This window comes from Salvelinus fontinalis, chromosome 39 (genome assembly GCF_029448725.1).
Source record: "Salvelinus fontinalis isolate EN_2023a chromosome 39, ASM2944872v1, whole genome shotgun sequence".
In the NCBI taxonomy this organism is placed as follows: domain Eukaryota; kingdom Metazoa; phylum Chordata; class Actinopteri; order Salmoniformes; family Salmonidae; genus Salvelinus; species Salvelinus fontinalis.
The window spans coordinates 9038107-9181381 of record NC_074703.1 but is presented as its reverse complement, the minus strand read 5'-3'; the positions used below and the strand labels follow the sequence as shown (position 1 = coordinate 9181381).

The window sequence follows — 143275 nt, the reverse complement described above, 5'->3', positions numbered from 1 at the left end:
GAGAGAAAGAAAGAAAGAGGAGAGAGGAGAGAGAGCAAGAGGGAGAGATATATAGATAGAGATGGGAGAGAGAGCAAGAGGGAGAGATAGATAGAGAGAGAGGAGAGGGGAATGTGTGTGATTTCAAAGTGTTGTTCCTTTGTTTTATTTATTTATTTATTTTATTTAACCTTTATTTAACCAGGTAGGCAAATTGAGAACACGTTCTCATTTACAATTGCGACCTGGCCAAGATAAAGCAAAGCAGTTCGACACATACAACAACACATAGTTACACATGGAGTAAAAACAAACATATAGTCAGTAATACAGTGAAAAAAAATAAGTCTATACGTTTGTACGGCTCACAGATATGGTACAGAGGGAGCTAGCCTGTACCTCTTTTACACACGTTGCCATGGAAACCAGCCCAGCAGCCACCCAGCAGCTGTATGAATCCCAAGAAATTCCGACACACATTCTCCCCCATACTACCCCACCCCCATTCACACATAATACACACACACACATGCACACGCACGCAAGCACACATACATACATACCCTCACACACACACACACATTCCCCACCACATACACACATATAGTACACACATAAACATCTCCCCCATTCACAATTAGGGTTTCACAAATCTCGTAAATATCCCAAAATCAGGTAACAATCCCAAAATCAGGTAACAATCCCAAAATCAGGTAAATATCCCAAAATCAGGTAAATATCTCAAAATCAGGTAACAATCCCAAAATCAGGTAACTATCCCAAAATCAAGTAAATATGCCAAAATCAGGTAAATATCCCCAAATCAGGTAACTATCCCAAAATCAAGTAAATATCCCAAAATCAGGTAAATATCCCAAAATCAGGTAAATATCCCAAAATCAAGTAAATATCCCAAAATCAGGTAAATATCCCAAAATCTAGCAAATATCCCAAAATCTAGTAAATATCCCAAAATCAGGTAAATATCCCAAAATCAAGTAAATATCCCAAAATCTAGTAAATATCCCAAAATCAGGTAAATATCCCAAAATCAGGTAAATATCCCAAAATCTAGTAAATATCCCAAAATCAGGTAAATATCCCAAAATCAGGTAACTATCCAAAAATCAGGTAAATATCCCCAAATTCGCTGGTTTTCCAGAAAACTTGGTTGGAAAAATTCCAGAATATGGAGGGAATAAGCAGGAAATCCAGAATCCTCCAAGTAGGTTTATGGAAAACCTGGGAATATTGGGAAACAAAGCATGCATGAAATGACCTGATATAATAGTAAGCCCTCTATAGCAGAACCCCTGTAAAGCCTCTAGTAACCAGGGGCACTCCTCTAGTAAACAGGGGAGTTCCTCTAGTAACCAGGGGAGTTCCTCTAGTAACCAGGGGAGTTCCTCTAGTAACCAGGGGAGTTCCTCTAGTAACCAGGGGAGTTCCTCTAGTAACCAGGGGAGTTCTTCTAGTATCCAGGGGAGTTCCTCTAGTAACCAGGTGCACTCCTCTGGTAAACAGGGGCACTCCTCTAGTAACCAGGGGAGTTCCTCTAGTAAACAGGGGAGTTCCTCTAGTAACCAGGGGAGTTCCTCTAGTAACCAGGGGAGTTCCTCTAGTAACCAGGGGAGTTCCTCTAGTAACCAGGGGAGTTCCTCTAGTAACCAGAGGAGTTCCTCTAGTAACCAGGGGAGTTCCTCTAGTAACCAGAGGAGTTCCTCTAGTAACCAGGGGAGTTCCTCTAGTAACCAGGGGAGTTCCTCTAGTAACCAGGGGAGTTCTTCTAGTATCCAGGGGAGTTCCTCTAGTAACCAGGTGCACTCCTCTGGTAAACAGGGGCATTCCTCTAGTAACCAGGGGAGTTCCTCTAGTAACCAGGGGAGTTCCTCTAGTAACCAGGGGAGTTCCTCTAGTAACCAGGGGAGTTCCTCTAGTAACCAGGGGAGTTCTTCTAGTATCCAGGGGAGTTCCTCTAGTAACCAGGTGCACTCCTCTGGTAAACAGGGGGCATTCCTCTAGTAACCAGGGGAGTTCCTCTAGTAACCAGGGGAGTTCCTCTAGTAACCAGGGGAGTTCCTCTAGTAACCAGGGGAGTTCATCTAGTAACCAGGGGAGTTCTTCTAGTATCCAGGGGAGTTCCTCTAGTAACCAGGTGCACTCCTCTAGTAAACAGGGGCATTCCTCTAGTAACCAGGGGAGTTCTTCTAGTATCCAGGGGAGTTCCTCTAGTAACCAGGTGCACTCCTCTGGTAAACAGGGGCATTCCTCTAGTAACCAGGGGAGTCCCTCTAGTAACCAGGGGAGTTCCTCTAGTAACCAGTGGAGTTCTTCTAGTATCCAGGGGAGTTCCTCTAGTAACCAGGTGCACTCCTCTGGTAAACAGGGGCATTCCTCTAGTAACCAGGGGAGTTCCTCTAGTAACCAGGGGAGTTCCTCTAGTAACCAGGGGATTTCCTCTAGTAACCAGGGGAGTTCCTCTAGTAACCAAGGGCTCTCCTCTAGTAACCAGGGACACTCCTCTAAAACAATTTTAAAACACTAAAGTGCTATTTGGAGAAGAACAAAAACAAGCATAAATGACCCCAGCCATTATTGCCTTGGCTGCTGTAGCTTCATTTACCTCAGTCCACCTACAGACACACAGCCTATTAGCTATACAATTAGCCGCTACACATTTAATCAACAACGGGATTAAAATCTATAATTCAATACGTACAGCGGAATCTGTTAGCAGAAATTAGCAGTTTTAAAAGCTAATTTCCTGTAATTCTACACATTTTGTCATGACTTACACCATGTTAGTATGATATCTGAGTGAGAGTGACTAACAAAATCAATGGGGGACCCCTGGAGGTCAATGCCCCTTGGCACATGCGCTGTGTTCCCGGTCAGTAATTTGGTCATGATTACTACGTTTAGTTAGCTGGTTAGACTAACTACACTAATGAATCCAATCTAAAGAGTTTTAACCAACATGGGGCTAATTGAGAGACTGTCAGTGAGTGGCATTTAACAAGAGAGAAACTGTTGATGCACAACCAAGTTTTGAAAGTGCACCTTGTGTATTCTACTATTCTAACTCTCAACAGTAAGATGAGCCCTCGACTGAGTTCCCCCAAAAATACAAAAAATAAAACTGAAAGCTGCGACCCACAGACCTACAAAGAGATGCACAGCGAGAACAGAGAGACATAGACAAGCAAGGAAATGATTCAGCAACTACAGAGAAAACAAACCGCGACCTTCGACTTCAGGGAAACATCTATCATCTAACTGTGTTGCCTATGAGCAAAGACATACCAATGAAGTACTTTCACTACTGTCATTTTCCACATGGAATGAGAAGTTACACACTTACTTTCAGTAAAAGTCAAAAGTTTGGACACACCTACTCATTCAAGGGTTTTTCTTTATTTGTACTATTTTCTACATTGTAGAATAATAGTGAAGACATCAAACTATGAAATAACCCATATGAAATCACAAAGTAACCAAAAAAGTGTAATCAATATATATTTTGCCACCCTTTGCCTTGATGACAGCTTTGTACACTCTTGACATTCTCTCAACCAGCTTCATGAGGAATGCTTTATCCAACAGTCTTGAAGTAGTTCCCACATATGCTGAGCACTTGTTGGCTGCTTTTCCTTCACTCTGCGGTCCAACTCTTCCCAAACCATCTCAATTGGGTTGAGGTTGGGTGTTTGTGGAGGCGAGGTCATCTGATGCTGCACTCCATCACTCTCCTTGGTGAAATAGCCCTTACACAGCCTGGAGGTGTGTTTTGGGTCATTGTACTGTTGAAAAACAAATGATAGTCCCACTAAGCACAAACCAGATGGGATGGCATATCGCTGCAGAATGCTGTGGTAGCCATGCTGGTTAAGTGTGCCTTGAATTCTAAATAAATCACAGACAGTGTCACCATAACACCTCCTCCTCCATCCTTCACGGTGGGAACCACACATGTGGAGATCATCCGTTCACCTACTCTGTGTCTCACGTAGACATGGCCGTTGGAACCAAAAATCTCAAATTTGGACTCATCAGACCCAAGGACAGATTTCCACCGTCTAATGTCCATTGCTTGTGTTTCTTGGCCCAAGCAAGTCTCTTCTTATTATTGGTGTCCTTTAGTAGTGTTTTTTGCAGCAATTCAACCAAGGCCTGATTCACGCAGTCTCCTCTGAATAGTTGATGTTGAGATGTGTCTGTTACCTCTGTGAAGCATTTATTTGGGCTGCAATCTGAGGTGCAGGTAACTCTACTGAACTGGTTTTTGCCACTGCACTTGAAGAAACAAAGTTCTTGGAATTTTCCGCATTGACTGACCTTCATGTCTTAAAGTAATGATGGGCTGTCGTTTCTCTTTGCTTATTTGAGCTGTTCTTGCCATAAAATAGATTTGGTCTTTTGCCAAATAGGGCTATCTTCTGTAAACCCCCCTACCTTGTCATAACACAACTGATTGGCTCAAACGCATTAAAGAAGGAAAGAAATTCCACAAATTAACTTTTAACAAGGCACACCTGTTAATTGAAACGCTTTCCAGGTGACTACCTCCTGAAGCTAGTTTATAGAATGCCAAGAGTGTGCAAAGCTGTCATCGAGGCAAAGGGTGGTTACTTTGAAGAATCTCAAATATAAAATATATTTTGATTTGTTTAACACTGGTTGCTACATGATTCCATATGTTATTTCATAGTTTCGATGTCAGCACTATTATTCTACAATGTACAAAATAGTACAAATAAAGAAGAACCCTGGAATGAGTAGGTGTGTCCAAACTTTTGACTGGTACTGTATGTACTGTACGTACGCACCGGCACACACAGAAATGGAGCATGATAATTAGAACATGTCTTGTGTTAACCATCTGGGCTGATCACTCCAATAGGATACAATACTGAGCAGCATGAGAGGGAAATGGGTTCAAAATGGAGCGTGGGAGAGGGGGATGAGATAGAGCAGAGGAAGAGAGGAGAAAAGAAGAGTAGACGCTCTGTAATGTCCTGTCAGCTCTCAGTCTTGCAGGCTTTGCATTTCACTGACGCAGCGTGAAGCCTTAGTGATCACCACGAACACTATGACCTTAGAGAGACGGACAAAAACCTTCAACAGACCCCCTCCATCTCACATTAGGCCTGCTACTGACAGATAGTCCTCTTAGGGAGGTTTTAACAGACCACACAACAACATCCCTTTATCAGAACAACAGGGAATAAATCCCACTCATAGGTCTGAAATGGCACTCTTTTTCCCAATGTAGTGCACTACTTTATAATGCACTACCCATGGCTCCGGTAAAAAGTGGGGAATAGGGTGCCATTTGGGGAATAGGGTGCCATTTGGGTGTCACCCATAGTCTTGAATTGGATCTCTGTGACGGGTAGTTAAAGAGAGTCCCCAATAGCTGAAGTTGACCTCCTAGTGGAGCTGTAGTTTAGTTGTGTTCATTACTTGTAGCTTTAGCTAGCTGTCCTATATGTCGTGCAGCTATAAGATCTGCTCACTCTGTCTGGTTGTGCCTGTATGAAGAGTTTGCCCTCCACTCTCCTTCTCCACTGGGTTCCATTGTATTGAGTTTGAAGCCTCCTTGGCCTTCTCCGTGTATGATTTGGTTCGAACTCAACTTCAGTCTTATTGTTAGAGCTGAGGAAAGATGTGCTTGATATTTCTCATAATGGAGTGATGTATTTTTTGCCTCAAGAGGCTCACGACTCGTCTCTTTTTTTCTCTGCTAGCTTTGCTTGGCTGGTTGGCAGTCAGCGGCGCATTAATAAATGATAAAGGAAATCAAAGGCTTACCGACAGTATGATTGGATACAACATCTTGAAGAAACAGTACATGTAGACAGTGCATTTCATTTGAGAATATAATTCTTTAAAAAATAATTTCCTACCATTTTAGTGCATTTAATGCATTCTATTTGGTATGAAAGCCTAAAAACAAGCAGTGAAATTCAAATCCACGGATGGCTTTTTCTATTTTTTACCCCCACCCCCCCACACCTCCCTCCCCCTCTAACACACTCCTGTTGTGTGTCACTGCTAATTATTTTTCAAAGGAGCAATTTATTTCAATGTTTATCATTTCATCCATTCCCCCAAAGATAACATCAGTGAATTCATTATCTTTGAGAGAGAGATGAGGGGGTCCAGAAAAAGATTCATATTCTATCTCTCCATCTCTCTCTTTCTCTGTCTGTTTTTCCCATTTCAGATTTATCCTTCACTTTGTAAAGGCATATGGAAATGGGAGAGGAGCAGATGGTGATTTGGTCCCACGGGCAGTACAGATGACTTATGAATAATATAGAATAGAGAGGAAATTGTTTGGCTGGTTACACAGAGTTGTGATGCTATAGATACACAGTCATTCCACACAGATAAACCTTAATCAATAGTGAATCCTTTCCGAATGAGGACGCACCCACAGCGCCACTTCATATCTGTCTGCTTAAACTACTCGTTTATCAAATGGCTTCGTGACAGACAATTAACGGAAGACAAGGTTCATTTGAATGATGATGTTTTTTATCAACTACTGTAATGTACAAAGTATATTCCCTCTGGAAACATACTTTACTTCAGCTCCTTTATTGAAGTGTGTATTTTACTAAATACTTAAGTTTATTCAATCAAAACAAATCAAATTGTATTTGGCACATGCGCAGAATACAACTGGTGTAGACTTTACTGTGAAATGCTTGCATACAAGCCCTTCCCAATGACGCAGAGTTTAGATGTTGGAACGTTGCTTCCAGCACTTGCTTCTATTCAGCCACAAGAGCATTAGAGAGGTCGGGCACTGATGTTGGACGATTACGCCTGGCTCGCAGTCAGCGTTCCAATTCATCCCAAAGGTGTTAAATGGGGTTGACGTCAGGGCACTGTACAGGCCAGTCAAGTTCTTCCACACTGATCTCGACAAACCATTTTTGTACGGACCTCGCTTTGTTCATGGGGGCATTGTCATGCTGAAACAGGAAAGGGCCTTCCCCAAACTGTTGCCACAAAGTTGGAAGCACAGAATCGTCTAGAATGTTATTGTATGCTGTAGTGTTATGATTTCCCTTCACTGGAACAAAGGGGCCTAGCCTGAACCATGAAAACAGCCACAGATCATTATTCCTCCCCCACCAAACTTTAAAGTTGGCACTATGCATTGGGGCAGGTAGCGTTCTCTTGGCATCCGCCAATCCCAGGTTCATCCGTCGGATTGCCAGACGGTAAAGCGCGATTCATCCCTCCAGAGAACGCGTTTCCACTGCTCCAGAGTTCAATGGCGGCGAGCTTTACACCACTCCAATGCTTGGCATTGCGCATGGTGAGCTTAGGCTTGTGTGCGGCTGCTCGGCCATGGAAACCCATTTCATGAAGCTCTCGACTAACAGTTATTGTGCTGACGTTGCTTCAAGAGGCAGTTTGGAACTCTGTAGTGAGTGTTGCAACCAAGGACAGACGATTTATATGAGCTACGCGCTTCAGCACTCGGTGGTCCTGTTCTGTGTGCTTGTGTGGCCTACCATTTTGTGGCTGAGCCTCGATCCTAGACGTTTCCACTTCACAATAACAGCACTTACAGTTGACTGGGGCATCTCTAGCAGGGCAGAAATTCTACAAACTGACTTGTTGGAAAGATGGCATCTATGACGGTGCCACGTTGACCATCACTGAGCTCTTCAGTAATGCCATTCTACTTCCAATGTTTGTCTATGGAGATTGTATGACTGTTCTCGATCTTATACACCTGTCAACAACTGGTGTGACTGAAATATCTGAATCCACTAATTTAAAGGGGTATCCAGATACTTTGGTTTATATAGTGCATGTACATGAAGGCAGGGTAAAGTGACTAGGCATCAGGATAGATGATAAGAGACAAATAAAGAACAGAGTAGCAGCAGCAAATGATGTGTAAAACTGTGTGTGTGCGCGAGTGTGTAATGTGTATGTATGTACAGTTGAAGTCGGAAGTTTACATACACCTTAGCCAAATACATTTAAACTCAGTTTTTCATAATTCCTGACATTTAATCCTAGTAAGAATTCCCTGTCTTAGGTCAGTTAGGATCAACACTTTATTTTAAGAATGTGAAATGTCAGAATAAGAGAAGAGAGAATGATTTCTTTCAGCTTTTATTTCTTTCATCACATTCCCAGTGGGTCAGAAGTTTACATACACTCAATTAGTATTCGGTAGAATTGCCTTTAAATTGTTTAACTTTGGTCAAATGTTTCAGGGAGCCTTCCACAAGCTTCTCACAATAAGTTGGGTGAATGTTGGCCCATTCCTCCTGACAGAGCTGGTGTAACTGAGTCAGGTTTGTAGGCCTCCTTGCTCGGACACGCTTTTTCAGATCTGCCCACACATTTTCTATAGGATTGAGGTCAGGGCTTTGTGATGGCCATTCTAATACCTTGACTTTGTTGTCCTTAAGCCATTTTCCCACAACTTTGGAAGTATGCTTGGGGTCATTGTCCATTTGGAAGACCCATTTGCGACCAAGTTTTAACTTCCTGACTGATGTCTTGAGATGTTGCTTCAACATATCCACATAATTTTCATTCCTCATGATGTCATTTATTTGTGAAGTGCACCAGTCCCTCCTGCAGAAAAGCGCCCCCACAACATGATGCTGCCACCCCCGTGCTTCATGGTTGGGATGGTGTTCTTCATGATGCAAGCCTCTCCCTTTTTCCTCCAAACATAACGATGGTCATTATGGCCAAACAGTTCTATTTTTGTTTCATCAGACCAGAGGACATTTCTCCAAAAAGTATGATCTTTGTCTCCATGTACAGTTGCAAATCGTAGTCTGGCTTTTTTATGGCGGTTTTGGAGCAGTGGCTTCTTCCTTGCTGAGCGGCCTTTCAGGTTATGTCGATATAGGACTCGTTTTACTGTGGATATAGATACTTTTGTACCTGTTTCCTCCAGCATCTTCATAAGGTCCTTTGCTGTTGTTCTGTGATTGATTTGCACTTTTCGCACCAAAGTACGTTCATCTCTAGGAGACAGAACGCCTCTCCTTCCTGAGCGGTATGACGGCTGCGTGGTCCCATGGTGTTTATACTTGTGTACTATTGTTTGTACAGATGAATGTGGTACCTTCAGGCGTTTGGAAATTGATCCCAAGGATGAGGCAGACTTGTGGAGGTCAACAAAAAAAAATCTGAGATCTTGGCTGATTTCTTTTGATTTTTCCATGATGTCAAGCAAAGAGGCACTGCGTTTGAAGGTAGGCCTTGACATACATCAACTGGTACACCTCCAATTGACTCAAATTATGTCAATTAGCCTATCAGAGGCATCTAATGCAATGACATAACTTTTCTGAATTTTCCAACCTGTTTAAAGGCAGTCAACTTAGTGCATGTAAACTTCTGACCCACTGGAATTGTGATACTGTGAATTATAAGTGAAATAATCTGTCTGTAAACAATTGTTGTAAAAATTACTTGTGTCATGCACAAAGTAGATGTTCTAACCGGCTTGTCAAAACTATAGTTTGTTAACAAGACATTTGTGGAGTGGTTGAAAAACGAGTTTTAATGACTCCAACCTAAGTGTATGTAAACTTTCGACTTCAACTGTATGTATGTGTGTTTGTGTTGTGTCGGTCTGCACACGCGCGTGTGTGGGCGTTTGTCGTTCATGTGAATGTGTTTGGGTTTTGTGTGCGAGTGTCAACGTGGTGTGTGTGAGTGAGTGTGTATATTAACCAAGACAATTACTGAAAACGGTATAGCCTAATCATTTTCTAACTTGATTGTTGTCTCTCTGTCTTTATCTTTCTCTCTGAACGACCAGACCAGTGCTGTCGTGACCCAGGCCTGCTGCAACGGGAGTGCTGTAGTGCGAGAGCACAGAGAGGTGGTTAACCACAAACACACATGGTTAACTCTTCTACCTCTACGTGCTGTTTCCTGGGTCTGTACAGTCTATCACAGCTGTCCTGACACACAGTACTACTGCTCTATATGAATGGAGTTATGTAGGTCTTAACAGGATCCACTAACCTGGGACCATATCCAATCACAACCCTCCATCTTAAGTGACAGGCCTCTCAACACTTGCCCCCAAAAATGAAGGGACTACAAGACACGGTAAGGATCGAACTCTTTTAAAAGATATGACAAAATATTGTAGTCGTCTGCGGTTGCCAGCTCTTACTCATAATATTGGGCTATTGTGTTAACAAAAGATTTACTATTACATTCACTGTTTGAATACATTAAAATCATCGACTGACTTCAGAAGATTGTCTGAAATTGCCACTTGTACATGAGATAAAAAATATTTAAAAAATGGCTTTAAAAAAAACAAACAGTTAAATGGTTGTTTACTCCTCTCTCAAAATGTATCCAGTTTGTTTTCAGACACAGCTGGGAAACGGGAAGAAAATCATGCAAAACAGACGTTAGAAATTGTGTTGCCAGGCAACCATTTTAGGTAGCAGTTGATTAAAACACTTTTCAGACTGGCTCAATCGAAAGTGTCAGAGTTGGTGTATGTGCTATTAAATTAATTCAACTGTGCAGTAACAGAAAATTGGTGAAGCACGACTCGCCTTGCTGCTGTGAAATACTCTCATCTGAATATGTACTGTCTGTATTAAATTAAATGTATATTACATTAAGAACATGTTACAGTCTTGGAAATACAACAGGCTATTAGTCACTGTCTGCATGAAGAAACACAATGAAATCCAAATCAGTAATGGAATGGTTATGACTACCAACGTAGTTCATTCAGGCCTACCCTCCTGTGACTTCATACATGGTTTAAAAAAACACTTTGATGAATTCTTCATCTCTATAAAAACTAGAAAACAAAACGTCATTACAAAATCAGTAGAAATGTATTTTCTTATCAACACTTATCAAAAATATCTGCACCGCATTTTGCATAGATGGATACAATGTATTTGACACGACTGTTTACATGATTGTGAAAACAACTTCTTAAAAAGTGAAAAGGGTAAAAAGCTATTTCAGGACTTTGGCCACATTGTAGATACTAGCAACAGACTATCTGTTGATAAGCAACTGACTATCTGTTGATAAGCAACTGACTATCTGTTGATAAGCAACTGACCATCTGTTGATAAGCAACTGACTATCTGCTGATAAGCAACTGACTATCTGTTGATAAGCAACTGACTATCTGTTGATAAGCAACTGACTATCTGTTGATAAGCAACTGACCATCTGTTGATAAGCAACTGACCATCTGTTGATAAGCAACTGACCATCTGTTGATAAGCAACTGACTATCTGTTGATAAGCAACTGACCATCTGTTGATAAGCAACTGACTATCTGTTGATAAGCAACTGACTATCTGTTGATAAGCAACTGACTATCTGTTGATAAGCAACTGACTATCTGTTGATAAGCAACTGACCATCTGTTGATAAGCAACTGACCATCTGTTGATAAGCAACTGACCATCTGTTGATAAGCAACTGACTATCTGTTGTTAAGCAACTGACTATCTGTTGATAAGCAACTGACTATCTGTTGATAAGCAACTGACTATCTGTTGATAAGCAACTGACCATCTGTTGATAAGCAACTGACCATCTGTTGATAAGCAACTGCTTGCTAAGGTTACGGTTAGGGTAAGGTTTAGAATAAGGGTTAGGTTAGGGCTGGTAGACAGTTAGTTGAAATGTTACTGATAGCCTGTAGAGCATCTGCAGATGGACCATTCAAATAAAGTGTTACCAGGATTTTTTACAAACTTAATGAGAAAATGCAGCGGACCTACTATGTCCCTATGCACACAAGAAAAAACGGATAATTTATTAACAGGACTAAATTACTATTGACTGGAATAACTCATGAACAACCTTAAATACATATTTGAACCCAAAGACTTGGACATTTCAATAGCCTATCAACTCTCTCTAAATATATTTTTCTTACATCCAAATAAGATATGATATCCATTCAATAAGGAATACAATAAATATTGCAAATATATTGTAGGTTACTAACCGATTTTCGTTAATGAAATATATTAAGCTAATTTACTTAAATATAACAAAGAGGGAAAACATTGAACAAATATTTAATAACATTTGTTCATAACTTAAACACTGCCAGGGCCATTAGTCTGAAACAGCATGTAAAAAAATAAGATTTTCCAAGAAAATAATCCTCAATTTCGATCAGTTTCTTCACAGATCTGTATTCCATATGGATTGACTCATATGTATCGTACTCAACCATTCACAGTTGACTTATCCTTCCACACAGTACTATGGGAATCTGAGCCTTCCAATCCATCTCTGCCTGTTGTCGCAGATGATGTCCTGAGCTCCGTATGTGGGTAGCTCCTCCTCTACTTCCTCTGACGTCACTTCCTTCTCTATGTGACATCAGTAATCCACGGAAAAGTGGCCAGGTAATCCTTGTCAAGAATTGAGGAATTCCTAAGCGACAGCATTACCAGTTTTCCCACTTTCCTCCCAGCTTTCCAGACCAGGTAATCCCAGACTTGGCATTAAGCGAAATCATCTCTCCTCCTCTTCCTCAGATGAAGGTGTACTGGGCGGAGTGTCTCCAGACAGCCTGTGCTCTACAGGGTAAAAGGTGCCAGGTGAGATGCCCAGGATCAGTTGGCGTACTGGGCATAGAAGGCCACCTTGACCCTCTCTATCTGGTGACACAGCTTGATGGCTGGACCCAGCTTCAGCTCCATACACTCCTGGACTGTAGGCAGGGTCAGCAACAACAATGCCTGGCCATCTATGTCCTGCAGAGACAATAAGGACAGAGAGACAGAGAATAAGGACAGAGAGACAGAGAATAAGGACAGAGAGACAGAGAATAAGGACAGAGAGACAGAGAATAAGGACAGAGAGACAGAGAATAAGGACAGAGAGACAGAGAATAAGGACAGAGAGACAGAGAATAAGGACAGAGAGACAGAGAATAAGGACAGAGAGACAGAGAATAAGGACAGAGAATAAGGACAGAGAGACAGAGAATAAGGACAGAGAGACAGAGACAGAGAGACAGAGAGACAGAGAATAAGGACAGAGAGACAGAGAATAAGGACAGAGAGACAGAGACAGAGAGACAGAGATAGAGAATAAGGACAGAGACAGAGAATAAGGACAGAGAGACAGAGAGTCAGAGACAGAGAATAAGGACAGAGAGACAGAGAGTCAGAGACAGAGAATAAGGACAGAGAGACAGAGGAAAGGATGACGATGTCAATGATAATGTGAAGAGAGAGTCTGTACATCAAACGAGAAAGTGTGTTGAATTGGGGATGTGTGTGTCTGCATGTATTTCAGAGTGTGTGCACAGTGTGTGTGTGTACCTGCTCCTGGAAGATGTTGGCGAGAGCAGCACAGTCGGTGGAGGTGATGAACGTGACCACGTCTTCTACGGACCACTCCAGAGGGTTCCTCTCCAGCACCAGCTGACACTCCGCCTCACTACACTCCACCTGCAGGACCACAGGACACATGGCCACAAAGATTAATCTACATACAGGACCTTTATCGACTGGATATGACATCAGAATGCCATTCACTGACCATATCTGGGCCACCCGGCCACCAGGGAGGCAAAGAACCCATCAAATACTAAATCACATCTTCATTATTGTGGGTCTGTGTATGTGTGTGTCTCTGCGTGTAGCATTTGCTCTCACCTGCATCTCCTGTCTCTTGGGTGGGTGGTACTTGCTCTCCTGGTTATATGACAGGGACCGAGTGCTCCGCCTCCTGCTTTCAGGACCCTCACGGCTGCCCGAAGCTATGCCGGTATGGGTGGCCCTGCGTAGCGTCACGGTGCGCCGCGGCCGGCTGTTAGCCACCTCCACAGAGGACGTGTCTATGTGGTCCTCGCGCGGCTCAGAGCTGGTGCCTTCTTCACTGCCCGACTGCAACATAAGATCATCTTCATCCTCGTCTTCATCACTGTCCTGTTGGGAGTTATAGGGTCAATCTTAGAGCAGTGACAATCAAGTCCATTATGTAATAGAAAGAAATACACACAAGAAGAGAGAGAAGGAGACGAGAGAGAGAAGAGACACACGAAGAGAGAGAGAAAGAGAGACACACAGAGACAGAGAGAAAGAGAGACACAGAGAAAGAAAGATACAGAGAAAGAGAGAGAGACACAGAGAGACACACAAAGAGAGACAAAGAGAGAAAGAGAGACACAGAGAGAAAGAGAGACACAGAGAGAAAGAGAGACACAGACAAAGAGAGAGAGACACAGAGACACACACAGAGAGAGACAAAGAGAGAAAGAGAGAGACAGAGAAAGAGACACAGAGAGAAAGAGAGAGACAAAGAGAGAAAGAGAGACACAGACAAAGAGAGAGAGACACAGAGACACAGAGAGAGAGACACAGAGAGAGACAAAGAGAGAAAGAGAGACACACAGAGCGAGAGACAGAGAAAAAGAGAGACACAGAGAGAAAGAGGGAGAGACACACAGACAGAAAGAGAGACACAGAGAGAAAGAGAGAGACACAGAGAGAGAGAGAGACACAAAGAGAAAGAGAGAGACACGGAGAGAAAGAAAGAGACACGGAGAGAAAGAGAGAGACATGGAGAAAGAGAGAGAGACACGGAGAGAAAGAGAGACGCGGATAGATAGAAAGAGAGACACGGAGAGAAAGAGACATGAAGAGAGAGAAAGAGAGACCCACAGAGAGAGCGAGAAAGAAAGAAAAGGAAAAAGAGAGGGGGAGGGGAACACAGCCTTCACTCTTATACACAAGAGAAAGAGAGACATGGAGAGAGCGACAGACAGACCGAAATAGAGGGAGTGCTCTGTCAGACCTGTGGTGACCCTGCAGGAGTGTAGTCCACTGCAGACGAGCGCCGTTTCTTCTGGACAAAGATGGCCTTCCTCTTCTTCCTGCGTCGTGTGGGTTTGGCCTCCAGACTCTCCTCTCCTCCAAACGGCTTAGACAGTTTCTTCTTCTTACCGTAGTAATACGCTGGGGACACAACACTCAACACAGTTCATATGGGCTCAATTCTGACGCAGGTTAGCTATTCATTTAAAGGGGGTTTAATCAAACAAATGGCTGTGTGTATTTTCGTGTGTGTGTGTGTGTGTGTTTTTTGTGACAGACACACAAACTCACACTTGTAGAAAATTACTGTATTTGTTCGCGCACGCACACACCAACCTACAAACATATATGAAGTTGATCTTAGTTCCCATCAACAGAAACCCACACATGAACACACAAGTAGAGTAACCACACCTACACACACACTCACTATATTTGGTCTTGGTCTGCATAGAGCAGTTCTCAGGACACTGGTCTGTGACTTGGACGGGGCTGAAGAGGTTGGGACAGCACTGCAGCTTCACACACACTTTACGACAGAAGTCTGGGATCTGCTCTGCCAGACGCACGATCCGGATGGACGATCGATACGTCTTCCCTTTGTATCTAAGGAGCGGAGAGAAACAGTGTCAGCTCAGGCCAACGGGATTGTTCATACATGACCTTACACTCAGGATGGTCACCAGGATCCTAATGGTCGCTCCAATCCTGGTCGAGCTCCTCCAGGTGGGACTCACTTGGCTTTGAGGGTCTCCTCGTGGCAGTCCCAGTGCTGCTCTTCTACATCCTGTAGTTCCCTCAGGACACGCCCAGGCTTGTAGGCCGCATTGATTAGCATACTCAGCACCTGCACGGGGACACACAGGAGAACACACTTTCTTCAAGACATTGTCATTTTTTTCTCCCTAGTTGTGAAGTGAGCGTGACACAAAAACCAGAGAACTACTAAAACCAGTAGGACACAAACACACTCAAATGAACACACTTTCACACACTCACACTAGGGGGTATCTAGGGAAATTAAAGGCTGTTTTTGCTGAGTTACTGTGTGTGTGTGTGTGTGTGTGTGTGTGTGTGTGTGTGTGTGTGTGTGTGTGTGTGTGTGTGTGTGTGTGTGTGTGTGTGTGTGTGTGTGTGTGTGTGTGTGTGTGTGTGTGTAAACAGAAATGACTGACAGTTCAAATTAAACTGAAGCTGATGCTGAGAGACCGCAGGTGGTTAACATTTCCTTCTCTCTCTCCTTCCCTCCTCCCCCCCTCCCCTCTCCGGTCCTTTAATTAGGCATATGCCTCTCCACCTCCTCTGGAGTCTGTTGTTAGTTTTTGGGATCCCATAGGACTCTGGTGAACAGTCGTGGGAATAGATTTGGATGCAACCAGTATGTTGATGTTTCTCTACTTACCTCTTTGAGGACCAGAGTGCATTTCCCCGGCCCTACAGCCTGGGGCAGCTCAGCGATGCGCCCCTTGTTCAGGTAAGGGCCAGAGAAACAGCGTTGGTTCACATAGATCCTGGAGCAACAGTATCTCCCATTGGCTGAGCCTGGGGAGGAGAGAGAGAAGCATCATGGGACATCAGACAATCATCCAATGACAGACAGGTATAAGAATGTCAGGCAGCCTATCAAGTTTAATCTCTTGATAGACTATATAGAAGTCCAATTAGTTTAGACAGGCAGACCAATTGTGATATTTTTTCTTACTAATTTGTCTTTTGACCGATCAGATCAGCTCTGAAAAATACCAGACAAATGAGTGGAAAAAACATCAGAATTGGGCTGCCTGTGTAAAAGCAGCCCAACACTTACATTATGTATGACTTGCTCTAAAACTCCACAGGCTTGTATTAGAGGTGTGCTGTACACAATGTAGTGTGACGCCACACCTCAGTTTACACTTTGTTACTCATACACCTGGAATTGCACAGCTCCGGTTGAATAGTAATAAGACAAATTATAAATATGCATGAGCAAGTGATTTTTTTTACAGAACTTAGAAGGGCATGAGTCTCTTATGGACACAATACTGATGCACCCCCCCCCCCCCGCCCACACACACACACTAAATAAACAGAACATTGGCTGTGTAAAATGTTGAGAGGAGTGCTAACAGAAGTGTAATATTGATTGATATGTAGAAGCTTGTTCGAAAGCAACACTTTTCTGAGACAAGCTGTGAGGTACCAACCGTGATTGTGAAGAGCAACTGTTAGACAGACGAATGTTGTTTGCTCATCAATATGAATCTGCTTTGAAACAGGTGTGGCTAACGCACGCACGCATGCACGCGCACACACGCGCACACACACACACTCTCTCTCTCTCCAGGGCTTTTCCATGCTAATCATGATCATCATTAACTCTCATTTTCATTAATAGCTATAAATAAACAATCTCATATTTAAATTATGAATCTTGTTTACCTGTGTCCATGGCAACTGGCTCGCAGAGGTCGAGAGGGATTGTCTCCACGGGTTGCGGCGGAGCCAACCTACAGACGGAATATCAATCAACCCATGAGCCAATCAATCAATCGAGTGAACAGCAAAGTCGTCCAATCAAAGACACAGCTATTTAAGACCCTGTCAGATTTAGCTGAGTGTGATACATGTCCTTCCCCTAACACAACTGAACAACAACGGAAAAGAATGAGGGCTATTGATGAATGAGTCCCTTGGGTGAGAGATATAGCAAAAGAGGTTAGACGAGAGAGGTTGACAAAGTGTTACTGAAAGCCTCATATGTGGTCTCTGAACGACCACTACCCTGATCCTTCAGAGCTGCGTTTCCCAGCCGCGACTGAAACATGTCATTTGTCAATATAATAAATCTGTCCGCTGAAAAAAACCCCGGCAATTTCCAAGTGAACAGCTAGCTACTGTTCCGGGGGGGAAGGCTATGGTTTGAGAGAGAGGGGCCTCGAGGCTTTTTAAGGCTATCTACTTGAGTGTGTTCTCCATCTAGGAGGTTGTATTGTAAAGTATAGGCCATACATTTCTGTGGCTGCTGACATGGCTTGGCAATGCATTGATTTGTTTTTAGAGTGGAATAGCAATCTGTGTGATGGAACTGTTAAAGTGCTGGATGGGGCTTTTAAAAAAGGGAATGGAACAGTGAGGGTGGTTCTGGAGCATCAGCGAACTTACTGCTTCTCTGGCTGGACAACGGCTATCTTCTTCTGCTGCTGGCCTGCAATCAACACAAAATAATAGGGTTTGCACTGTGTGTGTGTGTGTGTGTGTGTGTGTGAGAGTGAGAGTGAGAGAGAGAGAGAGATATGCGGGGATACTTACAGACAGGCTTCAGTGGAGGAGTCAAGAGGTAAGCGTTGGTCTCACACCATCCTACAGGAAAGATGTCCATGGACTCCACATCCACAATACATTCAGGGACGGACTTAGGCAGGCCTGGAGAGGGACAAAAGAGCATGGGGTAAGACAGCTGTCCACACACACACACACACACACACACACACACACACACACACACACACACACACACACACACACACACACACACACACACACACGCACACGTCTCACCTTCCAGTCTGAGCCACAGCAGGCGACCCCTGACCTGTGTGATCTGAGCCACACACACCTCGGTGGGCCTGACAGGGTTAACGGCCTCCAGCCACATGTCTTTAGCGAAGCCTCGGCTCTGCCACGCCTACACACACACACACACACACACAAAATGGGATAAACAGTAGACATAACAATGGATCATTCTGCACAAAAGACTTAAGCCACACACATTCTCCTTGGTCTTGTTTGATTGAGAGGGAATGTCTGTTGTTAATGAATAATCGCTCATTTAAAGGTGCAATATGCAGAAATCGCTCCACCATTTCCTGGTTGCTAAAATTCTAATAGTTCACCTAATTTCATTTTGTGACAAAACAAGCAGTGATAGTGTAGAGAATCATTGTACCATGTTAACTGCTTTGAAATATATTTTCCATCACCAAAAATATTGTCTTTTTAGCTGTTTGAAGCTGGTGTAAAAAAACAAACATTTTGTACACCAGTGCACATAGAACAGACCCACTAGGAAGGAAGAGAAAGTATCTTACGTCCGGGAAGCATGCGTCGGGGGCGGCCTCAGTCCCACTCTGTTTCAGGTAGTCCGCCCAATCAAAGTCCTGGCTCTGGTAGCCCATGGGCCGCTCTAGACCAATCCCGTTCTTCAGACACCACTGGACAGGGAGGATGCCCGGCGACTCAGAATGGCACACCAGGGACAGGGGTGTGGCCTCTGGAGTGAGGTCATCCACTGTGACCTGGAAGTAGTGCTCATTGTAGACCTACAGAGAGACAGAATGATGGGAGCGATATTACCATGGCTGCATTAACACATAGAGACACTTTTAAGGGTATGACTAGGTGTGATACTGTTTGGTGGGGTTTGATAGAGTTGGCTAACGTTTGAAATGGCCAGGTAGGCCCACCTGTGTGACAGATACAGGGCAGATGTGGAACGGTTCCGACGGCGACACCATCTCCAGCTTCATCCCCGCCCGGAAGGAGTGTTTGGTCAGGTCTGCATGGTCCTGAAACAACCGGGTCACCGTGGAAAACACACACGTCTTTTAATGGTCACTGCAAACAGGCTTTGTTAACAAACACTAAGCAGTGGGGCTAGGCTATATAATTAAAATGTTATTACTTTGATATTTATGACTAGTTTGCTCAACCGCCCAAATATGCTCTGAGTTAGATCAAATAATGCCTATGTGAGTCTAACTAATTGTCTGTGACAGGTGTGTTTGACCTATAGAGACAAATAGAGCTAGGTAGTGTGGCCCTTTGAAACCCACTGCCACCGAGGCCATCAGACGGGTCCAGTCATATCACTGTCGCCTGTACGACAGGTACACACCCAGACTTAGGGGCGTGGGAAAGACAGCAGCTTATCACCACACACACACACACACACACACACCATCAACCCACACACAATACACACACCCACACACAGACAGGAGCAGAGGTGTCGGAGCTATGTAACGTAATCATTTTACGTTGACATTTGAGTCATTTAGCAGACACTCTTTTCCAGAGTGACTTACCGTTGGTGCATCCACCTGCAGATAGCTAGGTAGGACAACCATATCGCAATTGTAGTAAGTACATTTCCCCTCGACAAAGTAGTTATTCACAAAGTCAGTGCTTTTGTTTACCGTGGGATTCTATATATGATACTCTTTAAAGTATCATACCATTTTTTTGTTGTTGATTTTTTTAGAGAAGATTAGCGAAGTCTTGACATTAGTGGGAAGCTTGTTCGACCATTGGGGAGCCAGGACAGAGAAGAGTTTCAACTGGGTTGAGTGGAATCTGACTGACATGATATCGTCTGTTAAATGACTGATTGAAACTCAGGGGTTTGACTACATTGATTAAGTGAGTATTTGATTTGTGTAACTGTTAAACCATCCGCCCCACATGGCCTGATAGCACACGCAGCAAGAATGGTCACGGGAACTGACGAACCTGCACAAGAGTACACATTAAGTTGGTTGCGTGTCGAAGCACTTCCTGTGTCTCAGGGCTACTTCCTGTGTGGCTGACCCTCACCTTAAACACCTCCAGGGGCAGTGGGTTCTGCTGGGCCTGGCTCCGCGCCGCCTCCAGGGCCTCCTGCCACTCGAGGGCGCTCTTCAGGCCGCGCAACTCTAAGACGAGAGAGAGAGAGAGAGAGACGACAGTCAGAATAGGACTGAAACTCAGCATCAAATGAAAGACCTTACGAATCTCTCTCAACTGTTTATTTAAAGGGAAATATTCAGCAATGTCTCACAAAACTAGCTTTAACTTCCTTCAAACTGCATGCAGACATAAAAGGGGTGTCCATGGGTTCATCTGACTGGGTTAGTAGAGAGGGCTTCCTCCCCAACATCTCACACTATCCCTTTAAGAAAACCTCTCCCAGTGTTTCCCAACTGTTTTTGAGTTTTTATATCAGATGTCATTTAAATGAATACATCTTACAACCACATGGCCCTCCCCTTCCCACTCTCTACAAACTGGCTTACCTGGAACTACAGCTGAGACTGGAGACAATCAGTCTTCTATCGATCATTTGGAGAGGAGATTTGTAAACTTTTGTGGAGTTGTACATTTTCCATGTTATGTTATAACAGTGGACCAGTGTATGTATGTCTGAAGGAACATGTTTCTATGTGTCATTGCAAGTGTGAGTGTGTTGCTATGACTGTGACATTGTGTGTGTTATGTTCTATGGAAAGGCGTTTTTGACAAAGTCATCAGTTCTGTAGAAGTTGAAACTGAAAGATCTAAATCTTGAACTGAAGCCAGCGTGCTGAGTCATTCAGAAAGAGAAACAGAGAGAGAGACACAGAGAGAAACACAGACAGAGAGAGACACAGAGAGAGAGACACAGAGACAAACACAGACAGAGAGAGACAGATTGAGACAGACAGGGACATACAGAGAGACAGAAACAGAGAGACAGAAACAGAGAGACAGAAACAGAGAGACAGAAACAGAGAGACAGAAACAGAGAGACAGAAACAGAGAGACAGAAACAGAGGGACAGACAGACAGACAGACAGACAGACAGACAGACAGACAGACAGACAGACAGGCAGACAGACAGACACAGAGAAACAGACACAGAGAGAGGGAGAGACAGACAGAGAGACAAAGAGAGAGACACAGACACAGAGATAAAGAGAGAAAGAGACAGACAGACAGAGAGAAAGAGACAGCGAGACAGAGAGAGAGAGACAGAGACACAGCGAGACAGAGAGAGAGACACAGAGAGACACAGAGAGACAGAGAGAAACTCAGACACAGACACAGACACAGAGAGAAACACAGACACTGACAGACAGACAGACAGACAGACAGAGACACAGAGACACAGAGAGAGACACAGAGAGAGACACAGGGAGAGACACAGGGAGACAGAGAGAGACACAAGGAGACAGAGAGAGATACAGGGAGACAGAGAGAGACACAGGGAGACAGAGAGAGACACAGGGAGACAGAGACACAGGGAGACAGAGAGAGACACGGGAGACAAAGAGAGAGACAGGGAGAGAGAGAGAGACAAGGAGACAGAGAGACAGAGAGAGACACAGAGAGAGACAGGGAGACAGAGACAGAGAGACAGAAAGAGAGAGACAGAAACAGAGAGACAGAGACACAGACAGACGGCAGACAGATAGAGACAGAAACAGAGAGACAGACAGAGAGAGGGAGAGACAGACAGTCAGAGAGACAGAGATAGAGAGAGAGACAGAGAGCGAGAGAAAGAGAGACAGACACAGAGAGACAGACACAGAGAGTCAGACACAGAGAGAGGGAGAGACAGACAGACAGACACACAGACAGACAGACAGACAGACAGACAGACAGACAGACAGACAGACAGAGACAGACAGACAGAGAGACAGAGACAGAGACAGTGAAAGACAGAGACAGACAGAGACAGTGAAAGATAGAGACAGACAGAGAGACAGAGAGACGGCCAGACAGCTAGACAGACAGACAGAGAGACAGAGACAGAGAGAAACAGAGATAGACAAAGAAAAACAGAGAGATAGAGAGACAGACAGAGACTTGATAAGGTGGTTTATGATATTGAACAGAGAGAAGGGAAACTCCCAGCTGCTCTGAATGGTGTAAAACAGTCATAAAAACGTTGACACACAATAGATGATTATGTGTCGGTGTAACATTGATCCTCACGACATCAAGGTTACCATTTGATCCTAATCTATGGCTCTCATGTGATATGATTCATAAGTAACCCGTAATAATCCGTAAATCCAATAGAGTTGGAGAGTCCTGGAAAGTTGCAGGTTTTTGTTTCACCCCACCACTAAAACTACCACTACCACAGCTGAATGTGACCCAGAGCCCCTCCCTCCATGCAGCTATGACCCCTTACCTGCTGGGGGCTCCAGTAACAGGCGGTTCTCCTGAGCCCAGCCCAGTGGGCGGAGCCTCACGTCGAGGTAGAACAGCCAGGTGTCGTGGGCGTCATCTTGGAGACCTACATGGCGCAGGCGGAGCCTCCCACCAATGTTCTGGGCGACGCGGGCAGCCCAGTAGAGGTAGGGGTCAGTGAGGTCCCGTACCTCCATCACCGAACCCTCCACAATCAGATCCACTGTGTTCTTCCCCCTCAAAGGCTGAAGAAAAGGATGGGAAAGAGGGAGAGGAAGAGGACAGGAGAGAGATGGAGAGGGAGGGAAAAATGGAATTGATGGAAAGTATGTACAGTGCCTTCAGAAAGTATTCACACCCCTTGACTTCTTCTACATTTTGTTGTGTTGTAGCCTGAATGTAACATGGTTGATGTCCCCCAGGGCTCAGTTCTAGGCCCTCCCTCTTCTCTCTATACACCAAGTCACTGGGTTCTGAAATATCCTCACATGGTCTGCTATGCGGATGACACTCAGCTACTTTTCTCCTTCCCCTCTTCTGACACTCAGATGGCAACACACAACTCTGCGTGCCTGGCAGATATCTTAGCTTGGATGTCGGCCCACCACCTCAAGCTCAACAAGACGGAGCTGCTCTTCCTACCGGGGAAGGCCTGCCGGCTGAAAGACCTCTCCATCACGGTTCACAACTCCAGTGTCGCCCTCCCAGAGTGCAAAGAACCTTGCCGTGACCCTGGACAAAACCCTGTCGTTCTCTGCAAACATCAAAGCAATGACTCGCTCCTGCAGGTTCATGCTCTACAACATTCGTAGAGTATGACCCTACCACACGCAGGGAGCTGCGCAGGTCCTAATCCAGGCACTTGTGATCTTCCGTCTGGATAACTGCAACTTCCCAAGCTCTCCCATGTCATCCCGTTCCTTCACACACTCCACAGGCTTCAGGTCGAAGCTAGCGTCGACTACAAGACCATGGTGGTTTCCTACGGAGCAGCAAGAGGAACTACCCATCCCTACTTTCAGGCTATGCTCAAATCCTACACCCCAACCCGAGCACTCCGTTCTACCACCTCTGGTCTCTTGGCAGTCCCACACCTATGGAAGGGCAGCTCTCACTCAGCCCAGTACAAGCTCTTCCAGACCCAGCATCCCCCTAAAGTTAGGACAGCAGAGTCCCTGCCCATCTCCAAAAGCACCTGAAAGCCTACCTCTTCAAAGAGCATGTTAATCGACTTCATCAATAAGTGCATTGACGACGTCGTCCCCACAGTGACTGTACGTACATATCCCAACCAGAAACCATGGATTACAGGCAACATCCGCATCGAGCTAAAGGCTAGAGCTGCCGCTTTCAAGGAGCTAGAGACTAATCTGCTTACAAGAAATCCCGCTATGCCCTCAGATGAACCGTCAAACAAGCAAAGCGTCAATAAAGGATTAAGATTGAATCCTACTACACCGGCTCTGACGCTCGTTGGATGTGGCAGGGCTTGAAAACTATTACGGACTACAAAGGGAAACCCAGACGCGAGCTGCCCAGTGACGCTAGCCTGCCAGATGAGCTAAATGCCTTTTGTGCTCACTTGGAGGCAAGCAACACTGAAGCATGCACGAGAGCACCAGCTGTTCTGGATGACTGTTTGATAACGCTCTCAGTAGCCGATGTGAACAAAACCTTAAAACAGGTCAACATTCACAAAGCCGCTGGGCCAGACGGATTACCAGGACGTGTACTCAAAGCATGCGCGGACCAACTGTCAAGTGTCTTCACTGACATTTTCAACCTCTCCCTGACCGATTCTGTAATTCAAGCAGACCACCATAGTCCCTGTGCCCAAGGAAGCTAAGGTAACCTACCGCCCCGTGGCACTCACATCGGTAGCCATGAAGTGCTTTGAAATCATCAACAGCATCCTCACGGACACCCTAGACCCACTCCAATTCGCAGATCCACAGATGACGCAATCTCAATCGCACTCCACTATCTCACCTGGACAAAGGGAACACCAATGTGAGAATGCTGTTCATTGACACCAGCTCAGCGTTCAACACCATAGTGCCCACGAAGCTCATCACTAAGCTAAGGACTCTGGGACTAAACACCTCCCTCTGCAACTGGATCCTGGATTTCCTGATGGGCCGCCCCCAGGTTGTAAGGGTAGGTAACGACACATCCGTCCCGCTGATCCTCAACACGGGGGCCTCTTAGGGGTGCGTGCTCAGTCCCCTCCTGTACTCCCTGTTCACTCATGACTGCATGGCCAGGCACGACTCCAACACCATCATTAAGTTTGCTGATGACACAACAATGGACGGCCTGATCACCGACAACAACGAGACGGCCTATAGGCAGGAGGTCAGAGAGCTGGCAAGGTGGTGCCAGGACAACAACCTCTCCCTCAATGTGAGCAAGACAAAGGAGCTGATCGTGGACTACAGGAAAAGGAGGGCCGAACAGGCCCCCATTAACATCAACGGGGCTGTAGTGGAGAAGGCGGCATTGAATGTTCCTGAGTTGCCTAGTTACAGTTTTGTCTTAAATCTGCTTGAAAATCTATGGCAAGACTTGAAAGTGGCTGTCTAGCAACGATCAACAACCAACTTGACAGGGCTTGAAGAAATTTGAAAAGAATAATGTGCAAAATTTGTCAAATCCAGGTGTGCAAAGCTCTTAGAGACTTACCCAGAAAGACTCACAGCTGTAATCGCTGCCAAAGGGGATTCTAACATGTATTGACTCGTGTGAATACTTATGTGAGAGAAAAAGAGAATATTTCTGTATTTCATTTTCAATACATTTGCTAACATTTCTGAAATCCTATTTTCCCTTAGTCATTGTGGGGGTATTGTGTGTAGATGGTTGAGAACAAATATAAATGTAATCCATTTTTGAATTCAGGCTGTAAGACAACACAATACGGAATAAGTCAAGAGGTATTAATTCTTTGACGGCACTGCATGTGTGATTTCCTCTTTGAGAGGGAACTGGTATTATCTGGGGTGAGACTTCAGCTTAAAATACAGAGCTCAACAGATTAGCTAAAGCTCTAAATGTGTTGATGGTTAATACACGGGTGTCACCTACGCATACACAGTCTCGTTCTCCGTCACACTCCCACCGAGACAGTACTCACCCCTTCCAGTAGGTTTGCTGGTGCGGTCCGTGAGCCCGTCAAGTCCTGGATGAGAAAATCTGTCCAGTCACTGTACTTCTCCTTGATGGCTACAAGACAGAACAGAGGGAGAGATAGACGGTCAAATATACTGTGCAAGCGAAACCATACATGACAATGCATTTACATATATTTGCACCAGGCTAAGCAGTGAACAACAGTGGAAAACAGTTAGATACAGAGCACTACAGTGTAGAGCAGTCCACATACGCAGGGGTTTAACGAGATACAATGGGAGCATGGTAGAAAAAGCAGGCATGAATGAACACACACACGTATCACCCTTTCCAGAGCCATTTAAAAGGTTGGTTCCTGTTCATTTGCATAGGACATGTTTGTTTCTTTCTGTTTCACACAGTGCAACAGTAGTGATGTTTAATTCATGGTGCATTGTGGGTCTTGATTTTACTTTGACTTCACGCTGACTAGTGACTTCCCAAAGACAGGCAGACACTGCTTCTCCAATAGAAATCCCCGAACACACTTGTAGGCGATGTCATGGCGACACTGGCTAGCTAAGCTCGCGCGTAGAAACACTTCATCAGGTTTAACGGTCATCTCGCACCAAACTGAGCATGTGCAGGCCGTCAAATCAAAAGGCACTCCTTTGATATAAAGTTGTTTTTGACTAAAATGTTAAATGTTTCAGTTTGTCACTTTGACACGGTTGGAGTAATATGTTCAACTACTTAGGAAATTGTCTCGAATCGAGGTTGTGACTTTAGATTTCAAGAAAATGAACAACTAAGGCAGGGGTGTGAAACTCAAACAGGGCAAAAGGGCCATATTGGAAAAAAACTGCTTGACTTGTAGTGCAAGTATACAGTCGGTATGGAAGCGGGCCAAAATGAATTGACAACCCAAGTCATTATGCAGGTGTTTGACACAAACATTTTCACTTCTCTCATTTACTTCTCAAACCCCCAAAACCGGCCTGGTCTGCTTGGTCGGTTTCGCAATTGTTTCCGGAAGTCTCGCGATGTTCAGAAGCTCTGTGGTTTAGAAACTCTGTGGTTCTAGTAAGTCTCTCACACACACACACACACACACACACACACACACACACACACACACACACACACACACACACACACACACACACACACACACACACACACACACACACACACACACACACACACACACACACACACACACACACACACACACACACACACACAAACAAAACTAGAGTAATCTATTTTTAAGTGATGAGTTATCCACCCCTCTCCAAAAACATCTAATGCTCTAGATTTACAGTAACTAATTGGACGCAAAGATTCTGAGAATATCTGACTCAATGGGGCAAGATGAGATGAGTCACTGTAGAACGACTAGTGGCCAGTAGCCTAGGTCATAGAGGATTACACCGCTACCTGTTATTAAGGCAAGCTACACTTAGAAAACAAATAGAAAAATTCATTCCTATGGGAAAGAACAGAGGTATTTTCCCCTAATTTTATATTCTCTCATTAGTATATTCTTCTGAAGTCAGATTTAGAGAAACAGTGAATTCATTTTCCTACAAACAAATCACTGTCTCGGGACATAGCCGATCCTTTTTTCCATACATGGTGCAAGTAATGTCTCTCTGCCCCAGTGCATCTCTCCACACCACCCCTGGTTAATAATAGGGTTTTTTCCACACACACACACACACACACACACACACACACACACACACACACACACACACACACACACACACACACACACACACACACACACACACACACACAGTGCTCCTGTTGATCTGCGGTGTGCAGAAATAGATCAACTATTTTTATAGATCCTCCTAGATTAGTCATCAAGCCATTTAGAATAGGCCACAGAGCAGAATGCAGGCTGCTGCTTCGGCATCTGAACTTCTGCCCATCCCCCTCTCCCTCCCTCCCTCCCTCTCTTTTCTACCTCCTCGGCTCCCTCAGGTCCAGAATGTAGTTACAGTACTAGTTTGCATGTAAATTATATATTTTTTCCTTTGTCTTGCCCATCCTCCAGGCGATAGACACTGAGGCAAATCCTGACTTCCACATAACAATAACTGCATAATTTACTTAGAAAAGGGGTTCTCTTCAATCTTTCATCTCCTCTCCTCTCCTCTCCTCTCCTCTCCTCTCCTCTCCTCTCCTCTCCTCTCCTCTCCTCTCCTCTCCTCTCCTAGCTTTTGCTACACTGGGAGACATCCAAACAAATATCCAACATCGAAAAAAAATATCTGATTTGCATATCCAACAACAAGCCATTGTGTAAACAGACAGTGAAGGCTAATTCAAAAGCGTATTTAAGATAATCAAAGCGATTACTAAAAGAACAAGTCTGGCCTGTATCATGGCAGGGAGGGATGTTTTCATCTGTGATCACAGCAGTACAGCAGATTCTAATCAGGGCTAATGGGACCAAATTAGACGATTTATTCTCAGTCTCACACAGTGCTTATCTAGTCATTATTATTACAGTGGCATAGTAAACCACACAGATACAATACCTATCTACCAAGTCTTCTGGGGGTCTTGTAAGACTGAATTAATAGTATAACCACAGACCCTATATCAGGGTTTAATATATACCAGTAACAACCTAATAATCTACTGCAAGTAAATACCCCATTGTTTAACCAGGTGGGTTGGCATCAAAAAACGACCTTTTAGAAAAATGCCAAAATACACAAAGTAGAAAGACAAAATCAACAGCAGAGATACAGGTGAATGTAATTTATAGTCAGAAATTTAGCTCAATAGTCACTGAATGACAGCCAACAGGATAGACAGACACCTCTCTGTTGTGATAGGCTAAATCACGTGTAGGCGTTTTACGACAAGGCAGGCGCCCTAGCTAGTTAACGTAAAGCCATGTTGATGAGAAGTCAGGAGTGAATAAGAGACAACCATGAAATATGAATTAACTCAGGTGTGTTTACAGTAAGTGCGGTGAATTTACTTCCCCGGGACGTAAGGGGTTAAGAGTGTGTGTGAGAAGTGTGTGTAGGTGGGGTGGGGCGTTTGTAAATGGCTGCTATAATGACATGCATGGCTAAACCTAATATCACCTGGGCTAGGTAGAGAACAAGACTGCCCCACACTAAATACACCCAGCACTAGTTACATAATCAGTATGAAAATGGACACAAGCAAATGAGATTGGAGATGGGACTACACCCGTCCACACTATACTACACAGCAAGTAAATACAAAGCTGTTGCAAATCAGGTGGTGGAGATGGGGAGGATGGGTCATTTGGGTATCAAATCAGTCCTGGCCTGCTTTTTCTGACTGCCTTGTGTTAGTTAGTTGGCTTGTCTTTGACCAGGTTGATGTGTGTGTAGTCCTTCCTGCCAACTAAGGATTCATTCCTGCACTATTAAGGACAGAGGCAGGTCAAGAGAGTGTTCACACACACAAACACACACAGAGCTGTGAAGGAGGCCTGAGCCCCATCTCAGCGCTTCCTCTCTAGCAGGTCCTGGCAGGAAGGAGTGAGTGTGGTGAATGCATTATGCAAATGACCTCTATGGGGTTCTGAGAGCAGCGCTGTTATCACATGACTAAACTTGTGATACCTTCAAAGCTCTTGACACACACACACACACGTTGCTGTGCGAAATCTGAAAAAATGTAAAGTGTAATAATATTTAGCTGGAACCACTACTCTCTGTTTATAATCTATGCATAGTTACTTTACCTACATGTACAGATTACTTCAATTAGCTCGACTAAACAGTGCCCCCGCACATTGACTCTGTACCGGTACCCCCTGTATATAGCCTCACTATTGTTATTTTACTGCTGCTCTTTAACTATTTGTTACTTTTATTTTTTACTTATCTATGTTTTACTTAACACTTATTTTTCTTAAAACTGCATTGTTGGTTAAGGGCTTGTAAGTAAGTATTTCACTGTAAGGTCTACACCTGTTGTATTCGGAGCATGTGACAAATCAAATTTGATTTGATTTGAAACACGACAGACTGAAGCCCCACCCCGTCACTCAACAGGGAGGCAGCACACGGACAGTTTCTCCACGCTGTGACTGTTTCCCTCAGCATGTCACTCAACAGATTGTTCCAAAAAAACAACAATGCCGCTTTCCATATTGCTTCTAAATATGAATCCCCATGTCGTTTTCTCTATTTTCTCTATATCGTAATAGTTTGTGAATCTTGCTCTTTGCAAAACGCCAGTTAGTCTGAAGGAAACTCATCACTAATGCTACCTTTACTTGAAATGCACTAGCTAGGGCAAAGCAAACACATGCTGAAACATGAGGTGAAGGAGGAGGATGAATGGCACGACAACAAGACTCAGGATCTCGTCACGGTATCTCTGTGCATTCAAATTGCCATAATGCCATCTATAAAATGTCCCCAGCTTATGCCTTCCTATACCATAATACTATATACCATAATACTATATACCATAATACTATATACCATAATCCTACCGCCACCATGGTGCACTGTGTTCACAACGTTGTCAGCAAACCGCTCGCCCAGTTGAAACCAGTGGCCATCGAAGCTGAGCATTTGCCGACTGAAGTAGGTTACGACACCAAACTGCAGTCAGGTCAAGACCCTGGTGAGGACGACGAGCATTCAGATTAGCTTCCCAAGACAGTTTCTGACAGTTTGTGCAGAAATTCTTTGGTTGTGCAAACCCACAGTTTCATCAGCTGTCTGGGTGGCTGGTCTCAATCCGACAGGTGAAGAAGCCGGGTGGGGAGGTCCTGGGCTGGCATGGTTACACGTGGTCTGCGGTTGTGAGACTGGTTGGACGCGCTGCCAATTTCTGGAAAACAACGTTGGAGTCGGCTTATAGTAGAGAAATGAACATTAGATTCTCTGGCAACAGCTCTGGTGGAAATTCTTTCAATCACCATGCCAATTGCACACTCCCTCAACTTGAGACATCTTTGGCATTGTGTTGTGTGCACATTTAAGAGTGGTGCTTCTAACTTTAAGTTAGGCGCACCAGTGCTACCAATTAAATATATAAATGTAGAGCCCCGCACACACACACACACTGGTAATTCTGGAATAGGAATCCTGGTGAATTCTGAGAATGTGTTATAGAATGTGCCGAGCAGGCAGTCAGCCGTGTCTAGACAAGCTAAGATCCTAGGCTGAGACACCTGCTGTCTAGTGGAAGACTGTCAGAGAGTTTCATTCTGGTAATACACACTTGTGGAACTGGAAGGGGATATGCACATTCTGAACTTGAGAATACCGGTGCTAGGATAAAAAAAAAGAATGGGTCATTCTTGAATTGTGGTGGTAAATGCGGTTGCTTGACTTTGGCACCATTTAAAATTGATTTAACATGACAAATACATGTTTTATTTAACTGTTATTTATTAAGAAAACACACGCAGTGGCCACCTCATTCACAAAAATGGTTCCTACAGACAGTGAGTCACGTGGACGTGGCTTGCTATATAAAGCAGGCAGACAGGCATCCATTTACTGTTCGATTGAACGTTAGAATGGGAATAACTAGTGACCTAAGCGACTGAGCGTGGTATGATCATCTGTGCCAGGAGCACCGGTTCTAGGTTCTCAGAAACAGCCGGCCTCCTGGGCTTTTCACGCACGACTTTGTCAAAGGAGAATGGTGCGACAAACCAAAAACATCCAGCCAGGGGCAGTCCTGTGGGCATCAGCTAGCTGATGAGAGAGGTCGAAGGAGAACGGCAAGAATGGAGCAAGCTAACAGGTGGGCCACAAACAGGCAAATAACGACGTAGTACAACAGTGGTGTGCAGAACGGAACGCACAACTCGTCAGTCATCGTCACGGATGGGCGATAGCAGCAAACCACACTGGGTTCCACTCCTATCAGCTAAAAACAAGAAGCAGCTTCCGTGGGCATGGAATCCCGGTCCCTGTTGCGTCATGCTGATGGCAGAGTCAGGATTTGGTGTAAGCAGCATGAGGAAAAGTAAAGATACCTTTATAGAAAATGACTCAAGTAAAAGTGAGTCACCCAGTAAAATACTACTTGAGTAAAAGTCTAAGTATTTGGTTTTAATTATACTTATGTATCAAAAGTAAATGTAATTTCTAAATATATACTAAGTAAAAGTATACATTATTTCAAATTCCTTGTATTAAGCAAACCAGACAGCACCATTTTCTTTTTTGAAACCTTTTTTATATTTTTTATTTTTTTACAGCTAACACTCAGACATCATTTACAAACGAAGCATGTTTAGTGAGTCCACCAGATAAGAGGCAGTAGGGATGACCAAGGATGTGCTCTTGAATTAGACCCTTTTTCCTGTCCTGCTAAGCAGTCAAAAGTACTTTTGGGTGTTAGGGAAAATGTATTGAGAAAAATGTACATCCTTTTCTTTAGAAATCTAGTGATGTAAAAATATAAATAAAGTAAAGTACAGATACTAAAAAAGTAGTAAGTAGTACTTTAAAGTATTTTTACTTAAGTACTTTACACCACTGACACACATACACACGTTGCAAAGTTATATTCTGAACTCTGCCCCCCTCCCCAGTTAAAACGGAGCCTATAAACAACAGCGAGACTGACTACCACAGAATGTGTGTACATAGGTCCTTTATACTGCAACCCATCTATTTGTATGCATTGTAGATACTACTGGGGGCTAACAAATTGGCTTGTCCCACTGGTGATGTGTAGAGGTGTAGTGACATGGTTTGGAGATTTAGAGATAGATACGCCTATTATTTTGAACAATGAACAAAAGTATTAAATATATTGCATAGATCAACAAAAACAAGGAAGGCCATTAAAATACATTCTTTTTTAAAAACTATTATAATGTGTGTCCATCAGTTTTATGTCACTGGTGTTACCACCTTGAAAATCATTGATTACAAGGACCTTGAGCATTCTCACCAGTGGCAAACTGTTATCGGGGGACGGGTCTATATATTTTTTTTAAAGTATTAGCATATCACACCCTGTTAGAATGTCATACATTTGAGGATTCCATTAATAATTCGGTGTGTCCAAATATAGTGTCACTTGGTGTTAGTCAATTGATATGAAAGGAAATAACCTGAGTAAAATGATTAATCATATCACGGTAAAGTATTTTTTAAGTATTGGCGACCTTAGATTTGAGAATTTGTGGACTCCATTTCCTAATTTACCTAAAAGGTATATTTGATGTTACCAAAATGCCATGCCCAAATACCACTGTAATTCAAGAACCCCCCTAATGCAGATAGAAGTGTGCTGGCCTCACTTCTATCATCTATCCCTCCAAAATAATAGGTGGGGGAGAGGTGCAGAAATGGGGAAATACAGAGGGGCATGCAGAAAGACGAAGAAAGACGGGGGGTGGGGGGTATAAGAATCAAACAAACTCTGAGGCAACATCCTGTAAGCTGACAAGGAGGAGGAAAAGGAAGCACACATGCAATGATGGGAAGGTTAGTGATATGCAGAATTCTTGAGACGTCCCAACCCTAAATCCTAAACCTAACCCCTACCCTAACCTACCCTTAACCTAACCATAACCAAAACCCTAGCTAACCCTAACCTAACAACTGTTTTAAACGTCAACTTCAATGGGGTGAGGTCAGAGTTGGATGCCCCAAGAATCCCAATTAGACTTTTCTTTGCTGAGAAGAGCCGGCAGGCAGGCAGGCGAGTTAGTCAGGAAGACTGATAGGGCTGCTTACCTTTTCTTAGGTAAACGTTATCTGAGAAACAAAAAGAAATAAAGATAACTGTAACATAGAAACACACACACACACACACGCACACACTTTGCTTGGCGTGATGCAAGAGGCTTGATGACAAAAAACAATGAAGGGGAGAAGTCACTGTTATTTGATCAATTATCGTATCAAGGAGAAAACATGAAGAGGAAAGGTTGCCTAAATGTAACCTAATATTACCTTCCCAGCTTAGTGAGACACTACAGCCTTCCACTCCCCACCTGATCCTGTTCTGCAAATACATGAGGTCTACCAGCCCTATTCACTGAGCCGCATACAGTAGATAGCAAACACACATACACTCACACCAACAGTCTGTGTCCACCTCTCATGCAAACCCTTATTATAGACAAACCCATAAACGCAAAATCTCTTGAGTCAAATCGAAACGAGAGTGTGTGCGTGCCATGGTGTGTGTCAACTACCCAGTCCCTTGGGTGTCCTCTAACCCACTAAACACGCATGGTTATTACAGTCCATTTCATTCCCATTCAGTCTCCTCAACCCATCAGCTCTCAGCCAACACAGAGATACTCTATGTGTCTCTTGTGGCCACTCATGCTCCAGTGCATGTGTTAAAAGGTCAATTAAAACTACATAAAAATCAAGCACATTTTATCCCCCACTGCTGCAGTTTCTATAGGTCTATTATATATTGGTTTACACTGTCCTATTTTTACCCCACAGTGAGATTTGCCACCAGGTAAAGATTGTGGTGTGAAAAAAAGTCAGGTAGAAGCAAATTCAGCATAAATAAATCAAAACTCTGTTATGGAGGGTGAGTCATGTGGATGAGATGATCCGGTGTGAAAATGCCTTTTCTAGAACGGCCGCTGAAAGGAGGATCGGATGCTAAATTATAGATGGGATTTATTTTTGACAAACTTTGGAAGGGGTGAAACAGAAGGATCAGAGGGTGGAAAGGGAGAACATGAGGTTAGATAGAGCATTAGAGTTGGAGAAAGGGTGACTTGCTATATTTACCGTGGCTAATATTACATGAGGTTAAATCGAGCGTGTGTGTGTGTTTGTGTGTGTTCAACAAACTAAACAAGATAAATAAACAATCACTTTATGAGCAAACATCGTGTTCATCCGAGTCCACCTTGAATTAAAGTTGCTAAATGTATTTGGGTGTCAGTTGTGTGTTTCTGGGCAGGTTTGACTAAACAGAGCAGTCAGCTGTTGTGTGTTGGCTGACTAGGCAGAATGAGCTCTCACTCTTATTGACTCACAAGGGCTGGACCAGGGCAGGGTAGTGTCAAAACAGGCTGAGACTGTGTGTTTGTGCCTTGGGATAGGGTGCACTGTGTCTGTGTGAACAGGTTTAATTGGGGTCTCTACAAGCTACAGGTGTTGTATTATACTAGGAGGTCAGGTAAAGTCCAGCTACAGGTGTTGTATTATACTATGAGGTCAGGTAAAGTCCAGCTACAGGTATTGTATTATACTAGGAGGTCAGGTAAAGTCCAGCTACAGGTGTTGTATTATACTAGGAGGTCAGGTAAAGTCCAGCTACAGGTGTTGTATTATACTAGGTCAGGTAAAGTCCAGCTACAGGTGTTGTATTATACTAGGAGGTCAGGTAAAGTCCAGCTACAGGTATTGTATTATACTAGGAGGTCGGGTAAAGTCCAGCCACAGGTGTTGTATTATACTAGGAGGTCAGGTAAAGTCCAGCTACAGGTGTTGTATTATACTAGGAGGTCAGGTAAAGTCCAGCTACAGGTGCTGTATTATACTAGGAGGGCAGGTAAAGTCCAGCTACAGGTGTTGTATTATACTAGGAGGTCAGGTAAAGTCCAGCTACAGGTGTTGTATTATACTAGAGGGTCAGGTAAAGTCCAGCTACAGGTGTTGTATTATACAAGAGGGTCAGGTAAAGTCCAGCTACAAGTGTTGTATTATACTAGAGGGTCAGGTAAAGTCCAGCTACAGGTGTTGTATTAAACTAGGAAGCCAGGTAAAGTCCAGCTACAGGTGTTGTATTATACTAGGAAGCCAGGTAAAGTCCAGCTACGGGTGTTGTATGATACACGGAGGTCAGCAACAGGTGTCCAGCTACGGGTGTTGTATTATACTGAAGGTCAAGTAAAATCCAGCTACGGGTGTTGTATTATACTAGGAGGTCAGGTAAAATCCAGCTATAGGTGTTGCATTATACTCGGAGGTCAGGTAATTCCAGCTGCGGGTGTTGCATTATATTAGGAGGTCAGGTGAAGTCCAGCTACAGGTGTTGTATTATACTAGGAAGCCAGGAAAGTCCATCTACAGGTGTTGTATTATACTAGGAGGTCAGGTAAAGTCCAGCTACAGGTGTTGTATGATACTGGAGGTTAGGTAAAGTCCAGCTACAGGCATTGTATTATATTAGGAGGTCAGGTGAAGTCCAGCTACAGGTGTTGTATTATACTAGGAGGTCAGGTAAAGTCCAGCTACGGGTGTTGTATTATACTAGGAAGCCAGGTAAAGTCCAGCTACGGGTGTTGTATTATACACGGAGGTCAGCAACAGGTGTCCAGCTACGGGTGTTGTATTATACTAGGAGGTCAGGTAAAGTCCAGCTACAGGTGTTGTATTATACTAGGAGGTCAGGTAAAGTCCAGCAACAGGTCTTGTATTATACTAAGAGGTCAGGTAAAATCCAGCTACAGGTGTTGCATTATACTAGGAGGTCAGGTAAAGTCCAGCTACAGGTGTTGTATTATACTAGGAGGTCAGGTAAAGTCCAGCTACAGGTGTTGTATTATACTAGGAGGTCAGGTAAAGTCCAGCTACAGGTGTTGTATTATACTAGAGGGTCAGGTAAAGTCCAGCTACAGGTGTTGTATTATACTAGAGGGTCAGGTAAAGTCCAGCTACAGGTGTTGTATTATACTAGAGGGTCAGGTAAAGTCCAGCTACAGGTGTTGTATTATACTAGAGGGTCAGGTAAAGTCCAGCTACAGGTGTTGTATTATACTAGAGGGTCAGGTAAAGTCCAGCTACAGGTGTTGTATTATACTAGGAGGTCAGGTAAAGTCCAGCTACAGGTGTTGTATTATACTAGGAGGTCAGGTAAAGTCCAGCTACAGGTGTTGTATTATACTAGGTCAGGTAATGTCCAGCTACAGGTGTTGTATTATACTAGGAGGTCAGGTAAAATCCAGCTACAGGTGTTGTATTAAACTAGGAAGCCAGGTAAAGTCCAGCTACAGGTGTTGTATTATACTAGGTCAGGTAATGTCCAGCTACAGGTGTTGTATTATACTAGGAGGTCAGGTAAAATCCAGCTACAGGTGTTGTATTAAACTAGGAAGCCAGGTAAAGTCCAGCTACAGGTGTTGTATTATACTAGGAAGCCAGGTAAAGTCCAGCTACGGGTGTTGTATGATACACGGAGGTCAGCAACAGGTGTCCAGCTACGGGAGTTGTATTATACTGAAGGTCAGGTAAAATCCAGCTATAGGTGTTGCATTATACTCGGAGGTCAGGTAATTCCAGCTGCGGGTGTTGCATTATATTAGGAGGTCAGGTGAAGTCCAGCTACAGGTGTTGTATTATACTAGGAAGCCAGGAAAGTCCATCTACAGGTGTTGTATTATACTAGGAGGTCAGGTAAAGTCCAGCTACAGGTGTTGTATGATACTGGAGGTCAGGTAAAGTCCAGCTACAGGCATTGTATTATACTAGGAGGACAGGTAAAATCCAGCTACAGGTGTTGTATTATACTAGGAGGTCAGGTAAAATCCAGCTACAGGTGGTGCCTTATAGTCGGAGGTCAGGTTATTCCAGCTGCGAGTGTTTTATTATATTAGGAGGTCAGGTGAAGTCCAGCTACAGGTGTTGTATTATACTAGGAGGTCAGGTAAAGTCCAGCTACGGGTGTTGTATTATACTAGGAAGCCAGGTAAAGTCCAGCTACGGGTGTTGTATTATACACGGAGGTCAGCAACAGGTGTCCAGCTGCGGGTGTTTTATTATATTAGGAGGTCAGGTAAAGTCCAGCAACAGGTCTTGTATTATACTAAGAGGTCAGGTAAAATCCAGCTACAGGTGTTGCATTATACTAGGAGGTCAGGTAAAGTCCAGCTACAGGTGTTGTATTATACTAGGAGGTCAGGTAAAGTCCAGCAACAGGTGTTGTATTATAGTTGGAGGTCAGGTAAATTCCAACTACAGGTGTTGCATTATACTAGGAGGTCAGGTAAAGTCCAGCCATGGGTGTTGTATTATACTAGGAGGGCAGGTAAAGTCCAGCTATGGGTGTTGTATTATACTAGGAGGGCAGGTAAAGTCCAGCCAAAGGTGTTGTATTATGCTAGGAGGTCAGGTAAAGTCCAGCTACGGGTGTTGTATTATACTAAGAGGTCAGGTAAAGTCCAGCTACGGGTGTTGTATTATACTAGGAGGTCAGGTAAAGTCCAGCTAAAGGTGTTGTATTATAATAGGAGGTCAGGTAACGTCCAGATACAGGTGTTGTATTATACTAGGTCAGGTAAAGTCCAGCTACAGGTGTTGTATTATACTAGGAGGTCAGGTAAAGTCCAGCTACTGGTGTTGTATTATACTAGGAGGTCAGGTAAAGTCCAGATACAGGTGTTGCATTATACTGGAGGTTAAGTAAAGTCCAGCTACAGGCTTTGTATTATACTAGGAGGACAGGTAAAATCCAGCTACAGGTGTTGCCTTATAGTCGGAGGTCAGGTTATTCCAGCTGCGGGTGTTTTATTATATTAGGAAGTCAGGTGAAGTCCAGCGACAGGTGTTGTATTATACTAGGAAGCAAGGTGAGGTCCATCTACAGGTGTTGTATTATACTAGGAGGCCAGGTAAAGTCCAGCTACAGGTCTTGTATTATACTAAGAGGTCAGGTAAAATCCAGCTACAGGTGTTGCATTATACTAGGAGGTCAGGTAAAGTCCAGCTACAGGTGTTGTATTATACTAGGAGGTCAGGTAAAGTCCAGCTACGGGTGTTGTATAATACTAGATAGCCAGGTAAAGTCCAGCTACGGGTGTTGTATTATACACGGGGGTCAGCAACAGGTGTCCAGCTACGGGTGTTGTATTATACTAGGAGGTCAGGTAAAATCCAGCTACAGCTGTTGCATTATACTAGGAGGTCAGGTAAAGTCCAGCTACAGGTGTTGTATTATACTAGGAGGCCAGGTAAAGTCCAGCAACAGGTCTTGTATTATACTAAGAGGTCAGGTAAAATCCAGCTACAGGTGTTGCATTATACTAGGAGGTCAGGTAAAGTCCAGCTACAGGTGTTGTATTATACTAGGAGGTCAGGTAAAGTCCAGCAACAGGTGTTGTATTATACTAGGAGGTCAGGTAAAATCCAACTACAGGTGTTGCATTATACTAGGAGGTCAGGTAAAGTCCAGCTATGGGTGTTGTATTATACTAGGAGGGCAGGTAAAGTCCAGCCAAAGGTGTTGTATTATGCTAGGAGGTCAGGTAAAGTCCAGCTACGGGTGTTGTATTATACTAAGTGGTCAGGTAAAGTCCAGCTACAGGTGTTGTATTATACTAGGAGGGCAGGTAAAGTCCAGCTACAGGTGTTGTATTACACTAGGAGGTCAGGTAAAATCCAGCTACAGGTGTTGCATTGTTCTCGTACGTCAGGTAATTTCAGCTGCAGGTGTTGAATTATATTAGGAGGTCAGGTGAAGTCCAGCTACAGGTGTTGCATTATACTAGGAAGCCAGGTAAAGTCCAGCTACAGGCGTTGTATTATACTAGGAGGGCAGGTAAAGTCCAGATACAGGTGTTGTATTATACTAGGAGGTCAGGTAAAGTCACGCTACAGGTGTTGCATTATACTAGGAGGTCAGGTAAAGTCCAGCTACGGGTGTTGTATTATACTAGGAGGGCAGGTAAAGTCCAGATACAGGTGTTGTATTACACTAGGATGTCAGGTAAAATCCAGCTACAGGTGTTGCATTGTACTCGTACGTCAGGTAATTTCAGATGCAGGTGTTGAATTATATTAGGAGGTCAGGTGAAGTCCAGCTACAGGTGTTGTATTATACTAGGAAGCCAGGTAAAGTCCATCTACAGGTGTTGTATTATACTAGGAGGTCAGGTAAAGTCTATCTACAGGTGTTGTATTATACTAGGAGGTCAGGTAAAGTCCAGCTACAGGTGTTGTATTATACTAGGATGTCAGGTAAATTCCAGCTACAGGTGTTGTATTATACTAGGAGCTCAGGTAAAATCCAGCTACAGGTGTTGCATTATACTCGGACGTCAGGTCAAGTCCAGCTACAGGTGTTGTATCATACTAGCAGGTAAGGTAAATTCCAGAGACAGGTGTTGTATACTAGGAGGTCAGGTAAAGTCCAGCTACGGGTGTTGTATTATACTAGGAGGGCAGGTAAAGTCCAGCTACAGGTGTTGTATTATACTAGGAAGCCAGGTAAAGTCCATTTACAGGTGTTGTATTATACTATGAGGTCAGGTAAAGTCCAGCTACAGGTGTTGTATTATACTAGGAGGACAGGTAAAGTCCACTTACAGGTGTTGTATTATACTAGGAGGTCAAATAAAGTCCAGCTACAGGTGTTGTATTATACTCGGAGGTCAGGTAATTCCAGCTGCGGGTGTTGCATTATATTAGGAGGTCAGGTGAAGTCCAGCTACAGGTGTTACAATATAACTTGGAAGCCAGGTAAAGTCCATCTACAGGTGTTGTATTATACTATGAGGTCAGGTAAAGTCCAGCTACAGGTGTTGTATTATACTAGGAGGTCAGGTAAAGTCCAGCTACAGGTGTTGTATTATACTAGGAGGTCAGGGAAAATCCAGCTACAGGTGTTGTATTATACTAGCAGGTAAGGTAAATTCTAGCGACAGGTGTTGTATTATATTAGGAAGCCAGGTAAAGTCCAGCTACAGGTGTTGTATTATACTAGGAGGTCAGGTAAAGTCCAGCTACAGGTGTTGTATTATACTAGGAGGTCAGGTAAAGTCCAGCTACAGGTGTTGTATTATACTAGGAGTTCAGGTAAAGTCCAGATACAGGTGTTGTATTATACAAGGAGGTCAGGAAAAGTCCAGATACAGGTGTTGTATTATACTAGGAGGTCAGGTAAAGTCCAGATACAGGTGTTGTATTATACTAGGAGGTCAGGTAAAGTCCAGCTACAGGTGTTGTATTATACTAGGAGGTCAGGTAAAGTCCAGCTACAGGTGTTGTATTATACTAGGAGGTCAGGTAAAGTCCAGCTACGGGTGTTGTATTATACTAAGAGGTCAGGTAACGTCCAGCTACAGGTGTTGTATTATACTAGGAGGTCAGGTAAAGTCCAGCTACGGGTGTTGTATTATACTAGGAGGTAAGGTAAAGTCCAGCTACAGGTGTTGTATTATACTAGGAGGTCAGGTAAAGTCCAGCTACAGGTGTTGTATTATACTAGGAGGTAAGGTAAAGTCCAGCTACAGGTGTTGTATTATACTAGGAGGTCAGGTAAAGTCCAGCTACGGGTGTTGTATTATACTAGGAGGTCAGGTAACGTCCAGCTACAGGTGTTGTATTATACTAGGAGGTCAGGTAAAGTCCAGCTACGGGTGTTGTATTATACTAGGAGGTCAGGTAAAGTCCAGCTACAGGTGTTGTATTATACTAGGAGGTCAGGTAACGTCCAGCTACAGGTGTTGTATTATACTAGGAGGTCAGGTAAAGTCCAGCTACAGGTGTTGTATTATACTAGGAGGTCAGGTAACGTCCAGCTACAGGTGTTGTATTATACTAGGAGGTCAGGTAAAGTCCAGCTACGGGTGTTGTATTATACTAGGAGGTAAGGTAAAGTCCAGCTACAGGTGTTGTATTATACTAGGAGGTCAGGTAAAGTCCAGCTACAGGTGTTGTATTATACTAGGAGGTAAGGTAAAGTCCAGCTACAGGCGTTGTATTATACTAGGAGGTCAGGTAAAGTCCAGCTACAGGTGTTGTATTATACTAGGAGGTAAGGTAAAGTCCAGCTATGGGTGTTGTATTATACTAGGAGGTAAGGTAAAGTCCAGCTACAGGTGTTGTATTATACTAGGAGGTCAGGTAAAGTCCAGCTACAGGTGTTGTATTATACTAGGAGGTCAGGTAAAGTCCAGCTACAGGTGTTGTATTATACTAGGAGGTCAGGTAAAATCCAGCTACAGGCGTGTGTTCAGTATATGAGCTATAAAGCAGCAGATGAAGAGGGTGTTTTTTCACTATAGGCTAAGATGTGTTTTCAAGTGTAAAACGCAAATATAAAAGTCTGTGTGATCAAATATCAACTCACAGCCCCGTGTGTGTGTGTGCGTGCGTGTTCCCAGGTGGTGCCCCTACCTTCAGGGGGTTGTAGTGTCTTGTTGTTCTGGGTGCACCAGCCTACTGGGTGGAGTTCGGCGGTCATGACATCACACCAGAAGTCGGCCTTGCGGTCATCTCCGTAGCCACTGAAGCGCAGCAGCAGCAGCTGGCTGCAGGTGGTGACGATGGTGGCCACCCAGTAAGTGTCTGGCCTGCTCTTATTGGCCACCTCCAGCTTCATCCCCGGCTGGAAGCTGGTCTGTAGGCTGATGTCCACCTGCGAGGGCCAATCAGAGAGCACCCTGTCACACAAGAGCCAGCCCTCACTGACACTGATAGGTGAGCTTGATTCTAATGGGCTTGCACTTAAGAGGTAATTCAAGTGCATTGGGCGAGATAAAGCACATCTATACATTGACGTTCTAAAGTGGATGACATCACAGGTCTACATGCAAAATGAGGGACGTCTTACTGGCTCGCTGAGCCATGATTGACAGAGTAAAACACAGGTGGGCCACCGGTAATGAACAGGTCATTTCTAAAATCTCCCCACCCACACTATCTGTTTATGTATCTGTTTGTTCACAAGGGTCAAGGGTTCTTTAAAGTTCCACTGATCTTTCAACCACTTACGGACAGTGGCTCACAGAGAGAACATGAGGACGAGAGAGAGAGAGAACATGAGGACGAGAGAGAGAGAACATGAGGACGAGAGAGAGAGAGAGAGAACATATCTAAAGGGCTAGTACCAGGAAATGGATAATGTAATGTGTTTCAACCATAGCCACAGGCTGCACTCACACATATCTAAAACCCATTATATAAAACACAACACACAAACGCACGCACGCGCACACACTCCCTGTGTTACTGGAGAAAAGCCAACATCTTAGAACTAAAAACCATGCAAATGGCCTCATGACTTCCTGATAAAAACAAAGCAAATATGCTGTATCACACTGGATGGCTTATGTAAGAGAGGCAGAGGCAGAGAGAGAGAGACAGAGACAAAGACAGAAGACAGAGAGACAAAGAGAGAGAGAGACAGAGAGAGAGAGAGAGACCCCACAATGAATCACTTTTTCAATTGGCACTAGGTCTGTTGAGAGCATGAGAGATATTTCACCATTTCACATTCTCAGGGGAAATCATGCTCTTTTTCCTGTGACTCAGTCCACTTACCAACATCACTCCCATTCAAATATAGGCAATCCGGGCAATCACGCAAAAAAAAACAAGCAATCACATCAGCGCACCCCTCACGGACTTCACACACAGAGATTGAGCCCGCTTAAACTGGCATCTATGAAATCAGTCAATGTCATTAAACCCACTGAAAGTCTACTTCCATACTGTACGCTCCTTTCTTTCTGCTACATTATGTAGGACTACTTATGCATTCCCTTTTCCCATAGTCCCCGGCAGCTGTGTGGCGGGCCTCCTGAAGATAAGCCTGATAGACATCTGTTCTCACTACTACTACTGGCAGTCTGACACTACACCAGGCAAGACTGGGGAGTACTCTAACATATAAGGCAGGGAGGGGTATTCAACTCTTACCCTATGAGAACCAGAGCCTGCTGGTTTTCTGTTCTACCTGATAATTAATTGCACCCACCTGGTGTCCCAGGTCTAAATCAGTCCCTTTAAGGGGAACAATGAAAAACGGCAATGGCACTGGCTTCGAGGTCCAGAGTTGAGTTTGACGGATATAAGGTATACATGCCTTTTTCCATATTTTTCCAACTTCCATGGAGCCTGAGTCATAATCTCTGAGTAATTGTGTGGGTTGTGTTCAGGCCGGCTGGTTGGTGTGGTTTGGTGTGGGTTGGATTAAATGGAATCAATGCTAAATGTCACACAGGAATTTACGCGTGTATGACGCCAAAATAGAAATACACTGTGCACAGCACATTGGCGAAAGTATTCAGACCCCTTCCCCTTTTCCACATTCTGTTAGGTTACAGCCTCATTCTAAAATGGATAAAATAAATAAAAATCCTCATCAATCTACACACAATACCCCATAATAACAGAGTAAAAACATATTTTTAGGAATTGTTGCAAATATATAAAAAATAAATACACAAATACCTTATTTGCATAAGTATTCAAACCCTTTGCTATGAGACTCGAAATTGAGCTCAAGTGCATCCTGTTTCCATTGATCATCCTTGAGATGTTTCTACAACTTGATTGGAGGCCACCTGTGTTAAATTCAATTGAGTGGACATAATTTGGAAAGGCACATGACTGTCCACAGTTGACAGTGCATGTCAGAGCATCAGAGCAAAAAAACAAGCAATGAGGTAGAAGGAATTTTCCGTAGAGCTCCAAGATAGGATTGTGTCAAGGCACAGATCTGGGGAAGGGTACCAAAAAATGTCTGCAGCATTGAAGGTCCCCAAGAACACAGTGGCCTCCATCCTTCTGTAATGAAAGAAGTTTGGAACCACCAAGACTCTTCCTAGAGCTGGCCAAACTGAGCAATCGGGTGAGAAGGGCCTTGGTCAGGGAGGTGACCAAGAACCCGATGGTCACTCTGACAGAGCACCAGAGTTCCTCTGTGGAGATGGGAGAACCTTCCAGAAGGACAATCATCTCAGCAGCACTCCACCAATCAGGCCTTTATGGTAGAGTGGCCGGAAGGAAGCCACTCCTCAGTAAAAGGCACCACAGCCCACTTGGAGTTTGCCAAAAGGCTCCTAGAGGACTTTCAGACCATGAGAAACAAGATTCTCTGGTCTGATGAAACCAAGATTGAACTCTTTGGCCTGAAGGCCAAGCGTCATGTCTGGAGGAAACCTGGCACCATCCCTACTGTGAAGCATAGTGGTGGCAGCATCATGCTGTGGGGATGTTTTTCAGCGGCAGGGACTGGGAGACTAGTCAGGATGGAGGGAAAGATGAACGGAGCAAAGTACAGAGAGCTCCTTGATTTAAACTTGCTGCAGAGTGCTCAGGACATCAGACTGGGGTGAAGGTTCACCTTCCAACAGGACAACGACCCTAACTACACAGCCAAAAACAATGCAGGAGTGGCTTCGGGACACGTCTCTGAAAATCCTTGAGTGGCCCAGCCAGAGCCCGCACTTCAACCCAATCGAACATCTCTGGAGAGACCGGAAAATAGCTGTGTAGTGACGCTTCCCATCCAACCTGACAGAGCTTGAGAGGATCTGCGGAGAAAAATGGGAGAAACTCCCAAAATACAGGTGTGCCAAGCTTGTAGCATCATACCCATGAAGACTTGAGGCTGTAATCGCTGCCAAAGGTGCTTTAACAAAGTACTGAGTAAAGGGTCTGAATACTAATGTCAATGTGGTATTTCCGTTTTTTACATTACATTTACGTCATTTAGCAGACGCTCTTATCCAGAGCGACTTAAAGTAGTAGTGAGTGCATACATTTTTATACTAGTCCCCCGTGGGAATCGAACCCACAACCGTGGCGCTGCAAGTGCCATGCTCTACCAACTGAGCTACACGGGACTACTTTTTCTTTGTCATTATGGGGTATTGTGTGTAGATTGATGAGAGAAAATAACAATTGAATCCATTTTAGAATAAGGCTGTAACGTAGCAAAATGTGGAACAAGTCAAGGGGTCTGAATACTTTCCGAATGCACAGACGCAACAATGACGATGCAGGGTATGTCATCTCTGCTATGTGAGTCTCAGTCAACAGCAGTGACTCTGAATATGTGACTGTATTTGAGTGTGGTCTTCAGCAAGTAAGTCATGACTGAGCCTATGAGCCTAACTACACTGTGTTTAACATCATTAGCTAAAGTACATTCTCACTCAAACACATGTTTAAAGGGATTTGAGTGATTGCCACTCATTCAACAACAGTATTTACAAGATGTTGTGGGGGTTATGGGAATGTAAACGTGTGTTTCTCACTCACATGTTTGAAAGCGGTGTGGGGTGCAGCGGTCGCCCCCGTCTCCTCTAGGTACTCCTCCCAATTAAAGTCTGCCTCTTCCTCCATGGAGTCTGCGTCTGATAGGAAGAAAGTGCTGTCAATCATTTTGACTGCCACCAACCCAGTCACAAAACATAAAAATCACCATAAATACAAGCATAACAGCATCACACTCAATAATGACATGTTTTATTTCATTAAATAGCAGAAACAAAATTATTCAATCGACATTCATGGCAGTTATAGACTAGGGTGATATTGTCTACATGAATGCAGCTGCCACTGTATTGAAGCCATTGGACGCAGTTATTATTTCTTGCAGGCGATAGGTTCAATACACATCACTGCATTCTGTATCAAAGTTCGGTTCACACTGTGAACCCGAATGAACACATGTCCTGTGTAGCTCAGTTGGTAGAGCATGGGCCTTGCAACACCAGGGTTGTGGGTTCGATTCCTGCGGTGGACCAGTACGAGTGAAAAAAGTATGTAAATGTATGCACTCACTACTGTAAGTCGCCCTGGATAAGAGCATGTGCTAAATCAATACATGTCAAATGTGTAGGCCTACGACTCTTCATTAAATCTGAGCTGGAATCTTCTTCTCAGTCTATTCCGTTCAAACAACTCGAGCCTATGCGCATGTTGTAATCAAAATTAAAATCTTAATTGGCTCATTTCAAACTGTCCTTTGGTGAGGCGCAGCTGGGAGCTAGTTCTGTACGGTGGTGGGGGTTGATAAAACAGAATTGGGGGATCTTCCATCATCGTTTAAATCTCCAGTTTGGGAATAGATTACAACACAGATGGACAGAGAGTTGTGGACAAAACGTTAACAGGATGTCGCCACTGCTCAACACCTCAAATATGTTGACACACACGCTGACATCACCCCCCAGTATACCGGCGCAAGACGGAAACGCAAAGAAACATAACATCGTCTCACCTCTGCATTCAAGCATTCCTTGGCAGCTGATTCTGACTGGGCCAAAGAAATTACAGGAGTGATAGGTAGACTTTATAGCCACAGGTATGCACCCATTCTCAGTGGTTGAGAGCAGAGGGTTTCAGCACCTTGTGAATGTGCTCGAGCCACGTTACAGACTTCCCTCTTGCATTCATTTCAGCAAACAAGTAGTACCCGCTCTATATATGCAAGCCAAAGCTGTCAATGAATTGGCCAATGCACACTGTGAAGGCACTTAACAGGTACAGCCCATTACATTAACCCGGAATGGTTGATGTCCCATGCTACAGTCAAGCTCTCTTTCTGAGAGTCACAACTGTGCATCTGGCACTTAAAGAGGCAGTGTCATGGTGCGTTCGTAACCAAGTGGGAAGTGGGAATATACCACATATGACTGGAAACAATCCACTTGAACAGCCCTCCAACTGTTAATTACTAGTGGGGAAACTCGTCTATCATCCTGCGCACCCACTTCTCCGACATGGTGACCTCTGACGTCACCTACTAAGGAAATGCCCTTTATAACAGTATTATCTGCAGTTAAAATAAATCCATTATTGTGATTTTTTAACTCCAATTTCTTGGATGTGTACTTTAATGTGTATAGTGTATTTTTCTGTGTATTCTTGTGCTAAACAGGGCTCATCTGGAAAAGAGACCTTGGTCTTAGCATCGACTCCCTATCAAAATAAAGGTTCAATCAAATTAAAATAAAATACAATGCAGTGGAGAAAAAGCAATGAAACAAGAATAATGTTGTAAGCATAACAGAATATTTCCTCAGTCCCTAGCGAAAGAGTCGAGTGGGATACAGTTTGCGTGGAGTGGGGAAAAAATGTGTACGCCTTCATTCTGCAACGATCAAAGTCACTGTGTAAACAGATACGTCATAATAAGCATAACATACAGATTTAATGAGACAAGCAGGGTGAGATCTGATCACACACATCAATGTCATTTCTCTAAATCTACGGGGAAGGAACCTTATAAAGCACACAGCAGGAACCAGCTGAAATGCAGTTCAGTCTCTTTTCAACCATCCAAAATTAGGTCACTTGAAAATGTATCTGACCTTTAGTGAGTTTTAGGTGTGTGCATTTGTGTGTGTGTGTTCCAGGTCTTACATAATTCCACTAATGTTTCTCCTCAAGGTGAGAACTGCTTAATTTGCCTGTGGGAGACTGTTACTTGGACAAGGTATAATGTGTCTTCAAAGTGTGTGTGTGTGTGTGTGTGTGTGTGTGTGTGTGTGTGTGTGTGTGTGTGTGTGTGTGTGTGTGTGTGTGTGCGTGTGCGTGTGCGTGTGTGTGTGAGAGAGAGAGAGAGAGAGCATCTGTGTGTGTGGTTTCTCCCCTCTAGGCTGGGTCTCATGGGACTTTGTGTGTGGGACTTAACCTGCACTAATGAGAGAGAAGAAACTACCAGTTGTTGCAGTCGGGGGTTTTCTGAAAAGAACCTGCTAGGCTTGCACTTCTCCTTTACACATAGTAGTGTGTGTGTGTGTGTTTGTGTGTTCACACTCCACATCCCCAGACCTTTACAAGGGCTATGACATCATACCTTCTACTATCCATCTCCATCTGATTCAAAGGGGTCACGTTACGAACGCTGCTTTTAACAATAAGTAATCTTGTATTTGGGATTCAGAAAAGCACTTTAAAAATCCTTAAAAATATGTTTCGAATTAAAAAGATGCTAGATCAACCGTAGTGTTGAGAAAATGCTCCTAGGTGAGTTGCAGTTCCTCTTTCCTGTCCGCCCGACAAAACTTTCCTGTTTTCTATTTATTTTAATTTGAGTTCCACTTTTCCAGTCTGTTCATCTGATAAGAAGCACCTTGTCGGGCTGAACATTACAGAACAAGGAAGTGAACAGAGGAAAACAATGACAGAGAGACTAACTATGACTCTACAGCCAGCTCATACATCCCCACACCACTGACCAGGTAAACTGGACCAGATTCTCTCACAGTTTGACAGTGGCTGCTGCAGATTCCTGCTGAATAATCAAAACAGAAGAATAACCCTGCACTACACGCATTCTGAGACCTCCATGAAGGTCAATAATGGTGTGGCATGTCAAAAGGAATGGGAAAAATTGGAAAATGGCTGCTTTTCAATGCAATCCCAGCATTTTGAAACCACAACCCCCTGTTGTGATTGTGATACAATGGAGATAACCGGTTGTGCGCTTCACGTGTCAAACAATGGCAGACAAAAAAATGAGGAAGGGATCAAAGATTAAAAAGCGTAGGTAAAATCCCTCACCTGAGTGCACCCGTTCTTCTCTCCCATTGGTCGGGCTGTGGGATTTCCCCGCGGAGAGGGCCAACGGCCTGTCCTGTGGGCGGGACTGCATCCTGCTCTCTTCCTGGTAACCTTCAACCCTTTTACCCTTTGTCCGTCTGTCTTCAGACTCCTCAGTCTTCACTGCATCTCCCTCATTCCTCCACTGTGTCACACAAAGGAGGAGTTAAGTAGGAATGGAGCATTAAAAACCATACCATGTCCATCTAAGTTGTAACGAAAGACAATATGGGCAATTATTTCAGACCATACAGATGAGAAACAAGAAGAAACCCGCACACTGCTCTTGATAGCATCACGGCTCTTTAATAAGCTTTACGTGTCTGCCTCAAGGCCTTCGTCAGAGCTTTTGAAAATGCATTAGCACCCTTATGTAGACATAGCTCCACCCACATCGGTTCCATGCATCGAATGGGGTTGGAGTGAAAATAAGTAAGTGTTACCAAATATAACAATGCATTTCATAAATATTAGAATAAAGTGTGTACCACAAACCACGATGAGGACATTGACTCACCAAGCAAGTTTTCATAAATCATTGGGTACAGCAAGAAAAACAGAGTAATCTGAAATGGGGGCATTAATTCATGTTCACATTTACAACATAACATACATTAGGCATTTCCTCATTAAGACCTTTAGGAAATAATGTCTGGGGGGTGAAAATCCCAAAACATTCTCTTTTGCTCAGAGTATTATTTTTATCACCTCCCCTGTCTGATATCTTAACTTTCTCTATGCCACAAAATCTAAAGGTAGAAATGTCGTTTCTCCTGATTGAACTTTAATGGTCACGAATACTCTGTTTGAGAGAACGAGAGGTTTTACCTACATAACAGCCCACTACACAGAAGGGATAGCCTCTGTTCTACTAATTATATTTGTACAGCATAGAATACCTGCTCAGCACAGTGTATTTCTATGTCTCTGCTTGGTACAGTCTGCGAGAGCAATGTGCAGTTTCTGCTGTTGTGGATTTGCATACCTCAGCACAGCTCTTCAGCCACAAGAGATAACCAATCACAGTTGAAATAAGGTAGAAGAACAGGACTGACACAGCAGAACCTCATAAACCCATGCCACAGAGATCAGCGTTACATAAACCATTACGAAAGAAGCGGTGGTTCAAATGACTTAAATCGCTCATATAGGAATCATAACGCTTAGTCATAATTTACTCATAATTGTGTTTTATCTAAAAGATCTTAGAGAAAAACAAACAAAATATTTTCCTATTGTTTTTCCACCCTGTCTCTTTGCCAGATCACATGGTTACAATTGTGATATTTTGGGATAACTGCCATTTCGCTCAGCCTCCGCAATGACTCACTCGAACTGCACGCACTTCCATCAAATGTTCAATTAACACGGATTCATAGAGCAGATTCATACCAATGCCCTTCAATCAAACTAATACACAAAAACAACTCTCTGCAGACTTCGCAAATTTGCCTAAGCATTCAAATCCCCATTCAAACGAGCAATAGGCAATGTTATGTGCTTGTCATCATGCGTTTTTAAAGCATGAGGAACATCATTGGAAATGAATTTAAATCACCTAGATGCTTAATTGCATAGCGGTGTCCTTTCACGACATGTAATCCTTCTGAATGTGTCCTCTGTCACGCCGGGATCCAAACACACATATATCCATAGCGTAAACAACAAGCTGGTCTAATTGGACTCACATGACGCTGCCCCCTGTCCCTCTCCACTCAGCCTGACAGTCCACATTCTCCGGAACGCAAACATATGATCCATCTACTGACTTCAGTCCAGAAACTATCAGAGATCACAGTCCACAGGGTCCATTAAATAACTAAAATGTATTATAAACCACGATGTCTCGGACACAATCAGAGAAAATCACAGATGTACATGTAGGTTTACAGGATAAAGAGAACCGGGCGATGTATCTCACAGACAGAAGGTCACTTATCCCAGAAATGTTCTCACTGATTTAAATCGAAAAGGTTCACTATTATAGCATTCAGTCAGGAGGATCTAAGGCTGCGTTTACACAGGCAGTCCAATTCTGATTTATGTTTTCACTAATAGTTGAAAAAAACTAAAACAAAAACAGCCTAACTAAACCACTAAATTGAAACATATTGGTCCATACTTGTCCCCAGTATCCCAGTGAGCAGCCCAGATTGGATCCTGGGGATTAGATTGATCTGTGTGTTAATCTGAGACGCAGGACTTTCCTGGTTAAAACATCGTCAGATTGAGATGGAGGGGGGCGGTGTTGTGGGTTAGCCCTGATGAGTCCAGTAGACACCACACGCCGTCCCTTAGCTGCCTTTCTCTAAAACCCCAACCAGGACAATAGAAAGATTACATGGGGAATTAACAGATTAACTAACACTATTTGGGCTGGGGAATTAACAGATTAACTAACACTATTTGGGCTGGGTGTGTCCTTCCTTATCTCCCGTCATGTTTTTGTTTGTAGGTATCAAAATTTGACACAATTTATCCTGTTAAGAGTAATGATCTCTCAACGATTTCTACACTTCTGTTTTATCACTCACTATGTAATCTACAATATTACATCCAATGAGAGATTTCATGATTTATCAGTATCTATGATGTATTAGTATAATTTATCAGTAGAATATCGTGTCTTGTCTCTATGGCTCATCTAGCCTGGTGTGTTCCTTAAACAGCCTGTGATGCTGTGTGAGATCAGCTGACTGAGATATTTAAAAGACTGAAGAGCAAACAACTGCCCCAGGCAGACAGACAGACAGGCCACAATGCACAGAGGCAATGAGAAAACATACCAATGGGCAGCCTACTGCCTACAACAGCAGTCTTCAGGAAACTTCTCCAGCATCAAGCCATTGTTTGAGTATCACACCAGAAGGTCTATATGATTACTTTTCTAAACTCAAAAATAATCGAAAATATATGGAAATGGATGTTGTTTGATCTTATTCTAACTTTCGTGTTGTTTAATAAGATGTCTTTATCTTCTTTGAAGAAAAAACATCCGATGTAGGCCAATCATTGGACAGCCTTTCTGTGCAGAGCACGTTGTGTCTGTTATGCTGACTCTTATGCCACGTGATTCTCATTATCTCTCCCCCAGACATTGAGTTGCTCATGATCGGGTCAAAAGAAGAATATATATATATTTTTGAACTCCTGTGATTCATTCAACCATACACCTCACTGAAGACTATTTATTAGTGGAGAAAACTAAATGTGGCTTTCTTTACATTGCAATTAATCTAGTCAGCCAGCCACTTCCCATGAGCAATTAGCCTGTGGATGTGATTACCTTTTGCCATTATTTCACCTAAAACTACAGCAGACACCTCTGAACTGACGATGTCAAGTCACAGCCTTGACCTAATGACTTAATACATCCGTTTTCCATATCACGTTGTTATGTAAATCACTGCGAAAGATGAGTTAGTAATGTAAGTTGTTCTTGGCTAATACAATTCTCTGTCTTCACTCACAGAGCAGAGCCAATCCATCAATGTTTCATCTGTCCTTCCTTTAGAACCTTATCAGGAACATTTACATACAATGGCATGTGCTTTCAAAAGATCGATTATGAACGGCGCTGAGGAGTACATGAATATAACCATCAATAACCATGCATCCTTGATCATCTCTACCCCTATACCAGATCCCTGGACACTTCCTAGGGGTTTACTGTAAAGAGGCGAGATCTTCTCCGTGATGTTGCTTGCTTCCATTCCATCTATGATACACCAGTACCAAGGCAAAACGATCTCACATGACAGCCACGGACCTACCGTATGTTTTAGGGTATTATGGCAATACGCAGCCTGAATACGCATGAGTGCGCACATGCACATCACTGTTCATTCGGAAGCGTGGCTTATTTTTATATTCATTATGGAGCCGAATGTAATTCCGAAGAGGGATCATCAGAATAATGTGCAGCTAAACTCCGGATTTGCTGACCTTCCGCAATAAAAAAATGTATAATAAATGGATATATGCGCGGTTTAACCCAAGTAGAAACTTCATCATATAAATTTGGCATAACGTCGGATTGGGGGAATTACCTCGTGCAATTGTACAATCATCAAGATTGGATGTTAAAACCTTGATGGATGATTAAAAAGACAAATGGAACCGTTCATCAGACCATTATTCTATGTCTACTAAATAACGATAAAAAAATAGATTGTAACTGCTAATGCTGATAAAGTGAAACAGGAAATGTAGCTAAGCGTACTGTGCATTTGTGGGATACGGGTGTCGCCGATGTCCTCTCCGTGCGTTACACAGTCAGTCATTTGTATTTCGCACTTCGCTAATGTACTTTGCACACAAAGTATTGCAGCGGAAAAAAACTCTAACGGTATTGCTAAAGGTCCACTTCTAATTTAATTCATTAGAGCTTGTTAATGCGCATCAAAAGAAACTGAAACTGGACGGTTAACTGCAGTAATTAATTTTTTTCCTCATTCAAAGATATTACATGCAGTTTTTTACACACCAAAACCCGCCATGTTGAAAGTGGTTTGACATATTGGCAATGTCCGGTATTTTCCGATGCCTTTGCGCACCTATGTGTGGAAAAAGCATGACACACCTACACGTTTAAACTGTAAATATGAACATTTAAAACGAAGTCAGAGGTGTGAACTTATGAGCATTTCACTATTTTATCGTTTTCAGTAGAAAGCAGACCGTTAGATGGAAATTCATTTATCAGGCTTATTGAAATGTGTTTTTCCTATGCACGGCAAGCATTAAAATAAATGTTTATGTAACCAATTTATTTTGCATCAAGGTTTACATTAAATAAAGAAAAACAATCATACTAACTAAATTTAAAGTGCCACGAAGCGACGTTCTCACCGCATGTGAATGCTATAATTACGCACGTAAAAACACTTTGAACAACTTGGCTCCTGAATGCGCCAGTATTTCTGTTTCTAGAGAAACAGCCTCGGGTAGGAATGGTTAAAGGTTTTAGCCAGGAAAAACCATTCACGGTAGATATTTCGTCGAGAAAACGACGGCTCTGGATTAGTAACCTACATAAATATTTAAAGAAACGTCAACCTGTCACCTGTCTTACCTTAATTATGTTTTTTTCGCGTCAAATTTGCGAGCCTTTTTCGTTCGGTGGAAGCCAGCGAGCGACGTCTTCCAACTGCACAGCACAGAGCTCGTTCCAATATGGCATCTCACATCTGCGCATGTCCAAAAATCTTCTGATTATTTTCAAACCAACTCCTTCAATGACCTTTAGTGCAGTTACGAAATTTGTTCAGCCAATTATAAATAGAATGTCGAAGTAGGCTACCCACCCCCATATTTTAACCCCTCGGTCTTTCATAGCTGAAATACACAACACATAGTTATTGTTCCCAGTGTGTTTACACAATGATGAAGCCAACATTTGTACACTTCTGAACCAAGTGTTTCATTTGATTTGATCTATATTTAACTAGGCAAGTCAGTTAAGAACCCATTCTTATTTACAATGACGGCCTACCCCGGTCAAACCCTAACACGGACGACGCTGGGCAGATTGTGTCCGGCCCTATGGGACCCCCAATCACGGCCGGTTGTGATACAGCCTGGAATCGAACCAGGGTCTGTAGTGCCGCCTCTAGCACTGAGATGCAGTGCCTTAGACCACTGCGCCACTCGGCAACCCATTGTTTTAAAAATGGGGATACAGGCTATCTTCTATTAAGAGTGTTTTTACATGTGAAGTATAAGTGTCCAATACACAAATCCCAACAGAAGCCAATAGGCATACTGTATAGTCAAAGATAAAAACCTGTTTAAGCCTGGAGCCAAAAATGCTTGTCTGACAACTATTTGACTTTCAAATAAATTAACGTATAGGCCTATGCATGTGCTAACCCCTTCTATGAAAATTACATTGGCACTGTTTCTGACTGTGACAGTCGTGTCTTCACATACTAACCTTTTCTTTCGGTTAATTGTGTGTTTTTCTTAAGAATTATGCTATTCAACATGTAATGAAACGTAACTCAATGTTCAGTGTGCACGAGAGACAATCTTACTGATTACAAGGGAATTCAGTGTAACATACCCCACAGAAGTCGTATTAATTTAAAAGATAAGTTCAAATGGTATCGGTTTTTAACAGCTCAATTTGTGGTGTTCTTATAATGTTAGTGCATAATGTCAAAACTGTTTCCACTTGACTGAAAACTGAAAACGTTTATGCACTTTATTAAAACACTTAGAGCAGCCTACATGAGATGAAATCATTGACATTCATTGATAAGCAATGCATTGATAAAAGCGAGTATGCTCGTGATCATTCTATCCGTCAACCAAGCCCTTGTATTCATGGGGTCCAGAAGCAAATGGGGGTATACGGGCTTCATGTGGTCCCAGTTCGGCCCATGCCTCCAAAGTCCCAAACTGAAGGCGACTCAGCAAGGCATGAACGTTTTAAGTTTCCATGAATGTAATTGTATTATCAACCATAATATGATCAGGGTATCTTCATGACATTGCAACAAAAGCATCGCATTCAGTGGATATTGATTTAGAAGCAGCCCTATTGTCCTGTTCCATTTTTGGAATGCCTCATGTACTAAAGTGGCTGTCATCATTTTATTGTTCTAACTAAATGACACATATTTAACATGGCTACTCCATATGGAAGATTGTCCATTTCATCAAATAATTGTTATAGCGTTCAAGGATTACTGTAACATGTGAAGGTATTTCATACCAAAGTCGATGCTATCCTCTAGTGGCAGAGCGTGTGTAGGCCCACTCGCCAACTGAAGGGGAATAGACAGACATGATGAGGGTATACAATATCACATTTTAAACTGTCTTGAACTGGGTATCATATCTTATGAGGATATTCTTTTGACTAAATAAATGTATATTAAAAATATGTATGCTTGTTTGAAAACTATAGTTACAACAGTGTATTGTGGAGGTTTTAGGCGTGTAAAATGTCAGGCTATAATATTTGGTAGAGACTGTGAGTAAATCAATTGTTTTAAATTGCGGAACAATAATGCAAAATCTAAATTGCGCAATACAGGCCTACTTGTTGGATAATGATTTTGGGAAACCCTGCAACCTCCTTCTGCTGTCATCATCCCATAACAGTGCTAGCATGAATGAGCATCATCTTCCACTTGCAACTCTCAAATCAAAAAGCTGGCAGTCACTCAGGCCTACCGAATTGTCTGAGTTGCCTAGCCACCACGGGCCTCATCCGCACCCCTTTGGTGAAGCGAATGCCTCTCCGCGGCTTCGCCACTCGCGGTCCTTCCCGGCGGAGGGAAGTGTGCGTGGGCACGTGGTGGTGAGGGGCTGGTAACAGATGGTTGGTTAGAAGCGCGCGGTTTGATCTGCCAGAGAATAGGTTTTAACAAGTGCACGGGGAACCGATTATCCTCCACGTGCGGCGCATGCATTGCACGGGCCACTGCCCTTTGTGTGCCAGTCAGAAGAAAAGTGAAGGTTTGTCTCTACAACTCAATAACTCCCAAATTCATCTAGCCTGCCTTGACAATGACCATGGAGTAGACCTATCATAAACCATTGGATTTAATAAAATGCCATAGGCCTATTGCAAACCCATAGGCTATGGATATAGATTGACTACTTATTAATCAGTAATGAATTAGATTCCAACTCCCTCCTCATTCCATAACTGGACAATAGTGGCTTCATGACTAGGCCCTGGTCATTCAAAGTCGGTTTTGCTTATTAACACTAGAAAGGCCTTGAGGGATCCCACTTTGAGCCAATGAGCAGTTATTCTGAATGCAAAACAACAGTCTTATAAATATGTTTCATATACTATTGCAAAAATAATAATTTGGTTGTGTGTTATGAAGGCTTGGGTAACATTAGAATATGTTACCCAATAAAACAAATCAGAGATCATATTCATTGGTTTATGTTAGTGTAGGATATCTGTGTTGCACATGTAACAGTTATTCCTTTAAAAGGTGATATTTTGAAATAGAGCTCATCTCTTCAATTTTTAGAGTTATTCGGCAAAAGTAAGTGCTTTGGAAACCTCAGCATCTACTCTTTCTGATACGATATATACGTCAAAAGGTCTTACCTGCATGTAACTCTGTAGGAGCCTCAGAGGATTTGAAAAAGTCACTTTCTGGTGCTCTGTTTCCCTGCCTCTGTGTCAATTCCAACTAAACTGCATAAACTGCACTGTCTATACATATTCAATTTGACAATTGACAATATTTTTACCCATCAGACTATTGTCAGTTTAATATCGTCTTTAGGCTAAATCTGTTATTGTATTTGTGAAATCATTTTCAATATAGTTTAGGTGTAGTTTAGATGGGCCATCATCAGCTGAGCAGGCTGCCTGCTGGTGAATGACTGGCGAAAGAAATACATGTCCTTTTAAAACTGGATATAACACAAATTCTGTTTCTGAAATCGAAATTCTAAAAACAAATGTATGCGATAAATATACTTATTTAGGCATTAGTTTAAAAATGGCAGAAACGTTTAAATGTAATAAATATGAAGTCAAAATGACTGCCTCAACGCTTAGTGTTAAAGCCACTATTGTTATCTCTCATAATGTGTAGGACACATCATCTGACTGCTGTATTACAGATAATTCATATAACAAAGGTCGTCCATTTAGATTCAATTATACGCTAAACTCTATACATGTGATTAGAACTTGGTAACTGGTAAAGAGCATTTCAAATGGCGCTTGGGACATTGGATGGCCCCTTACTGCGGAGACAGGGGCGCGTGACCGCAATTAACAAAAGGAACAAAGACCGCCTGCGCTCGCAGAGATCCAAGGAATTCAACAGCAGGAGGTGACGTCAGAATCCCGCATTTTGCGGTTGATACGGAGTAGAACATTTAACCCTGTTCCTAACTTTAGTTTTTCGGTGACTTTTCCCCCCCCGCAAAATACTTTCGTATTAACTTCGCGAGAGAGACATTGAGCAGTGACAGCATGGCAAATTCGTCTTGTTTTTCTTGAGATTGGAAGGCTCCTAGATTTCTCCTCGCAAACAGGGGAAGTGCCCCCTGTCCTTTGTCTGCCTCGGGTGATTTTAAAGTATTCGACATGGACATTTACCGATACAATGGTGTTTTTATGGTCAAAAGACTGTTTAATAATGCAGTTTTTGAGATTTCGAACATGTCAGACATTACGAAGGCGAACCCTCAGGGATGCGATAACGGGGCTTTGACAAACAGATTCGGAGTCTTGATTCAAGGGTTGCTGGCCATAGTTGCCTTCAGTACATTGATGGGTGAGTATCTTTCAGAAGAGAACGTAACAATGTTTCAAGGGCTGAGCAGTATAATTGTATAGGATAACCTATTGTTTCGAAATGGCAGATCATGTTTAAAATAAAATACTTAGACATCACTTTTAAAGGGAAAATCAAGGGTCTACTCAGCCAAGCACCGCTCTGGTATCCACTGCAGAGCTGCTCTCCATCTGTGAGCACGTGGCAGTTTGTTTGTTTATGCTATTTGACGTTTCTATCCGATAGGCTGCTGTTGCACTTTATAAGGCTGATAATACATATATCATTATATTATAATTCCATTTAAATAGTCTATTATAAGAATGTTTCCCATATCCTTTTATGTGCTAAGTTTTAAATATTCAGCGCCACGCGTAGCCATATGTCAACCGTGGCCCATCAACACAAATGTAAACGATCTCGAATGTATCCTATAACTATTAGACTATTGTATATTAATAAACTATCCCTAAACGATAAACTACTGGTAAACGATCTAAAAACCCATTTCATTTGTATTATTCTGATTATTGAAATGCCTCTTCAAGACAGGGGTGAAGGTTTATGGTCTATGATGGAGCAAACTACTTTGAGAGGGAGGTCATAAAATCCTACAGAATACATACATGCCTTTTTGAATATCAGAGAATAGGCTCTGTCTATATCTCTATCTACAGTGAGATGACTTTTTGTAGGCATGTACTTTACAACAGAGGGATTTATGAAAGAAAGGGGTCAGACTCTAAAGGTGAGTGGAGGATCAAATAGCTTTGACCTCACAGTTACTTATTAGTAAGAAGATGTGTGTGTGTGTGTGTGTGTGTGTGTGTGTGTGTGTGTGTGTGAAGTACTGCGTCAGCCAGAGTACCCAAGTCTGTTAATATACTGCTGAAAATCAAGGGTTTACTCAGACAAGCGCTGCACTGGTATGCACTGCAGAGCTACCCTGTCCATCTCAATGCCTCTCCTCCGCTTGCCAAGATGCGTCCCTCTTTGTTTGGAGTCCTCTTCCTCTTTGCTATTTTGGTGACTTCCTCCCATTGACAGACCACTGGCCCCACCTTTTGCGCGCCAGAGTTCTTGGATACAGTTGCTATCATTTTATGCCAGGCACCAATTCTGGCTTTGCATTCTAACCTTCAGAGAGTTTTTGGGTGATAATGAGTCAAACTGCAGCCACAACATGATGATTGGTATGTGAACAGTCACACACTCAGACCTTGTGTTAGATGGGGAGAGAGGAACAGTGGGTTCCTGTTAGACACGTAGCCCTGAGCTACCAGTGTCCTGATGGGGATGGGTGGTCTGAGGGAGCATGTGGTTCTGACTGTGCCATTCTTTATCCATCTCTCCTGGACCCACAGAGGACATGTACACACACACAAAGATAGGATTTTTCACTCTTCTATGGCTGTCTCACTCACCCACTCACTGCGTCTCTCCATCTCTCTCTATAGTGAAGAGGTTCCGTGAGCCCGTAGGGATCCGAAGACCATGGAGGATCTGGTAAGAGACCGGTGTTTTTAAAATTCTATTTCTTATCAGAGTCTGTATCAAACCCCCAGGGAAGAACAGGAGACCATCGGTTGATCACATGGCTGAGGATCATAGATTCTATTAGATTTAGAGATGTTAATCTTTGTTGCTTGACTTATATATTTGGCTATTACAAGTCACCATGGTGATGACCATCCTACATTTCACCCCATCTCTACAGGTTTTACGACATGTCCAAGCAGGCCATTGGCGCTCTCTTCATCCACTTCGCCAATGTGTTCCTCTCCAACCTCACAGAAATGGACCCCTGTTCCCTGTGAGTCCATAGCTGTGATTGGACAGGTTTGCAGAAACCACCTTCCAATCCAACCTCAACCAATCATTATGATAAATACATAAGATGTTCTATTGTGACATACAGCAGACAGATGCAGTGAAATGTGTTGTTTTACATGGTCAACCATAGTAGTATGGTAGCCCTAGTGCAAATTAGGTGATAAGTCCCTTGCTCAAGGACACATTGACAGATTTTGCACCTTGTCGGCTCGTGTATTCGAACCACTGACCTTTCGGTTACTGGCCCAACACTCTAACCGCTAGGCTACCTGCTGCCCCATGTCAAATCACTGACTCACTTCCTGGTGGGTTTCCACAGGTATCTTATCAACTTCTTGCTCGATGCCACGCTAGGCATGCTGGTCATCTGGGCGGGGGTCAAGGTTGTCTCCAGGATCGTGGAGTACAAGCAGTTCACACTGCTCACCTTTGGAGAATACGGTCAGTCTCCTAGACATCTGTTTACGCTGTGTCAAATGTTTGGAGGTTGACCAAAGTACAGACTACTACTGTTCTGTGCGTTGGAGAGGGTTGTGCCAGTTCATTTTCTGATTATTTCAGGAAGGTTGACACTTCTTCCTTTCACCACTGGAGGCCGCTGTAGGCTCATGAGAATATTGCATGAAAAACATCCTCCGATGGGCGATGATGACTTGTGGGATTAAGTTTTAGCCAATTGTTGCACTCACTCTGTCCATAAGTCTTAATGGGGGGAAAAATAACCAAAATAAGATTTCAAATGTCAGTCTGTTAATCTACTGTATTCAACAAAGTCATTTTCTATTGTATCTGCGCTTGGTTCTGTTTCATGTTGTTTTTTCCATTGATTATTATGATCCACCAGATTGTAAATGCAGCTGTGGCATGACAACGGGCCAAATGTTTTCGTGGGCTTTAGATTCCATCCGATCTGTATCACGCTCTCTCTGTGTGGGGATCTTTTCACCAAAAGCCTGCTACAAATACTGTCCCTCTGTCATAACTATTGGTCCTGAAAACGAAACAAATAGTAAAACATTTAGTTGTAAATCCACTCTGTCCCTCTTAAAGAGCTGAACAACAACAACATGCAGTTTGTCTCTTATACCTTTCTCGCCTTTGTCTCACTCCTCTCTCTGTCTCGCTGTCTGTGTCTCTCGTCTGTCTCTCTCTTGTCTGTTTCTCTCTGCTGTGTTCCCAGGTGTAGAGTGTTTGTTAATGACACACATGTTCCTGTCTGTGTACACTGAGATGACCGAGAGATGCAAATAGTGTTTAGACCAGCACACTGAGTTTGTGGGTGCTTGTTTGTGTGTATGAATGCCTCTATGGTGTCAAAGTGTGGTTGTGGCAGTCTGGTGTCGTCCTCTCTATGGCTGATCTTCCCTAGGTGACGATCTGAGTCCGTTGGTCAGTGTATGTGGTTTCAGTGTGATCACCGTGTGGTCATTAAGTAATGGTCTGTTCCGTCTGACCAGGTGACCCTCCCCAGGCTGCAGCATGGCTCGGTCAGTGTGGTGTCTACCTTCTCATCATGGTCCTGGAGAAGAGTGTAGTCAGCTTGGTCCTGCTCATTCCTGGATGGACCAACGTGAGTAGGCCCACAGTACCCACAACCACCTGCTCCAGGGACATGGGCTAACCCAGATCCTGAGAGAACTGAGAGACTCTACCCACTCGAGGGAGAGAGCGGAAGTGTCAATCATGTTCTTTCTTCTCGGTTCTGCGTTTGAAATCTCTGGTGACAATTTAAAGTCAACAGAAAGTCAAGGCTGAAAAACAAAGGGAGGATGAAAGGTTTTGGAGAGAACAAAGAGAAAGAGTTGTCCTTTGAACAGAATGGGAACATTGACCTTCAACCAAATGAATATCATCCGGCCCCTGGGACTAGGGTCTTTAGACAGTTTGTTTGGTTAGTTATTTGTTTGAGGCTGTGGATCTCCTGCTCAAACCTTCTTTGTGTTTTAGGGTTGTTGTTGCTCTGCTCACTGCTCCTCTCTTGAAGAGGGTCGTTTTAGTTTTTTCCAGTACACATATTTCTTTGGGACACTGGAGCTTTTTCTCAGTGAGGAAGGCGGGAGGGGGGGGGGGGGGGTCTCTCTGACATGGTGAATACCACAGAATAATCACATTAGCTCCAATCTCACACATGTTCCACAGTAGAGAGCCAAAGAGATGCTCGTTCTATTATAGTGAAAAATATTGACGATCTAAATGTCATTGGATGACAGTCTTTTGTGCAACATGTATGTTGTTTTGCCCTGCACTAATTGAAAGTGTGTTTCTCTGCGCGCTGCTGTTCCAGCTGCAGTCTGTGTTGCTGGACTACATTCCTAACCCTCAGGTGGACCTTGTGTTGGTCATGCTCATCGTGCCCGTCATTGTCAACGTGAGTCTCAACCAGCCTGCAATAACACTCTGCATAATGTTGTGTATATGTCAGAGGAGGCTGCTGGGGGGAGGATGGCTCATAATAATGGCTGGAATGGAGTAAATGGAACCATATGTTTGAGTCTGATACTGTTCTATTCATTCCATTCCAGCCATTACTATGAGCCGTCCTCCCCAATTAAGGTACCACCAACCTCCTGTGGTATATGTAAACTCAGCAAAAAAAGAAATGTCCTCTCACTGTCAACTGTTTATTTTCAGCAAACGTAACATGTGTAAATATTTGTACAAACATAAGATTCAACAACTGATACATAAACTGAACAGGTTCCACAGACATGTGACTAACGGAAATGGAATAATGTGTCCCTGGGGGGGGGGGGGGGGGGGGGGGGGGGGGGGGGTCAAAATCAAAAGTAACAGTCAGTATCTGGTGTGGCCACCAGCTGCATTAAGTACTGCAGTGCATCTCCTCCTCATGGACTGCACCAGATTTGCCAGTTCTTGCTGTGAGATGTTACCCCACTCTTCCACCAAGTCACCTGCAAGTTCCCGGACATTTCTGGGGGGAATGGCCCTAGCCCTCACCCTCTGATCCAACAGGTCCCAGACGTGCTCAATGGGATTGAGATCCGGGCACTTCGCTGGCCATGGCAGAACACTTACATTCCTGTCTTGCAGGAAATCCCGCACAGAACGAGCAGTATGGCTGGTTGCATTGTCATGCTGGAGGGTCATGTCAGGATGAGCCTGCAGGAAGGGTACCACATGAGGTAGGAGGATGTCTTCCCTACAATGCACAGTGTTGAGATTGCCTGCAATGACAACAAGCTCAGTCCGATGATGCTGTGACACACTGCCCCAGACCATGACGGACCCTCCACCTCCAAATCGATCCCTCTCCAGAGTACAGGCCTCGGTGTAACTCTCATTCCTTCGACGATAAACGTGAATCCGACAATCACCCCTGGTGAGACAAAACCGCGACTCGTCAGTGAAGTGCACTTTTTGCCAGTTCTGTCTGGTCTAGTGGCGGAGGGTTTGTGCCTATAGGCAACGTTGTTGCCGGTGATGTCTGGTGAGGACCTGCCTTACAACAGGCCTACAAGCCCTCAATCCAGCATCTCTCAGCCTATTGCGGACAGTCTGAGCACTGATGGAGGGATTGTGTGTTCCTGGTGTAACTCGGGCAGTTGTTGTTGCCAATCTGTACCTGTCCCGCAGGGGTGATGTTCGGATGTTCTGATCCTGTGCAGGTGTTGTTACACGTGGTCTGCCACTGCGAGGACGATCAGCTGTCTCCCTGTAGCGCTGTCTTAGGCGTTTCACAATACGGACTTTGCAATTCATTGCCCTGGCTACATCTGCAGTCCTCATGCCTCCTTGCAGTGTGCCTAAGGCATGTTCACGCAGATGAGCAGGGACCCTGGGCATCTTTCTTTTGGTGTTTTTCAGAGTCAGTAGAAAGGCCTCTTTAGTGTCCTAAGTTTTCATAACTGTACCCTTAATTGCCTCCCGTCTGTAAGCTGTTAGTGTCTTAACAGCCGTTCTACAGGTGCATGTTCATTAATTGTTTATGGTTCATTGAACAAGCATGGGAAACAGTGTTTAAACCCTTTACAATGAAGATCTGTGAAGGTATTTGGATTTTTAGTATCCCAGACAGTGCATAAAGCTTGTATTTTTGGATAGAAAACGTGCATGAAGTTCGCAGTATGTAGGCTTACTAGGCTACACTGATTGTACATTACATGGCCATTCTGCGTCCACCACTGCACCAGTTGTACTGACTGAGTTTGTTCTCTGTGTGACCCTCTAGTCCATAATGTTCTGGGTGGTAGACAGTCTGATGATGAGGAAGTACAAGTACAAGAGCCTGGACGACTCCTGTGACCCCTCGACCAAGGTCGACTCCACGGCGCCGTGGGTTACTGGCGACGAGTCACAGGTGAGAGTCCGTTAACTTCACTAGGGTAGGGGGCAGCATTTGGAATTTTGGAAGACAAGCTTTCCCAAATTAAACTGCCTGCTACTCAGGCCCAGAAGCTAGGATTTGCATATAATTAGTAGATTTGGATAGAAAATACTCTAAAGTTTCAAAAACTGTTAAAATAATGTTTGTGAGTATGACAGGACTGATAGGGCAGGTGAAAACCTGAGGAAAATCCAACCAGGGAAGTACTATTATTTTGAAAGGCTGTTTTTCTATTGAAAGCCTATCCACCATACAAAGACTTAGGACCCAGTTTACAATATCTATGGCTTCCTCTACATGTGGCCAGTCTTTAAGCATTGTTTCAGGCTTTTACTCTGAAAAATTAGGGAGGTACAGCACTTTCAATGAGAGGACAGTGGAAATTTCCAGCCATGAGTCCTGCGCGTGATCGGGAATGTGCCTTTCTTGTTTCTCCTTTTCTATTCACGAAGCTTTTGTCCAGTTGAAATATTATTTATGACAAAAACAACCTGAGGATTGATTTTAAAAATCGTTTGACATGTTTCTATGAACTTTTATTGTACTTTTTAAAAAGTTTTCGTTTGGACTTTATGTATTCGGATTACTGGACTAAACGCGCGAACAAAAAGGAGGTTTTTGGTCATAAAGAGGGACATTATCGAACAAAACAAACATTTATTGACTAACATGGAGACCTGGGAGTGCCACCAGATGAAGATCATCAAAGGGAGATGATTCATTTTAATGCTTTTTCTGACTTTTGTGACACCTTTCCTTGGTTAGAAAATGGCTGTATGGTTTTCTGTGGCTAGGCGCTGACCTAACATAATCGCAAAGTGTGCTTTCTCCGTAAAGCCTTTTTGAAATCTGACACACCAGTTGTATTAAGGAGAAGTTTATCTTTATTCGTGTTTAACACTTGTATCTTTTATCAAAGTTTATGATGAGTATTTCTGTAATTTGATGTAGCTCTCTGCACTTTCACCGGATGTTTGTTTGAGACAATGCATTTCTGAACATAACACACCAATTTAAAATTAGATTTTTGGACATAAAGATTAACTTTATCGAACAAAACACACATTTATTGTGTAACATGAAGCCCTGTGAGTGCCATCTGATGAAGATCATCAAAGGTTAGTGATTCATTTAATCGCTATTTCTGACTTTTGTGAGCCTTCTCCTTGGCTGGAAAATGGAGGCAGGCCACAAATGTGCATGTGTCAGCATATGGTCTCACAAGGGGTCTGAGGATCTCATCTCGGTACCTAATGGCAGTCAGGCTACCTCTGGCGAGCACATGGAGGGCTGTGCGGCCCCACAAAGAAATGCCACCCCACACCATGACTAACCCATCGCCAAAGCGGTCATGCTGGAGGATGTTGCAGGCAGCAGAACGTTCTCCACGGCGTCTCCAGACTCTGTCACGTCTGTCACATGTGCTCATGTGCTCAGTGTGAACCTGCTTTCATCTGTGAAGAGCACAGGGCGCCAGTGGCGAATTTGCCAATCTTGGTGTTCTCTGGCAAATGCCAAACGTCCTGCACGGTGTTGGGCTGTAAGCACAACCCCCACCTGTGGACGTCGGGCCCTCATACCACCCTCATGGAGTCTGTTTCTGACCGTTTGAGCAGACACATGCACATTTGTGGCCTGCTGGAGGTCATTTTGCAGGGCTCTGGCAGTGCACCTCCTTGCACTAAGGCGGAGGTAGCGGTCCTGCTGCTGGGTTGTTGCCCTCCTACGGCCTCCTCCACGTCTCCTGATGTACTGGCCTGTCTCCTGGTAGCGCCTCCATGCTCTGGACACTACGCTGACAGACACAGCAAACCTTTTTGCCACAGTTCGCATTGATGTGCCATCCTGGATGAACTGCACTACCTGAGCCACTTGTGTGGGTTGTAGACTCCGTCTCATGTTACCACTAGAGTGAGAGCACCGCCAGCATTCAAAAGTGACCAAAACATCAGCCAGGAAGCATAGGAACTGAGAAGTGGTCTGTGGTCACCACCTGCAGAATCACTCCTGTTTTGGGGGGTGTCTTGCTAATTGCCTATAATTTCCACCTTTTGTCTATTCCATTTGCACAACAGTATGTGAAATTTATTGTCAATCAGTGTTGCTTCCTAAGTGGACAGTTTGATTTCACAGAAGTGTGATTGACTTGGAGTTACATTGTGTTGTTTAAGTGTTCCCTTTATTTTTTTGAGCAGTGTATATATATAGAAACACCCTATGTGTTTTAATAAAATCAACTATATGCATTGAGTCTGATGCTTTAAGCTCACCGTTTGATGAAATAAGGCACAAATGACTGAAGAGGGAGCCAGAGATCAAGATAACCAGAAGAAAAACTTCACCTCCTCCCGCTCCTAATGGTTTTTCCAGATTCTGCCGTTACTCTCCTGAAGTTGCTGGTAATAGGCTACACAAGGAGTCGCCAACATTTCTTATGTGGAATGACCATTTATCTTACCATTTTCTACTGGTCTTCGTGTCAGTTATAGTTTTCAAATGCAATTTTTTTGTGGAACAGTTTCATTTATAAAAACATATTCGTACCTCAAAATCATTGTCATGTGGTTAATCAGAATTCTATCTAAATGAAAATGATACAAACCTAAAAAGTGACTTTATATTGCCATTTCCAACTATATAAAAATTGCCTATAAAGCCAGCAAATAAAAACATTGCTGCCTGTAGGTAGAAAATGTCCTGATTAAAAATAAATATCCTATAAACCACATTTAGCTAACCATGGCCTGTCTGCAGCGAACGTTGAAACGTATCAACTATTTACTTGGGTCTGGCTTGAAACTCCTTGCAACATTGTATAAAATATCTTGGGCCCTCAAAGTTGTCCATGCTAGTGAGCTCGGGACAAACACAGCTGTAGGCTATTTGCGTAAGGGATAAGGAGTAATCAGTTTGGCCTATTTTATGTTTCCACTGGATCAGAGCATGACATTTTTCTCTTTCACGCTGAGTGGTTATTGAAAGGGAGAGAGCTGGAAAGATTTTTTTTAAATACATTGAGGAATTGTCATTTTCACTGGATGTAAAAACCTACTTTGTTTGCTGGCTGTTTGAGGTGAAAACATCACTTTGAGAAGCTCTACAGCTCATTAGTGATCGTGCATTAAGCCGATCAGAAATACTATCAGATCCCCAAATGGGCACATTTATATGCCTACATTTGCACGCAGGCCAGGTAGCCTATAGGTCTACTTCAATGCATAATCAGGTGCGTGTCATTACTCAACATCGACAGGAGCGCTCCAAGCAAAAGACAAAGACTAAATTAACAAAACTCATAAATGGAATAAAATAAACCAAACCTTGTTTCTCTCAAGTGTAGCCTAGGTTATGCCCTCTGCAAACAACGTGTCCACTCCAACAATGAGAACGGTAAAAGTCTGAAATAATATATTTAATGCATTAAAAGACATTACCGTAACCAACCAAACTTTGTAGATTAGAAATGATAGGAATTAACTGTAAATGTACTACTGGTGATAAACGTATGTAATGAGGAATTGATATACACTAACAGTCAAATGCAAACAATTCACACAATGAAGTTATGAAACAATGAATGTACACAAATTGGCGGGAGGGAGCCCATTCTGGAGAGAGATGTGCATTGTGCAGCCACACTCCTCTTCTTCTTTGACTGTGCCACCCCCGCGGCCTCCACAATGGATTAGTCTCGGCCTCCGCAATGGATTAGTTCACTGAAATGGGTGCAAATGAGAGGTGTCTCGTGTGCCATTAAAAAAAACATATACAAAAGTATGTGGACACCCCTTCAAATTAGTGGATTTGGCTATTTCAGCCACACCTGTTGCTGACCGTTGTATAAAATCGAGCACACAGCCATGCAATCTCCATAGACAAACATTGGCAGGAGAATGGCCCATAGCGTAAAGCTCAGTGACTTTCAACGTGGCGCCGTCATAGGATGCCAACTTTCCAACAAGTCAATTTGTAAAATTTATGCCCTGCTAGAGCTGCCCCGGTCAACTGTAAGTGCTGTTATTGTAAAGTTGCTCCTAGACGTTTCCACAACAGCTCAGCCGCAAAGTGGTAGGCCACCCAAGCTCACAGAACGGGACCGCCGAGTGCAGAAGCGCATAGCACGTAAAAGTCGTCTGTCCTCTGTTGCAACAATCACTACCAAGTTCCAAACAGCCTTTGGAAGCAATGTCAGCACAAGAACTGTTCATCGGGAGCTTCATGAAATGGGTTTCCATGGCAGAGCAGCCGCACACAAGCCTGAGATCACGTTGCGCAATGCCAAGCGTCGGCTGCAGTGGTGTAAAGCTCGCTGCCATTGGATTCCATCTTTTAGTCCGATGGATGAATCTGGGTTTGGCGGATGCAAGGAGATAGCTACCTGCCCCAATGCATAGTGTCAAATGTAAAGTTTGGTAGAGGAGGAATAATGGTCTGGGGCTGTTTTTCATGGTTCTGGCTGGGCCCCTTAGTTCTAGTGAAAGGAAATCTTAATGCTACAGCATACAATGATATTCTAGATGATTCTGTGCTTCCAACTTTGTGCCAACAGTTTGGGGAATGCACTTTCCTGTTTCACCATGACAATGCCCCCGTGCACAAAGCGAGGTCCATACAGAAATGGTTTTTCGAGATCGGTGTGGAAGAACTTGACTGACCTGCACAGAGCCCTTGCCTCAACTACTTCGAACACCTTTGGGATGAATTGGAAGGCAGACTGCGAGCTAGGCCTAATCGCCCAACGTCAGTGCCCGACCTCACTAATGTTCTTGTGACTGAATGGAAGCAAGTCCCCGCAACAATGTTCCAACATCTAGTGGAAAGTCTTCCCAGCAGCAAAGGGGGGACCAACTCCATAATAATGGCCGCGTTTTTGAAATGAGATGTTTGACTAGCAGGTGTCCACATCCTTTTGGTCATGTAGTGTATATTTGCTACTGCTCGACTAAAATATCTTAGTTGACCAATCAACCAGTCAAATAATTGGGGTCAGCCCTACAGTTAACCATAAGAGGGAACTGCAGATCTCTGAGTGCTACTGCTCTGTGGGATCATGAAAGAACACCATTTGATGATACAACATTAAAGCCCATGGGTGTGAGACTTTCCCACCAAACATCCCCGTAACACTCCACATCCCCATGGGACACTGGCTAAACACGTGTGTTTGAGAAAGAAAAGAAACGGAGTGTGTGCGAGAGTTATGATAGAGGTTTGTCACAGTGATTTAGCCTGTCTGCACCTGTTTTATGTGCCCCCCCCCCCCCCACACACACACACTGCTCTCTGGGTCGGTCTAAAGGGCAACTGGCCCACAGTTACTGTCAAGGAAAGACTAAGTCATGGAAAATCCCCCTTTCTCCTCCTCTCCCCCTTTCTCTCCATTTTTGTTTCTCTCTCCGTTTTCGCCCGTCAATTTGTGGTGTTGTTTCTCTGTGGGTCAGTTACCCGAGTTGGATTGTGCTGTGTGGAATTGAGTCAATGTCTTACTTTGTCCTGGTTGTTCTGGAAAATGAGTATCATAGCAATGTTATTGACATTCTGTCACGATCGTGTGGCGGATTGACGGACCAAAACGCAGCAGTTGGAAAATAAGCCATCTTCTTTTATTTTAAAAGATGACGAAAAATAAACACGACACGAAACACTTTAACAAAACGAACAAAAACAACAAACGACCGTGAAGCTAAATAACGTTGTGCACTTACACACACAGGCTACAAACGTTCTGACATAGACAATTACTCACAACCAATGAGAGCCTATGGCTACCCTAAATAAGGCTCCCAATCAGAGACAACCGAAATCAGCTGTCTCTAATTGGGAACTCATTCAGGTAACCATAGACTCTCCTAGACAACTAAACATACATAGACAACGCTAGACATCTACACTCAACACAAACCCATATACTACACCCCATAACCCCTTTACCATATAAACACCCAAAACTAACAAAACATAAACATTCCCCATGTCACACCCTGACCTAACTAAAATAATCAAGAAAACAAAGAATACTAAGGCCAGGGCGTGACATAACCCCCCCCTTGAGGCGCGAACTCCGGGCGCACCATACACAGTCTAGGGGAGGGTCTGGGTGGGCTTCCCTCCACGGTGGCGGCTCCGGCTCTGGTCGTGGTCCCCACTTCACCACAGTCCCTAACCACCTCCTTAGCTTCTTCAAAATGACCCCTCTCCACATTAACCCCATTGCATTAAGGGGCAGTTCTGGACTAAGGGGCAGCTCCGGACTAAGGGGCAGCTCCGGACTAAGGGGCAGCTCCGGACTAAGGGGCAGTACCAGGGTAAGGGGCAGCACCAGGGTAAGGGGCAGCACCAGGGTAAGGGGCAGCACCAGGATAAGGGGCAGCACCAGGATAAGGGGCAGCACCAGGATAAGGGGCAGCACCAGGATAAGGGGCAGCTCCGGACTGAAGAATGGCAGCTCCGGACTGAGGGACTGCAGCTCCGGACTGAGGGACTGCAGCTCCGGACTGAGGGATGGCCCATGGCTGGCTGACGGATCTGGCTGCTCATGGCTAGCTGACGGATCTGGCTGCTCATGGCTAGCTGACGGATCTGGCTGCTCATGGCTAGCTGACGGATCTGGCTGCTCATGGCTAGCTGACGGATCTGGCTGCTCATGGCTGGCTGACGGATCTGGCTGCTCATGGCTGGCTGACGGATCTGGCTGCTCATGGCTGGCTGACGGATCTGGCTGCTCATGGCTAGCTGACGGATCTGGCTGCTCATGGCTAGCTGACGGATCTGGCTGCTCATGGCTAGCTGACGGATCTGGCTGCTCATGGCTGGCTGACGGCTCTGACAGATCCTGTCTGGTTGGCGGCTCTGGCAGATCCTGTCTGGTTGGCGGCTCTGGCAGATCCTGTCTGGTTGGCGGCTCTGGCAGATCCTGTCTGGTTGGCGGCTCTGGCAGATCCTGTCTGACGGACGGCTCTAGCGGCTCCTGTCTGGCTGGCGGCTCTAGCGGCTCCTGTCTGGCGGACGGCTCAGTAGGCTCATGGCAGACGGGCGGCTCAGTAGGCTCATGGCAGACGGGCGGCTCAGTAGGCTCATGGCAGACGGGCGGCTTTGCAGGCTCATGGCAGACGGGCGGCTTTGCAGGCTCATGGGAGACGGATGGCTCAGATGGCGCTGGGGAGACGGATGGCTCAGATGGCGCTGGGGAGACGGATGGCTCAGATGGCGCTGGGGAGACGGATGGCTCAGATGGCGCTGGGGAGACGGGCAGTTCAGTCATCGCTGTGCAGACGGCAGACTCCTGCCGGCTGAGGCGCACTGTAGGCCTGGTGCGTGGTGCCGGGACTGGTGGCACCGGGCTGGGGACACGCATCTCAGGGCTAGTGCGGGGAGAAGGAACAGGGCATACTGGACCCTGGGAGCGCACATTAGGCCTAGTGCGTGGTGCCGGAACTGGTGGTACCGGGCTGGGGACACGCATCTCAGGGCTAGTGCGGGGAGCAGGAACAGGGCATACTGGACCCTGGGGACGCACATTAGGCCTAGTGCGTGGGGCCGGAACTGGTGGTACCGGACTGGGGACACGCATCTCAGGGCTAATGCGGGGAGCAGCAACAGGACGCACAGGACTCTGGGTACACACAGGAGGCTTGGTGCGTAATTTAGGCACTGGTGGTAAAGGGCTGGAGACACGCACCATAAGGCTAGTGCGTGGAGGAGGCACTGGTTGTACTGGGCTGGGGACCGTCACAGGAGAGTTAGTACATAGGGCTAATATAGGAGGTGCAGGACTAGGGAGGCGTACAGGAGGCCTGGTTCGTGGGACTGTCCTTTCCAGACGGTTAGCACGCACATCAGGACGAGCATGTAGAGCTGACTCAGGTAACCTCACATCCCGCACACGCTCTGTCGGGTGGATCTTGTGCCTCACGCACCAACACAGCAGCTCCCTCATTTCACTCTCTTCCAACCTCCCCAATAAATCCTTAACCGTCTCTGCATCATTCCCATTGCTCCCCTCCAATCTCAGCCCGACTGGCTCAGGTTCCCTCTTAGAGGAAGCACGGGAAGCACGGGAAGTTGACGCAGTTCTCCCATCAGGACTCGCCACATTCCTCATGAGCCCCTCCCCAAGAAATTTTTGGGTATTACTCACGGGTCTCCAGCCTTGCTTCCTTGCTGCCTCCTCATATCGCCTCCTCTCGGCTTTCGCTGCCTCCAGCTCTTCACGAGGGAGGCGATATTCTCCAGGTTGATCCCAAGGTCCATCTCCTTCCAATTCGTCCTCCCAACTCCAGAAATCCTGTGTAGCTAGGTCCTGTTGCCGCCTTCCATGCCGCTTGGTCCTATGGTGAGTAATTCTGTCACGATCGTGTGGCGGATTGACGGACCAAAACGCAGCAGTTGGAAAATAAGCCATCTTCTTTTATTTTAAAAGATGACGAAAAATAAACACGACACGAAACACTTTAACAAAACGAACAAAAACAACAAACGACCGTGAAGCTAAATAACGTTGTGCACTTACACACACAGGCTACAAACGTTCTGACATAGACAATTACTCACAACCAATGAGAGCCTATGGCTACCCTAAATAAGGCTCCCAATCAGAGACAACCGAAATCAGCTGTCTCTAATTGGGAACTCATTCAGGTAACCATAGACTCTCCTAGACAACTAAACATACATAGACAACGCTAGACATCTACACTCAACACAAACCCATATACTACACCCCATAACCCCTTTACCATATAAACACCCAAAACTAACAAAACATAAACATTCCCCATGTCACACCCTGACCTAACTAAAATAATCAAGAAAACAAAGAATACTAAGGCCAGGGCGTGACACATTCCTTGTTTGGTAAGACACGAGTGATGGATGTATGGCGCTAGAACATTCCTGCCAGTTGTCACGTCGTTGAGTCAAGTGTCTTCTGTGTTTCATGTTGTAGAGTTGCTCTTAATCTGTTGAGATTGTAGTTTACCGTAAGGGTGTGATCACCTTGTTTCAATGGATCCATTGTGAGAATTGTATTTGGTGAGAGAACAGTATGTGGTGAATAGTGATGTCTTTATGATATTAGTTAACTGTTTCCAGTGGGTGTATAGTGTTGGTCCATTTGAGTGGGAAATCATGTAGTGTGTATTGGAGTAGTGAGACTCCTCAACACAGGAAGCCTCTGTTGACAATCAGAGAGAATTGACCTCCTACACAGCAGTCAATGTGTTACTGTACACTCTCCTCTCTCTCGCTCTGTCCTCTCTCTCTTTCTCACCCTCTCTCTGGAGTCACAATGATTATGACAGACTGTCAGTGTTGCTCTCTCTCTCTCCCTCCTCGTCCCTGGTACTCTGCCAAGCAGCAACAAATCATCCCTTCATCCCAGGAATAAAAGTGACATTTGGAATTAATTTCCATTCAGTGATGTTATGGAAAGCAGAGCGGAGTGGAGGAGGAGAAGAAAGAGGGAGAGAACTATGTCCATGGGAGAGAGGAGGGCATTGATTAGGGAGTGCTGTTGGAGTTTGGTTGGTCAATAGTCTGTGCAATGAGTTTGATTTCAGTTCCCGACATGGGCTGTAGGATAGTGTTGGGGAATGATTTTATCCATGGTCAGCTGTGGCCATATGGTGTTCAGAGAAGGCTGTTTACTTTTATCATAAACAGCCAAACATTTAGTTATTTTAGAGCTGTTGTTAGTTATGGCCTTTCTGGTGTATGCTGTCAAACTGACTAGTTAAATGCCCTAACATCTCCGACCTGTTTCCTTATGGGATGAAACACACAGACAAACATCGATTGACATCTTGGTCTGAGTGTAAAGTATCTGAATGAAGATGATTGATTTGGGATTGGCCTCATATCGGTGAGAGAGGAAGGCTGGGCAAGCCCCCTTTCTGCCTCTGCTTCTTCCATTACAATAATCTCATCCAAGATGTCTGCATTGCGTGCATGCACACACTACCATAATCTCATCCAAGATGTCTCTGTAGCCAGCATTCAAAAAGTATTCAGATAGCTTGACTTTTTCCACATTTTGTTAAATTACAGCCTTATTCTAAAATTGATGTCGGAATTTAAAAAAATCAATCTACACACAATACCCCATAATGACAAAGCAAAGAAGTTGACATTTTTTGCAAATGTATTGAAAATAAAATAACTGAAATATTCAGACTCTTTGCTCAGTACTTTTTTTGAAGCACCTTTTGATGTGATTACAGCGTCAAGTCTTCTTGGGTATGACGCTACAAGCTTGGCACACCTGTATTTAGGAGGTTTCTCCCATTTCTCCACAGATCCTCTCAAGCTCTGTCAGGTTGGATGGGGAGCATCACTGCACAGCTGTTTTCAGGTCTCTCCAGAGATGTTCCATTGGGTTCAAGTCTGGGCTCTGGCTGGGCCATTCAAGGGCATTCAGAGACTTGCCACTCCTGCGTTGTCTTCGCAGTGTGCTTAGGGTCGTTGTCCTGTTGGAAGGTGAACCTTCGCACCAGTCCTGAACGCTCTGGAGCTGGTTTTCATCAAGGATCTCTCTGTACTTTGCTCCGTTCATCTTTCCCTCGACCCTGACTAGTCTCCCAATCCCTGCCTCTGAAAAACATCCCCACAGCATGATGCTGCCACCACCATGCTTCACCGTAGGGATGGTGCCCGTTTTCCTCCAGATGTGACACTTGGCATTCAGGCCAAAGAGTTCAGTCTTGGTTTCATCAGACCAGAGAATCTTGTTTCTCATGGTCTGAGAGTCCTTTAGGGGCCTCTTGGCAAACTCCAAGCGGGCTGTCATGTGCCTTTTTACTGAGGAGGGGTTTCCATCTGGCCACTCTACCATAAAGGCCTGATTGGTGGAGTGCTGCAGAGATGGTTGTCCTTCTGGAAGGTTCTCCCATCTCCACAGAGGAGCTATGTCAGAGTGACCATTGGGTTCTTGGTCACCTCCCTGACCAAGGCCCTTCTCACCCGATTGCTCAGTTTGGCCAAGCGGCCAGCTCTAGGAAGAGCCTTGGTGGTTCCAAACTTCTTCCATTTAAGAATGACGGCGGCCACTGCATTCTTGGGGACCTTCAATGCTGCAGACATTTTTTAGTACCCTTCCCCAGATCTGTGCCTCGACACAATCTTCTCTGGGAGCTCTATGGGCAATTCCTTCGACCTCATGGCTTGGTTTTTGCTCTGACATGCACTGTCAACTGTGGGACCTTTTCTAGACAGAGCTGTGTGCCTTTCCAAATCATGTCCAATCAATTGAATTTACCACAGGTGGACTCCAATCAAGTTGTAGAAACATCTCAAGGATGATCAATGGAAACAGGATGCACCTAAGCTCAATTTCGAGTCTCATAGCAAAGGGTCTGAATACTTATTTACGTAAGGTATTTCAGTTTTTTATTTGTTATACATGTGCAAAAATGTCTGACCTGTTTTTGCTTTGTCATTATGGGGTATTGAGTGTAGATTGATTTGGTAAATTTAATAAATTTTTAGAATGAGGCTGTAACAAAATGTGTAAGAAGTCAAGGGGTCTGAATAGTTTCTCATTGTAATATACGGGTTTATTATGCCATAAAAGCCTTTCCATAAAGCGTATGATTGAATTCCGCTATGTTGTGATTTATAGGTGGTGGAGCAAGGGTCTGGACAATATTGGCTCATTCATCCCCTTCCTCTTCCCTGTAACTATTCCCCAGGTCGTTGCTGTAAATGAGAATGTGTTCTCAGTCAACTTACCTGGTAAAATAACGGATACATTTTTTTTTTAAATATTCCAGACTGGGAATAAAGTGGAATTTTATAGCCTTGGATTGGAAATAACAGCACACCAGACCTGGACACATCACCTCATCCTGGCCGACAACTGCTCACGTATCTGTGTGACGATGTCTGTATGTTTGTGTATCTGTTCCCTGATGCGTTTCTACCTCATATCCAGGTCCTGTTGACCGTCGACACAGACGCTGAGGAGGATTGTTCAACAATGGTTCTAGGAGGGTCCCACTCTAGCCTCCCAGTAGTGGGCATAATACCTAGCTGGGTGGAGGTGTAGCTCTGGTATCCATCTCTTCAAGACCCTGACACACACGCTGACCCGTGCCACACACAAACACGAGCACGGCTGTGTGAATGTACGCTCCTTCCATATCACACGCATTTACTTTTTTTCATTGTACACATCCCAATGATGTCTTTGATGACTTGGTTGTTATGAGGATGTTGAATGTTATATTAACTATGCTTTATGATGGGAGGGGGGTCCTTAACCCTTGCAGTCCCTGATTACTGAAACAACAAGCTTGGTGGGGGCTATAAAGTGTCTCGTAATGGAGATAATTAGAGAGCGCAGTGATGATGAAAGAGTAAATGTGTCCTCTCTCGGGGGGATTTTGTGAAAAGGGTGTTTGTTGAGCTCCTTCACATACCGCTACTCTTTAGAAGTTGATACGGTAAGGTGTCGGTACAATCTCCTCTTCTTTCATCATACAGATAACTGCTTTGTTCAAACCTCGACATACAGCATCTACTGGTCTGTAATTAAATACGTTTTGGCCCTGTAGAATCCACTACTAGTGTCCTTTCCTCCTTCGCCACTAACAAGTGGAAGGGCTGGATAGTTTCAATCATATGGATTTCACCTATCACGTCCACTCAGATCAGTTGTCAGACTATTGTAACTCAGCCGGTTGGACCTTAAAGTTGGAAATGTTTTATCTGAGTTGGACTGTAGTAGTCTGGTCTGGAACAGTTCTTCACACTATCTCCAGAGGATGTTTAACAAGATGGAAAATGGTATTCTATGTGGAAAATGGACCAGATCATTTTATATTCCTCATGGATGTCCATTTGGGATTGATCTGGATTTATCCAAATATTTGCAATGTTTCTAATATGAACTAAAGAGCTTAGTGCCATGGAGTGATTTTGAACATTCTAATGTATTTTCTTATTTCTTTAGTGTATTTGACATATTTTACTGTATTCATAATACTTGGGGTTAAACCTGTGGTAATGACATGTAATGGGAGATTTCCAAGTGGTATCCCAGAAATGATCGCGGTCAATTCGGAGATTACCCAAGATACCAAAATAGTGTTCAGTTTACAATTGTATGTTCATTCTTATAGATCACATTCCTCAATCATTGAGCTGTTAACTCTAACATGAAAATACACTACTGCCATTTTTGTATTAATTGAATTATGTTCCTGGAACCATTTAATGTCTTAGTGATGTGAAAGATTCTGGTTGTGAGACCTGTCATTTCACGTGACCTCAAATGTGTGCAACAGCTACTGTGAGGACCTGCACCACTACGCTGTTTGCATTTATGCTAGTTTTTCACTGTAAAAAAAAAAAAAGAAGATCTATATATTTTTTTTAGCGTTGCTCCAGTCCATCATGTATGTGTTTGTGGAAACAATTTTTAATTGTGACTGAAATAGTTTGAATGTTTAATGGATATCCACTTGAAAGTGCCATGTTGCTATATATTCATGATTAATTTATGATACGCGAAAAATGTCTTTGTCTTTCGTCTTAACTGTTGTCACTCTTTTTGTATTATCATAATTTAAATTAAAGTCAAATTGTAAAAAAATTTTTTTTTTAAACAGGTGTTAAATTCCTTTGGTAGCTTAGGTCAGCCCGGTGGCCCCTGAGCTCGATGACAGACACCTGAGCGGGACGTGGAGTAGTACACCTCTGTGACCCCAAACTGATGATAGGAGGGATGAGGGGGATGGTTAGGGGGGTGGTTAGAGAGGGAGCTAGTCATTGGGACATGTAGAGGAGAGGGTTAGTTAGGGGTGTGTCTGGTGTGACCAGGTGTGATCCTAAGCAGTGTCGCCACATGAGCTTGACCGGGTTCACCTGTTTGCTTTCCCAGTTAGCACCTAAACCTAGCATGTAAAGAGCCTGCCTTCCTGCAATGACCAAGGCCTGGATTCAGTCCTAATACGAGTTGTAGACAATGCGGCCGTTAAACGCAATTTCCGATTGAGCAGCGTTTACTGAGAATGTGAGCCCTGTAAACATGAGGACATTGTCTTTAAAGCCCTTGATGGGATTGACTCAGTAGGATGGAGCACAGTACTAGTTTTGGGTGTGATTCCTGCTTCGGCCACATATAGCACATACTTTATACTAAATGTTTGTGTTAACTGTTAGTTACTTTCATAGAGCTGTTTGCTTTGTGAGAACACTTGAAACATAATAACAATCTAGAGCTGTTCAGAAAAAAGTTGATCTTTACCAATGAATCTTGTTTTTTTGTTTTACTTCCTTTACACACAAAAAGTTCATCCGGTTCAATAAAGGTTATATTTACAAGTACAAAATATCAGTATAAAATGATGCAAGTCAAGCAATGTCCTTATTACATTTATATTAAAAATAGTAAAAAAATATATTGATGGTTGGTTATTCAGAGCAGGTGCACCTGAGGAAAAAACTGAAGAACAACAGGAAGTAGGCAACACGAAGTGGGTTGAAAGACATGGTTGGAGGGGGATGGGTGGCTGGGGTAGTAGCATAGAGAATGATAGAGGCCTCTAGTGGCCAAAAGGCCGTATTAGCATGGGCTGTGCTATTGAGGGCTTCAACCATTTTAATGTAGTCAACTGGGTGGGACTTCCAACTTCATTAGCTGATCTCTCCTGGTGACCCAGTTGGAGTCATGTCTTACTAGGTCAGCAGGAGGGATCAGCCAATTGTGAAGAAGAAAATTGACTACTTTAAAATGGAGATAACCTCAATGACACTGCCCATGATGTCACAGACGCCATATGGCACAGTTACAAAGATGAATCCTCTATCTAACTCTATGGGTAGTAGAGTAGTGTTTGGAGTGTGAGTATGTGGGGCAAAAAGAAAGCTGATTTAGAAGTTTAGTGTCAGAGGGTATGAAAAGAGCCTGTTGGCTACTATAGCTGTACCTGGGTTATTGTTCCAGTGTGGGCGGGACATGTACATTGCTGGCTCCTTATTGGCTCCTGTCTCAGGCTCCGTTACTTCCGTGGGGCCAATCGCCCGTGTCGAACAGGTGTGACACCACATAGTCCTCATACTGTCCGTCGATCAGCTTGGCTGCGTTGTTCCTGGCGAACCAGCAGTCCACGCTCTGACGTCCGCTGTAGATACGCCGGGTCTTCTGGACCACCGGCACTGAACGCCCTTTGACCTTCAGGATGGGTGACCGTGAAGACGTGCTATGGTCTCCTGTTGCTGTAGCATTGCCAGAAAGCTCTGCGAGTCCCACTTCCTCATACAGGAACTGACCTGGAAGTAGAATCACAGAGGTTCAGAATAGAACAGAACAACAGAGCTATAGGCAAACCAATGGTAATCCTCACTAGGGCATAATTCCATTTCGGCTCAAGCCCCCTTCCCCCAAATCCTACCTCAAACTAGTAGTTTCTGATACCTACCCAGTAGTCCATGACAGTCATGTGACAGCCCTTTGCTGTTGGAGATATAAAATCCCAGGTGGTTTCTCTGATAGGGAGCAGGGTTCTTGTACTGATGCACCAGTATGACGAAACTAATGGTTCCTCCAATGGTTACGGTCACGTTGGACTTCCCCACTATCGTCACCGCAAGCCCGCCGCTCTCCACGGAGACTGTGGTGTCGCAGGACAGGACCAGGCGGTCCTGTCCGTCCAGGATGACCTTCTTGGGGGTGACCTCGATGTAGGAACGTTTGGGTTGGTTCACCACGATGGTAATAGTGCTGAAGTATGTCCTCTGCTGTTTGTGGCTGCCCGCTGGCGCCGGGGCACCTATCAGCTTACCGTTTACTGTCACACCTAGACGTACACACGCACGATCGCACACACAAATAGACCACATGAATCATATGAAAACACATAACCGAACATCTAACATAAAGTCAGAATCTCTTGAGAGGACAGTCTTACCAGAGTGCTTGTGGTCAGATACCATTCTGAGAATGTGTCCTGGCTCTCCGTTGATGTTGAAACACACAGTCAGTTTACTGAGGGGGAACTCCACCACAAAGTGGGGATCGCCGTCCGCTGTGGCAAGGGGGTTGGTGTGAGAGACGGGTTAGAGAGACACTTGTATTGAATATGAGGAAATAGTGCATCTATGCATACCTGGATTCAAATACATGTGTATTGAAGTGTTTGTTATTTAAATACTTGTTTCTGTGTATTTGAGTATTTTCAAATACACAGCCATAACAAGTACTTTTATTTGAGTATCTGAATGGCTATTAAAACCAAATAGTCGACCAAATTGTATTTTAAAATACTTATTTAAATGCTATTTTCAAATACCTGGGTTAAATGCATGGGAGTATGTTTGAGCCAGTGTATTTCAGTATCTGAATACTTGTTTGGAGATGTATTGAAAAGTAGATGAAATACATGAACTAGTATTTGAACCCAGGTCTGTTAAATACAAGTGTCTGTATATTTCTGTGGGTGTGAAGCACAAACGACTACACTATGTATAATCAGATATCACCAGATACCAGTGTAGGCAGTTAGTTGTACGCAGTTAGTTATCGGCAGTTAGCTGTCGGCAGTTTGTTGTTGTAGGCAGTTAGTTGTCGGCAGTTAGCTGTCGGCAGTCTGGACAAGAGGAATACCTATGTAAGAATGCTGTTCATCGATTACAGCGCAGCGTTTAATACCATAGTACCCTCATTAAGCTCGAGACCCTGGGTCTCGACCCCGCCCTGTGCAACTGGGTCCTGGACTTTCTGACGGGCCGTCCCCAGGTGGTGAGGATAGGAAACAACATCTCCACCCCACTGATCCTCAACACTGGGGCCCCACAAGGGTGCTCTCTCAGCCCTCTCCTGTACTCCCTGTTCACCCATGACTGCGTGGCCATGCACGCCTCCAACTCAATCATCAATTTTGCGGACGACACTACAGTGGTAGGCTTGATTACCAACAACGACGAGACGGCCTACAGGGAGGAGGTGAGGGCCCTCGGAGTGTGGTGTCAGGAAAATAACCTCACACTCAACATCAACAAAACAAAAGAGATGATTGTGGACTTCAGGAAACAGCAGAGGGAGCACCCCCCTATCCACATCGATGGGACAGTAGTGGAGAAGGTGGAAAGTTAAGTTCCTTCAACCTCAGGAGGCTGAAGAAATTTGGCTTGTCACCAAAAACACTTTTACAGATGCACAATCAAGAGCATCCTGTCGGGCTGTATCACCGCCTGGTACGGCAACTGCTCCGCCCACAACCGTAAGGCTCTCCAGGGGGTAGTGAGGTCTGCACAACGGATCACCGGGGGCAAACTACCTGCCCGCCAGGACACCTACACCACCCGATGTCACAGGAAGGCCATAAAGATAATCAAGGACAACAACCACCCGAGCCACTGCCTGTTCACCCCGCTATCATCCAGAAGGCGAGGTCAGTACAAGTGCATCAAAGCTGGGACGGAGAGATTGAAAAACAGCTTCTATCTCAAGGCCATCAGACTGTTAAACAGCCATCACTAAAATTGAGTGGCTGCTGCCAACATACAGACTCAATCTCTAGCCACTTTAATAATAAAAAATGGGATGTAATAAATGTATTACTACTCACTTTAAACTACGCCCCTTTATATAATGTTTACATACCCTACATTACTCATCTCATAGAGTATATACTGTACTCTATACCATCTACTGCATCTTTCCTATGCCGTTCGGCCATCGCTCATCCATATATTTATATGTACATATTCTTATTCATTCCTTTACACTTGTGTGTATAAGGTAGTTGTTGTGAAATTGTTAGATTACTTGTTAGATATTACTGTATGGTCGGAACTAGAAGCACAAGCATTTCACTACACTCACATTAACATCTGCTAACCATGTGTATGTGACCAATAAAATTTGATTTGATTTGAGTTAGTTATCGGCTGTTAGTTGTTTCCCGCTTTGAGTGGGCCTGTGAGTGACCTCTCTGTCTCAGTGTGTGTGTGTGTGTGTGTGTGTGTGTGTGTGTGTGTGTGTGTGTGTGTGTGTGTGTGTGTGTGTGTCTACAGTACCTTTCTCCAGTCCCCCTCCCTCTAACAGCCTCAGAACCACTAACCTGACGTTTTGGAGATGGTTACAGATTTTTGGACTGGCCTCTTCACAACTTTACCTACAGACAAAACAGACTTCGATTTTTACAGGTTTTCAGTAGTCCAATACTTCCTCTCATTTTCTATTTGTTGGCGTTGGCATCGATAACAGGAAGCATTTGATCAAACGGATTAAGTCAGAAACAAAAGCCTCAATCAAGCCTGCTAACCCGTTGTCTTGGTAATTCTGGAACTCTGTCCGCCCGGCTGGTCTTTCTTCAAGTGCAGGCTCTGGGCCGTGTCTTCCTCCCCTTCCGTCTCATCCGACAGCTCATTGGCTGAAGCAGCCTTCTCATTTGTCTCTGTGGTTACAGGGGTGGGGGTGGGTGTGTCCTCGGCCATGGTTCCGTCGGCCAGCACCTGAGGTTTTTCCACCACCAAGGAGGTGAGGGGCGTGAGGAAGTGATAGGTCAGGGAGAGGTCAGTTGCCTGCTGGGTATGTCCCTCTCTCTCCCTGCTGGTCTGGCTCGTCAGCCTGGACCTCAGCCCCTCCTTCACACTCAGGAAACCCCATACGCGCTCCACGAAATCATCCGCCACTGACCCTGTCGTGCCCGCCCCTGTGACTCCTGCCCCCACCCCGGCCGCCGCCTCCTTCACGTGCCTCTCCGTCTCCACCTCCCTTTGCCGTAACGCCAAGTCTGTCTCCAGGACGATGCTCTTGTCGCTGTTGCTGGCGGTGACCTGGACGTGAAGGGAGTCTGCACTTTGATTGGTCAATTTGCCGGCGATGACGATCTCTGAGCCGTTGAAATAGTTGGTGAAGAGGTGCTGGGTGACGTACTGGACCGAGTCCTCTGTGTAATTCACCCTGATATCAGAGAGCAGTGGAGTGCCTATCTCATCATAAAACCTAGAGGAAGAGAGAGGGCGGGAGGGACATGGAGGGAGAGAGAGAGAGATATGGAAGAGTGAAAGAGGGAATAGAAGTAACATCCAATGTTATAATATGTGTTATCATGTTATAACATGTTGAGAATCTAGTGCCCAGTAGAGTTCTATACCTCAGCTACTTCACTGTATCATGGACACAAGAATCAAGACATTGTGTGTACTACTCTCTGATATGCTCTCGGGGCCTCAAGTGTCTGTGTGACTGTGTACACACACTCACCCCCCCCAGAGATTCGGTTAGGGACGGTGATGTATTAAGGAGAGTATGCCTTCGTCCCAAATGTCACCCTGTGGTTCCTGGTCAAACGGAGTGCACTATGTAGGGATTAGGGAATGGGGTGCCATTTTGGACACAACCTGTGTGTGTTTGTAATGTGTTGGTTTTCCAGCCAGGCCTTGAACCATAGCACAGTAAACCTCCTCACCTCTTTAACTGTGTGCTGACTCCACTAGGTCTCTCCTCTGTTATTATCTCAGGACGCTATCAATTAACCCCTCAGACATACCCAGACGGCCCTTTCACAACACACAGTCACACACATTCCTCCCCTCACTCCTAAACAAACACTTCAGAAAAGGGGCCGGTAAGACTGTCACCCAATGTGTGTGTGTTTGGTTTGGTTTGAAAGATTGCAGTTCAAGACTCTGAAGAGCCTTCTCTCAGTATGTGTATCATTAGTTATTCTTTCACTCATTCCTATTCCTTTATCTCACCCCCTGACCTTCTCTATACCATTTGAATATAATGGATTATAATGAATCAATTCTAACCACTTCTGCCTTCTCCTCTGTACTAGCTGTCTACTGAACACTTCACACACACACACACACACACACACACACACACACACACACACACACACACACACACACACACACACACACACACACCCTTTGAGCATGGTGCTGGCGTCTGAATCCTCATGTATCCTCCTCATCATCCCACAGTTTTCCAGGGCCATGCGTTCCAGAAGCCTGTAGTCCACATCGTTCCCCATCCCGATGGTGAACACGCAGAACTGCTCCTTCACCGCCGTCCGTGCGTTGCTGAGGATGCTGGGAGACTGCAGCTCACCCACCGTGGGCCGCCCGTCTGTCAGGAAGATGATGAGAGACACACTGTTGTGGTTGGCGTCCGGATCGGCGTTCAGGTAGCCACTTAGCAATGAGGAGCCCGTCTGTATGCCACCGTTGATGTCGGTGCCTGGTAGAGGAGGGATGGAGAGTGAGATTGATCTTGGGAAATAGTGATTAGTAACAGATATATATGTAACTATGCCTTTGAGCAAGGCATTTAATGGTGACCCTGACCGTGACCCCACTCCCTAGGGCTGTCACAGGGGGAGTTGGAAACCGAAGAAACACATTTCCATTACACCCTTGTAGAAGTGTGTAACAGGACAAATATGGGCACCCCTAAATTATTCTGATTAGGCCTATCAGTGAAATAACTCATCTTCCTCTATCCCAGAATGCACTGCTGTGTCTCTATCTCTCTCACCTCCAGTGGGTTGGAGCATGTAGATGAACTTCTTGGCGTCTCGGATGTTGAGAGGCGTGACAGGGACCAGGCGGTTGGGCTGCCACACCTTGATACGGTTGGAGAAGCTGACAAAGTTAAACTGGTCGCCTGGACGCAGGTCCCTCAGGATAGTGAACAGGGCATCCTTAGTCTGAGAGAGGGGGAGGGAGAGGGGATGAGAGACAGAGAGAGAGCATTTTTGTTTTGCTTTCATCAATAAATCAAATGCTATCATTGTAATACCTTTGCCTTCGTGCAAAATCATTCTATTCAGTTGTGTTCAGACCAGCGAACCAAACAGGCCTGGAAAACTTTGCCCCAACGGGAAGAGACACCTTGTCACACAAAAGGCTATAATAACACCCATGGTCATGGTTTCTGTTAGCACCAATACTGTGGTAATCACCAAGATGTAATGTTTTAGTCATGGTTTTTGGGAGCAGTATTGTTGTCATGCTGACTCTGTAATGGTTGGACTTAACCTGACGCTGCCACTCAAAGACCCAGCCTTTTGGAACAGTTTTAAGATTCCATTTCCTTGGTCCAGAAACTCTGTTTCTCTCACCCCCTCAAACACACAAATGCACGTAAACACACACACCACAGCTATTTACCGTATCCATGCTACAGCTTGTTTCTCGACTGTACTGGGGTTTAGAAGTTAAACAGAACGAAAAGACCTAAATGAATAGTGAATATGAAATCTGGAGTCGAGTGGGTATGATAGAGTTAGAGGGGTTACCAGATGCCTATAGACTGTAGGGGGCAAGGGTCAGAGCCATAGACAGACTGAGTGCTCTATTTTAGGGAGAGATCAAAGCCCACTTGTTCACTACAGAGTGGTCCACTGGGGGTGGATGGGAACAGGGGAGGGATCAAGGGGTGATGATGCTGCCATCTGGAGGGTTTACATTGCGCCAGAGACAATGACATCTCTCCTCCATAGCATTCAATTCAATACGACTACAATAGTGAACTTTGAGCATGTTTCCAGCATTTCAGAGTATGCATCAATCAGTTTCTCTTTTCTGTTTTTGCCACTCTAAGTCTTTGGGTTTCTGGATCTGCAGTGGAGCAGCTGCTCAGATGAAGTATCAGATGATACCAGAGGGATTATAACGCAATCTCCCAGAAGGAAGGATCTGATTTTGATATTACCAGACCAGTGTGGGAGTATAGCGCCAGAGACTGGAGAGGGGGCGGACTGGGGGTCGTATTCATCATCCGCTGCTTCACTAACTCAGGATCTCTCAGGATCTTAACAGCTTGATCACAGAAATGTGAAGGACTAATTTATTCAAACTCACAGATTCCCCATAAGCTATACAGTATATATTTTTCATCATTGTATTCAGAAGGAAACAGTGTTCAACAACAACAAAAGGAGAACGAGAGAACAAGATGTCTTGACCCTATCTAAGCATTGGACACTGGTGTGATGAGAAGGGTTTGACCGTAACCGGTTACCTGTCTGATCTTGGTCCCCAGCATAGAGGCGCTGGTGTCGATCACGAACACCACGTTCTTGGGCACCACCGGCAGATCCTTTGGGGCAAAGTAGTGCACAAAATGGCCGTTCAGAACCTGAGAGAGAACCAGAGAAAAGTTAGACAGTTCTCAGTAGCCATGAGCAGTAAAACCGAGCCCGTCAACACAGTGTCCACAGGGCTGCTGGACTGACGGTGTGGTTGTAGAGTGACCCGGGAGGGGGTGGATATGGTGCTGGGAAATGAATGTGTTGACGGTGGATGAAGGCTATGGGACCAGGATGTGTGAGAGTGCGTGAGAATGAGACAGATGTGCATTTGTCCTGTTTGATCCTTGATTAATGCATGCAGTTTTCATGTACACTGTGAAGCGGAGATACATAGTTTAACATGTTCATATCTACCATGTCTGGACAGGCCTGGTCACGGCATGACACATTTAAACTAATCGCGGGAGCGTTGGGTGTGTGTGTGTTTTTGGTGTGTGAAATCTGACCTGTATGTCTCCTATCCCCAGCTCTCTCTCCACGTCATAGTGCACCACAAACTCTCCCAGCATGCCGCTGGTGGTGATCTTAGCCTGCTGAACGATGTTGGGGCTGAAGGTGATCCTACAGAACGTCTTATTTTGTTTGATCACCGTGGAAACGGGAAGAGCAGGCTTGGCTGGTGGTAGGGAAACATAAAGTGTGTGTGAGAAAAAGCTGGGAAGTGTGTGTGTGTGTGTGTGTGTGTGTGTGTGTGTGTGTGTGTGTGTGTGTGTGTGTGTGTGTGTGTGTGTGTGTGTGTGTGTGTGTGTGTGTGTGTGTGTGTGTGTGTGTGTGTGTGTGTGTGTGTGTGTGTGTGCACATGTGTGTGTGTGGGGGGAAGGGTGTGCTGAACTAGAGATGCTCAACATTGCCCATAGGAAGGTTAAATAGATTGGAATCTGTTGGAATCTGACAATTTGAGCATTGGCCCAGCATTTTCAGAGGTGTCAATATCGCTGCAGAACTATTTCTAATGTTAGATACAGTGCATTCGGAAAGTATTCAGACCCCTTGACATTTTCCACATTTTGTTACATTACAACCTTATTCTAACATTTATTAAATAGTTTTTTCCCTCATCAATCTACACACAATACCCCATAATGACAAAGCAAAAACTGTTTTTTTAGAGATGTTTGTAAAGTTATAAAAAATTATAAGCTGAAATATCACATTTACATTAGTATTCAGACCCTTTACTCAGTACTTTGTTGAAGCACCTTTGGCAGCAATTGTAGTCTTGAGTCTTCTTGGGTATGACGCTACAAGCTTGGCACACCTGTATTTAGGGAGTTTCTCCCATTCTTCTCTGCAGATCCTCTCAAGCTCTGTCAGGTTGGATGGGGAGCGTCGCTGCACAGCTATTTTCAGGTCTCTCCAGAGATGTTTAATCGGGTTCAAGTCCGGGCTCTGGCTGGGCCACTCAAGGACATTCAGAGACTTGTCCCGAAGCCACTCCTGCTTTATCTTGGCTGTGTGCTTAGGGTCATATTCCTGTTGGAAGGTGAACATTTGCCCCAGTCTGAGGTCCTCAGCACTCTAGAGCAGGTTTTCATCAAGAATCTCTCTGTACTTTGCGCCATTCATCTTCCCTCGATACTGACTAGTCTCCCAATCCCTGCCCCTGAAAAACATGCCTCCACCACCATGCTTCACTTTAGGGTTGGTGCCAGGTTTCTTCCAGACGTGACGCTTTGCTTTCAGGCCAAAGAGTTCAATCTTGGATTCATCAAACCAGAATTATCTATTTTCTCATGGTCTGAGAGTCCTTTAGGTGTCTTTTGGCAAAGTCCAAGCGGGATGTTATGTGCCTTTTACTGAGGAGTGGCTTCTGTCGTGCTGCAGAGATGGTTGTCCTTCTGGAAGATTCTCCCATCTCCACAGAGGAACTCCTGAGCTCCTCTTGGTTTTTGCTCTGACATGCACTGTCAACTGTGGGACCTTATATAGACAGGTGTGTGCCTTTCCAAATCATGTCCAATCAATGGAATTCACCACATGTGGACTCCAATCAAATTGTAGAAACATCTCAAGGATGATCAATGGAAACAGGATGTACCTGAGCTCAGCTTCATAGCAAACGGTCTGAATACATATGTAAATAAGGTATTTGTAAAAAAAAAAAATTAAACCGTTTTCACTTTGTCATTATGGGGTATTGTGTGTAGATTGAGGAGGAAAAATAAGTATTTAATACATTTTAGAATAAAGCTGTAACGTAACAAAATGTGGAAAAAATAAAGGGTTCTGAATACTTTCCGAATGCACTGTATATTACACAACTTGTATGGACAAAGCACAGACTCAACACATCCCACACTCAAACTGTACCATGTGTCTTCGCTGCATTGGCACCACTGGCTACTGCCGTGTTGCTCTTGCCGTTGCGCAGTGGCAGCACCTCCAGGTGGGTGATGGTGGAGTGATCCACAATGGTGACGTCCACACTGAGACGGCTGACCAGCTGCAGGGGTCTCAGGCTGGTCACATGCTCATACCTCCCCAGCCTCCGCTGGAGCAGCTCCTCATAGGTCAGCATAAACATGGCCCGGTTACGACCTGGGATACTGGCCCCCATCCTGAACACCTCCACCTCTGGTTCGCTACTGAAGGAGAAGAGAGGAGGAGAGAGGGGAGAAGGAGAGAGAGAGAGGAGAAGGAGAGAGAGGAGGAGAGAGGGGAGAATGAGAGAGAGAGAGGAGAAGGAGAGAGAGGAGGAGGAGGAGAGAGGGGAGAAGGAGAGAGAGGAGGAGAGAGGGGAGAAGGAGAGAGAGGAGGGGAGAAGGAGAGAGAGAGAGAGGAGAAGGAGAGAGAGGAGGAGGAGAGAGGGGAGAAGGAGAGAGAGGAGGAGAGAGGGGAGAAGGAGAGAGAGGAGGAGAGAGGGGAGAAGGAGAGAGATGAGGAGAGGGGAGAAGGAGAGAGAGATGGAGAGAGGGGAGAAGGAGAGAGAGGTGGAGGAGAGGAGAAGAGCGAAGGAGAGAGAGGAGGAGGAATGGAGGAAGAAAATAAGAATATAGAGGAAAGAAAAAGGGAGAGAAATAGTTGGGGAAAGAGGAGGAGTGAGTCATTCCAAGTAGTGACATCATCAGGAGGAATGAGTCATTCCAAGTAGTGACATCATCAGTGTGGAAGGGCAGTGACTGACAGGAGCTCTCCTCATGGGAGTCAGCACTGGACTCAGCACGGGACTCAGCACTGGACTCAGCACGGGACTCAACACGGGACTCAGCACGAGACTCAGCACGAGACTCAGCACGGGACTCAACACTGGACTCAACACGAGACTCAGCACAGGACTCAGCACTGGACTCTGCACTGGACTCAGCACTGGGCTAACCAATAAACATTTCCATTCCTCTATCTATCTATATCTCTCTCTCCTTCTTTATTTTCTCCCTCCCATTCTCCTTTATGCTTTCTATCACTCTCCTTCTCTCCCCTCTCTGTGAAAATGTAATACCCTCTATGTAAATCTGATTTCATTTTAAAAGTGTCATTTTATGGACTGGCAAGTAGAAGCATGATGTAATTTCTTCCTGTCAGAGATTGGTCACAGATTTATGTGACAATAGTTCTTCATTTCCAGTCTCTGGAACTATGATCCAGCCCTGCTGCTCAACTCCAGGCAGGTCAGAAACACATGTTCTGTGGTCAGGCTGGTGTTTGAAGTCGCACTCCAGTCTCCTTTTCACCTTGTTTAACACCTGATTTACTTAACAAAAGGCACAGAAGCCTTTCCTCTTTGGTTCTCCATTGCTCCTCTATTGTTCCCAAAAACAAGGTGGAGGCCAAAGAAAACAGAGGGCATCATCAGATCAACTCATTGAATGGCCTTACTCCATATAGTTTTCACTTGTGACAAAAAAAAAACTATTTTTTTACCATAAGTGTGTGTAGATTACTGTATTTATATGTGGATTTTTGTATTTCAACATGAAAAGTTCAAAAATAGCCGTAGTGCGTCTTTAAAATAGGCTTTTATATGGGATATGAACCTGTTTCTACTGGCAGTATCTAGTGACTCTAGAGGACTCTAGAGGTTGTACTGGCAGACAAGGTTAGACACTGGTGACTGGCCACACACACACACAAGAACACACTCACACACACAAGCACACACACTTTACCTCTGTTCACCTTTCTCCTTGTTCTTGGGTTTGGCCTCACCCCCCTTCCCCTGTTTGACCTTCTTCTCCTTGGGCCTGATCTCACTGGGGTAGACACGCCCCCCAATGATCCTGTGTTCAGGGTAGAGGTCAGGGGTTAAGAGTGGAGATGATGATAAGGATCACCCTAGTAAGTAAACCTTAAAGTGCAAAACTCCGTCCAAGAATCATTGGGGAAACCCTCATTTCATTGTGTATTATATTACTATATTACTGTGATACATAAAAGTAAACAGGCAAGCATTTCACAGGCTTCTTCCGAGGTTTCTGGACTATGTCTCTCATGGTCCAGTGAACAATCTAGTAAATGTAGATGAATGAAGGCTTGTGACCACAACACAGTAAATTACCTCTGCACCATTGAACAGCCACAGGCCCCACACTAACCTCTCCCATAGCAACAGAGCCCTCATAAACCCATACAATGATTGACTGGCCACAATGGCATGCCATGGGAAGAGGGAGAATATGGCAAAGAGGAGCAGCAATCACACAACAATAAAGTGAGAAAATAAATGAGAAATCTTAAATAAATTGAGAGGGAAAAGATCCATTGTAGTTCACTTCCAACCAGTGTACACAGTCTGAACCACATTAGACTCAGAATGACATGATCTATTAAGCATCTATCTAGGCTACAATAAAAATACCAATGCGCAATTACGCATCTGTTGCGTTTTGGCGCTTACATGGTAAAGTTCGAGACATAGGCGTTCTTGGGAATCAGGAACTGGAAGACGCCCTCGGCGGCGGCGGAGTGCCGGTTGAGCATGGTGCACGACACCGCCGTGAAGGCGTATCGGGAGATAATGGTGGTCTTCACCGACAGCTCCTGGATATGCGGTTTGGTCTCCTACACGGTTGGACATCAACATGTTAGGTTCATGTTTATTGCTTATACCTTAGGTGTAATTGGTTTGTAATACATTTGGTTAATTTAAATCTGTCAGTGATGGATGTTTTTCATGTCTCGTCGATGGGACAGCACAGCACTGCGTCCACGCACACACATGCTGCGCGCTGTGGCCACTGTTCTATTCCTTTAATTTCCAGTGGTATATCGTTCCAAACTCCTTATCACCACGTTGGCGGGAAATCTTTAATATTTTGGATTGTATTTCTGGATAGGATGTCCAGCGATTTCCACGTATCTGCAGTACAGCCCGGTGCGCTTGGCATGTCTTTGCGTATCACACCCAAGGAGAGTTTTCGAGGATGGCAAACTGCAGTGCTGAACTACCCATCCCTCTACTCTGCTTACACGAAATACTTTTTGTGACATATTCTTCAATGAACAACAGTATGCAACATGCTGATCTCTTTGAGAATGAATGTGGATGATATTTAGTCTACAGTAGCCTAGGCTACACACACAATGACACACAAGAGCGCAAATGATGCATACGGGCAGAAATGTCAAGACATTCAACTTTGTAATCTTTACCTTAGTACGCATGGATTTCACCTGGCGAGGCACTCTACGGGGAGACTGAAATGGGAAACAAAATAGATTTGTTAAATAGGGCTCCAATGAAGCTCTCAAAATATATATCATTGTTGCGAAAATAAATAGTTCAGAGTTGAAATGACACTCACAATATCCAAATCAAAGTCGGGAGAAAGATCCTCCTCAATATTAATATCCTCAAACAGTCCAAAAACATACGAATTGTAACACATCAGTAACGTCAAAAACAGCATGTTTACGTCCAAATCCATTTACAGTATTAACGAACAAGAGCCTGCGGGTCGTTCGGATCAGAGTGACCGAATTGTGAGACGATGAATGACTGAGGACACTTGACTCGCAGCGGCACGCCCACCCGCAGAGTCTTCGACCTCGACTGGATTAGTCGCGTCGGGGCTCGGGGGCCGGGGCTGAGGAAAAAAGCGCCTGACCCGGGTCACACACACAGGCACACAGCTATTACAATGTCTACGCCACTCCAAAGCCCATCAATTACCGCTATAGTCTTCGTTCACTACTCGCCTTGAAGTTGACCCCACTTCCACTTCCACCCCAACAAATCACTTGGACTTCAAGGGCAATGCGGTTCATTTAGCCATGTGTCACTGTCACGTTTGAACTCTCAAGACAGTTCATAGTTTTGCTTATAAACTGCATTTATAAACACAAATTGCGTACACTTATGCAGTATGACACAAAGGCAAAATTATTTAACCTTAAAAGGGCAAACTGGGGTAAATTGAGCAAAACTTCATAATTTCGAAACCGTTTTGTTATCCTTCTGAAATTGTATGACTTTGTCAAGCAACTATTTACAGAAAAAAACACTATTTACTATGATTTCGGTGTTAATATGGAAGAATGGAGGAATGTACAGTCGTGGCCAAAAGTTTTGAGAATGACACAAATATTAATTTCCACAAAGTTTGCTGCTTCAGTGTCTTTAGATATTTTTGTCAGATGTTACTATGGAATACTGAAGTATAATTACAAGCATTTCATAAGTGTCAAAGGCTTTTATTGACAATTACATGAAGTGGATGCAAAGAGTCAATATTTGCAGTGTTTACTTTTTTTTTCAAGATCTCTGCAATCTGCCCTGGCATGCTGTCAATTAACTTCTGGGCCACATCCTGACTGATGGAAGCCCATTCTTGCATAATCAATGCTTGAAGTTTGTCAGAATTGTTTATTTTTTTTGTCCACCTGCCTCTTGAGGATTGACCAGAAGTTCTCAATGGGATAACTTCTTACGGCTGCAGGGGCAGTATTGAGTAGCTTGGATGAAAGGTGCACAGAGGTGACCAGAGTAAACGGCCTGCTCCTCAGTCATAGTTGCTAATATTTGCATGTTATTAGTAGTATTGGATAGAAGACACTCTGAAGTTTCTAAAACTGTTTGAATTATGTCTGTGAATATAACAGAACTCATATGGCAGGCAAAAACCTGAGAAGTTCCACGTCCTGTTTGGATTTTTTCTGAGGGTGGCAGATTTTCAACCAAGCTCTCATTGAAATTACAGCGAGAAATGGATGAGTTTTCACTTCCTACGGCTTCCACTAGATGTCAACAGTCAATAGAACTTTGTCTGATGACTCTAATGTGAAGGGGGGCCGAAGGAGACAGGAATTAGTCACCACTGCCACAAGCTGACCATGCTTTGACCACGCGCATTCACGTGATAGGCAGCTCCGTTCCATCTCTCAACTGAAGTCAATGTAATTCTCCGGTTGGAACGTTATTCAAGATGTATGTTAACAACATTCTAAAGATTGATTCAGTACCTTGTTTGACATGTTTCTACTGACTGTTATGGAACTTTTGGACATTTCGTCACGTTATAGTGGACGCACTTTGTGACTTTGGAATTGTTTACCAAACGCGCTAACCAAAGTAGCTAATTGGACATTATCGAACAAATCAAGCATTTATTGTGGACCTGGGATTCCTGGGAATGCATTCTGATGAATATCATCAAAGGTAAGGAAACATTTATCATGTATTTTCTGGTTTCTGTTGACTCCAACATGGCGGCTAATTTGGCTATTGTTCTGAGCGCCGTCTCAGATTATTGCATGGTTTGCTTTGTCCGTAAAGTTTTTTTGAAATCTGACACAGCGGTTGCATTAAGGAGAGGTATATCTATAATTCCATGTGTATTACTTGTATTATCATCTACATTTATAATGAGTATTTCTGTTGAAACGATGTGGCTATGCAAAATCACTTGATGTTTTTGGAACTAGTGAATGTAACGCGCCAATGTAAACTCAGATTTTTGATATAAATATGAACTTTATCAAACAAAACATGCATGTATTGTGTAACATGAAGTCCTATGAGTGTCATCTGATGAAGATCATCAAAGGTTAGTGATCAATTTTATCTCTATTTCTGCTTTTTGTGAAAGCTATCTTTCGCTGGAAAAATGGCTGTGCTTATTGTGGTTTGGTGGTGACCTAACATACTCGTTTGTAGTGCTTTCGCTGAAAAGCATATTTGAAATCTGACACTTTGGTGGGATTACCTTTAAAATGATATAAGACACATGTATGTTTGAGGAATTTTAATTATGAAATTTCTGCTTTTTTAATTTGGCGCCCTGCACTTTCACTGGCTGTTGTCATATCGATCCCGTTAGCGGGATTGCAGCCATATGAAGATAAAGGTCTGGGGAGTTTCCTGGCCATGGACCCAAAATATCAATGTTTTGTTCCTCGAGCCACTTAGTTGTCACTTTTGCCTTATGGCAAGGTGCTCCATCATGCTGGAAAAAGCATTGTTCGTCACCAAACTGTTCCTGGATGGTTGGGAGAAGTTGCTCTCGGAGGATGTGTTGGTACCATTCTTTATTCATGGCTGTGTTCTTAGGCAACATTGTGAGTGAGCCCACTCCCTTGGCTGAGAAGCAACCCCACACATGAATGGTCTCAGGATGCTTTACTGTTGGCATGACACAGGACTGATGGTAGCGCTCACCTTGTCTTCTCCGGACAAGCTTTTTTCCAGATCCCCCAAACAATCAGGAAGGGGATTCATCAGAGAAAATGACTTTACCCCAGTCCTCAGCAGTCCAATTCCTGTACCTTTTGCAGAATATCAGTCTGTCCCTGATGTTTTTTCTGGAGAGAAGTGGCTTCTTTGCTGCCCTTCTTGACACCAGGTCTTCCTCCAAAAGTCTTCGCCTCACTGTGTGTGCAGATGCACTCACACCTGCCTGCTGCCATTCCTGAGCAAGCTCTGTACTGGTGGTGCCCCAATCCCACAGCTGAATCAACTTTAGGAGACAGTCCTGGCGCTTGCTGGACTTTCTTGGGCGCCCTGAAGCCTTCTTCACAACAATTGAACCGCTCTCCTTGAAGTTCTTGATGATCCGATAAATGGTTGATTTAGGTGCAATCTTACTGTCAGCAATATCCTTGCCTGTGAAGCCCTTTTTGTGCAAAGAAATGATGACGGCACGTGTTTCCTTGCAGGTAACCATGGTTGACAGAGGAAGAACAATGATTCCAAGCACCACCTTCCTTTTGAAGCTTCCAGTCTGTTATTCAAACTCAATCAACATGACAGAGTGATCTCCAGCCTTGTCCTCGTCAACACTCACACCTGTGTTAACGAGAGAATCACTGACATGATGTCAGCTGGTCCTTTTGTGGCAGGGCTAAAATGCAGTGGAAATGTTTTTTTGGGGATTCGGTTCATTTGCATGGCAAAGAGGGACTTTGCAATTAATTGTAATTCATCTGATCACTCTTCATAACATTCTGGAGTATATGCAAATTGGCGTCGTACAAACTGAGGCAGCAGACTTTGTGAAAATTTATATTTGTGTCTTTCCAGAACTTTTGGCCACGACTTTATACTAGTGGTGTGGCTAAGATGAAAATGTAGACTCAATAGGGCACTTTGTGATAGAAGCACCAAAGTTGAATGTACCCTGGAAAGATATAGATATAGAGCCGCCCCAGATTTTGTCCCTGGGGACCTGGCAGCCACTAAAAGAAAAAGTTACTCCAAAATATGGGCTAGTAGTCTACGCACAACAGTACCGGTGCCAGAACGAATCAGTTGGAAAGGCATTTGATTTCTAAAGGTGGGCCCATTTTTTTCACGGGACCTCCTGTGTGCACACGCTTGTGCTTGCACAAATTTGGCTAATGGGTGTTATAATAAAGACCATAGGCAGCTTGTGAATGGACCAGTTTCATTTCAATAATAATGTTTTGTTTTTCAAAATTATTGTCATGTGGTTACTCTTAAAAATCTTAATTAAAATCATACAAATCTAAAAGATAAATTACGTTTATGCAAGAGCACCAGAAATTAGCACATGGAACTCAGAGATAGACTATCGGCCAATACAGTAGTAGGCCTTTAATTTCCATCATCAACTAAGTAAAATACATAGGCCTAGGGTCTATGGGGCTGCTGGTAGCCTAGTGGTTAGAGCGTTTGGCAAGTAACCAAAAGATTGCTAGATCAAATCCCTGAGCTGACAAGGTAAAAAAATCTGTTGCTCTACCCCTGAGAAAGGCAGTTAACCCACTGTTCCTAGGCTGTCGTCATAAATAAGAATTTGTTCTTAACTAACTTGCCTAGTTAAATGTCTTGACTTGAGCTTGTGAAGTGCAACATTGTATCAACTCAGAATGTTGGTGTGCTTAGGTCGCACTCCCTCAATGTTATTAGGACAGAAAAACAAAAATGGACAAAACTCCTAGATGATTCAGATCAACTTTATTATCCCACCAGGGGGAAATTCATTTGGTCATGTGCTTAAAAAGACGGTACATAAAACATGAAAACACAGAAACTACACAATAGAATTAATTCAAAGTGCTATTTAAAGTGAAAGTGCAACATACTGTATACTCGAGGGACCAACAGACTATCTACTATACGACCTAATGGCTGTTGGAATAAAAGAGTCCCCATATCTACCTGTTTTAATTTTCTTTCCGCTTGTCCGGCTGCTGCTGTGACTGAGTTTTGAGTGAAGGGGATGAGTACTGTCCTGTTAAATGCTTTCAAGTTTTGTGTACAGGGTGGAAGCTGAATGTTGATCTACATCATACCAATTATTCCTGCCTTCTTAATCAAGTGCTGAATCGTTTCCAAACACGCATATCACACCAAAGGACAGCACACTCTGCAGGAGAGATTTATAGAACATTTGTTCAAGATATGGTGGTTTACATTAAAATGGTTCAGTTTGGGTAAAAAAACATTCTCTGTTGGTTATTTTTATTTGTATTTATTTAACTAGGCAAGTCAGTTAAGAACAAATTCCTATTTACAATGACAGTTTTAACCTAACCCAGAAGATGCTGGGCCAATTGTCCACCACCCTATGAGACTCCCAATCACAGCTGGTTGTGATACAGCCTGGAATCAAACCAGGGTCAGTAATGACTCCTCTAGCACTGAGATGTAGTGCCTTAGATTGCTGTGCCACTCGGGATCCCTAAGCTATGAAAGAAACCAAAACCTGTTTCTCACAAGTGTAGCAGGTTGTGAATTTTGCTAACAACATTCCACTCCGAGAATGAGAACAGGAGTCGTGACTGAAGAACTGGTCACGTCAGATAGAGCGGTTCATCTCCCAGTACAGTCAGCCAGCACCAGGCAGGGGAGGAGTAGTCCACTCTGGTATACAGAGGGAAGTCAGGCCCAGAGCTCTGATTTTCATTAAACTGTCAGACAAGCAAAAGCCCCCCATGGTCAGGGAGCCCCGTAAAACATGGAAGAGGCCAGGAATTGGAGCATGTGAAGGCACCCCCTCGGAGCAGGTGACATTTGACCTCAGAAGACCAGTTGGCAGCAGCCATGGCCATCCTGTGTCTTTCTGATTGATAATGTGATTGAACTGTGCCTACCAGGGTTGGGGTCAATTCCATTTTAAATCAGTCGATTCAGGGAGTTAACTGAAATTCCAATTCCGACTTCAATTTATCTCACAGAAGGAAAGTTGACTGAATTTAAAAGGAATTGACCACAACACCGGTGCCTATAATGCTCATAATTAAACCAAACGATAAGATCAGATTACTATTTTAATTCACATTTAAATATAATTCTAAAATTGTGGTGTGTGTTTTTTAAATTGAGATTTCTTTATGGAAAATACTAATGTATATGTACATTTTCAAACATTTGTGTACTGTATAATACTGGGAAAATAATATAATATTTTATAATATAGTAGCATTTGATATTGCTATGTGACAGTGGTGCATGTCAGAGATAGAGGTCTGGATAGTAAGGTGTGTCCTCTCAGATGTAGTAGTCTCAGCACCACACTCCCTCAAAAACTAAACCCAGTCGCACGATTCCCCCAGAGAGCTTCCGAGAGACTCCCTATGATTGGTCAATTAATCATTCAGGAACAGTGCTTCCACCTTCAAGAAATAATCCACTCAAAAATGATTTTTTTTAAATGCATTAGTCCGCTGTTGATATAGTCCCAAAGTGTTTTGCATGTCAGCAGTCAAGCAATCAAGCGATTTGCATTATCATGATCATGTGGCAAGTTACAATGTGCTTTTTGAATGACCCATATCTTGAAAACTTGATTGCTCACATGCAAAACAATTTGGGACTGCATCAACAGTGGACTACAAATACCCAAATATTGTTTTTTGTGGATTATTCCTTTAATGGTGCCAAAGGTACATTTTTTCCCTCTATTTCTGTTTTTGTTCTATTGTTATTGCACAGAAAAAAGGGAATTGACGTGACCTCACAGTGATTGCCATGCAAAATGGCCAAAAGTGGCGCCAAATGGAATGTTTGAACTCTGTCTAAAGTCCAAACGTTAGCTCCACTGCACGTGGCCAATCCACAGGTATTATTATGATCACATAGAAAGAGGAAACTACTGCTACAGCATGCCGGCGTTTAAATCTGTACATACCAGCATTGGAAACCCAGTTCTGATTGTCTGTGCGTGTTGCAGGCTTCAGGCCTACATAAATCAACGAGAAATCCAGCCGTAAACCGAACCTGTATGATCCCAAATATGCTGTATTTACCCTCCTACCCGGCAGGTCAAGTTTCAAAGTTTCCCTCTCCGGGTTACGTGAAACACAACAAATATTGACTGGGGCCAAGCTTCTATCAGCACTCAGTGGATTTTTAACCCTCATTTTGGGATCTCTCTGCTGCCTCTTGGGTCCCGGCTGAAGGACTATATCTGGGAGTGCTAAACCTCAGGCACCACATACAGGCCTGGAACCATGAGACGCCTGGCTCTCCTCCTAGGCCTGCTGGCCCTACACCAAACCCACTGCTTTGAGTTTGTGGTCGAGGGAGCGTGGGAGACGGAAACGGTGAGTTCATATTTTTCAATATCAACTGTTGTACGATAACGAGATTTGTTTTATAGATGTGTCTTAATGGCCATAATGCTGATGGTCCCCAGGAAGAATAGCTGCAGCTAATGGGGACCCTTAAAAATACAAATACAAATGTGTGTAGATACAGCCTTCTCTCTATCAAATGTGTTCTTTGATAACGTTCCTTCAACAGAACTATATTTTATATGACGTCCATGTGACTGATTAATGCACAACTTTTATTCTCTATTTTACAAACCGCCCTTTTGTTCTAGCAGTCATTAGAGGAACAACATGGACGATTTAAGGTGAGATGAAACTCTTCTTTTCTTTTTTTCCAAACAATTTGTCTGAACTAATGTTATATAATGTCATAGTTTGCTATTCACAATCGTTAATAATCTGCATTTCTTATATTCAACATGACATTGATTCAATAATGCAACATATTATGAGGGAAATTATCCTGTCTTGAGGTGGGTTTTTGGTTTTGCCCAGTTACAGAAATAGAATACCAACAAGATGTAAAAGCAAGCAGTCTGCTTCATTGACCTCTGAACTATTGATAAAGGGGTTATGGAGAGGTCAATGGATTGAACCCAATGACAGTCTTATAAGGTCAATATAGGCTTACTGACAATTCAGCATTTTTATTTAGAATGTCTATAGAATTGTTATGCCATTACCACCTACCTATAGTTACTGTTACATATGAAACTTCTTTCTGAGGGCCGAATGGGACGGTACAGATACTTCTGCATCTGCATTGCTTGCTATTTGGGGTTTTAGAATGGGTATCTGTAAAGGACTTTGTGACAACTGCTGATGTAAAAAGAGATTGATAAAATACTTGATTGATTGGTACAGAGCTGATTGTTTCTGTGTGTTTCCAGAGGGCGATATTGACCAGTGAGGAGCAGGAAGACTTTGAGGTAGGTTTCTCTCTCTGGTCTCTGCTTGATGTTCGACCCCTCTGTCCACTGTGACAGAGTTTAGTCCTCTTATCTACTAATCAATGGTCCTGTTTGAAGAGAATCCTCTGACAGACAGGTTATTGACTTCACTCTGCAGTTGCTACATCCATTTAACGTTTCTGTGGTAAAATGTGTCACTTTCTTTCTCAGAATTCTCAGCCTGTTATACACTGAGTATACCAAACATTAGGAACACCTTCCTAATACTGAGTTGCCCTTTTATCCTCAGAACAGACTCAATTCATCGTGGCATGGACTCTACAACGTGTCGAAAGCATTCCACAGGGATGCTGGCCTATGTTGACTCCAATGGTTCCCACGGTGGTGTGTCAATTTGCCTGGATGTCCTTCGGGTTGTGGACCATTCTTTTCTACACACAGGAAACTGTTGAGTGTTAATAACCCAGCAGCGTTGCAGTTCTTGACACAAACCGATGCGCCTGGCACCTACTACCGTACCCCGTTCAAAGGCACTTAAATATTTTGCTTTGTCCGTTCACCCCCTGAATGGCACACATACACAATCCATGTCTCAATTGTCTCAAGGCTTAAAAATCCTTTAGCCTGTCTCCTCCCCTTCATCTACACTGATTGAAATGTATTTAACAAGTAACATCCATAAGGATTTCATCTGGATTCACCTGGTCAGTCTGTGTCATGGAAAGAGCAGGTTTTCTTAAGGTTATTTATACTCAGTGTAGAAGTAGATACTCCAGAGAAACATGTTTCCTATCCATTTTTCAGTCAGATATTCAGATTTGTAGATGGGGGAAAAAATGCTGTGTCCCTAAACCACTTGTTTTATGTGGCTTAGATGTAAAGATGTAGAGAGCTTGACTCACAATTCCTATGCAACGGCACTTGTCCCTGGTCGATGACATCACAGCCAAAGTCAGTCTCACGTGCTCCACCTCTCTCTGTAGGCCATCCGGGGTGATGACATCACAGTTAAGAGCTACAAGGTGGAGAGCCGCATCACGTCGCGGTTCTGCCACACCACGGTCAAGAGCTCTGTGGTCAACTCTGGTCCAAATGCCCAGAGCATTGGCTTCAACGTCCAGATCCCCAAACGAGCCTTCATCACCAACTTCACCATGTGAGCCTTCCGTCGCAATCACAATAAAAATCACAACCTCAATTCTCAATCACAATCACACTGAAATACAATCCTCGACTTAATGGAAAGAGCTGGAGACTATGTTGTGTGCTGTTTTTAGGAATGTGAATGGGATCGTGTTTGTGGGCTCAGTGAAGGAGAAGACTGTGGCTAGGAACCTCTACGCTCAGGCTAGAGCCAGAGGGAAGGCCGCAGGCCTCGTCAGGTACCGTACAACCCACAATGCACCCTGGCTATGGTATCTAGTGTAGCTATACTGAAGAATGACATCTTGGACAATACAGGGAAATGGATTCCCATCCATTTTTTGACCGTTATGAATCCTATGCCATTCATAATGGTCTATGCTGTGTGTAACAAACATTGTTGTTGCGTAAGACCTTTCTAGTGTCCTGTGACTGACTTTAGAGCTGGTAATCCTACACCACAGGGCTAACTCCCAGGACATGGAGACCTTTAAGACGGAGGTCCACGTGCCTTCCGGCAGTAAGATAGAGTTTGAGTTGCACTACCAGGAAATGATGCAGAGGAAGCTGGGCTTCTATGAACACTCACTATACCTGCAGCCTGGACGACTGGTGCCCCAGTTCCAGGTGAGAGAGCTTACCTGTGTGTGTGTGTGTGTGTGTGTGTGTGTGTGTGTGTGTGTGTGTGTGTGTGTGTGTGTGTGTGTGTGTGTGTGTGTGTGTGTGTGTGTGTGTGTGTGCGTGCATGTGTGTGGTATTTAACGACTTGATAGGTCAGTGCCTCTGTGTCAGCATATTTGAGCCTTCTCCCTGTCTCTCTGCAGGTGGATGTGTATATCTATGAGCCCAACGGCATCGCCTCTGTGGAGACACCGAACACCTTGGGAGAGCATTTCAGTGGCATGTCCAAACTTACCTCCTCGAAGGACAAGGCTCACGTGGTGTTCAAGCCTTCGCTCCAGCAGCAGAGGAAGTGTGAGAACTGCACCACCAGCGCTATCGATGGCATCTTTACCGTCAAATACGACGTCCTGAGAGACAGTAACGCCGGGGAACTACATGTGGGTACACACACTGACAGAAACACACGCAGTAACACAGTATTTGTGTCACTTTACTTTGTAACAGAAATGTAATACAGGAAGTATTGGTCACTGTTATTTCACTGTTTCTCCTAGGTTTCTGACGGGCATTTTGTGCATTTCTTCGCCCCGGCTAATCTCTCCCCCCTTCCGAAAAACATTGTGTTCGTCATTGACGTCAGTGGATCTATGTGGGGAGTCAAGATGAAGCAGGTGTGTGATATAACCATAGAAAAACTCACAGGGGTCAATATGTGCCCCATCAGTCTCTCTTCTCTCACAACCGGCAGAGCCTGCCTGACAAATGCAACACTGCCCTCATGTGGGTATTCTGTGAAACTGCACTGAAATGACTGTCCAATCTCATGTATGACTTTATCTCTCTCACTCTTGCTCTATAACTCTATCTCAGACTGTTGAGGCTATGCAGACCATATTGGATGACCTGACCATGGATGACTACTTCAGCATTGTTGACTTCAACCACAACGTGCGCTGCTGGAGTGAGGAGCTGGTTCCAGGCAGCACCATACAGGTGGCTGAGGCCAAAAAATACATCCAGAACATCAAACCCAACGGAGGTGAGAGAAGGGAGGGATGAAAGAAAGAGAGCAACAGAGAAAGAGAGCGATGTGGAGGAGTATAAGGAAGTAGAAGGTTAGATGGAGGGAGAGACAGAGGAAAGAGGAAGAGACTACAGAGTGGTGGATAACGAAAGGTTGTCTGGATGTGTATCTGATTGGCTCTCACTGCCCTTTGATCCGATCCAGGCACCAATATCAACGAGGCATTGATGAGGGCGGTGCAGATGCTGGTGAAGGCGTCCAATCAGGGCATGATCGACCCACGCTCTGTCTCCATGATCATGCTGGTGTCTGATGGAGACCCTACTGTCGGTGAGACATCACACCTCTGCTGATCCCAAAACTGACACTGAGTGACTTTTCACCACCCACCTAATACCACTTCACCCCCCTTCATTTTCACCCTCACGCCGCATCTAATAACCTCTAGTGATGTACTGCCCTTCACACTGTTGTGTTACCGTCATCCACCATCTCTCCCTCTCTGTGTAGGAGAGATCAAGCTCAGCGCCATCCAGAAGAATGTGAAGAAGGTCATGAGGGAGGAGTTCTCTCTCTTCTCATTGGGCATCGGCTTCGATGTCGACTACGACTTCCTGGAACGCATCGCCATGGAGAATAGGGGCGTGGCCCAGAGGATCTACACCAGCCACGACGCCTCAGATCAGATACGGGTACAATAGACCCCTCTCCCTAAAACTCCCATTCATCCTTCTCTCCCTAATCCTGCATCCAGTTGCATCCCTACTCCTCCTCCATCCCCTCCCTCTGCTCATCCCCCTTTGTATGACTACCTCTCCTCTGAATTCTCCTCCTATTCTTGTGTAAACACTCTATCTTCACTGCCTCTCTCACCACCATCTCTGACCTCCCTCCTCCGATCTCCCCCTGCAGCGGTTCTACAGCCAGGTCTCGTCTCCCCTCCTGAGGAAGATCACGGTTCAGTTCTCAGAGGACTCTGTCTCTGACGTCACCCAGAACCACTTTGACAAATACTTCAGTGGCTCAGAGCTGGTGGTGGCTGGGAAGGTGCTGCCCTCTGAGTCCACTACTCTAAACAGCTTCACCACTGCATTCGCTGTGAGTCATACATGCACATGCACGCATGCACACTCATACACACAGTGGTGGAAGAAGTACCCAAAAGTCATACTTGAGTAAAAGTAAAGATGCCTTAATAGAAAATGACTCGAGTAAAAGTGAGTCACCCAGTAAAATACTACTGGAGTAAAAGTCTAAAAGTATTTGGTTTTAAATATACTTAAGTATCAAAAGTAAATCTAATTGCAAAAATGTACTTAAGTTTCAAAAGGAAAAGTATAAATCATTTGAAATGGCTTATATTAACCAAACCAGATAGTCAGGGGCACACTCCAACAATCAGACATAATTAACAAACAAAACATTTTTGTTTAGTGAGTCCTCCAGATAAGACTTAGTAGGGATGACCAGGGATGTTCTCTTGATAAGTGGGGGAATTTTCAATTTTCCTGTCCTGCAAATTTAAAAAGTACTTTTGGGTGTCAGGGAAAATGTATGGAGTAAAAAGTACATACTTTTATTTAGGAATGTAGTGAAGTAAATGTAAAAGTTGTTAAAAATATAAAAAGTAAAGTAAAGTACAGATACCCCCAAAAAACGACTTAAGTAGTACTTTCAAATAGTTTTACTTAAGTACTTTACACCACTGCATACACACACATGCACAGGTACACACACTCACCTGTGTCCTACCCTCTCTCTGTCCCCCTCTTCCTCCCAGGATCGTCTGGACCTGTCCCTACAGACTGAAGCAGACTACCTGGAGCTAGACGCTGCGCTGGCCCAGCAGCAGCATGCCTTCACTGGCTTTGCCAGACAGATGTGGGCCTACATCACTGTCAACCAGCTACTGGCCGAGAGGTGAGAGAGAGGGAGAAAGAGAGAGAGAGAGAGTTTAACACATCGTTATTTTCAATCTAAGGAGTGAATACAAAGCTTGTGCTATAATTTGCCAGACCTTCGATACAGAATACAGAGCATGAATAAACACACAGAGTAACATTTTGTGAATGTTATATCCCTGTTTCCTGCAGGTCCCTGGCCCCCACTGCTGGTAAGAAGAGGAAGATCACACAGAGGATCCTGACCCTGGCTGTGGAGCACCAGTTTGTCACGCCCCTCACTGCCCTACTGGTGGAGAGTGAGGATACCAAGGAGAGGCTGCTCGCTGACTCCCCTAAGGACCCCAAACAGGGCTGCTGTGCAGGTGCCTGATCAAAATCACCTGAGTCCCTCCTTTTTGGGTCTTGTAAATGTACATGAGTGCAAGAGAGTGAATGAAGCTATCCCAAACTCGCTGTGTGTGTGTGTGTGTGTGTGTGTGTGTGTGTGTGTGTGTGTGTGTGTGTGTGTGTGTGTGTGTGTGTGTGTGTGTGTGTGTGTGTGTGTGTGTGTGTGTGTGTGTGTGTGTGTGTGTAGGAGGATCTGGTATGGCTGCTCTCGGAGGAAGGACCCCAGTGCAGATGGTTCACAGCATCCCCCCCTGGGTCCAGATGACCACCCCTGCCCCCCCTAGCCACGCCGAGAGGCCCCTACCAGATCACATCACCATAGGTGACAATAACAACACACACACACCTCTATACACATCTGTGCTACAGTATAATACTTCTCTACCTGTCCATATCACCATACGTAATAACACACACATAGCCATACACTGCGTTTTAAAGGGGCAGTGTGGACAAAAATGTGAATATCCTGTGTTTTATATATATTTCCACACTATGAGGTTGGAATAATTCTGTGAAATTGTGAATATTATGATAATGTACTGTTAGTGAAAGAGCTGTTTGAAAAGTCTGCCTGAAATTTCAGCTTGATTTTCTGGGTGGGGTTTTTGGACTGCCTGGCGATAAAAGTTAATAGACCAATAACGAAGAGAGTTTGCACTCATCTCTGCCTATAACAGCTAGTTTTCAGGTTGCACATCCCTCCCATTAGGCTCCTCCAATTAGGCCCCTCTTTCAGATCACTCCCAGACAGTCCTAGCTAAATTCTTGCTTGAGAAATTGCATTTTGCTAAGAAGCATTTTATTTTACTTCAGTGTTGTGATGCAAAGATTCTAGCAAAGTGCATAGCGCTTAGAATTAAAAAGGTATTGTCAGATATTATTCATCCTAATCCAACAGGTTTTTTATGGACAATAAATTGGAGATAATATAAGACAAGTACTGGAAACTGGAAACAATAGAAAACCATGCCTGATATTCATAGCTGACTTTGAAAAGGCTTTTAATAAAGTATGACTGGAATTTATATATAAATGCCTGGAATATTTCAATTTTCAACCCTAGGTGTAAAATAGTAAATAATGGCTACATCTCAGAAAGTTTTAAACTGTCAAGAGGAGTAAAACAAGGCTGTCCACTATCAGCATATCTATTTATTATGGCCATCGAAATGTTAACTATTAAAATCAGATCCAACAATAATATCAATGGCCTAGAAATCCAGGGCTTAAAAACAAAGGTGTCATTGTACGCTGTTGATTCATGTTTTCTTTTAAATCCACAATTTGGATCCCTCCACAGCCACAAAGATGATCTCCATACTTTTTTTAACCTCTCTGGATTACAACCAAATTATGATGTGTACCATATTATGCATTGGATCACAAAAAAATTTAACTTTTACATTACCGTGTAATTTACCAATAAAATGGTCTGATGGTGAAGTGGACATACTTGGTATTCATATCCCGAAAGAAAGAAATGATCTCATTACAATGCATTTTAATAGAAAGTTAGCAAAATAGATAAGATCTTGATACTGTGGAAAGGAAAATACCTGTCTATTGTGGAAAAAATCGCCCTCATTAACTCTAGTCATATCCCAGTTTACCTATTTGCTTATGGCCTTGACTACTGTACACATAGCAACTTGTTTTTAAAGTTATATGGGCAAAAAATATTCCATTTTATTTGGAACGGCAAGCTAGACCAAATTAAATGGGCCTATTTATATAAATAATATGAATTCGGAGGACAATAATGATTAAATATTAAGCATTAGACCACTCAATAAAGGCTTCAGTCATTCAAAAGTTATACTTAAATCCAAACTGGTTCTCTATCAGATTAGTAAGGATGTCTTGCCTCATGTTCAAGAATGGACTTTTTCCCTTTACTCAGATTACAACCTCTCACTTTCGGTAATTTGGAAATGAAATCATCTCCAAAATATCTCTATTTTTAAAACAAGCCATAGAAAGTTGGTTGCAATTTCAGAAAAGACAGAACAAATATTACAACAAATATTATATGGTAAAATTCAAATATACTAATTGATTAAAAAAAATATTTATTTGGAAAGAATATTTAAAAAAGGTATAATCTTTGTCAATTATATCCTAAATAGGACTGACGGAGTTGTCACACATGCAGCTAACAAAAATATATGGAAATATGTGCTCAAAATTACAACCAAATAATTGCAGCATTACCACAAAAATGAAAGAGGAAAGTGGTAGGAAGTAAGGAACTTGTCGGTCGGCATTAAAGACCAAAATTGGCTAAAGAAAATTGTGATAAATAAAAAAGTATACCAGTTTAATTTAAGAACCCAAAAAATGACAGCTGTTCCATATAGATTGCAAAATAGTTGGGAAGAGATTTTTGATGTACTGATTCCATGGCACATGGTTTATGAACTGATACAGAAAACAACGCTGGATTCAAAACGTTGAGTTTTTCCATTTAAATTATTATACAAAATTCTTGCAACCAATAGAATGTTATACATATGGGGGATACAACTATCCCAGTACTGCAGATGTTGCTGCAAAGAGACAGAATCATTAGATCATTTGTTTTGGTACTGTTCATATGTAACTATTTTTGTTTCTTTTTGACCATTTTAATTGAAAACAATCACAATAAGTTACTTAATTGTTACCCAGAAATAATTTCAAATTGAGATAAAAACAGCTGCATTGGGCCATCAACATCGCCTACCTCCCTACCTGGCAATTTCTCAGTGGGTAATATTCTTATGTCCATTGTGTCACTATAGTAACGGTTGTCTGTCTGTGTGTTTTCTGCGTGACAGTGGAGAACGACCCTCACTTCATTGTCCACCTGCCTAAAAACAACATGGACGTCTGCTTCAACATCGACTCAGAGCCTGGACACGTCCTCAATCTGGTGTCAGACCCCGGTGCAGGTATGTGTGTGCATGCAAAAATGTGTGTGTCTGTGCTTGTGTCCTCTTACCTCTATCCTCCACCCTTGTCCTCTAGGTGTGGTGGTGAATGGCCAGCTGGTTGGCTCTAAGAGGGTGGAGGAGAAGGAGAAGGTGAACACGTACTTTGGCACCATCTCAGTGTTCTACCAGCCTGACGGCATCAGGGTGTCAGTCACCACCGACCGTATCGACCTGACTGACGGCAGGAACAACCACTCCTTCACCTGGGGAGCCACGGCCGACATCACCCAGGACAGGTAGGAACATGCACTCCCGCACACATAGACACACACAAACCGCTGGTCAGGCACCATCAGCCTGTTTTACTATGGTAAGGTTAAAAAGTACATTTCAAAAGTACACGGTTTCCTGTTTTAACCACATGCTATGATCTCTGTGTGTTTCAGGGTGAAGGTTTCCATAGTGAAGGACTCCAAGGTGATGGTGACAGTGGATGACAAGATCACTGTGATGGTGCTGCTACATCGTGTGTGGAAGAAACACCCAACCCACGTGGACTTCCTGGGCCTCTATATCCCCAACAACAACCAGTACTCCTCTCAGGCCCACGGCCTTATAGGTAGGTCACCAATAATACAATAATGTTATAAGCTAATTAAATTAGTTGACATATAGTGGCAAGATACCCTACATCATCCTGCAACAGTATCCCTCATCCTGCAACAGTATCCCTATATTTAAATACAGCCTACTTCACTAGGTTTCACTGACCTGTGTGTGTGTGTAGGTCAGTTTGGCCAGGAGCCAGAGGTGAGGGTGTTTAACATGCACCAGGGAGCTGACCCTCTGAAGAAGGAGGCCACCATGGAGGTGAAGGGCAACAAGCTGGTCGTCACCAGGTAAAAACACACACTCTCTTATGTACATCCCTGCTGCCAGGTAAACCACACACCATTATAGGAATAACATCAGCACGTCACACATACTCAGTCAGTAAACTTAATCTCTGTTCAGGTAATCCTTCCACCATATCACACAGTAGGACATAGTGCATAGGAGCGCTAACAGTGAGTTTTGTAGATGAGGTTGTAACTATTCGACGTGTGTGACAGGGGCTGGCAGAAGGACTACAGGCGGGATAATAAACGTGGATCTGACGTCTTCTGCTGGTTCATCCACAACAGTGGCAAAGGCTTCATCGACGGCCATTACACCAACTACATCGTCCCGCGACTCGACAGCTTCCTGCCGCTCCCGCTCTGAGCGACCAATCGCAAGGCACACAGGGGTACCATGTATCCCAGGCAGTCAGAGACAGGGCGTAGTTATAAGGGATACCCTATTCCTTAGGTACAGGGGACACACACATATGCAGCCAATCTGACTAGACACATATCTGTTATTACCGGTTTTCATATCACATCTCTGTCTGACAACTCTCTCTCTCTTTATAAAACGTTATAAAAAGCAGTATCAGTATGTATAGCTGTGTGAATGTTTCTTTATTTTCATGAAGACTACACTGCCGGCTTTGAACTTTATGTACACAGACTTCTTAACCAGAACATTCCAATGACTGTTGTATTTCTCAGACCTCATCTTACATGGCAAAATACAAATGTTTTTCAATCAATACACAGGTCAATTGTGTTGTACTTTATTCAATAAGTAATATTACAACATTAAAATGTATTTGTAGAGAACCATTTAAATAACAATACAAAATAAAAATAAAACTTTTTTCCCCCCTACTCATTACTCGGCTAACTCAGGAAGTGATACCTCCATAGAAAATGCATTCCAGGATATTTACAGAAAGTAACTCTGACACAGTAGAGTCTCTCAGCTGATGGGCCTCTCAGTGGAAAAGGTAGGCGTTCTTGGGTTACGCTGTCATGTAACGGAAGTCATGATAGATCAGGCCATTTTGGAGAAATCCTCGTAGGCGATCCCGTCCACCCTCCTCCCTTTCATCCGACCCTGAGGGAGTAAAACACACCCTTGTATGAGACAATAAGAACAATTCAAAGCAGTTAAACCAAACATCTATTCCACCACCAAACGGTAGAAACTGATGCATGACGAGAGCCATTTTGTGCCAGGTCCTTACCGAGTCAAGTGTCAGCGTGGCACTGAACTTTCTCTCGTCTATTGAATCCAGTAGGGCCTCTGTGTCTCTGTACACACCATTCAGAACCAGGACCCGTTTACCTGTGGGACAGATGGGTTAGATTTGATTATTCAATTTGGTAATATAACAGGTCAGATTACATATATCAAGTCAAATGTAGTTTGCAAATGATCAATTTCCTGTGGACATGTGTGTGTAACCGTGGCGAGAACTAGGTTACCTGGTGCAGGGATGACTGTCTCCAGGTGACTCTGGTCTAGTTTCAGTTTGTCCCCTGAGTCAATCATCTTCACTACGGCCGTGTATTTATCCTGCACCTCCTACAACACACAACAACTGTTAGCCTAAATAAGATATTGAAGTTGGGAGTTTACATAGACAGGTTGGAGTCAATAAAACTCGTTTTTCAACCACAGTTTTGGCAAGTTGGTTAGGACATCTACTTTGTGCATGACACAAGTTATTTTCCCACCAATTGTTTACAGACAGATTATTTCACTGTATCACAATTCCAGTGGGTCAGGAGTTTACATACACTAAGTTGGCTGTGCCTTTAAACAGCTTGGAAAATTCCAGGAAATTATGTAATGGCTTTAGAAGCTTATGTTAGGCTAATTGACATAATTTGAGTCAATTGGAGGTGTACCTGTGGATGTATTTCAAGGCCTACCTTCAAACTCAGTGCCTCTTTGCTGGACATCATGAGAAAATCAAAAGAAATCAGCCAAGACCTCAGAAAAAAAATTGTGGACCTCCACAATTCTGATTCATCCTTGGGAGCAATTTCCAAACGCCTGAAGGTACCACATTCATCTGTACAAACAATAGTATGCAAGTATAAACACCATGGGACCACACAGCCGCCATACCGCTCAGGAAAGTGACGCGTTCTGTCTGCTAGAGATGAACGTACGTTTGTGCGAAAAGTGCAAATCAATCCCAGAACAACAGAAAAGGACCGTGTGAAGATACTGGAGGAAACGGGTACAAAAGTATCTATATCCACAGTAAAATGAGTCCTCTATCGACATAACCTGAAAGGCCGCTCAGCAAGGAAGAAGCCACTGCTCCAAAACTGCCATAAAAAAGCCAGACTACGGTTTGCAACTGCACATGGGGACAAAGATAGTACTTCTTGGAGAAATGTCCTCTGGTCTAATGAAACAAAAATAGAATTGTTTGGCCATAATGACCATCATTATGTTTGGAAGAAAAAGGGGGAGGCTTGCAAGCCGAAGAGCACCATCCCAAAAGTGAAGCACGGGGGTGGCAGCATCATGTTGTGGGGGTGCCTTGCTGCAGGAGGAACTGGTGCACTTCACAAAATAGATGGCATCATGAGGAATGAAAACTATGTGGATATATTGAAGCAATATCTCAAGACATCAGTCAGGAAGCTAAAGCTTGGACGCAAATGGGTCTTCCAAATGTACAATGACCCCAAGCATACTTCCAAAGTTGTGGCAAAATGGCTTCATTACAACAAAGTCAAGCTATTGGAGTGGCAATCACAAAGCCCTGACCTCAATCCTATAGAAAATGTGTGGGCAGAACTGAAAAAGCGTGTGCGAGCAAGGAGGCCTACAAACCTGACTCAGTTACACCAGCTCTGTCAGGAGGAATGGGCCAAAATTCACCCAACTTATTGTGGGAAGTTTGTGGAAGGCTACGCAAAACGTTTGACCCAAGTTAAACAATTTAAAAGGCAATGCTACCAAATACTAATTGAGTGTATGTAAACTTCTGACCCACTGGGAATGTGATGAAAGAAATAAAAGCTGAAATAAATCATTCTCTCTACTATTATTTTGACATTTCACATTCTTAAAATAAAATGGTGATCCTAACTGACCTAAGACAGGGAATTTTTATGAGGATTAAATGTCAGGAATTGTGAAAAACAGAGTTTAATTATATTTGGCTGAGGTGTACGTAAACTTCCGACTTCAACTGTATGATATTATTCTATTGACTATAAACCTCTTATAAGCTACTTAGAACACAAAACTGGCCCAATCACCCACCTTGTATATGATCATTCATGTGTGAAACTAATGTGTTACCTTGACAACTCCTTTCTTCTTGTGGTATTTCTCCCCCAGTCTCTTGGTAACAACTTTGATTACGATGCCGGGGTGCAGCCAGTGGTCCGCTCTCACAGACCTCTTCTTCTGCTCCTCCATCTGAACATAACGCAGTTCACAAAGGGTTACATGCGCCCGTGTTAAACACAGAGTTAACTTGACAGTGCATCAAGTCAGATCTGAGTGAGAGAACTGGAAACACTACCGTACCTCCATGATCTCATCCAGGGCTGACTTCTTCTTCTTCTCTTTGGCTTCTGAGGTGGAGGGCGCATCTTTCCTTTTCCCTGAACCTGCTGCCTTCAGGGCACTGGGACCCAGGGCCACACTAAGGGGAAGAGGTAGACACAGTGTTAATCTGAGTGAAAGAGTGAAATCCCCACAGTCATTTTACTTTTGCATTGCCATTGATGATGGTGAGTCATTCTTACTGAGCTTCAGTTTACTGTACCTGGCTTTAGATGGGCCATCCGCAGAGGAACAGGAGCCCTTGGCCAGATTGAAGGTAACTGAAATATAAATCAGAAATATAACCAGTGAGAGAAGAGCGGGCATAACGGTGTAATCAGCATAATTACTGACCAAATGCATCATGAGCTATCTATATAAAAAATAAAAACATACTTTTCTCTACTTCACTTTCTCGTTTCAACTCAGTGAAAACCGGTGCTTCCTGGAAAAAGAGGGAGATTGTTTTGATTCCATGACATGTCATAGGTAAACAGTATCTTTGCTGAACAGTAGGGATGTGAATTCTGTCGGAGATTACATCTCTGAGCTGTGTGTGCGTGAGAATGATGTATGGTGTGTGTAGGCGCCTGAGCTGAGCCAGAGGGCAGACTGAGCATCTACCACTATCTGATTAGGAGAGGAATTTATGCTTTTTGTCCCCACACTTTTGAAATCTCATTCACCTACTTATTAAGTTGTCTTTTTTTTTGCTCGTAAAATGTCAATATTTATCTTTAGAAATGAGCTGAAATAGCAAATTAATATAACGCAGCTTTGGATTTCACCCCCGTCTCAAAATTGAATGGTTGTGAACGTTTGAAACTTTACACAGGTGAGCTGCTCTTCTCCCGCTTCGACCACAGGCCTACATTGCGGCTTGCAAAATGTTTATGAAATTACAACTTTAACCTGTTCATGTAAAAAAAAAAAAAGCACTGATTGTTTAAAGCAAAACCACCAAAACTATTTCTTAAGGTGAACCTGGCAATCGAAAAGCCCCAATCGGAAGTTAGATGTGTAATCAGAAAGATGAGAGTTGTGTCCACTCCGGTAGCCTATACAACTCCAGTAAAACAACAACCAGTAAAACAAATTCTACAGTGCATTTGGTAACAATGACTCAACAAATTATATTGTTTGTCACCCAACTAATAAAGCCTAAGATTCGGCATTGCAAAAGCCATTTTACAAGCATTTGAATGCTGCTTGTGCCGCACAGATATACGAATATTAGATCAGGGATAGGCTCTCGTGGGTGAGAGCTGCTCTGTGCGCAGTTGTTATTTGTTTAATTTAACCTTTATTTGACTAGGCAAGACAGTTAAGAACACATTCTTATTTACAATGGCGGCCTAGGAACAGTGCCTTGTTCTGCCTTGTTCAGGGGCAGAACGACCTTGTCAGCTTGGGGATTCGATCTAGCAACCTTTCGGTTACTGGCCCAACGCTCTAACCACTAGGCTACCTGCCGCCCCGTTATCTGACTTGGAGATCAATGACTGTCTTATGAATTGACATGCATAGGCTACTGGAGGAAAGGACACACAAATTCAGTCACAAAAGATTAGAGGTCTTTTTGGAAAAACGTTAGTGAACTGGGGGTTTGTATCATTTTAAATAGATTTTATGATGCACTGTATCTTAAACATTTGTATCGGGTGCTGATGCGTATCAGTGAATCATTACATCCCTAGTAAACAGAACCCGTGGCCAGTCCCTATTCAGCAGACAGAGTGTAATATGACTTCCTAGTCAGAGGAGGGCAGTAGTGGTACTCTCTCACCTCTGGCTCCCTGCCTCCTTGGCCCCGGCGGACCTGCTCCTCTATGAACTTGGCACTGCGCTCTTGGTCATCAAGGTCCTGCTTCTTCTTCCTCTCCAGCTCCTCCTGCCTCCGGATGGTCTCTGGGTCGCGGTCGATGTACTGGATGTACCAGCCTTTGGGCGTCTCGTCCACCTTACAGAAACCTGGGAGAAGTCATCAGACACAGCAATGTCAGGGATCAGACAGACACAGACAAACACACATAACTTCTGTTCAAAGGGGTATGAGCGTGACAGTACCCTCTTTCCCCAGCCACTTGGTGAATTCAGTGAGAGTCTCCCACTGGGTGGAGTTCATATGGACATGCTCTCTGTCATTGATGTACTCGTTATAGACAATGTTGTTTTGCACTCGCTTGGTTCCTGGAGGAGGGGGGGGGGGAAGAGAGAGAGAGAGAGAGAGAGAGAGAGAGAGAGAGAGAGAGAGAGAGAGAGAGATTCAGTCAGGGTGAGGTTTGTCTTACAGTCTCTTTATAAGTAGCTAGTGTAATATTGCATGCACATATAATATATAAGTAGCTAGTGTAATATTGCATGCACATATAATATATAGTTTCAGAAGAAATCAAATATTACCAAAGCGTCTTCTGATCAGCTCAATAAAGTCATTCTTGAACTCCCTTGGTGAGAGGAAGAGTGGAGAGAGGAGAATGCAAATAAGTCCACTGGTGGAACACCTCCCCTGACTCATCATCACACCATTATTGACATGTAATTTTAAATAATTTTTTGGAGACAGTGTTATAGAACACGACATACCAACAGCCAGACCTAAGTAAATGCAGATTGACTCACTGTGAGAAGTTGTCCATGATCTTGTTGGGGTCCTCCGAGGCCAGCAGCAGCTGTCTCTGGTGGGACTCGGACATGCAGTGGCATTTGAAGCCATTCTATGGGCAGAAAGGGAAAACTAGTTCAACCTAAACTGGCTCTTGTCCCGGGCGTTACCGTTAGTGTGTAGAACCTAACTTCTGACATCCCTGATCGAGATCTAGCTAACGTTACTTTCCTGAGGACAATACAGTCTATCTAGCTCGCTAACTTACATGGTTACTTTACATTCTGTCCCAACGAGTTGGTCGTTTAGGACGCTTGCAAAATTTGGCTTGCACCTACTAGCAAATATTCCAAACGTTACGCTATATAACGTTAGATAGCTAATTTAGCTAAGTTAGCCATCTTTCTTACCTCGTCTCGACATTGTTTCTGGCACATTTGACAATACCATCGCAATTTTTGAAGACCTTTTGCTTTGATCCTATTCCCGATCGCCTTTGGGCTTAGAAAACCCTCTTTCCCCATGTCAAATAATAATCGTCTACATATAAATGATTTAAATTCGAAATAATCTTCGAACACGTTCAACTGTTATTATGCTCTTCTCCTTCCTCCTAAAAATCTGCCGCTTCTGTGTGTATTTCGTCATCAATTTACGTGTACTTTGAAGTAACGCGAGGTTTGTTTTTTCGTCCACATCTTGACATTTATTTGCGCTTGCGCAGTCCTGTGAGTCTGACCTTCATTGAAGTAATTATGTTCGCCAGGACCAGCGCGTTGGTGTTCCTCCCACAATGGTAACGTTTTATTAGCAAAATTACGTATATTTCTCAACATGATTTTGAGCATTGTGCTGTCGTACACATATATGACAAATATGTACGCCGTATGCGTTGACGAGCCATGTAAATCATTGCAAGGGCGCGCTAACCCGCAGGCCGCAGATGGTGTGTGGTACAGAGTGAATGGTCATGTTCAGCCGGACGGAGGCTAAACTGACATTAGCTTGCTAACCATGTCATTGAAGTGTGTGACATCTAACTAACGCTGATTAAATGGTCCTTTTAGTAATTCGTACGATGCCAGATGTTTTCAGGACAGCGTTCAGTTCTTGTCAAATTCACTGTCCCTCCCACTAAGTTAGCATGCATTATCTGGATAAACCTAACATGCTAACTGTTATCTGGTGACATGGACTCTAGTATAACGTTAACTAACTGATTGCTAGTATAGTTGTACAAACAACATTCATTCGCTTATAGGTAACTAGCTATTTGTATTGGGAGATAAATGGTTTATATTCCCTGAATTGAGGATGTCCACGTTATGTTGCGAACTTACAATGATAATGTTTCTAATTTACCTAGCTAATTCTATTTGTTTTGTAGTGGGCAGGTCAGGAACATGGTTACCTTGAAGGACAGTAAGTATTTACCTTGCCATCTCTTTAACTACTCTGTGTTACATAAAATTCCCCCTTGAGCTTCCTCTTTAAAGTCTTATGCACAAGTGAAACTTTTGAATCATGATGATATTGTAGTTGTGTGTCTCAATATTATTGAACCTCAAATGTTTAGTCAGTCAGTGGCATCCATCTTTCCCATTCTAGTCACCATCCGTTTGAAGTCCATCAAGAACATCCAAAAGATCACCAAGTCCATGAAGATGGTGGCCGCTGCTAAGTATGCCCGCGCTGAGAGGCAGCTGAAGCCCGCCCGCGTCTATGGAAGTGGTGCTGTGGGTATGTTATTGCTCACTCTGCATGTTCTCTCTCTCATATATATATATATATTATAATCCCACACACTAAAGTCTAAGGGAATGGATGGTTTCTATGTGAAGTTCATCACTCTGTTATCATGGTCCTCTATTAGGACCATAGTGAGAAGGCAGGGGTAGGTCAGGGCCTGTATTGAGTCTCGGAGTAGGAGTGCTGATCTAGGATCAGTTTAGCCTTTTATATCATAATAAGATTACATGGACAGAGGGGACCTGATCCTAAATTAGCCCTGGTACTGAGGTGCTTCTTGAATACTATCCCTGTACTGTCACAGTCATTTCACACACATTTATTGGAAATGTTTTTGTGGTGTTTGCCAATGGCATTCAACAAACCTGTTGATGGCCCCTCTTCTCTTGCCTGTGTGTCCCCCAGCCCTGTACGAGAAGGCTGAGATCAAGGCCCCGGAGGGAGTGGCCAACAAGCACCTCCTGATCGGTGTGTCGTCTGACCGTGGTCTCTGTGGCGCCGTCCATTCCAACGTGGCCAAGGCCATCAAGGCCAAGATTGCAAACCTCACCGGCGAGGGCAAGGAGGTGATGGTAGTCAATGTGGGGGACAAGCTGAGGAACATCCTGCAAAGGTACAGAATGATAATCAAGAAATACAGCCACTTTACTGTATGATGCCCACAGCAACAGGTCCACTCTAGTGGTTTCCTTTGGAATTTAGTTTATTACCATGACAACAGTGTTCTCTCCCTCCTCGCAACCCAGGACACATGGCAATTACCTGCTGCTCAGCTGCAAAGAGGTGGGCCGCAAGCCCCCCACCTTTACCGATGCTTCCATCGTCGCCACAGAGCTGCTCAACATGGGCTACGAGTTTGACCAGGGTGCTGTCATCTACAACAGATTCAGGTATGGATGGACTCCTTCCACAGCCACATTTCAGTGTCTTGTCTCCTCCAAACAGTTTCTTAGTTGAGCCGCTATAAGGAGATTACTTGATGTGAATCTTCCCATTCAAACAGTTTAGTCCCATCCTTATCCTGGAAAGTACATAGCCAATTATCAGAACAAGTCTTGAATGGATGTTATTTTCCCCCATTCAGGTCTGTGATCTCCTACAAGACTGATGAAAAGCCCATCTTCTCCATTGATACTGTTGCTAATTCAGGTACAACACCATTGGTTTGAAGGTCGCTTTAATTCTTTAATCTAAGTCGTCGGGTGCTAAGCTGACAAATGGAATTGTTTTAAGATGGTCATACTATGGATCATTTAGCTATTTGAGTAAAAATTTTAAGACCCCTTTAGGTTTCAAAAGAATATATACAAATAATATAGATTTTGGCCTTGACTATTGAAGCCCAAGGAAATGCATTGAATAACACATTCATACATGGCAAAAAGGACAGTCCAAAAAGAAATCATAAGCAACAAGGTTTTGAAGTATCTGTCCTAAATCTAGGAAATATAAATGAAAAAACGTGTATGTTTTTTTGGGGGGGTAGGCACAAAACTAGCTTTATACTTCCATTTGTTTTTTAAAACTAGTACCGGTTACCTTCAGATGAGTTCCATGACACTTGTGGGGGTCATAGAGCAAAACGGAGAACACCCTCGGGTTCGTGAGAATCTCCTTTCAGCAGTCGGGGTCCTATTAGTTTGTTGCCCAAACGGTTCAGACGCTACCAAACAGAAGTTGGCACATCGACAGTACTGACTTCATGTGAGTCTCCTGACATTTGTGGGGGGGGTTGAGGAAAACGAAGACGCTATTGTGTTTGTTAGAGTCCCCTTTCCAGAGTGCTCATAATAGTTTTGCAGGCCAAACCGTTTGGACGCTACAGACGTTTTCACTAGAATAACAATTTTTGGGATGTCTCATGATCTGCCACCTTTCACTGCAAATGTGGAAGTGCTTCATCGGCGGATGCGGTGGATTGAGATTTGCATCCAATGCAAAAAAAACAACATATCTCCAACTTAAACTGACAGATTTTGATGGGGTTGTTTTTGGTTAATTAGGTTGACGCACCGGTGCGTCAATCAACTAGGGAGATAAAAATCGACCGACTGCTTTAAGATGTATGGCCCACAAAATGCCCGACTGATATCATACGTCTTCTTTTCCACTTCTGTAACAGAGAACATGGGCATCTATGATGACATTGATGCTGACGTGCTGAGGAACTACCAGGAGTTTGCCCTGGTCAACATTATCTACTTTGGCATGAAGGAGTCCACAACCAGCGAGCAGAGTGCCAGGATGACCGCTATGGACAGCGCCAGCAAGAACGCCTGTGAGCATCTTCCTCCTCCCCAGCCTCTATAACAACTGGCTTATTGCTCATCTTCCTCACTTGTCTTTTAAGTTGTAGTCTTCCTGCCTGCCTCATAGCACACACAGTAGCTGTAGTCCTTTGTGATTATCTTCCTCAGTCTCCCTCTAGTGCTTGATTGACCTAGTGTAATGCTTCTAGGGTTGCCATTGATATTACAATATCAGCTAATCTGGTTGCCAGGTCTGTGTGCCTGCACTTTGATGGCTTTGTTCTCTGATTCATATAAACCCTGGCTCTGTTCTCTCCCCTCCAGCTGAGATGATTGACAAGCTGACCCTCACCTTCAACCGTACCAGGCAGGCTGTCATCACCAAGGAGCTCATTGAGATCATCTCTGGAGCTGCTGCCCTGTGAGTACTGTTCACGATGTCAGCTTCTTTCTGCCCATCTTGCTCTCTCTCTGTTTCACTTTCTCTCCCTTGGTGTTTGATCTGTCCCTCAGTAATGTTTTTTCCCCACACACAAAACAACCCCACTCATTCTTAACCTTGATTAGTTACCTACATCTTTGAAAATATCCCCAACTTGACTCCTTGCATGAGCACACCCATTGTTTGTCATTAAACATTTAGAGTTCTTTTTAAGTTTGTTCACTAACCATTATTTTGTCAACCTTATTACTCCACTCCAACCCCTCATGTTGGTATCAGGACGTAAATCATGTGATCGTAGGTAACAGCCCCTAGGATACACTCACTGGACACAGAAAGGAAGAAGAAAAACGTGCTATGCTCAAAGGAGACTGCTAGTGCTTTTTAGTCCAGGCCTATGCGGAAAAGCATCCCACTGTAGTCTAAGATAGAATAGCTCCCTCTAGGGCCTAGTGTGTGAGATCATGTATCCTGTGTTTTGTTAAAAGCAGGTTAGAAAGCCTGTTATTCCCTCACATTTACTGTGATATTTTGGTTGGGTGTTTTGATTTCATCCCGTTTATCTGAATGCGTGTTTGTTCTCTGTGGTTTCAGATAAATGGACGAGGTCCTCCTGCCATCCATCGCCAGTGGTTCTGGCATACATGCTTCTAAGTACTTCAACCGGCTGTCGTCGAGAGTTTATGAACATTTGTGCTTCTATTTGTAAAAAAATATGGGGGAAAAAATAAACCTCTTACAGAGAAACATGTCCCCTTCAGATGTCCTCCTAGTTCTACTCACAATAAATCCTACTTGTGACCATGAAAAAGATGAGTGTTGAGATGTTTGAACATAAACCTCAGCTACAATTTTACATTGAGGTTTTGTTTTCCTTCTGCCTGAACAATGGAAATGCACTTCCAAATATAGTCTATGGAAGGTATTCCCAAACTGGGTTACGCAAAATAAGTTTAAAATAAAAACATTTTACTATTTTTTTCCCCCCTAATTTCAAACGGTCCATTTATAAATTTGGGTGAGATTTTTTTTATCTCTCGCTTAAGTAGCCTCGTTTCACTGCCTAAAATTAAACCATCTAGTCTTCAGTGAAATAACACAATGTCAAACAATTAACATCCAATTACATTAACCGTTACTCTCGCAGGAATTTCGCTATGTTGCCAAACGTAGCTGCTGCTCATTCCATTTGCTCGAAAATGGATAAATAAAGTAAGGTCGCATCCATAGACACATACCAGCTCTACTGGTTGTACCGCTACTACCAGCAGTACTACACCTGCACCTGTCGACAACACAAGTTCTGCTTCCACGATCACATCCAATGCTAGCATCAGTAATTCTACATTTGTTGTTAGCCCAGATAGCATGGACACTGACAGTTGTGAATCTGATGCAGCTGAAGAGCTACTGCCCCCTTACCCGGGAAAGCACCGAACAACAGATGGATGTGGGACCATCGAAGAGGCGCAAATATGATAACTACATTGATTTGTGGTTCACTTATATTGGGAGTAGTGCCTTCCCTCAACCACAGTGTGTTATATGTGCAAAAGTACTATCTCAACTCGATGAAACCTTCACACTTGCGCAGACATTTAGAGACAAAATTTGCCCATTTGAAAAATAAGCCATGGGAGTTTTTTGAGTGAGATTTAAGACATGTATAAAAGCAACAGATACCATTAATGAGAAGGGGCTAGAAGCGTCTATGGTGAGCTACCGAGTGGCTAGGACAGGCAAGCCCCATACTATTCTGCTGCCGCGGATATGGCTGGGGGAAAAGGCCCAAAAAACGATACAGACAATGCCTTCATCAAACGACACTGTCTCACCATGCATCAGCGACATGGCAGGAGATGTTTTGAAACAATTAATGCTTCGCATACAAGCCAGTGAATTCTATGCGTTACAGCTGGATGAGTCAACAGATGTGGCGGGCCTGGCACAGCTTCTAGTATTTGTCCATGATGTTTATGGGGGGGGGCAATTAAGGAAGACATCCTCTTCTGCAAACCACTGGAAACCAGGACAACAGGAGAGGATATTTTTAAACTACTGGACAGCTTTGTGACATCAATATGGACTTTGGTGGTCAAGATTTGTTGGTATCTGTACTAATGGCCCAAAAGCCATGACAGGAAGTGGTAATGCGCGTGCAAGCAGTTACTACCGACCCACGTGGGTACACTGCAGCATCCACTGAGAGGCTCTTGCTGCCAATTGGGTGCGCAATTACGCAGGTACTTTCCCGAAACGGATGACACAAACAACTGGATTCATTATCCCTTTCATGCCCTGCCTCCAGTCCACTTACCGATATCTGAACAAGAGAGCCTCATCAAAATTGCAACAAGCGGTTCTGTGACAATATAATTTAATCAGAAGCCACTGCCAAATGTCTGGATTGGGTTGCGCTCAGAGTATCCTGCCTGGCAAATCACACTGTCAAGACACTGATGCACTTTGCAACCACATACCTATATGAGAGTGGATTCTCAGCCCTCACTAGCATGAAAACTAAATACAGGCACAGACAGTGTGTGGAAAAAGACTGAGACTCTCTCCAATACAACCCAACATTGCAGAGTTATGTGCATCCTTTCAAGCACACCATTCTCATTAACCTGTGGTGAGTTATTCACAATTTCTGATGAATAAAGAGCAAAATTATTGATTATTATTTGTGCGCTGGTCCTATAAGAGCTCTTTGTCACTTCCCACAAGCCTGGTTGTGACAAAAACTCACCCTCTTTCTTATGTTTAATTAATGTATCGTATAGTGTGTGTGTGGCAGATTTACAATGATGTCAAAAAACAACATTTGAGAGTGCGCTGACCCTGGTGCTAGAGGGGGTACGGCAGCTGGAGGTTGAATGTTTGAAGGGGTACGGGACTATAAAAGTTCAATGTAAATCAATGTATGACTCAAAAGGTTATCATTGCACTCAATTCCTTTGAAATAAAAGTTATGGTATTTGTCTACACTGAAAAAAATATATAAATGCAATAATTTCGAAGATTCTACTGAGTTACAATTCATATATGGAAATCAGTCAATTGAAATAAATAAATTAGGTCCTAATCTATGGATTTCACATGACTGGGAATGCAGATATGCATCTGTTGATCACAGACCCTTAAAAAATAGAAGGTATCAGTATCTGGTGACCACCATTTACCTCATGCGGCGAGACATCTCCTTCACATAGAGTTGATCAGGCTTTAGATTGTTGCCTGTGGAATGTTGTCCCACTCTTCAATGGCTGTGCAAAGTTGCTGGATATTGGCGGGAACTGAAACACGCTGTCGATCCCGAACATGCTCAATGGGTGACATGTCTTGAGTATGCGCCTCTTTTGAGTGTAACCTAATCTGAGTGGGGATGCTGTGTCTTCCTGTCTCGGTCCAGACAGGGCTAACCTGTGTGTCACTGCCTGCCGTGTGTAAGTCTGTCTGTGTATACCTGTCTGTACATGAGTGTTACAGTGTGTGTATTGGTATGTGTCCTCAGGAGTCCAGGAAGGTTCCGGAAGGAAATGCAAGGGTTCGCCAGTCGCCATGGTAGCAGACTGTATTGCCATGTCTTTATGTCTTTAACCGAAGCCTAAAGGAGTGGTTGTGTCCACAAGCATAGAAGGAAGCTAAAGTAATTCCACTAACTAAAAATAGTGAAGCCCCCTTTGGCTAAAACAGCTGCCCAATCAGTTCAAATCAAATCAAAATGTTGACTTTACCGTGAAATGCTTACTTACAAGCCCTTAACCAACAGTGCAGTTCAAGAAGAAGAAATATTTACTAAGTAGGCTAAAATAAAAAGTAATAATAAAATGTAACAGAATAAGAATAACAATAACGAGGCAATATACAGGGGGCACTGGTACCGAGTCAGTGTGCGGGGGTACAGTCTAGTTGAGGTAATCTGTACATGTATGTAGGTGGGGGCGAAGTGACTATGCATAGGTAACATTCAAACAGCGAGTAGCAGCAGTGTGCAAAAGGGGGGGTCAATGTAAATTGCCTGGTGGGGATTTTTATGAAATGTTCAGCGGTCTAATGGCTTGGGGGTAGAAGCTGTTGAGAAGCCTTTTGGTCCTAGACTTGGCGCTCCTGTACCGCTTGCCGTGCGGTAGCAGAGAAAACAGTCTATAACTTGGGTGACTGGAATCTCTGACAATTATATTGGCTTTCCTCTGACACCGCCTATTATATAGGTCCTGGATGGGAGGAAGCTTGGCCCCAGTGATGTACTGAGCCGTTCGCACTACACTCTAGCGCCTTACGGTCAGATGCCGTGCAGTTGCCATACCAGGCGGTGATGCAACCGGTCCGGATGCTCTCGATGGTGCACCTGTAGAACCTTTTGAGGATCTGGGGACCCATGCCAAATCTTTTCAGTCTCCTGAGGGGGAAAAGGTTTTGTCGTGCCCTCTTCACAACTGTCTTGGTGTTTTTGGTAGTTCGTTGGTGATGTGGACACCAAGGAACTTGAAACTCTCGACCTGCTCCACTACAGCCCCGTCGATGTTAATGGGGGCCTATTCGGCCCAACTTTCCTGTAGTCCACGATCAGCTCCTTTGTCTTGCTCACATTGAGGGAGAGGTTGTTGTCCTGGCACCACACTGCCAGTTCTCTGACCTCCTCCCTATAGGCCGTCTCATCGTTGTCGGTGATCAGGCCTACCACTGTTGTGTCGTCAGCAAACTTAACGATGTTGTTGGAGTCGTGTTTGGCCATGCAGTCGTGGGTGAACAAGGAGTACAGGAGTGGACTAAGTACACACCCCAGAGGGGCCTCAGTGATAAGGATCAGCGTGGCAGATGTGTTGTTGCCTACTCTTATACCACCTGGGTGCGGCCCGCCAGGAAGTCCAGGATCCATTTGCAGAGGGAGGTGTTTAGTCCCAGAGTCCTTAGCTTAGTGGTGAGCTTCGTGGGCACTATGGTGTTGAACGCTTAGCTGTAGTCAATGAATAGCATTCTCACATAGGTGTTCCTTTTGTCCAGGTGAGAAAGGGCAGTGTGGAGTGCGAATGAGATTGCGTCATCTGTGGATCTGTTGGGGTGGTATGCGAATTGGAGTGGGTCTAGGGTGTCCGGGAGGATGCTGTTGATGTGAGCCATGACCAGCCTTTCAAAGCACTTCATGGCTACCGACGTGAGTGCCACGGGGCAGTAATCATTTAGGCAGGTTATCTTCGCTTCCTTGGGCACAGGGACTATTGTGGTCTGCTTGAAACATGTAGGCATTACAGACTCGGTCAGGGAGAGGTTGAAAATGTCAGTGAAGACACTTGACAGTTGGTCCGCGCATGCTTTGAGTACACGTCCTGGTAATCCGTCTGGCCCAGCGGCTTTGTGAATGTTGACCTGTTTAAAGGTTTTGTTCACATCGGCTACCGAGAGCGTTATCACACAGTCATCCAGAACAGTTGGTGCTCTCATGCATGCTTCAGTGTTGCTTGCTTCGAAGGGAGCACAAAAAGCATTTAGCTCGTCTGGTATGCTCGCGTCACTGGGCAGCTCGTGTCTGGGTTTCCCTTTGTGGTCTGTAATAGTTTTCAAGCCCTGCCACATCCGGCGAGCGTCAGAGCCGGTGTAGTAGGTTGGTTCGTCTGAAGGCAAACCGGGATTTCATAAGCGTCTGGATTAGTCTCCCGCTACTTGAAGCGGCAGCTCTAGCCTTTAGCTTGATGAGGATGTTGCCTGTAATCCATGGCTTCTGGTTGGGATATGTACGTACAGTCACTGTGGGGATGACATCATCGATGCACTTATTGATGAAGCCGATGACTGAGGTGGTGTGTTCCTCAATGCCATTGGGTGAATCCCGGAACATATTCCAGTCTGTGAAGCATCCGTGTCATTTGACCACTTCCATATTGAGCGAGTCACTGGTACTTCCTGCTTTAGTTTTTGCTTGTAAGCAGAAATCAGGAGGATAGAATTATGGTCAGAATTGCCAAATGGAGGGCGGAGGAGAGCTTTGTATACATCTCTGTGTGTGGAGAAACGGTGGTCTAGGATTATTTTTTCCCTGGTTGCACATGTGACATGCTGGTAAAAATTTGGTGAAACTGATTTAAGTTTGCCTGCATTAAAATCCCCAGCCACTAGGAGCGCCACTTCTGGGTGAGCATTTTCTTCTTTGTTTATGACCTTATAGAGTTGGTTGAGAGCGGTCTTAGTGCCAGCTTTGTTTTGTGGTGGTAAATAGATGGCTACGAATAATACAGACGAGAACTCTCTTGGTAGATAATGTGGTCTGCAGCTTATCATAAGGTACTCTACCTCAGGTGAGCAATAACTCGAGACTTCTTTAATTTTAGACATCACGCACCAGCTGTTATTGACCAAAAGACAACTCCCCCACCCCTCGTCTTACCAGAGGTAGCACCTCTATTCTGCCGGTGCATGGAAAATCCCGCTAGCTCTATGTTGTCCGTATCTTTGTTCAGCCACGTCTCGGTGAAACATAAGATGTTACAGTTTTTAATGTCCTGTTGGTAGGATAATCTTAATAGCATGTCATCAGTTTGCACGTTAGCAAGATGAATGGAAGGCATTGGGAGTTTACTCGCTCGCCTCCGGATTCTCAGAAGGGTCCCCGATCTGCGTCTCTTTTTCCAGCGTCTTTTCTTCACCCAAAAGGCGTGGATCAGGGCCTGTTCCAGTGAAAGCAGGATATCCTTCTCATCAGACTCGTTAAAGGAAAAATGTTCTTCCAGTCTGCGCTGAGTAATCGCTTTTCTGAAGTCCATAAGTTATTTCCGGTCATAAGAGACGGTAGCAGCAACATTATGTACATAATAAGTTAAAAAATAAGTTACACAAAAAATAACAAAATAGCACAATTGGTTGGGAGAATGTAAAACGTCAGCCATGTTCTTCGGCACCAGTTTCCTGCCTGTTCTTGGTAAACTGATGAAGAAAATTGTGTTTGAACAAATACAATGCTATTTTTCAAAGAACATGATACCGACTGACTTTCAGCATTCATATAGGGAAGGGCACTCAACTTGCACTGCACTGACTCAGATGTCTGATGATTGTCTAAAATAAATGGATAATAAGATAGTTAGAGCTTTATTGTGAGATTTCAGTGCAGTCTTTGATGTTATTCATCATCATTTGTTATTGAGAAAACACACTTGTTATGGCTTTACATCACCTGCCATCACATGGTTGGAGAGCTACTTATCCAATAGAACTCAGAGACTGAGTTCTTCAATGGAAGTGTCTCTATTATTAGATATGTACAGTGTGGTATCCCTCAGGGCAGATGCCTTGGGCTGTCACTCTTCTCTATTTTTACAAATGATTTGCCACTGGTCTTACACGAAGATAAAATGACTATGTATGCTGATGATTGCACACTCTACACATCAACACCTACAGCCTGTGAGCTCATTGAGACTCTTTGCAAGGAGTTACAGTCACTGCCAGAATGGGTTTTTCTTTTATTTTTATTTTGCCGTTATTTTACCAAGTAAGTTGACTGAGAACACGTTCTCATTTGCAGCAACGACCTGGGGAATAGTTACAGGGGAGAGGAGGGGGATGAATGAGCCAATTGTAAACTGGGGATTATTAGGTGACCATGATGGTTTGAGGGCCAGATTGGGAATTTAGCCAGGACACCGGGGTTAACACCCCTACTCTTACGATAAGTGCCATGGGATCTTTAATGACCTCAGAGAGTCAGGACACCCGTTTAACGTCCCATCCGAAAGACGGCACCCTACACAGGGCAGTGTCCCCAATCACTGCCCTGGGGCATTGGGATATTTTTATTTTTTTAGACCAGAGGAAAGAGTGCCTCTTACTGGCCCTCCAACACCACTTCCAGCAGCATCTGGTCTCCCATCCAGGGCCTGACCAGGACCAACCCTGCTTAGCTTCAGAAGCAAGCCAGTAGTGGTATGCAGGGTGGTATGCTGCCAGAATGGGTAGTTAAATACATCAAAAAACCAAAAGCATTGTATTTGGTTCAAAGCAGTCTCTTAGACCTAAACCTTAACTGGAGTTGTGCATAAAGCATGTGACCATTGAACAAGCTAAACTACTAGGAGTAACATTAATATGGTCAGGTGCAGCGAAGAAAGACCTAGCAAAGCTGCAGCTGGCTCAAAACAAAGCAGCGCGCCTTGCCCTTAACTGCACATACAGAACTAACATCAACAACATGCATGATAGTCTTTCATTGTTGAGGTTTGAGGAGAACTGACTACTTCTCTTCTAGTCTTTTTAAGAAACCATTGGATGTTGAAAATGCCAAACCACTTGTATAATCTATTTGCATACACTTCAAACATACATACATACATACATACATACATACATACATACATACATACATACATACATACATACATACATACATACATACATACATACTGTACATACATACGCCACTATGGGTTTCTTCACGGTACCCAAACCAAAAACAGATTTAATGCGTCGTTCAGTTATTTATAGAGCCATGTCATCGTGGAATGCTCTGCCACCAGAAGTTATTCAGGCAAAAAGCAAGTTTAGCTTTAAAAGACAAATAAAGCAGCACTCCTCTTTCTAAAGTTCAAATCTAACTGTACTGTATATACGAATATGAATATGTATACAGTGCCTTCACACCGCTTGACTTGACATTTTGTTGTGTTACAGCCTGAATTTAAAACTGATTAAATTGAGATTTGTTGGTCACTGATCTACACACAATAGAAAAAGAGAGAAAAATGAAAAAAAACGGAGAGAAAAATGAACCTTTCAGCAGGACAATAACCTAAAACACAATGCCAAATCTACAGTGCTTACCAAGAAGACAGTGAAAGACAGTGGCAGAGTTACAGTTTTGACTTAAATTTGCTTGAAAATCTATGGCAACACTTGAAAATGATCAACAAGCAATTTGACAGAGCTTGAAGAATTTTTTAAAGAAAATATGGGCAAATGTTGCACAATCCAGGTGTGGAAAGCTCTTAGAGACTCACACAGAAAGACTCAAAGATAAAAAGGTGCTTCTACAAAGTATTGACTCAGGGGTGTGAATACTCATGTAAATGGGATGTATCCATATTTCTTTTTTAATACATTTGTACAAATTTCTAATATAATGTTTTCACTTTGTCATTATGGGGTATTGTGTGTAGATGGGTGAGAGAAACATATATTATCCATTTTGAATTCAGGCTGTAACACAACAAAATGTGGAATAAGTCAAGGGGTATGAATACATTCTGACAATACTATATATGAGTAGTGTGTAAACAGTATTTTTGTTGTCTCTTGGTGTCTTTCCAATATATAACTATTCATTTTTTTATATCTTATGTTGTTCTTGTCTACAACCGTTTTGCACTTTGTCATGTATTTGTAAGTTTTATGTGGACCCCAAGAAGAGTAGCTGCTTCATGTACAGTAGCTAACGGGGATCCTAATAAACTAAACTCCCCACGTCTCCGTAAGTAAAGAAAGTAAGCCTTGTCTGAGTTAGAATGGCCCACATGTCCTTAGGGTGGACATTATAGCATGGTTGTGTGAAGTGTAGGAAGAGGATGTTTGTGTGGTCTTCTCAAGTTCTGATTTGCCAGGACTCCACACAGCAGGATAGAGAGGTGTGGTATTGGTGGTGGTGGGGGCCCAGTCCAAACGGACAGAAAGGTGTGTGTTATGTGTGTGATGTAAGAGGGTGTGGTCCAGACTGGCAGGATGGCAGACAGTGAGAGTTAACTGGGCCTGGAGCCAGGACTCAGCTGGTTGTCTCTCTCTACTCTATTCCACTTCCACTGCTCTCAACCTCAACCTCCTGCAGTTCAGACAATGTCCAGCGTATGGCGCAATTTGATAACAAATGCGTGCCTTCCATAAATGTATAGAAGCAAGTTAGTAGATCTCTGATTCAACAAGGCTGTCAGTAGAACATTACTAGATCTCTGATTCAACAAGGCTGTCAGTAGAACATTACTAGATCTCTGATTCAACAAGGCTGTCAGTAGAACATTAGTAGATCTCTGATTCAACAAGGCTGTCAGTAGAACATTAGTAGAGCTCTGATTCAACAAGGCTGTCAGTAGAACATTAGTAGAGCTCTGATTCAACAAGGCTGTCAGTAGAACATTAGTAGATCTCTGATTCAACAAGGCTGTCAGTAGAACATTAGTAGATCTCTGATTCAACAAGGCTGTCAGTAGAACATTAGTAGATCTCTGATTCAACAAGGCTGTCAGTAGAACATTAGTAGATCTCTGATTCAACAAGGCTGTCAGCAGAACATTAGTAGATCTCTGATTCAACAAGGCTGTCAGTAGAACATTAGTAGATCTCTGATTCAACAAGGCTGTCAGTAGAACATTAGTAGATCTCTGATTCAACAAGGCTGTCAGCAGAACATTAGTAGATCTCTGATTCAACAAGGCTGTCAGTAGAACATTAGTAGATCTCTGATTCAAGGCTGTCAGTAGAACATTAGTAGATCTCTGATTCAACAAGGCTGTCAGTAGAACATTAGTAGATCTCTGATTCAACAAGGCTGTCAGCAGAACATTACTAGATCTCTGATTCAACAAGGCTGTCAGTGAACTTTGCCCATTTACATTTACATTTAAGTCATTTAGCAGACGCTCTTATCCAGAGCGACTTACAAATTGGTGCATTCACCTTATGATATCCAGTGGAACAGCCACTTTACAACAGTGCATCTAAATCTTTTAAGGGGGGGGGGGGGGGGGGGGCAGAAGGATTACTTTATCCTATCCTAGGTATTCCTTAAAGAGGTGGGGTTTCAGGTGTCTCCGGAAGGTGGTGATTGACTCCGCTGTCCTGGCGTCGTGAGGGAGTTTGTTCCACCATTGGGGTGCCAGAGCAGCGAACAGTTTTGACTGGGCTGAGCGGGAACTGTACTTCCTCAGTGGTAGGGAGGCGAGCAGGCCAGAGGTGGATGAACTTTGCCCCACCTCTGGATTACCAACCTCTGCCTGACCTGACCCTGAGCCTGCCTGCCGTCCTGTACCTTTGCCCCACCTCTGGATTACCAACCTCTGCCTGACCTGCCCTTGAGCCTGCCTGCCGTCCTGTACCTTTGCCCCTGTTGCTGTAATAAACATTGTTACTTTGACACGGTCTGCATCTGGGTCTTACCTTGATATCTGATAGTAGTACCAGGGACAACAACAACCCTGACAACTGAACCTAAAACACACTATTGATTTTTCCCCTCATAACAGCTGATGTAAGTTCAGCATCGGGTACATCCGTTACTAGAGCCCCAACCTTGACTATTATAAGGGACAGACCACAAACCAGTTAAGAGGGCTTAATATACTTACATACATCTGTGACCTGTGTGATGTTAGTGAGCCCGGATAAATGTTTCTCCTTGGCGTCGCATTTGTGTGTGTGTGTCTGTGTGTGTGTGACTGTGTGTCTGCGACTGTGTGTGTGTGTGCCCCCAGCATGTCTTGTTTGTCTATTGTGTTTGAGCTTGTTATTGTTTTCTCCTGTGGGAAGGAGAAGCGATAGCATCTGAACACTGAAATTACAGCGATGCCAGTCCCTGATAAATGCGGAACACAGCCTCACATCTCCCCTTTCAGGCACAGCCCAACGGTCCCAGATCACATAGGAGGCATTTTGGAATTCTGGTTTTGGGAATTTTGGTACCGTATTGGGAATTCTCCTCCTCCTGCCTGGGCTCAGGGTTCTGGGTGTGGAATAGAGGTAGGACTGCTGGGATGTGTTGGGATCTATAGTAGTTTGTCTCACGCTACAAAGACACACAGAACATTCACCACTGTGTGTGAACATTCACATGTCTTGATTAGCTCGGTGTGAAGGGGTGTGTGTGTGTATGTGTGAGTGCATGCGTAAAACCTGAATGTTATATAATTATATGGATGAATATCCATGTGTATGTGTGTGTGTGTGTGTGTGTGTGACGGTGTGAGTGAAGACATCTAAACGTTGTTCGGGGCCCTGCTCCTCTCGCTCTATTCAATTCATCCTCGTTATCATTATCACCCTCGTTTCATTGTGGCGAGACGGAGGAAAATGATTAGAGGAACAGGTGACAATGGAGGGAGAGACTTCTGCCGTTACCCCGGGCCCTGGCACTGTCAGGTGCAGCAGCATTACACTCACCAGAAGAGAGAAGAAGAGAGAATGAATATAAAAGTGTCTCTTCAGAGAGTAGAATGGCGTTCGTTGGAGCCAATCGACTTTACATCTCTGCCTCCTTTCGTTCCTCCCCCCATTGCTGGCTCAGGGGCAATCACAGAGGTAGAGGGAAAGTACACATCGAAGAGAAAATACACATCGAAGAGACAGAGACCATTCCTCTCCTCTCAGCTACTCCCTTACATATCCTTGCCTCCTTTCCCTTCCTGCCTTGCTATTCTTATCCTCTACCTTCCCTCTTTCCCTTTCCTCTCTGCTCCTCTCCTCTTGATTTCACCTCTTCTCCTCCTCTTAAATCCATCTCTCCTCCTCTCTATTCCCCTCTCTCCCACCTATGGCCAGATCTCATGAAAGAGAAAGAAGGAGAGACTCAGGACTGGGCTGGTTCCCATGGCGACAGATGGTGCTAGCCTGTCTGTGTGTGTGTGTGTGTGTTTGCGGTTGTGACACTGACTCTGATGTAGTAATGCCAGAGCATTATCTCATTCACCCCGTTATCTCAATGCATTCCCCTCCCTCCCCCACAGCCCTACACAAAGCTATCTGTTCGCCGGACTTTTTGGACTATTTATGTCGGACAAGGTCACAATCGTTTAAACTTGCCTGCCTCTCTCAAGCCCTGCAGATGAGATAGCAGGGGAAGAGGAGGAGGAGGAGGGAGAGGGAGAGATCGATCCACCCCACTCAGATTTATCCCTTCTCGCTTTTGTTTTTTTTAAACTTTTACCATCACCGTGGTAACCGGGCCTTATAATTGAGGCTCCTGCGGCGGCTGCCCCATCAGTCTCTTTAACGTGGTGTGGCGTGTGAGAAAACACTCAGGACGTTTAAAATACAGTAGCGCTTTTAAACGGGCCACTTTTCTCTGCCTCTCGCCCAGTCCAAATGAGGGAACCTTCACATCAATCTGAAGGTTCTGTTACCGTCCTGGCTCTGAATAGTGAGGCCTGCTCAGAGACTCATTGAGCTGTCTTGAGAGAGAGAGATAGAGAGAGAAAGAAAGATAGAACAAGTGAGAGAGAAAAGGGGAATATGAGTCTTTTAGTGGTTTTACAACTAAATCCTGGATCAGGGTAGATGTGGAATGGCTGGTGAGGTATGCTTGTGACTGAGGGTGTCTAAGTGTTTCAGACAGCATGCGCGCGTGTGTGTGTGTGTGTGTGTGTGTGTGTGTGTGTGTGTGTGTGTGTGTGTGTGTGTGTGTGTGTGTGTGTGTGTGTGTGTGTGTGTGTGTGTGGGCATGCCAACGTGTGTGTCTGTGTGATCCCTGTCACTCAGGGCTTGGGTTACTGTGTTCTGGCTGTATGATAGATGGGCCAGCCCAAACTCAACGCTCCCAGTCTCAACCACAGGAGATCGTGTCACAACCAGTTTCCGCTCACTCTGTCCGCTGCCTCACTATGTGTGTGTGTGTGTGTGTGTGTGTGTGTGTGTGTGTGTGTGTGTGTGTGTGTGTCTGCTTGTGGGGTGGTGGGATGACCCCCCTCTGCATCAGGATAGGTAGGTTAGGATGGGCTGAGCTGTGTGTACGTGTGTGTATTTGTGTGCACTTGTGTGCTTGTGTGTGTGTGTGTGGGGTGAGCTGACCTGGGCTGTGTCCTGCTGAGTTTGTGTTGGCCCCAGCCACTTCCTGTCCAGACCACACTGCTAACCAGAACCCAATGTGGTGATTACACCCCACACCACAAGACACAATTCACCCATTCATATTTCTCTACCTTTCATCTCTCTTTCTGTCGCGCTCCAGCCCTCTCTCTCTTATTCCTCTCTTCTCGCTCTCTCTTTTCCTCTCTTCTCGCTCTCTCTATTCCTCTCTTCTCGCTCTCTCTATTCCTCTCTTCTCGCTCTCTCTATTCCTCTCTTCTCGCTAGCTCTATTCCTCTCTTCTTGCTCTCTCTATTCCTCTCTTCTCGCTCTTTCTATTCCTCTCTTCTCGCTCTCTCTATTCCTCTCTTCTCGCTGTCTCTATTCCTCTCTTCTCGCTCTCTCTATTCCTCTCTTCTCGCTCTCTCTATTCCTCTCTTCTCGCTCTCTCTATTCCTCTCTTCTCGCTCTCTCTATTCCTCTCTTCTCGCTCTCTCTATTCCTCTCTTCTCGCTCTCTCTATTCCTCTCTTCTCGCTCTCTCTATTCCTCTCTTCTCGCTGTCTCTATTCCTCTCTTCTCGCTCTCTCTATTCCTCTCTTCTCGCTCTCTCTATTCCTCTCTTCTCGCTGTCTCTATTCCTCTCTTCTCGCTCTCTCTATTCCTCTCTTCTCGCTGTCTCTATTCCTCTCTTCTCGCTCTCTCTATTCCTCTCTTCTCTCTCTCTATTCCTCTCTTCTCGCTCTCTATTCCTCTCTTCTTGCTCTCTCTATTCCTCTCTTCTCGCTCTCTCTATTCCTCTCTTCTCGCTCTCTCTATTCCTCTCTTCTCGCTCTCTCTATTCCTCTCTTCTCGCTCTCTCTATTCCTCTCTTCTCGCTGTCTCTATTCCTCTCTTCTCGCTCTCTCTATTCCTCTCTTCTCGCTGTCTCTATTCCTCTCTTCTCGCTCTCTCTATTCCTCTCTTCTCTCTCTCTATTCCTCTCTTCTCGCTCTCTATTCCTCTCTTCTTGCTCTCTCTATTCCTCTCTTCTCGCTCTCTCTATTCCTCTCTTCTCGCTCTCTCTATTCCTCTCTTCTCGCTCTCTCTATTCCTCTCTTCTCGCTCTCTCTATTCCTCTCTTCTCGCTCTCTCTATTCCTCTCTTCTCGCTCTCTCTATTCCTCTCTTCTCGCTCTCTCTAATCCTCTCTTCTCTCTCTCTATATTCCTCTCTTCTCGCTCTCTCTATTCCTCTCTTCTCGCTCTCTCTATTCCTCTCTTCTCGCTCACTCTAATCCTCTCTACTCTCTCACTATATTCCTCTCTTCTCGCTCTCTCTATTCCTCTCTTCTCGCTCTCTCTATTCCTCTCTTCTCGCTCTCTCTATTCCTCTCTTCTCGCTCTCTCTATTCCTCTCTTCTCGCTCTCTCTATTCCTCTCTTCTCGCTCTCTCTATTCCTCTCTTCTCGCTCTCTCTATTCCTCTCTTCTCGCTCTCTCTATTCCTCTCTTCTCGCTCTCTCTATTCCTCTCTTCTCGCTCTCTCTAATCCTCTCTTCTCTCTCTCTTTATTTCTCTCTCTATTCCTCTCTTGTCTTTCCCTCTCTTTCTCTCTCACATGTCTGTCTGTCTGTCTGTCTGTCTGTCTGTCTGTCTGTCTGTCTGTCTGTCTGTCTGTCTGTCTGTGCCTGCCTGCCTGCCTGCCTGCCTGCCTGTCTGTCTGTCTGTCTGTCTGTCTGTCTGCCTGCCTGCCTGTTTCTCTATTTCTTTCTCTCTTATGATTTTATGATTTTGTTCTCCCTCTTTTCCTGTTAATGTATTGACTGGTCAGATTGCCCTACAGATGTGTATCTCAGCTTTACAGTCCACGTCCTTTACTCTAACTCCTACAGATACAATACGCTCAGTATAAGCAGATGGACCACTGACAGGAAACAAGTTCATTTTACATTGAGGAGAGGGAAATAAGATATAAAATCCTTCCATCGTTTCTTTCTTTTTCTTTCTCTTCTGACCAATACTTTTAGAGGAATGTGTAGCAGAGATTATACCATAATAACAAGAACACAGTCGGATACCATATCCGCTCTGAATTACAGAGCAGCCGTTTTAAACCATATTTTAAAGACTTTTCACAGGGTCTTATTTCATTGTTGTTACAGTAGTACTGTATTTATCTGAGAAATGGTGGTATGATGTATTTAAATGAGAAATGGTGGTATGATGTATTTATCTGAGAAATGGTGGTATGATGTATTTATCTGAGAAATGGTGGTATGATGTATTTAAATGAGAAATGGTGGTATGATGTATTTAAATGAGAAATGGTGGTATGATGTATTTAAATGAGAAATGGTGGTATGATGTATTTAAATGAGAAATGGTGGTATGATGTATTTAAATGAGAAATGGTGGTATGATGTATTTAAATGAGAAATGGTGGTATGATGTATTTAAATGAGAAATGGTGGTATGATGTATTTAAATGAGAAATGGTGGTATGATGTATTTAAATGAGAAATGGTGGTATGATGTATTTAAATGAGAAATGGTGGTATGATGTATTTAAATGAGAAATGGTGGTATGATGTATTTAAATGAGAAATGGTGGTATGATGTATTTAAATGAGAAATGGTGGTATGATGTATTTAAATGAGAAATGGTGGTATGATGTATTTATCTGAGAAATGGTGGTATGATGTATTTAAATGAGAAATGGTGGTATGATGTATTTAAATGAGAAATGGTGGTATGATGTATTTAAATGAGAAATGGTGGTATGATGTATTTAAATGAGAAATGGTGGTATGATGTATTTAAATGAGAAATGGTGGTATGATGTATTTAAATGAGAAATGGTGGTATGATGTATTTAAATGAGAAATGGTGGTATGATGTATTTAAATGAGAAATGGTGGTATGATGTATTTCAATGAGAAATGGTGGTATGATGTATTTAAATGAGAAATGGTGGTATGATGTATTTAAATGAGAAAGGGTGGTATGATGTATTTAAATGAGAAAGGGTGGTATGATGTATTTAAATGAGAAATGGTGGTATGATGTATTTAAATGAGAAATGGTGGTATGATGTATTTAAATGAGAAATGGTGGTATGATGTATTTAAATGAGAAATGGTGGTATGATGTATTTAAATGAGAAATGGTGGTATGATGTATTTAAATGAGAAAGGGTGGTATGATGTATTTAAATGAGAAATGGTGGTATGATGTATTTAAATGAGAAATGGTGGTATGATGTATTTAAATGAGAAAGGGAGGTTTAGATACTGCCATCTTGCCTTTGAAAATCCCTCCATTCTTTTGAATGACTTCTTGGTATATATAAAAGGAGTTAAAAGTGTGTTAAAAGGACAGAAATTAATGACGCTAATTAGCCACAATGTCTTGTGGCATGGGTGTAGAAAGTTAGATACATGCAACCATTGTTTTTCTGTTGCTTTATAGCTGTTCCCTTGATTCTTCCTGCAATGTGGGTGTTTGTTTTATGACCACGCAAAGATTTAACTTTAATGGTTTTTCAATGCTCATGTATATCTTTATTGGTGAAAGGAGAGAGCATGGTTTTGTGGCTGTGGTGTGCCCAAAGGCTGCAGTACCTGTGCTGACCTGCTAGATGGTGCTGTTGCTCCAGTGATCCTTAGCCTGTAAGGTCCCTCTATCTCCTGTTCTTTGGCTGAGCTCTTTGTGTTCTGGCGTTGCATGATGGGATTCTGTGGAGAGCAGTGGATAGAGAGAAGTACTCCTTCCACCTCACGCCTACTCCTCTCTTCTCTCTTTCCCTCCCTCCTTCCCTCTCTCTCCTTTCCTTGTTGTAATGCTTTCTCTCTAATAAAAACAGTTCTTCCACCTTCCCTGCTGGTTGTTGACTTTATATGTGTTTGTGATGGGAAATGAAAATGAACTGGAAACTGAATCATATTGTAGTGTTTAGGGCAATTCTCTTTAGTGTTGGACTTCAGTTGGACGCAGTGGTTGAATCATAAGTAAATTACTCTTAATTGCAGTCACACACACACACACACACACACACACACACACACACACACACACACACACACACACACACACACACACACACACACACACACACACACACACACACACACACACACACACACACACACACACACACACACACACACACACACACACCCACACCCACACCCACACCCACACCCACACCCACACACACACCCACACACACACACACACACTATGATCTTCTTTGTTTATGGTATCTGAGGGGAAAGTATGTAGAATGGGCCCTGGGGAGGGAGCAGAGCCCGGGGGTTAAACAAACACTTTCTCCAGTCTCACCCCCTGCCAACCCCCTCATTACCCCTCCTCAACCCTGCCTCATGCCCGCCTTACCCCCTCCTCACCGCCGCCTTACCCTCTGCCTCCCTGCCTCCAACTAATTCCCTCGTTCCAGCAGTGTGTGGATAGTGGAGGAAGATTGGGCCATCTTTGGGCCAATATGTGTCTTTTATCTGGGCCGCCATGACAGTAGGGAGAAGGACGTGATGTTTATTATTGAGTAGTTTTCTGAGGAAAATAGGAAATGGTCAGACACCGTTGTTGGTGTTGAGAAGCCTTTTTCGGTCTAATGGTTTTCATGTCTAATGAATCCGACTTCCCCTCAACTGTGTGTTGGGGTGAGGGTTGTTCCCATAGACATTACAGTCCATTATGTTCTGCCAGGGTATTATTGTGTGTTTGTTGTTTTTGGAGTGTTTGTGCGTGGGTGAGTACGTTAATGCCACCATAGGAAATGATTAGCTGATGAGGCAGCTCATAGAAGGGCTGATATTGGCATGAAGAGAAAGACAGAGAGAGACAGAGAGAGTTAAAGAGAGAGAGAGAGAGAGAGAGAGAGAGAGAGAGAGAGAGAGAGAGAGAGAGAGAGAGCAGGGTCAGTTACGGAACACCTCAGTTTTCCCCAAAAATGTGTCAGCGTCAGTGAGAAGCATTTTATTTATTGCGCCTGTCACGGCTGTTGAAAGGAGAGGACAAAGGTGCAGCGTGGTGAGCGTACATTTTCTTTATTTAATCAAAATGATGCCGAACAAAACAATGAACACTACAAAAACAAACCGTGAAGCTCAAAGGCTATGTGCCCTAAACAAAGTCAACCTCCCACAAAGACAGGTGGGAAAAAGGGCTTCCTAAGTATGGTTCTTAATCAGAGACAACGATAGACAGCTGCCTCTGATTGAGAACCACACCCGGCCAAACACAAAGAAATAGAAAACATAGAAATAAAGAAACTAGAATGCCCACCCTAGTCACACCCTGGCCTAACCAAAATAGAGAATAAAAGCCTCTCTATGGACAGGGCGTGACAGTACCCCCCCCCCCCCCCCCCCCCTACTCCGGCCGCAAAACCTGGACTTGGACTTCCTTTACGGTGGCGGCTCTGGTGCGGGACGTAGACCCCTCCGCCTCTGGCTCCCCCCACTTTGGTGGCGACTCTGGTGCGGGGACCCTCGTAGCGGGCCCCGGACTGGGCACCCTCGTTGCGGGCCCCGGACTGGGCACTCTCGTTGCGGGCCCCGTACTGGGCACCCTAGTTGCGGGCCCCGGACTGGGCACCCTCGTTGCGGGCACCGTCGCTGGAGGCTCCGGACTGGAGGCCGTCGCTGGAGGCTACGGACTGGAGGCCGTCGCTGGAGACTCCGGACTGGAGAACGTCGCTGGTGACTCCGGACTGGAGAACGTCGCTGGAGGCTCCGGACTGGAGGCCGTCGCTGGAGGCTACGGACTGGAGGCCGTCGCTGGAGACTCCGGACTGGAGAATGTCGCTGGTGACTCCGGACTGGAGAACGTCGCTGGAGGCTCCGGACTGGAGAACGTCGCTGGCGGCTCCGGACTGGAGAACATCGCTGGAGGCGCCGGACTGGAGAACGTCGCTGGAGGCTCCGGACTGGAGGCCGTCGTTGGAGGCTCCGGACTGGAGGCCGTCGTTGGATGCTTCGGACTGGAGGCTCCGGACTGGAGGCCGTCGCTGGAGGCTCCAGACTTGAGGCCGTCGCTGGAGACTCCGGACTGGGGAACGTCGCTGGAGGCTTCGGACTGGAGTCCTTCGTTGAAGGTTTCGTGCCATGACTCCCCACTGGAGGCTTCGTGCCATGGATAATCACTGGAGGCTTCTTGCCACGGATTATCACTGGAGGCTTCGTGCCATGGATCATCACTGGAGGGAGGAGATGTATGGGCAGTCTGGTACGTTGAGCTGCCACAGGACTCACCAGGTTGGAGAGACATACAGGAGGCGCTGTCCTAGGCGGAGGCACCGGATACACTGGGCCGTGGAGGCGCACTGGAGGTCTCCAGCTAGGAGCCTGCACAACCCATCCTGGCTGGATGGTTACTTTCGCCCTGCAGATGCGGGGTGCAGGCACAGGATGCACTGGGCTGTGCAGACGCACCGGAGACACAGTGCGCAGAGCTGGCGCAGGATATCCTGGGCCGAGGAGATGCACTGGAGGTCTGGAGAGCAGGGCTGGCACAACCCTTTCTGGCTGGATGCTCACCCTAGCCCGGCAGATGCGGGGAGCTGGAATATAGCGCACCGGGCTATGCACGCGCACTGGAGACACTGTGCGCTCCACCACATAACACGGTGCCTGACCAGTACGACGCTCGCCACGGTAAGCACGGGGAGTTGGCTCAGGTCTCTAACCTGACTCAGCCACACTCCCTGTGTGTCCCCCCAAAAATTGGGAGCTGCCTCTTGGGCTTCCTTGCTAGCCGAGTCCCTTCGTAACGCTGCCGCTCTGCTCTTGCTTCCTCCAGTTCCTCCTGTGGACGGCGATACTCCCCAGCCTGCCACCAGGGTCCCTTACCGTCCAGGATCTCCTCCCAAGTCCATGAATCCTGGACACGCTGCTCCTCCTTACCACGCTGCTTGTTTCGTTGTTGGTGGGAAGTTCTGTCACGGCTGTTGAAAGGAGAGGACCAAAGTGCAGCGTGGTGAGCGTACATTTTCTTTATTTAATCAAAGAAATAGAAAACATAGAAATAAAGAAACTAGAATGCCCACCCTAGTCACACCCTGGCCTAACCAAAATAGAGAAATAAAGCCTCTCTATGGCCAGGGCGTGACAGGGCCAGCTTGCTTTATTTGTGGTCACGCTTTATGTGTCATCAGATTCAACAGAAACAAATGGGTTTCAATAGGAATAGAAGATGTTTGTATTAGAGAGGGCAGACTAAGTGTGGTTTACTGAATGTGTGTTGGAATGCAGACCGTGTCATGTTTGTCAGTCTTACGATAACTGCGATGGTGTGTGTGTGTATTTCATTGACCCCTGAGTGTCTTCTGTCTCCATGATGACTTCACCTCCTCACAGAACCACAGTAAGCTAGGCACCTCCTCCCTTCTACTCTTTCATTCTCCTTCTCTCACCTTCACCCCATTCCCTCTTTACACCCCATCCATTTCTCTTTTCCTCTCTGACACCTGTCCCTCACCCTTTCTCTACCTTCCCTTCTCACGCTCCTTCGTTTTCACTCCCTCCGTCCTCTCCCTCTATCTGCTCCTCCTCATCTCCATGTTCCCAGCTCCGTGTCAGCCTTCCCCCTAGCGTCGGCGGCATTTCGAGGCTCCCGCTCTCGCTTTCTCTCTCCGTTAAGTGGACTGGATTCCCATCTCGGTGTGTGAGAGCGCTCCGTATTACTCTGACCATTATTTTAAAGGCTGCCATTAGGAATTTCAATTTCACTCCTTCCTTTTGTACCTTCTGTTCACTAGCTACTGCTACGGCAGGGGAGATTATGCACAGAGAGAAAGAGTGTGTGAGCGTGTTCAAATTGGATGGGGTGGTGCTTTCACTAGGCACACACACACAGTCATTCTTAAATGTTTTACATAGTAAAGATTGGGTTCATTCAAACTATGATCTGTTGTATTGCTCAATGTGTTTAGGAGTACAGGAGTAGGATGTGTCTCTGTTCTACATCCACTCCTTATTCTCGTAGTGCCACTATGCTGCGTGTACTGCGAATGAAACAGGTGTATTCATGACCCTCTCTCTCTGTGAATGTAATGACCTGCACCTCTGGCTCTGAACATTCAATTACCCGCTGTGACCTCTGTGTGTGGAGCCTAATGCTCTGTCTGACCGGCCAACCATGACCAAGTGCTGGTCTTAAACACCTGCCCAAAGCAAACCAGGTCACAGGTGTGTGTGTTTTGTGTGTGTGTTGGTGTGTGTGTGTATGTCGGCCCATAAAACCTGTTAACAAATAGTTTTCCCATGATGTCATTTCCAGGTAGGAGATCTGTGTTTTTAGGGAACGGGGGTTTAAGTGAGTGTGTTTTCTCAGACTGCTGTTATTTTTACCTGTGCTTTCTTTTGCTTTCAGCATATGCCTACGTGCCTGTTCTTTCAAGGTAGCCATGTCTATCAACGAGGTGTGTGTGTGTTTAGAAGCAGTGAGGCGGCAGCGAGTGTGCAGCCATCGCCAGTAGTGATTGAGTAATCAGTAGCCACTTAGCTTGTGCTAAAACAACCGCAACGTTTCCCAGCGCTGCTGAATGACTGAGTTAGAAAAGACTGTGACAGGTGGTTTTCCTGACCACCTACCCTCCCGGCCCTAGTTATAACCCTGCACACGGCAGTCATAGAGCTACACAACAAGGGTTAATTAATGGGGTGCCATAAGGCATGTTATGACCAGGTTTAGCTTGAGACAATTTCAATACACACCAAAATGCCCTCCTTTTCCGGAATGACAGCCATTTTGAAGTCGAACATCAGAGCCCCTATACAGAACCTGTGACTCCTGCTCTGCCAGTCTCGGAGTTGACAGAGTGTGGAAATATATAATTGCTTCATGAAACATAACGAGATGGTATGAATAATCTGTCAGAGTGGGAGCCGACCCAACTTCAATACCAATCACCCCGGCGGTGTCCCTGTGCATCGGAGCGTGTCGGAAGCCGTACCTGTCCATCCGGAAAACCGGGAAGAAAAGATCCCGTATTTCCGTATCAGGCCGTCAGCTTTCCTTACCCTCCTCGGCCTGTTATCAGACGGGATGGAAGCTGTTTCTATAGATGAGGTAATATAGAATGGAGACCAGTGGTATAGTTAGACTCTGTACCACCCAGACCTAGTCTGCATCAGATAGAGAACACTGGGGGTAAAGTTTAGCTCTCTCTGTTTGTGTGTGTGTGTGTGTGTGTGTGTGTGTGTGTGTGTGTGTGTGTGTGTGTGTGTGTGTGTGTGTGTGTGTGTGTGTGTGTGTGTGTGTGTGTGTGTGTGTGTGTGTGTGTGTGTGGGTGTGTGTGTGTGTGTGTGTGTGTGTGGGTGTGTGTGTGTGTGTGTGTGTGTGTGTGTGTGTGTGTGTGTGTGTGTGTGTGTGTGTGTGTGTGTTTTACCGGGTTAAAGAGTCACCCATGCTTGTTTCTTGGTATGTGTAGTTGTAGTCCCCTTTTCAACACTAATAACGATTCTTTTAGACAAAAGAGAGGGAAGTGATGGAGGATGAGGTGGAGAGAGATCAAGAGAAACTGGACACGAGGCACAGACATGGAGAGAGAGAGAAGGAGGAGTGAAATAGGAAGATAGATGGTGAGGAATGGCGA

At 44.2% G+C, this 143275-nt stretch overlaps 6 protein-coding genes across 14 annotated transcripts; 3 read left to right on the top strand and 3 right to left on the bottom strand.

Annotated features, from left to right (window-relative positions):
* Positions 1 to 10096: 10096 nt before the first annotated feature.
* Positions 10097 to 54262, bottom strand: LOC129838303 (scm-like with four MBT domains protein 2). 4 transcript variants are annotated; one of them, XM_055905200.1, is made up of 22 exons: positions 54163 to 54262; positions 49050 to 49233; positions 45798 to 45892; positions 41925 to 42165; positions 33570 to 33590; positions 25871 to 25959; positions 22739 to 22982; positions 20398 to 20495; positions 19269 to 19370; positions 18894 to 19124; positions 18361 to 18487; positions 18112 to 18225; positions 17965 to 18007; positions 17242 to 17309; positions 16223 to 16362; positions 15558 to 15667; positions 15251 to 15426; positions 15112 to 15156; positions 14801 to 14961; positions 13660 to 13932; positions 13324 to 13452; positions 10097 to 12750 (listed from the first exon to the last, which is right to left on the bottom strand). In XM_055905200.1, the coding sequence occupies exons 2-22, from the start codon at positions 49138 to 49140 to the stop codon at positions 12610 to 12612; spliced, it is 2739 nt and encodes a 912-aa protein (XP_055761175.1). In that variant the 5' UTR covers positions 49141 to 49233; positions 54163 to 54262; the 3' UTR covers positions 10097 to 12609. The 4 variants fall into 4 exon arrangements, with proteins under 4 accessions (XP_055761175.1, XP_055761177.1, XP_055761176.1 ...); XM_055905202.1 differs by lacking the exon at positions 15112 to 15156; XM_055905201.1 differs by lacking the exon at positions 33570 to 33590.
* Positions 54263 to 57779: 3517 nt separating this feature from the next.
* Positions 57780 to 84550, top strand: LOC129838307 (store-operated calcium entry regulator STIMATE-like). Of its 2 annotated transcripts, none has more exons than XM_055905212.1 (8): positions 57780 to 58354; positions 59812 to 59860; positions 60072 to 60167; positions 60507 to 60628; positions 61645 to 61757; positions 62472 to 62555; positions 64377 to 64505; positions 84468 to 84550. In XM_055905212.1, exons 1-8 carry the CDS (start codon positions 58165 to 58167, stop codon positions 84498 to 84500), a joined length of 816 nt encoding a protein of 271 aa, XP_055761187.1. In that variant the 5' UTR covers positions 57780 to 58164; the 3' UTR covers positions 84501 to 84550. The 2 variants fall into 2 exon arrangements, with proteins under 2 accessions (XP_055761187.1, XP_055761186.1); XM_055905211.1 differs by lacking the exon at positions 84468 to 84550 and adding an exon at positions 76459 to 78729 and having other exon boundaries at positions 57782 to 58354.
* On the bottom strand, positions 78782 to 99194 carry itih5 (inter-alpha-trypsin inhibitor heavy chain 5). 3 transcript variants are annotated; one of them, XM_055905197.1, is made up of 14 exons: positions 99106 to 99194; positions 92168 to 92212; positions 91413 to 91576; positions 90685 to 90795; positions 88889 to 89163; positions 87025 to 87194; positions 86509 to 86625; positions 85021 to 85192; positions 84411 to 84723; positions 82796 to 83478; positions 82592 to 82645; positions 80438 to 80554; positions 79949 to 80326; positions 78782 to 79799 (listed from the first exon to the last, which is right to left on the bottom strand). In XM_055905197.1, exons 1-14 carry the CDS (start codon positions 99109 to 99111, stop codon positions 79519 to 79521), a joined length of 2886 nt encoding a protein of 961 aa, XP_055761172.1. In that variant the 5' UTR covers positions 99112 to 99194; the 3' UTR covers positions 78782 to 79518. The 3 variants fall into 3 exon arrangements, with proteins under 3 accessions (XP_055761172.1, XP_055761169.1, XP_055761171.1); XM_055905194.1 differs by lacking the exon at positions 99106 to 99194 and adding an exon at positions 92320 to 92533; XM_055905196.1 differs by lacking the exon at positions 99106 to 99194 and adding an exon at positions 92320 to 92533 and having other exon boundaries at positions 88889 to 89160.
* A 155-nt stretch (positions 99195 to 99349) lies between these two features.
* Positions 99350 to 109920, top strand: LOC129838302 (inter-alpha-trypsin inhibitor heavy chain H2-like). Of its 2 annotated transcripts, none has more exons than XM_055905199.1 (20): positions 99350 to 99520; positions 99805 to 99834; positions 100420 to 100458; positions 101424 to 101596; positions 101718 to 101822; positions 102048 to 102210; positions 102408 to 102644; positions 102762 to 102878; positions 103078 to 103246; positions 103436 to 103561; positions 103742 to 103923; positions 104144 to 104329; positions 105012 to 105151; positions 105325 to 105497; positions 105710 to 105844; positions 108342 to 108455; positions 108532 to 108733; positions 108884 to 109056; positions 109225 to 109336; positions 109550 to 109920. In XM_055905199.1, the coding sequence occupies exons 1-20, from the start codon at positions 99428 to 99430 to the stop codon at positions 109698 to 109700; spliced, it is 2820 nt and encodes a 939-aa protein (XP_055761174.1). In that variant the 5' UTR covers positions 99350 to 99427; the 3' UTR covers positions 109701 to 109920. The 2 variants fall into 2 exon arrangements, with proteins under 2 accessions (XP_055761174.1, XP_055761173.1); XM_055905198.1 differs by having other exon boundaries at positions 99802 to 99834.
* Positions 109921 to 110078: 158 nt separating this feature from the next.
* Positions 110079 to 116130, bottom strand: LOC129838306 (DNA/RNA-binding protein KIN17-like). Its single transcript, XM_055905210.1, has 12 exons — positions 115896 to 116130; positions 115503 to 115597; positions 115284 to 115327; positions 114948 to 115070; positions 114667 to 114851; positions 113277 to 113325; positions 113104 to 113161; positions 112863 to 112980; positions 112632 to 112751; positions 110789 to 110888; positions 110548 to 110648; positions 110079 to 110417 (listed from the first exon to the last, which is right to left on the bottom strand). The coding sequence occupies exons 1-12, from the start codon at positions 116007 to 116009 to the stop codon at positions 110355 to 110357; spliced, it is 1170 nt and encodes a 389-aa protein (XP_055761185.1). The 5' UTR covers positions 116010 to 116130; the 3' UTR covers positions 110079 to 110354.
* A 43-nt stretch (positions 116131 to 116173) lies between these two features.
* On the top strand, positions 116174 to 120736 carry LOC129838308 (ATP synthase subunit gamma, mitochondrial-like). Of its 2 annotated transcripts, XM_055905213.1 has the most exons (9): positions 116174 to 116281; positions 116873 to 116907; positions 117094 to 117225; positions 117640 to 117847; positions 117981 to 118124; positions 118319 to 118383; positions 119357 to 119512; positions 119808 to 119904; positions 120520 to 120736. In XM_055905213.1, exons 1-9 carry the CDS (start codon positions 116241 to 116243, stop codon positions 120521 to 120523), a joined length of 882 nt encoding a protein of 293 aa, XP_055761188.1. In that variant the 5' UTR covers positions 116174 to 116240; the 3' UTR covers positions 120524 to 120736. The 2 variants fall into 2 exon arrangements, with proteins under 2 accessions (XP_055761188.1, XP_055761189.1); XM_055905214.1 differs by lacking the exon at positions 120520 to 120736 and having other exon boundaries at positions 119808 to 119908.
* The last annotated feature ends 22539 nt before the right edge of the window (positions 120737 to 143275 follow it).

Bases quoted from the DNA above. Each gene is read 5' to 3' on its own strand.
- LOC129838303 (XM_055905200.1), bottom strand. From the start codon at position 49,140: ATGCAGTCCCGCCCACAGGACAGGCCGTTGGCCCTCTCCGCGGGGAAA. The intron at 19,125-19,268 runs GTGGGCCTACCT...GTCTCTCTGTAG, and splicing joins GCCCTGTATCTGTCACACAG to GTCTACAATGAGCACTACTT. The intron at 18,488-18,893 runs GTAAGATACTTT...GTGTGTGTGTAG, and splicing joins CCGACGCATGCTTCCCGGAC to GCGTGGCAGAGCCGAGGCTT.
- LOC129838307 (XM_055905211.1), top strand. From the start codon at position 58,165: ATGGACATTTACCGATACAATGGTGTTTTTATGGTCAAAAGACTGTTT. The intron at 60,168-60,506 runs GTGAGTCCATAG...GGGTTTCCACAG, and splicing joins GAAATGGACCCCTGTTCCCT to GTATCTTATCAACTTCTTGC. The intron at 64,506-76,458 runs GTGAGAGTCCGT...CCTCATATCCAG, and splicing joins TTACTGGCGACGAGTCACAG to GTCCTGTTGACCGTCGACAC.
- itih5 (XM_055905194.1), bottom strand. From the start codon at position 92,442: ATGGATTTGGACGTAAACATGCTGTTTTTGACGTTACTGATGTGTTAC. The intron at 91,577-92,167 runs GTAAAGATTACA...CCAACCGTGTAG, and splicing joins TGAAATCCATGCGTACTAAG to GAGACCAAACCGCATATCCA. The intron at 79,800-79,948 runs GTAGGTATCAGA...TTCTACTTCCAG, and splicing joins TGACTGTCATGGACTACTGG to GTCAGTTCCTGTATGAGGAA.
- LOC129838302 (XM_055905198.1), top strand. From the start codon at position 99,428: ATGAGACGCCTGGCTCTCCTCCTAGGCCTGCTGGCCCTACACCAAACC. The intron at 101,597-101,717 runs GTGAGCCTTCCG...TGCTGTTTTTAG, and splicing joins TTCATCACCAACTTCACCAT to GAATGTGAATGGGATCGTGT. The intron at 108,456-108,531 runs GTATGTGTGTGC...CTTGTCCTCTAG, and splicing joins GGTGTCAGACCCCGGTGCAG to GTGTGGTGGTGAATGGCCAG.
- LOC129838306 (XM_055905210.1), bottom strand. From the start codon at position 116,009: ATGGGGAAAGAGGGTTTTCTAAGCCCAAAGGCGATCGGGAATAGGATC. The intron at 112,981-113,103 runs GTACAGTAAACT...TCTTCCCCTTAG, and splicing joins GATGGCCCATCTAAAGCCAG to TGTGGCCCTGGGTCCCAGTG. The intron at 110,418-110,547 runs GTAAGGACCTGG...TTACTCCCTCAG, and splicing joins CCACGCTGACACTTGACTCG to GGTCGGATGAAAGGGAGGAG.
- LOC129838308 (XM_055905213.1), top strand. From the start codon at position 116,241: ATGTTCGCCAGGACCAGCGCGTTGGTGTTCCTCCCACAATG. The intron at 117,848-117,980 runs GTACAGAATGAT...CTCGCAACCCAG, and splicing joins CTGAGGAACATCCTGCAAAG to GACACATGGCAATTACCTGC. The intron at 118,384-119,356 runs GTACAACACCAT...CTTCTGTAACAG, and splicing joins TGATACTGTTGCTAATTCAG to AGAACATGGGCATCTATGAT.